The sequence below is a fragment of the Gordionus sp. m RMFG-2023 genome, chromosome 3 (assembly GCF_954871325.1).
Source record: "Gordionus sp. m RMFG-2023 chromosome 3, tfGorSpeb1-WG-v2, whole genome shotgun sequence".
NCBI lineage: Eukaryota > Metazoa > Nematomorpha > Gordioida > Chordodea > Parachordodidae > Gordionus > Gordionus sp. m RMFG-2023.
In genome coordinates, this window is record NC_088777.1 from 1,518,416 (window position 1) to 1,662,594 (window position 144,179).

A 144,179-nucleotide genomic window follows, 5' to 3' on the forward strand; every position below is an offset into this window, starting at 1 on the left:
GTACAGGAGTATACTCGCAGGGCAAATTTTTTTAACAATTTCGCCGTTACAATTTCGCACCCTCAGAAAATTCTCTTAGCGTATTCTAATTTTTATGTGGATTTTTTACATTTCTGGTTAAATCAGATTTCATGAATTTTCTCTCGGTAAAGGATCTTATTATCAATAGATTTCATATCTCAATCAATGACATAAAATAATACCTAGACTGACGATGCATTCATTAAAACTGTACATCATTGAAAAACAGCTGGGGACGCCATTTTAATTACGGCAAACTTTATGAAAGAATCGCCTGATCATCGAGATAATGAGGCAAGAAAGTTATCAATTTAATGGTAGTTTTTAATATGGAATAATTACTATATGGGTAACCAAAATGGGCGGGACCAGCTGATTTGCATTCAACAAAGCGCTTTCAAATGCATTATTATAAATGTCAGTTCTAGGTATTATTATATATCACAGATCTCAATATGGGCATATATTACATTAATCATTTTTTGGGTTTCGTCATATGCTTGGATTGAGTTAATGGTCAGAAACTGATCTGAGCATGCGCGATTTACCTTCACTGATCAAAATAAAGAAGTCTCATCATATTGTCACCAAAATTTATTTGTTTTCATTTTTAAAGAAAAAAAAATTATGTATAATAATCGATTGATTTTCGAATTTTTTTTTTATATTTTTATATAGATAATTAATATTAAAAAAAAAAAATTTTTCACCAAATTCCTCCACAAGTGAAATATAAAAAATATAATTCAGGTTATATTTAATATCAAGGTCATTTTCATCATTTTGAATAATATTTTATCTGATATTTATTATGGAGTTTATAGATTTTGGTTTCCATCCTTTTATCATTTTTAAGTTTCTTTAAAAAAAAATTTCTTCTCTTCTCTTCTCTTCTCTTCTCTTCTCTTCTCTTCTCTTCTCTTCTCTTCTCTTCTCTTCTCTTCTCTTCTCTTCTCTTCTCTTCTCTTTTACTTTATATAGTTGCAAAATATTAGAATAAAAAAAAGTTTAATTTTTTAAGATTAAGGTTAAATTTTGACAATTAATAATATTACCACAAAAAATAAAAATAAGTTATATATAATAAATGTTTATTTATATTTATAAAATTAAATTTAAAATATATTTAGATTTTTAAAAAAATGTTCAGTAAATAAAAAAAAATTTAAAAAAATTGATATTCGAAAAATTTTAGCAAAAGAAAATCTAAAAAATTTTAAATTTCGGTTAAAAATATTATTTTAATTTATTTAAAATATTTTTTTAAATTAAATGAAAATTATTGGATTTCTTATCAATCATAAATTCGTCATATTAACTATAATAATTCACTTTTACAACGATCTAACGCACGATAAAATATGGAGTGTCCGAGCGGATATCGACTTTTTGTACAGGAAAGGATGCATCATAGAGACGGGGGGGGATACCCCAATTCTATTAACGTTCAGTACACTCGAAGGCAGCTCGCGGTTAAACAAAGAAACGGTAATCTGAGTAGCGTAAAATCGCCCTCGCTTTCCGTACAGTCACCGATAAATATCAGAACGAGCGAAACCATCAAAGCCAACTTCAAGGATTATTCTCTGCATTTCCGCAATACGAATTGGAGAGTCCGGTTACCAGTACGTGGAGAATAGAAAAAACGCGTTACGGGTTTCTGCTAAAGGCTGCTCGGGGATGGGAAGGCGGTAGCCTACGAGTTCGTGCAGGCCCATTTCCACTGGGGCGTAGTCGGGGGGAGCACGGTGAGATCCGAACATTCTAGAGACGGCCAATTTTACCAGTTAAAAAGCCATTTGTTGCATGGAGTCTAATCGGAATTATATATTCAACGATTTGGCCCTAAAATTATAGTTATTGGTATAAAACTTTTGTGTAAATAGTTATAAATACTTCGAATCATAAGACGATCATATTAATAAAGGGGTCATAATCTTGAATAGTTTTTGTTCTAATCTAAAATTGCGATAAATAATGATTATATGTAAAACAATACATCTTAATGCGAAATTCGATCATTTTTTTGTAAAAAAATTAATATATTATTTAACTTGTGCCGAGTGATCAAAAAAAATCGTATTTCTATTGGCTCATTTATTCCTTATTTCTATTGGTATACCCTTATTTGGATGATAACCAAATATTTATATCAATTTGTCTCCTTAATTTATAAAGAGGGGCTAATAAATGTTTTCGGTAATGAGCGTTACGCCCGATATTTTATATATAACACCCCGTAGAACCAATTAGTTGGCTGTCCTTCCTGGATCCCAATTCAGATCATTAATACGGTTTATAATAATTCATTCACCGACTAAGTCACAGACGTTACTCAAAAGAAAAATCAATTTTTTTATATATAAGTTCATTTATTTTGTGCAAAATATCAATATTTTTGTAATAAAAATTAATTTATTTGTATGAAGAATCAATTTTTTGTATAAAAATCAATAACATTCAACGATATACAATAATTAACCCAAAGTTTTTTCTTGTTATATTTTTATACCAAAAAAAAATTTGTTTTATTCATTTCATAATATGTTTTATTCATTATTTCATCATTTGTTTTATTCATTTCATAATTTGTTTTGTATGTACCATTCGTTTTTCGTATTTACATATTATTTTCTATTCCAAAAAATTAAATTAATTTTCTAAAAAAAAAACTATAAAAAAAACTTTATAAAAATTGATTTTTGATATTTAAACATAAAACAAGATTTTATGATAAACCCTACAAGCAACTTTGATTATTACATTCTTTTTCTTTGTGAGAAAATTTTGGCGCCAATCCATTCCATATTTGTGGAAGCAGGAATTAATTTAATTCCAGATCTAAATCAATAATTGGATCGGATTGGCTTGATATTTTTATTTTTAGGGCACTTCCGGTCCAGGGACCCTGAGTGAACCGTAACGAACCGTTAAACCATTATAAACCGTTATGAATATTTGAACCATAACCGTAACCGAACCGATATAATTATTTTTTGAAGGAGTAAAAAATAACCTTTATAAAAAACGATTAAACTGGTTCAAACCGGTTCAGTTTTTGAAATAATTTGAATATCCAGATTTATATTTACTTGCTCTTATAGTACTGGCGGTTCCCGTAACACAAGTTACGGTAGAAAGGGCTTTTTCGGGGCCAAAATTTGTGTTATCGTCACATCTAACAAAAAGGAATCCATTTATATTAAGAAAATATATTACTTATACGTTCAAATACTATATTTAAAAAATGAGTTATTTTGAATCTTATATATATATATATATTTTATATATGATTCATAGATGCTTATAATAAAAATAAATTAGAAGTTGGTGTCGCTTCAATAAAAAAAAAAATTCTAACCGTTATGAACCTTTATAAACCTTTATAATTAGCTGAATAGGAAGCCAACCTTTATAAATTTCTTCTTAAGAACCGTAACTAAAACGTAACCATTATAATTTTTTACGTGAACCGTAAATAAACTGAACCGTTATAAATAACGGTTCGAATTTTTAGTGTATTTTTTTAAAAATTAGTATAAATATTATTAACTGTTATATATATATACAATATATCATATAAAATTAAAAAATAGTATATATTATTTAGTCGGGGTTGAAAATCAATTGCTGTATTCGAGAAAATATTTTAAACGTTTTATTCATTCATAACCATATAATAATACTAAATTATCAAATTAAAAAGTAAAAAAATTTTAAGAGATAAAATAAAATAAATACAAAGAAAAATTAAAAGTATAAAAGATTAAAAATTATGTGCGAAAAATAATAAGTTCCGTAAATAGTATAGTGTACCACCTAACTTTAGTCAGCTATGAAGCTATAACGCAGCGTAGCCATGGGTTTTTAACCAATCATATTCGTCGAATCGATCTTCAAGATGAGACTCAACTTAGAGGTTTATAAAAGCTTGACTAAACTTAGGTAATTTAGCAAGACTAGTAAACAGTAAAAAATATCCTGAAATTATATATCTTTTTCTTATAATATTCATTTACATAAGTCTGAAATTAAAAAAATATAAAAATTTTCATAAGACAATCTTGGTTTTTTTCTTGATTTTGTTTAAAAGTAGATTTGAATACTACAACATAATATATATAATTCAAAATATTAGTATTTATTAAGTTTAATATTTCGCTAAAACAATTTTTTTTTAGAAATTAATCAGAATGATAATGTTTAAAATTCTTTTAAAATATTACAAAATGGAGGAAATATACAGATAACAGAAATGAAGGGGGAAGGGGGGTGAAAAAATACAAAAAAAGAAAAAAAAATTAATTTAATAATTTTTTAAAAAATAGGTAATAAAATATAAATATCTCCGATAGAGGTCTCTAATTATGTTAATATAAAAGGAAGGCTTATTCTTAGATAGGTTTCTGGCTAAAATATAAAAGTTATCTTTATTAAAATTCGCTCAACGAACCATTTAATAGTATTACTATAATCTTGTAAGTCGCACTATGCTGTAATGTAGTAATATAATATCGATTTTGATGTTAAAATGTGTCAAAAATATTCCGGTAATTATGTTAATGTGGGTTAATTTGTCTTTAACAATCGTGTATCATTCGTCGTTTTTTCCTAGAGGATACACACACATAAAGTATTAAATAATTTATATAAAATAACTTAAATCCGATTGGGTGACAAAAATAATCGCGCGAAGAGTGTAATATCGCATAAATGGCGAAAACTAGTGCGAATATCGACAATTTCGGCATTTATAAGAGATAAAAAATATATAATCATCCTAGAATTATTTAAACTATTATATTATATTTTTTTTTTCTCTTCTAAACCCCAATTATCATTGCTAAATTATATTATTCTTTTCTTGGTGATATTGAATTAACAAAGATTTCTAGTTTCTCCGCATTGACATGTTTAGTAAAATTGCATATCCATCATTATAGGGAGTTCTGGTTAACGATTAAATGAAACTAGACAAGTACAGCCTAAAAATCATAATTTCCCACGAGAAAGTTTCTCTAAATGAAATAATATTCCATCTATGGAATGATTAATCTAAATAGTGATTTAAATCAATTTTTTTTGGATTAGTCTAAAAAAAATAAAGATGTTTTTTGCGGTTTTGAATAAATTGAAAGGTATACTATCAATCAATTTCATGATTGGCAGATCGGGCTGCCAGTTGGATCCAGATATTTATATCAATAGAACGCTATCTAAATGTTTAACCCCAAAAATATTTACCCATGTCTTTGGATCTTACATCTTGAGGCATGGTTCGTCAAAATTCATATATTTGGAACATTTTTCCCCTTCCAAAATATAACTATTAAATATCTCATATTTTAAAGCTATTTCTTCAGCTTCTGTATTATCGCTCATTCTCTCGTGATTGGCAGATCGCGCTGCCAGATTCCCATATGTTTTACCGCGATTTTATAGATGTAGACTAAAATATTTATTAAACTTTGCTATATTTCAAATAATTCACACTGAAAGATCAAAGTTTTCCCATCTCACGTTTTTATCTTCTCTTTTTTTCAGTTTTGATTAATGATAATTAGATGTTGAATTAAAATTCAATTTACCATGTTACTTGTTTAATAAATAATCTAAGGAATGACATGTGTCGTTCCTTCCAAATTTCGATTAATTACGCACATATGATTGTACATTTCTTTTTAAAAAAAATGAATATCTTTTATATCAATGAACAAATTTGTCTTTTTAGTGTTTCTAAGATGACGCAAAGATGGTCGTTATAGGAAATAAATATTACTTTATGTCATTTCTTGTAAACCTCTTTAATTTTTATGAGGCAAAATTATTCTCGAAAAAATAAGGATATCTTAGTTTTTTTTCTATAAAAATATTCTTTTTTCTTTCTTTCTTTCTTTCTTTCTTTCTTTCTTTCTTTCTTTCTTTCTTTCTTTCTTTCTTTCTTTCTTTCTTTCTTTCTTTCTTTCTTTCTTTCTTTCTTTCTTTCTTTCTTTCTTTCTTTCTTTCTTTCTTTCTTTCTTTCCTTTTAATATAATTTTTATAGACATCCATTTATAAACATTGTATACATTATAAGTTGTTAAATATTATATTATATTTTATTCTTTTTAATAAAAAAAAATATGGCTCATTTTTCGACTATTTTCCAATATATTTTTTCTGCATAACCATTGATGCACAAAATAATTTTAAACCAATATTCAGATTTTTTTTTATATAATCTTCTAGATATTTCATCTGATTTTTCATTGAATAAATTTATAAGTTTATTAAATATTATATATATTTATTCTTAAAGTAAATTGCTCTTTTCAAATGATAATTTGTTTCGAAAGAATGGTAAAAAAAAATAGTGGTAAAAATGACATATTTTTTTTAAAAAAAATAGGAAAGGAAAGGAAAGGAAAGGAAAGGAAAGGAAAGGAAAGGAAAGGAAAGGAAAGGAAAGGAAAGGAAAGGAAAGGAAAGGAAAGGAAAGGAAAGGAAAGGAAAGGAAAGGAAAGGAAAGGAAAGGAAAGGAAAGGAAAGGAAAGGAAAGGAAAGGTCTGTTCGAAAAACAAAGGTTAAACCTTCTACCATTATTTTTTGAAAATTTATTTATTCCTCGCTTTTCTCTTAAATCTCTTAGATGATTTTTTTTAAAATTATAATCCCAAATACATAGGAATATATTCTCATTATTTTTCCATAATTTTTTTTTAAAATTTAAAATATTTTGCAGGAAAAAAAAAATATCAAGACGTTAATTTCAAGTTAATTTTTTTTAAAACTTCTATATAGAATGTAACGCCTGTAGCCTTAACAAAATTTTAAAAAAAGTAATTTAAATGTTCTTAAATCGAAAAAAAAAATTTTTTTTGTTTGAAACTACAGCTATAATATATATCATTCATCTAATATTGAACTAAATTAATTTTTATTTTTTTTAATATTATGTTCATTATCTTTAGGATTATATCTTTAATATAACCTAGAATATGAGATTAATTATGGTTCCTGGGCAGAATCTCAATTATTATAGAAGTTATTCATATAAAACCAACAAAAAAAAACAATTGATTCGTTTTCTGATACATATACATATAATTCCCCAAATCAAAAATTTTATTCGAAGAAAAACAATTTTGGAACTAGTGTTGCAGAAGTTCTGGCTGCTTTAACTCTCACATTTTTGCCTTTTTGATTTGAAAAATAAATTTTAAGTTTTCTAGAATATTCCAATAGAAACTACAAAAGGTAAAAAAAAATATAAATATATATTATAATACTCTTTACAAAATCTATTATTGAAAAATAGAACAAATAACAAATAATAATGAATATAAAAAAATATATAATATTAGTATATCACAATGCCATGCGTGATGAACTGAGATGGAAAAGGTTAGTGTTTCTAAGAAACACTTGTATTTCCCTTTTAGTAATTCAATTTTACATACTATTTATTAGTATACAAAAAAATTAAATATTTTAGGTTTGGTTATAATATGAATATAGATATAAATATCGGGAGAGCCAAAAAAAATTTTAAATCTAAATGCACACCTTTCTAGGTTTGATGGTATTATATATGGCGCATATATGTTTCCAAATCAATTGATTAGTTGATAGGCCTAATCCACCATCATTATAAGTTAGGAAATGTGTTTATTTTTTGATATGTTTGCATATATTAGACGGGAGCGGCATTAGCTAGGTGATATGAGTGTGCTAAAACACTTACCCTTTACAAAATAATCACTAATTTTACCTTTTCTTTTTTTTTAAATACTAACTTTTTTAAATAATTAGAATCCAAATTTATATTTTATTTAATATATCTTTCATACGAAATCTTAGGGTTAATTGTAATGAACAAATATATTTATTTTCTTTTGGGCCATTAAATTATTTTATTTATAATTTATATTCGCCTCAAAAAAAGCGAAAGTGTTGTTATGCGACTCATTTTGAGCCGGTTTTCAAAAACCGCTAACTCAAAATTTTAGCCGGAAATATATTTTGCCTAAGCCTCAAGATTTCGATAATGTATGACCAGACCTTTGTTTCTTCTATGAGCAAAATCTTCAGGCTTGGGCAATGTTTTTCGGGATGAAGCGGTGAGTTAGCTGTTTTTAAAAATCGGCAACAAAGCGAGCCGTTTAACATCACTACATTTCATGATTTAAATTATTATACCACGATACACGTCAAAATAAAAATAAAATCTAAACACAAATACGTTAAGGTTGTTCAAATTCGATATACATTCCATTTTTATGTTGATTTGTGAGTTAACAAAAAGTTGAGCTTTTTCTTCAATTAATTCAATATTCATTATTGAAAATCAGTTCTATTTATCACGAAAAATTCTAAATTTTAGGGCGAAATTGGTAAAAATATTTTTTTTTCTAAATTTTTGATAGGAAAATCTAAAATATGAAAGCTTTTTAAACTCAAGTCGGATTTTAATATTAAAGAATTTATGTTAAATTTTACAATTGTAATAGATATACATTTTTTTTAACGGTTACCTACATATTAATTTATTATAATAGTAGTTAGAGTTGCTAAAAGGCTCGATTTAAAATTATATTTAAAAATAGCTAACTCAATTATTTTATCCTGTAAAACATTACGCAAGACCGAAGATTTTTCTGGGTGTCACAAAGGGCTGGGCATCTATAAACAAAATATTGAGACTCGCAATATTTTTCCGATGACACAGTAAAAATATAATTTATATCTAGTAATCTAATCTAATATCGTAACAAATCTTTCAATGTGATGTCAAACTTGCAGCGCATGACCTCGAGATTAAATGCCTCGTAGAAGATATACTCAACCTTAAATTAGGTGACCTATTTTGGTTACTGGCTTTCTTATTATCAACCATATCCTGTGAAATATGGAGTTTGCCGCCTTTTTAAAATGATCTCAAATCGTTTAACAACACTAAGAGTAGTAAGTGAAATTCTATGACATAACCCCGACCGAAGCCCGGATGACGACCTAAATTATATACTAGAGTTTAATAAATTTTGGAAAATTTTTTAAAAAAATTATAAAATTCCACCTTTTAGCAACCTTTTCTATAAAAGTCCTAGGACTCCCAGATATAAGATATGTAAATATCAATCACAATAATAGTAATATAATTTATTTTTTATGAATCTTTCATTACAAAGTTAAGATTATTGTCATTTGTTATCATGTGTTTTCCTTTCATTTGTATTTTTCGAGATTTACTTTGAAAGACGATTATAGACTTGGAGCGTTTTTCCCAATATTCTCTGTTTTACGTTTCATCGCTTCTTGGTAATATATTTCTGAAAAAAATATATAATATTTTTGAATATCAAGCTATAATTTTCCAAGTAGTGTTATTAAACGGCTCGATTTTAAGAATTTCGTTAATAGATGTTCAAATCTTTGTGCTACCTATGAGCAAAATCTTAAGTCGTGCATAATATATTTCCAAATAAAATATTGAGTTGGTCCTCCCCTTTTCTAATAAATAAACAAATTGCCCTTATCCTCTAAATATAAACCTCCCAATTCCTCCTTTAGAATATACCCATTTATTACTTCGAGCAAATAAAAAAAAATTAGCGAAAAAGAATCCAAATCAAAATTTTAAAAATAACTTTGATCAAAACTACCTCCCTACCTCTTACCCTTTCAAATTACATTCAAATAGTATACGGCATCTTAATAAATATTACCCTCCTCCCACAAAAAAAAAAAATTTTTTTAATGAATGGATTGTATTATATGCCCTTCTATATAGTAGAAGCCTAAGAACTTTGATAATTGCTAAAGTTTAGGGTAATAGAAAGCTATCAAAATATTGTGTGTTTAACAATTAAAAGTTCGGTTTGGCACAATTTTTTAATTTGCCTATGCTTTTGAAATTTTATAAATCAGTAGATCATGAAATCGAAAAACATTATATTAATAAATTTAAAAATGTTATTCCTGATTACATACAAAATATTTATTTAGAAGAGTGTTATTATGTTCAATGTGTAAATGGGCTTAACAATTACGATGAAGAAAAGTTTTATCCTTTAATATTTTATAAAATTATATATTTTTTAGATTACTTTATATACTTGACTGTGATAAATCTGAAGATTCTTATATATCTAAATTTAAAGAGGATGATTGTGAAATAATTGAGATTGGACCTAGGCATATTATTCTGATGGTTTATCTAATATATTTTTTACAGGATCAATTATTCTACACCCTTTTCTACTAATTGTGTGTCAATATGCAAATCCTTGGGCATGGATAAAATTGAAAGATTGGAAAGAAGCATGAGATATTATATGTTTTATGGTACAATTAGTTGCATTCATTTTCTGTTATAACATTTTTAGATAAAAAGAATTCTAAAATTGATAATTGGATATCCTTAGAAAAATTTAGATTTATAAATTCTATCTGTGATAAAATGACCCAAACTATATACCCATTTCCATTAGTTTCCTTTAAATCTGAATTTGATGGTTTTAATATAACACTATATCTATTTATCAATTTTGATTATTAGAAAACTATTCCAATGAAAACAAAATATGCTATGACATTGATGTAATGAAATATGGTAGGAGTGCCTTGGAAACATTGAACACTGAACTAGGTATCTTGTAATTTTTTTCTCAGATTCTTAAAATTCACTTTGTACATCATATGTTAAATTTTTGAAATTTTCTATATTATATTTTTATGCATATTTTTATATTTAAAAAGCTTATTTATTTTTCTATTGTTAATTGAATTTTTTTGGTATTTTGAGCACAACCCTTAAAAAAGGGAAGTTTTTATTATTAGTTCAGTTTTTATTATTCCTCCATTTTTGAATAACTTTACACTTTCCAATAATATTTAAATCACTAAAGCTATATACTCCCATTTTGGGTATTGGTGAGAGATCATGTCATCTAACGTGTTTATTATATATTATCTTTTCATGTTTATGCACCATATTTAAAAAGGTAATTTGGTGATTAAATTATTAAAATAACTCAATTCTAAGATTATACAAATAGTATAAAAGTAAACATCATTTATATATTTTAAGCAATGTGCTCCTGTTTAGGGAGGTAAATACAAAATATTAGGCTATGTGCCCCTTTATGTTAAAACTATCCTTATTTTTAGCAAGTCAAACCTTGTTTTTTTTTTTTAAAAATATCGTTTTTTGTGTATAAACCTGTTTTTTTGTAAATTAGACATTGTTTTTTTAAAACTATATTTTTGCTAAAAAAAAAAATTTATTTTCAAAATGTTTCTTCTAAAAGAGTATTTTCAAAATTTTTAGAAACAATAATTATTATCTAGTGTTCAGAATATATTAAAAAATAACATTATTGTGATATTTGAATTTTTATAATAAAATTATTTCTGATATCTGAATAAGGGCTAATGCAAAAAATAGTTATTTTATTAAATCTTATTTATATTGGTGGCTTAAATCAAATTTTATAATATAATAAATGACTGAATAAGCTTTATTAATATATATTTTATAAATATGAGCAAAATATTTAATTTATATAAACAATAAATGACAATTTATTCAAAACCGTAGATTTTTCCCTGGTTTTTTTCAGGGACCTTAGTTACGGTTCACTATGTAAAAAATTATAATGGTTACGTTTTGGTTATGGTTCTTAAAAAGAAATTTATAAAGGTTCGGTTCAGCTAATTATAAAGGTTTATAAAAGTTCATTACGGTTAGAAAATTTTTTTCATCGAAGCAACACCATCTTCTAATTTATTTTTATTATAAGCATCTATGAATTATATATAAGATTAAAAATAACTCATTTTTAAATATATAATTTGAACGTATAAGTAATATATTTTCTAATATAAATGGATTCCTTTTTGTTCGTTGTGACTATAACACAAATTTTTGCCCCTAAAAAGCCCTTTCTACAGAAACTTGTGTTGCTGGAACCGCCAGTACTATAAGAGCAAGTTTATATAATTCTAAATATTCAAATTATTTCCATTTCTAAAATATAAAAATTGAACCGGTTTAAACAGTTTTTATAAAGGTTCTTTTTACTCATTCAAAAAATAATTATATCGGTTACAGTTATGGTTCAGATATTTATAACGATTTATAATGGATTAACGGTTCACTCTTGGTCCCTGGTTTTTTTTATATTATTTTGGCAATGGAAATAGTACTAATTTAAGAGATTATAGATAAATCATTTTTCAAAATTATGTCACATTATTTGACAAAACAATGGCTATAATACGATTTTATAAATCATTTAGTTTTATCCATGCTTCCATTGTAATGTATGATACGATGAGACTAATATCGTCATTATCATTTTTAAGATATTGCATGTCCCCGTCGAAATAGTTGTAAAAATATCGTTATCGATAATTATAAGCTGTTTTTCCATTTTATCTTTATCATTAATTTTTTGATAATCTTGCTATAATCCAAACTGCTTTTCATCTATTTATAAGTTCTGAATAGGCCATGGGTTTATTTTCTGATAAAAAAAAATTATATTCTCTATATCTTCTCTGGATTCTTGCAAAATTCCATTTGCTATAAATTTAAAATAAAGGTAAATGAAAAAATCTATATAAATGCCTGAATTTATATTGCTAGTTATTATAAATTGATAAATTCTGCCCAAGGTTATTCTAATATTAAATGTCAAAAGTTATATGAAGGATAGTACTTTCTCCTATCTTAATATTTTCTACAGATATTTTTTCTGGACAAATAACTGTTAGATCGGATTCTTTACGCCTGCCATGCCCTGTTCATTCTAGCAAGGTTATATTAGATTACGTATTTTGCTCTCCAAATACTTTTTATTCTAAAAAAAGAGTAAAAACAATGTTTTTTGATCATATTTTTTCAATTGCAAACTAATAATTGAAATATATTTTTAAATGAAACTACAAATAATGACAAACTTTCATCATATTTTTGTTGTTTGTCTCTTTCCAAAATCATGTCAATATCTTATATGAAGTTATATATATATTTTTATTTAAATCTAGATACAATATTACTTTGTATAATTGCTGATACCTTCACCTGTATGTCTGGGATATCTTGAGGTAATGGATATGAGGTTGTGGCAATATCTATAGTTTAAAAATATTTATAATTTTTGTATAAAATAAAAATACCATTCTCTAGTGGGGATTATATAAAACAATTTGTCATCCTGACCTGATTACACATCTCCATAATATCAAGTTGTTTGAGAACAAAATCAAATTTGTCTTGTGATAAATGCGAGAAAAAATCAGCCTGGGATGTTGATTCCTGTATTTTTTTATTATATTTTTCTCTCTGTGATAATTTTTTTTTGTAATGCGATGATGTGTTTGATTAATGAATGTTAATATTTGGGTGGCCCACTTCATGTGTATCAGGATTACAAGATATGGAATATGCTTTTGCTGCAAAATTCTGGGCAATATTTGTCCAAATTATGTGAAGCCCTTAACATAATATGTCTACAAGGGCAGGAGCATTGTATAAGATACCCACAGGAACATTGTTTAAATGTTACATTTATCTTATACCCCATATCGAAAATATTATTAAACAACTCGGATTTTTATTAAGCTACTCTCAGCTATTTCATAAAAAGATTTTTTTCAAGTAAAAAGTTGTTAACACTTCTTTTTACTTGAATTCTGGAGAAAGAGTGCCATAAGGGAATAATGGACCTTTTCTACTAAACAGAACAGGGGGAAGAGGTGAAAACAGTTTTTCTTACAAAAGATAGTGTATGCATGAAATGGAGGAAGAATACAGTAAAATATATTTAAACCTAATAAATTTAAAGCATCCATTAGTAACATAAATATTACCAAGCAAATTGGCATCGTATTAAAAAATGAATGGGTTATTTGATTGGACAGATCATCAGTAGTTCATTTTTTAAAAATTTCACAAATAATATAACTGAATCACATGAAACAAAAATTTAATAAACAAGTTATTACTAAATTTTCGACATCAAAAAAGTTTTTTCCCAAAGATATTTCAACAATAGTAAATGGGTGATTCCACTTCAAATCGACCAAAAAAACGAGATTTTCGGCAGACCATCAATGAATGAAACTTTGCATGTTAGTTATTTATGTAGTAAATGTTAAACAAATCAAAATTTTAGAATGCTAGCTCACCAGATTAAAAGATATACGCCTTCAAAGTCGAAAATGGCGAAGTACGTGATTTCTTTAAATCGTGTTTTTTTAAAAAAATACTTAAGATAGAGTTACAAATTATGTATCATTTTATAGCCCTTAAAATTTTACGTTGGAAAATTTAAAAAAATATTTAAAAAATTTCAAGTGTTTTCTTATTTCCGGTAAAAATAAAAAATTAACATTGTTAGGAAGGGATTTTTTTGGGGTGTTAATATTAACTAAAAATGTTTATTACATTTATACTTAACGATTTAATAAAAATATGAAAAGTATTGTGATTAAAATTAAAAAATCAATTGATTATAATCTAGAATGATGTCCTGGGGCGATATGTAAGCAGGCAGCCCATACAGATATTATTTTATTTGGACGCTATATTGTAAAATAAACATATTTTAAAATTTTATATTCAAACTATTATAATTTTTGATATCATGGAGAAATATAATCAGGGTTAGATCTTGATTTTAATAAAAATATATATTAATTTCATATAAGGTAATGACATGATTTTGGAAAGGGGCAAACAACAAAAATATGATGAAGGTATGTCATTATTTGTGGTTTCATTTTTTGAATTATTTCTTTTACAAGTTTCCAATTTAAAATACGATCAAAATTATCTTTCAACTCTCCTATAAGGGAGCTAGAAATAACCTGTATGGAGTACATGTTATAGGTTCTTAGTTCTGTCCCAAAAAGCCCCCAAAAAATGTTTAAAAACAAAAATGTAATATATTTATTTTAATCAGCCAGCTCTAACCCAAGGCCCATTGGACTTAATTCGTCATAACAAAATGGCTGAATTTTCTTTTCTTTTTGTTTATAAATTATTTATTTATTTATTTTTGAATTTTTTTAAAAAAAAATTTGTCGAGAAAAAATGGGGTCTAACTTCACTCTAGTACCTAAACCTATTTTAAATTAAATTTAAAAAAAAAGACTTTGGATTGGATGCGGACGATATTGATTCTTATGTCCATCTTTTCAAAGATCAACTCAAGAGAAATCCCACTAATATAGAATGTTTTGATCTCGCTCAATCTAACAGGTTTTTTTATCCATATTTTTTTCACTTATATATCATATCATAGGCGTTTAGCTAAGAAGGGGCATGAAGACATCTCTTCTCCCACACAAATTTGGAAACTTTTGTAAATACACACACTTGTCTAGCTTTTTAAACAGTATATAATTAAAAACGATATTTTTTTATTGAAGATAAGGAAATTATAAACGAATATATTTATTTAAATAATAACTCGACTATCTGTCAAAATTGAATAACGTTTAATGTTATGCATCATTACTAACAGTGAACATAGTCGGCATTGGTTTTTCAAGGGTAGACACGTGATCGATGGAAAGGCCAAACCGCTCACATTAATGCAATTAGTCATGGATACCCAAAAGCATACCAACCAAAATAACGTCATAAAATTTAGCGATAATAGCAGGTTTCAAATAAGAATAATTGTTTTAAATTTATAATTAAAAAAAAAGAGGCATATTTTGGGAATTTCTAGCTCTGCACTTTCCGTCTGAATCTAATTTCAATGAAATGGATTCCCTCTCGAAAGTGAATGCTAAGAACCTGTTGACCTCTGGAGTTAGAACCCAGCGATAATTCAAAGAGTCTTTTCACACTATGAATGAGATGTAGTGATCGGAATCGCTCTTCACTATGAATTTAGGGTTAAACTATTGATTTGTTTTTTTTTAAATAAAGTGGTATACAGGGATTCGACGTAATAGATAACATTCCGAGTGATCACGTGAAAACGAGCCCGTATAAGGTCACGACTCAAAAATTGCACGTTATATTGACCGCGGAAACGCATAATTTCCCCACAGGTATAATGTCACATGCTAAAAAAATTTAAACCAAACGATATTATTGTCACATGTTAAATTTTTATTTTTTATAAAAATAAATTAAACCAAACGATATTATTGTCACATGTTAAATTTTTATTTTTTATAAAAAATAAATTAAACCAAACGATATTATTGTCACATGTTAATTTTTTTTGCAAAAATTTTTTTAAACCAAACTATATTATTGTTTTGTTATAAAAAAATTTATTTCTTCTAATAAGGAATTTCCCCTTTCCCTGGTGCTGCCACTGGCATAGGTGGTAGGATGAGAGACGTTCAAGCAACGGGTCGAGGAGCTCATGTCATTGCAGGAACTGCTGGATATTGTGTTGGAAATTTGCTTATTGAAGGTATTTCTAGTATATTATTTATTAACATGTAATATAGAGCAGTGAAGAGGAAAGTAAAATGAAAAAATTACATGTTTTACGAGTTTAATTTTTTTGAGATTTCAAATACTTTAAAATGTATATTGTTCATGAAAATTATACAATAAAGTAATCAATAATATGTATACCTCTTATTAATTAATTACTAAATATACTGCTAAAATTTTTTTTAATATTGGAGATAACTCGGAATTTTTTTTTCTTTTTTAAGGTGTAAACCAAAAAAATAAAAATATTTAAATAAATGTTGCAATCTGGTAAAAGGCCTTCAAAAATCTCTACCAAAACCCTCCAGTATAATATTTGAGGGGAGGTTACTACCTACAAATCGAAATTCCTTCTATACGCTTTAAGATTTTTTTAATATCAAATAATTTTTTATAACATGATTCTGCCATACTGTATCTAGAAAGAATAGATTGGTATATTGCTGAGAATACTTCTATAAAGCTATCACATAGATTGCTACCATCTTTAAATAGCAATATACAAAAAAATGGAAACTTGTTGCTTAAGAGCAGTTGTTAATTTGAAAGATTCAAACTGGTTCACATAGATCCTATTTAGAGGTTTTATTCAGGTTTGAATGACAATGTTTTAGATGGATCAAGTTTGAATCATCATTTGTGAACCCCTCGAAACCCGGTATCTTGCAGACTTCCCGGGACATCAACTGAAAGATGCTACTTTTCATAAATTAAAAAAAAACTCAGTAATTCAACTGGTAGCATGGTTTTTTTTAAAAATTCCTCATGCTTGATAAATTTTGTTTTTAATGAATGTTATCCAATTTTTTTGCTTTATTGTTTGAACGAAACACTTAAATTCTTATAGGACAATGAGTAGGTGATAATTTTTTTCCCCATACTTTTAGTCCACCAATCCTTGTACAACCTAGAGAGATATGACAGTTTTTGCTCAGAAATAAACGATTATAATTTTAATTATCCCTTTAAAAAAAATAAATAACTAAGGTTTTCCTCTCCCCTGGGAAAATCGCCATTACGCCTATCCTCCTAACATGGCCACGCCTATCAAAATTTTGATCGAAGCGAGCGACGGGGCCTCCGACTATGGCAACAAATTCGGGGAGCCAATTATTTCCGGTTTTACTAGGAGTTTTGGGGCCGAGTTTTACCGATCTTCAGGACTAAAACATGAGGTTCGGTATTTTTTTTAAAAAAAGGAAAATATGAGTTTATCAAAAGAAATCTATTTCCGGAAAAAAAATGTCGCTCGAAATTAGCAGAGAAAAATGATAAGACATTTGCTGTCGCCATTTTTTTTACAATAGGATTTAAGCGGAAGGATACACAATGTTTCCTCTAAATTTTTCTCGTAATTCATTACATTTGCATTGTGTTGTTGATTTACAAAATTATTGTTTTTTTTTATCTCTCTTTAAGGGGGGAACGCATTTAACCTAAGTATCTAATAGCTTACTATCATTTACCTCCTGTAGAAAAAAATATTGACTATTTAAAGTTAACGGAATATAATGATTGATTATTTTGACATTATCGGCGTAACCAAGTGGCGAGGGAAATGGGAGTTAGTGATCTGCATCGGGCCTAATTTTTTCAAAAAAGTTTTGCCGGCTTGGACCGAGCCCTAAATTTTTTTTAAAAAAATTAACCGGCCCAGCCCATCCTGAATTTATTTAAATATAAAAATTAATTTTTTTAATTACTCAAAATAAGAGACATGTGTTATATGTCGTTTAGTTTCAATAAATAAAATCAATTTTTTTTTATTTTACATAAAAAATTCAACATAAAATGGCGAAATTTAGATATATTTTTAAAAAAAATTCTAAGGTCCGACCCGACCCAGCCCGAATTTTTTTAAAAAATATTTTGTTAGTCGTTTTTAAAAAACGAGCCGTTTAACAAACAATAGTTTAAGGACTATTTGGTTTTAATAATTTCTTTATCTATTTCACAAATGTAACTATCCAATCCAAAATGTAATGAATTTGTTTAAAATAAATGGTATTTAATTTCCATCCTGTTATTATTGATGCTACTACCATTTACATAATTATGCAATTTTTGTGTCAAATACAATACTTATATTAAATGCACCATTAGTATATTTATATAATGTTCTAACTTATTTACTTATATTATGATTATATGGGTCCTAATCTAATGATTATTATATTCATATACATATAAAATAAATGAAAGCATTAAATTTAAAAAAAAAGAAATTAATTATAATCTTTTAATAATTTTTAAAAACCAATTTAAATAATAATTTTATCCTTTTTTTGAATACTTTTTATCTTGCACATTTTTACAATTAAATAAAAATTTATCAATAAAAATAAAATATATTAATTTTTTTTTATGATAATGATGACTCGACAAAATACATTATAAATTTTGATGACGATGACTTAACAAAATGACAAAAAAAATACCTGTATATTAAGATATTATATTTTTTAAAAAAATAAAATGAAACGTTTTATTATATAAATCAAATTTATCCAAAATTAAAATTATCTTAATAAAATTAAAATAATGGGAGAAAAAGTTCATCCATAAATTTATAATATGTATGAAACAGATATATTGTATAAAAAATATAACACCCATAATCAAATTTTAAAAGCATAAATAAATTTTCGTTAGATGGCGCAAGAGATTTACAAAAATAATACTAATTAAAACGAGCATAATTCCTTTGCCCTGGGATTAATTTATTTGGTACAAACTTATATAATCCTATTTGAAGTTTCCATCATTATTTTTGGGAGTTATGATGTCCATTCTCAGTTTACTTATTTTTTTTTTAGATTTTTGGGTTTTAAAAAACATAAATTATTTTTTCGACTCATTTTGTATAAACTAATTTATATAAAACATAAAACGTAAGAAATTTGAAGTTTTCATCATTATGATGACAAAAAATAATATATATAAAATCTTTAAATCAATTAGAAATAGCAATATTACACGAATCCTTATTAAATATAAATTTTCATAAAAAGATTAGTTAAGGCCTCTTTCTTGCACATAATTAATCTTGAAAATATAGATTAAAATGCCAGGAGGATCGATAATTATTAAAAACTTTAGGAAAATTTATTTAGTTTGTTCATTCTCAGATTACAAACCTATCACGATTTAATAATTTTTACCTTGCAATCATGCTAATGAACGACCAAGTTCTTCATCAATTAATTCGAACCCTCTAAACTAGCGGGAAAAATAAATAAAGCAATAAATATTCAAAATTCAATAATTTTATATTTCTGCCATTTCTTCCCAGTCTAAACACTTTAATTGTACCGCGGAAAATTTTTTAATATAACAAACAAAGACCGCTAACTCATATTTCTTAAACAAAAACTTCAACTAGAAATATTTAAACATAACTATGTTTTTTAGGAACATATTCAATATTAAATTGAGCTCTTTTTAGAGCCTTCAATACACATATATATATTTTTATTTAGTAATTTTATATATTTTTATTAATAGTTAATTAATATTTTAATTTTTCAAATTTTGATTTACAATTATAAATATTATATTTATAAAATACCAAAAAAAAATCTCAAATATTATATATATATCTTGTACTTAGTATACATTGTTATAGTGGTGTGTTATTTATTTTCTCAGCTCAATAAAAGATTTTATCTTTAACTTAGTTGAACCAGGACATGTCATACTTAAAATTAAGAATCTAGCATATTTAAACATGACCCTATTATAGATTTTAATGGTGTAAATCTGCACATTAAATTATTTTAGATATAACTAATTTTATACGAGACAAAAGGATTTAATATTAATTTTGTAATTAATATTTTATTTTTAACTAATTTATGATTATACTTGTGTAAAGTTATCAAAACATTTTAATTAATATAGGGGCTAGTTGAATCATAGGGCATGTCATACTTAAAATTAAAAATCCAGCATATTTATTACAACCTTATCCTATAATCGATTTTATATGTAGACTTTATAAAATTATCAAAATAATGTTTTAATTTATATATTTATTTTATCTATTTTATTGTATATTTATAATTTAAAACATTTAAAATCACTATAAATATCAAGCTATTTTGTCCATTATAAGATGATAAATATGGCTTTCTTAAATGACTTAATAAAATAAAATTATACAATTTAAATTTAATAAAATATTTATATTTAGAATTCTTCACAATTTTTATTAGTTATATCGATGTCCGATTTGTCTATTATATGTATTCTAAATGTTGGAATGACTGAAGCGGGTATTTTTTGCGATTTTTGTCGGAGATGGAATCACTCTAAATGCATCCCTAGATTATCTTCGAAAGTTATGAAAGATAAGGCAAGTTGTAAGGAAAATTTTATATGCTTTTTATGTTATACATAGATGATGCTTTACCATGATTAATTAAGAATAGCAATATCCATTGCGCATTAAATGAGGTTAAGATTATTGGAAATTCAATATAAAGTTTCTGAAAAATATTTTAAAAAGAAAAATTAATAGGTAAGGAAGACATCATTTCTATTTAAAATAATAAAAGCGTTTCAACCACATATTTTATGTCAATGCTTCCCAGGATTAGCTATCGGTGATGGTAACCGTTTCTATCGCTCTATGTCTTTAGCTATTTATGGACACAACGATGAGCATTTATATATTCGTATTCTAACAGGCGTTGAAATAATAATAAATAAATGAATTTATGATATAAATTCAAAATTTTATTATAATAATAAAACCATAATTGAAGAGCAAATTGTATCGGCCAATTATACAAAAATTTTATGTGATGTTTTAAATATAAATGGATTTTCTTAGCTCTTCCACCTTTATTCAACGAACGTAGCTTTAAGACTACCATTCATGTCGAATTGCCTCCCACCAGGTGTTGTAGGATATAGTACATACACCAAAGTTATAAAAGGACATGCTGCTAAAGTATCTTCGAAGACTGATATTAATATCATGTGGACTTACATGATATACCCAAATATATTAGCAGCCTTTTTCCAAATAATTTTTTCTAATTTGCAAAGACATCATCATCTAAATTTGTATATATAGATTTGGAAAGTCCAGTAAAATCTCAAACTATAAAATTATCTCCTTCTAGAACACATTCAGATTATGTTTATAAAAACAAAATCTCCATCTAGAGTATTTTCACTTTCTAGAACACCTTCTCGCTCTAGAGTGCATAAAGATTCAAGAGCTGGGAAAATCCATTTATGTTTAAAACAACACGTAAAATTTTTGTATAATTGGCAGATACAATTTGCTCTTCAATTATAGTTTTATTATAAATTTTGAATTTATATCATAATTATTTTGAATTTATTATTATTTCAATGCTTGTTAGAAGACGAATATATAAATGCTCATCTTCGTGTCCATAAAGAGCTAAAGACATCGAGCGATAGAAACGGCTACCATCGCCGATAGCTAATCTCGGAGAATAATTGACATAAAATTTGGGGTTGAAACGCTTCTATTGTTTTAAATGGAATAATATCTTCATCACCTATTAATTTATTTTTTAAATATTTTTCAGAAACTTTATAATAAATTTCCACTAATTTTAACTCATTTAAAGCAAAATTGATATTGCTATTTTTAATTAGTCTAGGTAAAGCATCATCTATGTTATAACATAATGAGCATATAAAACTTTCTTTACAACTTGCCCAATCTTTCATCATTTTCGAAGATAATTTAGGGATGCATTTAGCTTGAATCCATCTCCGACAAAAATCACAAAAAATTCCAGCTTCAGTCATTCCAACATTTACACTACATATATTACACAAATCAGACATCGATATAACCTAATAAAAATTGTGCAGAATTCTAGATATAAATATTTTTATTAAGGCATTTAAGATAGCTATATTTATCAGATTTATCATCTTATAATGATCAAAGATGTTAGCTCGATATTTATAAGAATGATTTAAATATTTTAAATAAATATACTATAAAATAGATTTTTTAAAGTCTACATATAAAATTTATTATTAGGATAAGGTTGTAATATGCCAGATTCTTAAATTTAAGTATGATATGTCCGATGAAAATAAACTGAGAATTGAGACAGGTAAATTGAGAATAGACGGGTTATTTATAAAGATTCATAAATTATAATGGAGCGATTTACTAAGAGACAAATTAATTTAATTCAAAGTTAAAGATATATGTAATGAAAAAATATATATAATAATATTAAGGCTATTATTTAATTAATATTTCTATATTTGATTTTTTTTTTAAATACTATACCTTGAATTTAAACCCTGTTTGTAACTCTCATTATTTGATTAGGTGGAGAGACGTGAATGGATTAAGCCTATCATGTTCACTGCTGGTATTGGAAGCATACCCGATCCTCAAATCCATAAATTGCCGCCGGAAATAGGTTTTTTATTTTTTAAAAATAAATAAACATTTTTTTGTAGCTTCCCACTCCCCCTAGCATCATTTTTGAGCCCAATAAATTTAAAATTAGGTATTTTTTTTTCAAAAAAAAATTACGCTAAACATAGGTATGAGAGTGGTCAAATTAGGAGGTCCGGTTTACAAGATAGGCCTTGGCGGTGGCTCGGCGTCCTCTAAGACCTCTAATCACGAAAACCAGCCGAAATTGTCCAACCATTCCTCCGATCAGGATCGATCCGAATCGGCCAATCATTCTGATTACCCCACCAATAACCCATCAATCAATACATTCTCTGGCGGCGATTTGAACGATTCCGATTTCAACGCCGTTCAAAGGGGAGATCCAGAAATGCAACAAAAGATGAATCGAGTTATAAGGGCCTGTTCTCAATCTAGCGATCCCATCAATGGAGCTAATTACAATCCTCTCTTGAGCCTGCATGATCAGGGAGCAGGTGGCAATGGTTTAGCTTTTACATTTTTTTTTTAAAGTAAATAATAAATAGTTCTTATATATACCCTGAGATAATGATTCCTATCTATTATTCTTCAGGAAACGTGCTGAAGGAATTGGTGGAACCTCTGGGTGCCCTGATTAAGTCTTCCGCCTTCACCTTGGGCGATGATTCATCGGGTCCTCTGGAGATCTGGGCTGCCGAATATCAAGAGAGCAATGCAGCGCTTATCGCCGCACCTAGTCAAGGTAGATATTATTTATTGCATTGTCTCCAACCCTGCAAACCAAGGTAAACAAGGAGGAAAGTGCTTCAAAATGATATAGAGGGTATATCTTATGTGGGTGTATCGCTTCTCACTTTAGTAATTTGAGGTGTATACTATGTCACACCTCTTAATAACCCATTTCCATCGTTTTATACTGAGTTAATGGAAAGAAGGAAAATAATGTATTTTACTTTTTAACACTCGTTTATGGTATTATATAACGCTATTCCCCCTCCCCTATTTCCGCAATTAAAAAATCCAATAAATTTTCTAAATTAATTATTTTAAAAAAAAGACGATCAAAGCTTAGTTTACCTGAGTCAAATTTGTGCCAGAGAAAAATGCGGCTTAGATGTTGTAGGTCACGTGACTGGAACGGGTAGCATGGTCTTCACGGACGATATACGCCGGGATGCGAGAGGTTCTGACAGTACGAAATGCATAGATCTCCCCCTCGATCTCATATCCTCATCCTCTAGGCAAAAGGTTAATTTTATAACCTACTAAATAAAAATACTTATTATACACCGTAACCAAATTCCAAAATGATATATCCTTATAATGCTTATACAACAGATGGCAAATAATTTTTTATGGCCAGTTATCTTATAAAAAGAATGTTATTTCTTTTTATATTTTAATTTTATGACTTTCCTCGTGGACACTTTTTTAAAGGGTCAGATTGTATGGGGTTTGACTGGGTTACCAGCCTTCCCCTACCCTTTTAGTCAGCACTTATAGATCTTCCTCCCGCAATTGGGAATCTCCCGCCTTGAAAATTTCGCGACATTTTTGACGTTTTTAAACGATGAGTTGATAATTTTAGGAGATATTCTGAAAATTAAAGATCGTTCGTTTTTTGTATAAAAATTCATATACATTTTTACAAATAAAAGATACACGTCATTTCATAAAATTTTATCTCTTTTATCAGATCAAATTATTTTCTTTTCTTTTTAAATAATGTTTTAAAAAATTCGAAAAGTTTCAAAATTTTGATAAAATCATACGTTAATTTTGGGCATGTTTTTATTTTTATATTTAAAATAGCCTACTTATTTATTTATTTTCATTAAAGTTTGGAAAGTTCGAGAATTTAATTTTTTTTATATATTGGACATAACTTAAATATAAATAAAATAATAACTCCACTACAAAGGAAATAGAAATTTAACCTTAAAAACTGGGAATAAGGAAATAATTATCTATTTGAAAAGTAAAAAAAATATTATAAAACGGTTTACTCGACTCTGTTAAAGTTTGATAAAGTAAAAAGTTCTGAGAATAAATGAGATAATTAAGGAATTTTTATATTTCGTCAAAAAAAAAAATATTTAAAAGATTTTCCATTCATCTTTCCCCACTGCCCTATTCACGCTAGTGAAAACCGGATCACTTTCGACGTTGATTTCGGATTCGAAGTCGCAGTGTCAAAATGGTGACGAGCGGTGCTCTAACGATGATAGTCAGCTTTGTATAGACCTAGCCTTGGATAGGGTCCTTAGGTTAGTCAGTGTCGGCTCTAAACAGTTTCTGACGAATAAGGTAATAACTAAACTATAATAATGATTCCTTAAATTTTTAACGTTTTAATCTGTTCTTTAAGGTTGATAGATCTGTAAGCGGTCTCGTAGCCCGTCAACAATGTGTTGGCCCTTCTCAGCTTCCCTTAGCTGACGCCGCCATAATTTCCCTCTCGCATTTCCCTTATCCGCATACTAGTCTAATCGGTTCGATGCTACCTACTCCTGATGTTGGCCACTCTACCCTGGACCTTAATTTGTAAGTGTTATTTTTTGTTTGCGTAATACATTTTTTTTCGACTTGAATTATTTTGGATACGAGAAATTAGTTTTAAGTTCTTAATTTTTTAAAAAAAATATTTGATCGCAGTGTTTGGCGCGGTGCCGTAACGGCGATTGGCGAGCAGCCTTTTAAAAACGCTCGTATGGCCCTCGGGGAAGCCATGACAAACATGGCCTCTTGCATTAAGATACCCGATAGAAGGGACATTAAAGCCAGCGCTAATTGGATGTGGCCAGCCAAGAATGGGAGCTCTGTTGGAGGAGGAATAGAATACACAAAAACAGAAACTGACACCGGAACCGCCAAAAAATTGAAGGGCCTCGCAAACGGGATCGATTCCAAAGACGGAAGCGACCGACGAGGAAATGATGGAGAGGGTGCGGCCCTCTACTTGGCTTGCGAATCGCTTTGTTCAGCTGCGGCCAATGTTGGCATTGGGTTTGACGGGGGCAAGGACAGCCTAACTATGGCAGCCCGAGGTGATTATTTCGATATCTAAAAAACCGCGAACCCTATAACTTAATCCTAATTTAAAATTACAAAAAGATACAAAAAAAATAAGGCATATTAATATTATTAGATAAATTAAAAATAGGATTACAAACTCTTCTGATAGAAAAATTATAATCAATTGGAGATTGCGATAGTTTTATTCATTTTTTCTTCACGAAAATAAAATGATCGAATATAGTACACGATAAAGGGTTAGAGACCGTTGTCAAAGCTCCAGGATCCGTCGTAATTTCAGCTTACACTACATGCCCAGACATAACCAGACAATTCACGGCTGATCTTAAGTGCTGTCCCTTAGATGAAGGAAGTTTAAATTCATTATTTTATTTTTTGCAAAATATTTCAATGAAAATTGTTAATAAATCACCAAGAAACTCTTCGAATTTTCTACACACTAAGAATACGTAAGACTGTCCAAAAAGTTTTGAAAAACAAACCCTTTAAAATTTATAAATTTTCTCAAATTAATAAAAATTATGAAACGTGTCCTAAATCTTCTATTATTTTTTTTTAAAGTTTTGTGAAAATTAAAATAAACAAAAAAATGTAACAATACCACAGAAAGGAAAATGATTGAGAACACTATTTTAGCTTTACATTTAAAAAAATTAGCTTGTGTTATTTATTATTTTTTTTCAAAAATTTATATATTTATTAGATTTTGGACAGAGCTAAATAAACATAAAAAAAACATGGTTAAAATTAAAATGCAATATTGTTCATCTAAGACGCTGAAGACATACTGTACCAAAACGAAGGTAAGATTGAACACAATATTAACAGAATAAGAGGATATTTAATCAGAAGTATTGACGAGAGATAAGAAAAATAATATTTAATTCACAAAAAAAAAAGAATATTTTTTTTATATAATATATATATAATCCCTTAAAACGTTTATTTTTTTTTAGTGAATAAAATATGTTTAAATAAAATCTCTTTTAAAGACCTCGCACACCCTAGCACCCTGATTTGGATTCCATTTTCTCAGCCCAACTATGAGGCTCGTTGCAGGATTGGGGGTTCCGCTTTTTTACAATGTTTTAACGCTTTGAACCCCATTTTTGGGTATGATGGCGGACCAAACCAATGCGCGGGAGACCTAGATTTTTCTGGAACGTTTTCTACCTGTTATAAAGATTCCTGTCCGCTTTTCCAGTGCCCGGACATGGATGATCCTCAGCAATTTCGGGACATTTTCGATAAATATCAAAGCCTCCTCGATGTAGATACAAAATGTAAATTCACTTGTTCAAAATATTTATTAGAGATCTGGCTCAAGCTAGCCCTTATATATTAAAGAAAACCTTAGCTGTCCATTATGGGCCAGGCTGAAATTTTACAATATCTAAGTCATTAATTATGCGGTGGGGGTAGGAGTATTAATACAAATTAAACCCTTTAGTCAACTTCCAAGAATGGTTTATATTATAGTTATAAGAATATACATTTTTATGTCATACTATATTCATTGAGGTTTTATGTAGGAGTATTAATACAAATTAAACCCTTTAGTCAACTTCCAAGAATGGTTTGTATTATAGTTATAAGAATATACATTTTTATGTCATACTATATTCATTGAGGTTTTATGTAGGAGTATTAATACAAATTAAACCCTTTAGTCAACTTCCAAGAATGGTTTGTATTATAGTTATAAGAAAATACATTTTTATGTCATACTATATTCATTGAGGTTTTATTCATTTATTTTAGACGGTAGACCCGTGGTTAAATCTAGTCACGATGTAAGCGATGGGGGATTATTAATAACTATTTTGGAGATGGCTTGGGCTGCCCAGCACCCCACCGATATCAAGATTGACGTGGTAGAAGAGCATTTCAAATCTTTGAGCCCTCTTCAAATTAGCAAAATAGGTGAAATAAATATCGATTCCGTCAATTATTTTTTTTTGACATTTTTTAATATTTGTATTTTGAGCAGACCTCGGAAACCTGACTGAACTAATTTGAACCGATTTCCTATTCCAAACTGATCTTAACATCCAACATTTTCTGATGCGAATCTTAAAAAATCCTCTAAATAAAGAATGATAATTTTTGATTGGTTCATCATTCCCGCCATAACCAAACCGATATCATGATTTTTTTTACGATATTGAACTACAACCGTTATTTTTATCCGATCCGGTATTCGTTACGGGTTCGAGTTTCTGGGTTTTTCTTTTTTTTTTATACCCTTCATTAAAAGGATTTTAAAAAAAATTTTCATAATTTTATAAAAATATATATTTGTCGGCCTAGAATTGGAATGCTCCACTTGATCAAATATTAAAATGATAATATCAACATTAAAGTTTTAAATCGAATATAGGATTACCCTATTGCTCCATTTTGATATAGCTATTGCTAAATAATTAATATTTTTTTAAATCTAGTTTTTATTTCATTGTTATCGGTAATAAATAAGCTATTATCCACTTTCTAACTCAAAAATTTCGAAAATGTCGAGTGGATCATTCCAATTCTAGACCGGCGAATATTGACAAAAACAAAAACTTAAAGTAAACTTTAATCGGTATATATTTATTTATTTTAAAAGATTGTGTTTTGGCGTTTCTTTTCGCGGAAGAATTGGGAATCGTTGTTCAAGTTTGATAAAAAAAAATCATAATGATGATATTCCTTTTTCATGCTTTGTCTTAGTTTTATTGATAGCGCATTGTTAACGGCTAACTCAATATTTTAGCCAAAAAAATATTGTCTAAGCCTCGAGATTTGTCTAGACCTTTGTTCCTTCTGTGAGCGAAATCTTCGGGCTTGCGTAGTATTTCTTTGGATAAAATATCGAGTTGATCGTTTTTTAAAAATCGGCTCAAAACGAGCCGTTTAACGACACTACTTCGGAGTAGTGTTGTTTAAAAAATCAATTCGGGTCGATTTAAAAAAAAATGGTCCGTATTAAGATTTTAGCGAAAATAACATTATTTTAAGCCTCGAAGATTTTTGCTCATAGCAGGCAGAAATGCTTGGGCACATATATTTGTCCAAATTTTGATTCTTTACTCAATATCATTTTAGCTAAAATCTTAATCTGAAATCTGGCTTTTTTGACAACACTACTTCGGACATCATAGCGAAATTCACTCCCATTTTTGTTGGAAAAATAAATTAGGTATCCGAGAACGACGTCACAACAGTGATAGAAAAAATGGCGCCGTTCAAATGTCACGTGATTGGGCATTGCTACGAACGTGTTGCCCCTAAAAATGGGTCGCCTTTTGATCCCATTAAATCCGAACAAATTCTCCGGAAGGTCGTGAATTGTAAATACCACGAAAGGAGTAAAGAGGAACAACTCGTCCGAGACTTGGGAGGACCCCAGGCAATATATTTACGATAACAAATGCCAGTTTAAAAATATAAAATTATCACGTGGTGAGATGGCCGCTCTTATTTATTATAGACCCTGTGACACCTTTAATGGAGTTTTTTACGACTCCAAACTTGAGAGTCATAAATATGGCTCAAACTTGAGCAAGGATTCGCGAGCTAGAATCTTGAGCCTACTCGCGACTCAGACTCTTAAGTTAACTAGAGATTTGGAATTATTATTTTTTTTTAGAATTAATAGTTATAAAAATTTATTTTTAATTAATGTAAGCTGACCCATTCAGGGTGAACATGTTAGTGACTTTTATTTTAGACAAATTTTTAACCTGAATATATTCTTTTTTTTTGATGAACGCCCTGCTGGCCCAGCGTATGAAAATCCGGACCGGGCCATGCAAATGGTATCTCTGCAGGTTTCTGCATTTACTTATCATCGTTTCCTATTAATAACGCTTCTATAAAAAAATAGGTGTCCATTTACTCGGGTCAAACTAAAGTTTACGCCGAAACCCTTTTGCTCTTGAAACGGAGGTGGGAATCGCTAAGCCACGCTTTAGAAAAAATGCAAATACCGAATGGTTCGACGTACGCGGACAACGAAAGCGTAATGGAGAGTTTACACTTTTTGAGCCGATTTCACGCCAAGGCTAACGACGTTGAAAATGGGAACGGCAATATTGGAGGAAACATTGGCTTCTACCTGACATCGTTCGACATGAATGAAGTGGATAGGAGGTATTCGAAAACTTTGGAAAGCCTCGAAAATGTAGCACTTAAAGGTGAAGTGACCGATTTACCGATGTACCACGATATCAGGGGTTTGAAAATTTATGCCTTCCTTTATTTTATCGATGGATTTACTTTAAAATAACGGGGGATAAAAAGCAAAATTTTATTTATAATGCTCTACAGAAATTATTTTATTCCACATTTATTTCATATCTTGTGTAAAATAAACAAACATTAGTTTTTAGAGTAGCTATCCTGAGGGAGGAAGGCACCAATGGCGATAAAGAGTTGAGCTCACTCATTATCAGCGCCGGCTTCGAGGCTTGGGACTTGACCATTACCGATTTCCTTTTCGCCAACGAAAAAAAGGACGCGAAAAATTCGAAAGACCACGCCCTATTAAACCCGGCCCTTTTTAGGGGCGTCGTTTTTCCGGGCGGCTTTAGTTACGGGGACGTGTTGGGATCCGCCAAAGGTTTTTTTTTAATAATGACCTAAAACAAATCATATTTCCTCCCTTTCTTTCTTTCCTTTCTTTCTTTCTATTGGCATATATGAAAGATTGCACCAATCCTATCATTAGGATTTTATTTGGTCCTTTTTTGAATTTTCACTGATCCACGGATCTTTCGCTTTTCTATTAATATTTGGTTGGTTGTGTTTAAAAATATATCTGATAAATTAATTTATTTTTTTTACCGTTTAGCTTAAAATTAAATGTTAATTGATTATCTTTAAAATATATATATATGTATGTTAACTGCAATGTGTTTTTTTTTCCCAACTTAATGAGCGCGTTTTTTTTAAATATAAAAAATCGGATTTCCGGAAACTTATTTCATCATGTTTGGTAATACCTACCCTATGAATTTCAGATATATCGTTAACTTTTAAATATAAATATAATTTATACTAATTTTTCCATATATTTTTCATATAAATTATAAAAGTGACTCAAAACTTTACTATAAAATTATCTACAATTTGTAAGATGGGTATTCTAAAACATGCTGGAATTTATTTCCGGTAAAACGCGCTCAAAAATTTGACTTATAGCCTTACCATTAAAATTTTACGAAATTAATAAAGTTTATCTCAAACCTTTCAGTATTTACCTTGTTAGAATAAAAAGAAAGAAATTTTTTGGTCGTATAATTTTAAAAGGGGATTTTACGCTCTCCTATTAATCAGGATTAAATATATCCTCAAGGAAAAAAAATGTTCATTTTTATAAACTGATAATTTAGGTTGGGCTGCTACTATTCTTCTAAACCCAACGATCCGTTCTCAATTTCAAGCCTTTTATCGGCACCCGAATACTTTTTCGTTCGGTGTTTGCAACGGTTGTCAACTCATGGCCGCACTTTCCTGGGTAGCACCCGTTCAAAAATCTGTCCACGAGAAAAGTAATTTATTTTTGTTTTTTTGAATTAATAATTCAATTAAAAACTATACTGTTATAATTATATTTAAAGCTTTAAAATATCGTTTTTCAAAAAAAAAAAATTAGTTTCAATTTTTAGTTTTATAATAACTTTATTTTATTTTTTGAAGTTTTATTTGTTTCACACTCTGTATTCTTATCAATCATTTGATGATAGAAACCTAATTTTTTAAGCGAATAATATACAAAATAATATTGTGATTTAAAGTTTTAAAATAAAATTAAAAAATTTTGAACAAAGATTTAGCCATTTTAAGGGACCAATATACTATGCCGGGCCTTAAACTCAAGCCAAACGACTCTGGTCGGTTTGAAAGCCGATTTTGTCGGCTCGAAATCCATGAATCCCCTTGCATTTTTACTCGAGGTATGGAAGGATCCGTGCTAGGATGTTGGATAGCTCACGGAGAAGGTTCTTGATTCTGCTTATTAAAATTCGTCTCAATTTTGTAATGAATTTGCCTAATTAGTGGTGAAATCTCTAAGACTCGCCATTAAACTCTGTCTTTTTTTATATTCCACTTCATTTACCATTCATTAATTGGAACCTCGTTTATTCCTTCTAGAAGGACTGGCATCTACTTTCAGCGGATCACCTTATCTGTCAACTTCTTGTTCTTCCCCTCCCATTTCTTTTTATTATTATAATCATTTATATTTGTTTAACATCTATTAATATATAAATTTTTTTAAATTTAAATTATAGGCAAAATGGTCTTTAAAAACGATACTCTATATCAGGGAATCAAAGATCAAAAGCTGATTCCACTCTCCTATATAGACCCTATTTTTTCGAAACCCACTATGGAATATCCATACAATCCAAATGGTAATTGTAAACTAAACTAATTATTAAACAAATTTTATAAAAGATTGGGATTGTACCTTAATAAATGGGAAAAAAAAGTTGGAATAAATTTCAATGATGGGGGGGGGGGAGGTTGTCACTTCGGAGTTGAATACCCAAATTTTTATCTCAATATCACACAAAGACTCGCGGTCACTATCCGACCTGACCCGCGAGATCAATTTTTTAAACTCTTTCTCGCTCTTAAATTTAATTTTTTGAAACTCTGTCCGGTTCTCTTAATTTATTTTTTGAAAACCGAACCGTTCGAAAATTAAATTTTTTTTACAAAAAAAATTAAAATATATAATATGTAAGGTTCGATAGAGGGAACAGCTGGAATATGTTCGCAAGATGGTCGGCATTTTGCCCTTATGCCGCATCCTGAAAGATGTTTCCTCTCCTGGCAATGGCCTTACATACCTTCCCCTATATCTCGGGCTATTGGGAATGTCAAGAATGATCGTGACAAATGTCAGAATGATATCGGTGATAAAACTCCTTCCCTTCGCGCATTTGATTCACTCTATGCTGGTTCGGCGTCTCCTTGGCTCAAAATGTTTCACAACGTTTATGATTGGTGTCTAATATAAATAATCAGAGCTATTATAATATCTAAAAGAATATATATCATGGTATTTATTGATTAATTTTATGTGATTATTTAATATAATAAAGTTGAAGTTTATTCACTTGTTTAATCATTTATTCAATATTTTATTTTATTAATTTCAAAAAAGGTATCAAATTAGTTCGAAATTTAATTTTTATAATTATTGCGAAATTTTTAAAATTATAAATTATATTTGAACATAGTCCAAAGTTTGAAAATCTTTAATAAATCTTCAAAGCTTAATTAAGCCCCTAATACCTCAATGGTCTTCCATATTTGTAAGTCAGCTATATCTAGTGTTATTAAACTAACTAACTTTAGTCAACTATAAAACAACGCGTATCCATATATTTATCCAAAAATAGTCGAATCAATCTTCAAGTTAACAACTTAGAAGCTTGATTCAATTTTTTAGGCTAAAAAAGCTCGATTAGGCCACAATAGAGATGGTCAAAATTAGCTAATTTAATAACACTAGCTTTATCAATCATATATGACCCGTTCCTTTCATTTATAAAGATTTGAAAATCACGAACGTCTAAAAAATCATAACTGCAAGAGATATTTTCCTAGTTGTTAAAAGCCTGGTTTGAAGTGAGCGAAGACCGAGATTATAATGGTTTAGATCCGGTTTTCTGTTCAGATGTGAAAGATTTCTCTTACTGGGGGGGGGGGGGGGTGTCAGTGGCCCTGAGCAGCAGAAGGTAACAATTTAGAGGCCGCCGATAAATTGTTTCTCATACTTTAAAAGGCGAGTAAATTTTAATAAAAGTATAAATATAAACATAATTTATTCGAATATTACTTAATTCAGTCATTTATATATAAATTATTTATTTTCCTCTATATATATTCCGTAAATATCATTCACTTCATATTCTAAGCTGCTTATTATCTATTCCAAATGTTTAAATTGACGAACCTAGTTCTTTATTTTATTTTTTTTAAGGTTAGATGTAATAAGGTTTTTTTTAAAGATCCAGGGAATTTATTTTTCATATCCATGATCGTTAGAATCTTCTTTATCTATATGTGAGTAGTAGATACTAATGTTTGAACCATTTTAATTATTTTTTGCAATGAAAATACTGATAATGATTGCTAACTCGAATTAAAGCTGATCTAACTCTTATTTTTTGTTTTCTGATAAAGGAAAAACATTTATTGTAATTTGAATGAATAAATATAAAACTTATAGTCGAAAATACCTATTTTACGTTCGGAACATCACGACAGGTTTATTTATAGATACACTGGACCATAGTACATGCTAAAAACTTGTAGAAGATAGCAAAATTTTTCCCAGAGATGATATTTAGTATCACTTGATGAAATTTTTCCAAATTATTCGGGTTAGTAGATAATCCTAAAATACTTTATCATATGTATCAAATATTTTGATAGTTTTCTGGATTCTTATTTTATTTAAATAAAAAATATTGGATAAACATTTAAAATCAGTGAATTGACCAAACCATATGTTTTCCCTAATCGTAATCTATAAAAATTAAAAATACTTTTTCAGTCATTTTTGACTAATCAGAAAACTTTGCTTGTAAGATGAAATCAGGGTTTTCTATTTTTTTTTTATCTAACTTCAAAAATGGAGGAATTTTTCCGCTACATTTAAAATGTTTTTTTATTTTCTATTCCCTATGAACCTTTCCTCTACTTAAAAGATATATAGATCAATGGCTATTCACTGGCTTTTATGAAGATAAATAAAAAAATTAATTAATAATCCAATTATTTAATTTATCTGACAGACTTGGTAGTCATAAATGATTACACACTCTAATATTAATATTGGTATCCTCTTAGTTTTTTTGTGACATTTTACAGCTACATCCATGTATCAAATTTATAGTCAAGGGCGACAGTAGCGCCACAAAGCAATAAGTCATGTAATAAAGTAAGGTTTAACAGCCGCCCACCTTCCAAAACATTTTATGTCCACAAATTTATCTCAAATAGATGGCTTAAGTCCTGATGGTATGACAACCATGTATTGGACCCTTGGAAAATCAGTAATATGGGACTACACATGTGTCACTTCATTTCCTTCTGACATAAATATCAATCTACTAATAACATGAAACAAAGAAATATCAACAAATAAGAAAATTTTAAGAACTTCCAATTTATTACAAATGACTTTTACAAACAGCAATTTTTTTGCCATTTTTTAACAAATCTATATAATACGTCAAAAAATTTAGATAGAAAATTTTAGATATAATTATGACATCTTTTTGGAAACGCAAGCAATTATGATATTGTATTTTTAATTATATAGTATTTTAATATTATAATTATGATAGGAATTTTAATAAACAAAGCAAATTAAAAATATATTATAATATATCGCATACTTACTATTTTTACTCTTGAATCGCTAAATATATTATCCAAATTGTTTAGATTTATATGAGAGATCATTTATCAATCACATTTTTGTAGTTATATAAATAAAGTTGTATGATTTTTATTATTGCTATTTCCTAACTAGGCATCTAGGTAATTTCTTATATTTATGATTTTTCGAGATTCACTTTCGATATATTCGGTTATACAAATTATTACATATGATTCACATAAGGTAATTCAAATTTTTTTTAAAACATTAAACAAATTTATTATTTAATGATGACATAATTAATAGAGTTAATTATGTATTTTACATTTTATTTATAAAATTTCCTTAAGGTTTATAGTTACTAATCAAAAAATTTTGTAAAATTATTTGAAATAGTATTTATAATTAGCTCTTATTAGTCTCATTTATATAGTTGTTAAGAAAAAACTTAAATATTTATTCAATTAATAAAATTATATATAAATATGTAATATTATTAAAATCAAAATAGAAAACCAGAATCATTACCTAACTTATTAATCATCCCTTTAATTGATTTTGGTTTATATTATAATTCTACCTATATTGTACCCAGTGGCATCACCGGAAATTTCATGGGCTCAATAAATGCTCAAAGGGGGGGATGAATTGAGCTCGTAAAACACCCTCCTACTCCTCGGGAAAGTTATTGCAATGCATATAACATTTAAAAAATATATATATATGACAAAAATAATTCACCATCCCCCCCCACCCCCATCCACTCAAAAAAAAGGGGGAAATTTAAAAACAATAAATTTTATCTTTTTAATTTATGCATTTTTTTATATTGTTTGTTCTTGTAAATATATTGAAAAATATTTTATTCTTTCTTAAGGGGACTTGTTTCAAAACATAAAAAAATCGTGGGATTTTTTTTTTGGTTTTTTTTCTTTTAAAAAATAATAAATTTAAATTATAGAAAATGAAGAAGAAAGAAAGAAAGAAAACGTCAAAGTGTTTTTATCTGTCAATCTTCATCTTTACATCATTCCATTTTTTTTTTAAATTTTATTCGCACAAGTAGGCATGACCTAAAGGTAAGCCATGAATAAAATAATTTAGAAAAATTACAAATCTATATTTGAACTTTATTATATCTTCCAATTTTAAAAAAATAATCAGAAGTTAGCACATTTTTTCATATTTTTTTACCCCCTAGATTTCTAAAATAAATTTTTAGGATCAGACGACACTTATCAAAATATAAAAAAAATTCTCGCATCTGATTGGTCGGGCAAAAAAAATTTAAAATTCGGGCCGCGCCATATTTTAATTTTTTTTAAATATCCGAGCAGCTATATTTTAAAATCCGGGCCTGGGCTGAAAATTATTTTTTTTAATATCCGGGTCGGGCTTAAAATATAAAAACCGGGGAAAATGGTACCCCCGCCGGTTTCTGAGAAATATGGAAGTCGTAGAGGAAAGTTGTGGGAGGGATTATTTTAGAGAGGAATATTTTAAAAAATAACCACTTATAGGATTGCTCTATTTTCACGTCACAGTTGTCATATTTTTTATAAATTATGCGTATATATATATATACATTTTTTAAATTATCTCATAATTAAAAGGTGTCCTCATTTATTAAATCCATAAATCCAATTATAAGATTAAGAAATCCTTTAAAAATATTCAAATAAAATTGCGACAATTTTTTTTGCGATTTGGCGACAAAGTCCCTTATCCTATAGTTACGAGGAGATTGACATAAATCAGGTAACATAAAATCGTAAGACGACACCTTTCTGATATTTTTTTTATTACCTTTAAATCATTGAATATTTTTATTTTTAATTTTTTTTATTTTTTTTTATTATGTAACAAAAAAAAATAATATTTTTAAATTAACATATCAAAAAATAAAATAAATTATTTTTATTTTAAATTTTTGTCGGTTTGAGTTTTATTTATCTTTTAAAAAAAAAATTTTTTTTAATTGTTTTTTTTTTATTTCTAGGTTCCCCATATGTTTTTCGGTTTGATGATTAAGTTAGATTTATTTGTTTATTTCTTTCTCATTTCTTTCTTTCATTCGTATCTTTTCTTTACATTTATATATAGGAAAGAAGTAACGTTTGTTTTAAGTAACAAAGTTAAAAAGTTACATTTTTGCGGAGAGAAAGTAACTGTAAAACTCTTTTATATTTGGGGGGAGGATTATAACCACAAAAGTAACTAATTATTTTCCAAGTTACCCGGCCCTAAACCCGGCTCGGCACCTAAATTTTTAAATATCCGGGCCGGGCCTCTAGTTTTTCTAAAATCGGGTCCGGGCCATGTAAACGGTATCTGCGGGTTTCTGATATAAGTATCATTCATTTATATTTATTTGAGGATTTTCCCGAATATTCTATGACAGTTTTTTTTATATTGAATATAAAGTTCTCACTTACATATAAAGCGCATCTGTAGAACTGTGTTTTAGAGAAGTACATTTTCGGTAGAAAATAAAACTAACACACCTCTAAGGCATAAATTTTGGAAATAATTTATTTTGTTTAAAAGTCAAAAAATAATTATTGTATTATTTTATTTATATATATTATTTGTTTTCATTACAAATAATTTATGCGGCCTATTTTTTTCAATATTTCTACTATAATTAAAATAGAATTTCCATTTTAAATTCCTTTTGATTATAAAATTTTTTTTTATGTAATAATAAAAAGTATCTGATAAGTAACTTACAATGTAACTATTAACTTTTCAAAAGTAACTGTTGTCTACACTTAGATTAATTAAATAGAATTTCCATTTTAAATTCCTTTTCATTATAAATTTTTTTTATGTCATAATAAAAAGTATCTGATAAGTAACTTGCAATATAACTATTAACTTTTCAAAAGTAACTGTTGTCTACACTTAGATGAAGGAAGGGAGTGGGGGTAAGCTTTGCCTCTAGGGGTAAAGAAAGTATATCCGGGTTTTTGCTCAAACCATTACTCATTTTGAAATAAAAAATATAGGGAATGCTTCTTGAAGCTAGTCAACTTGTGGGAACTAATGTTCAGAGCACGAGGACTTCGGGGTAACGCCATTTAAATATATGACAATTTCCGCTGATATCACCTGATTCTTGGGCCACGTGATATTTATAAATGATTTTTGGGGAAATGAAGCGGATGCTTATTTAACCCGGGATGGTCAAGGATGTTTTTTTTTAGTAAATGAGTTATTGAGCCGATAATTTTTTCTTCTGAGAATCAACCTCATTGGGAGAAGTTAAAATTAGGGTGATATAAATGAAAAAAATGGTTGCTCATTAGTAGCATTGTTAAAGGGCTCGATTTTTCTCGATTTTGAATTAAGATATTAGCCAAAATGGATTTTCTTTAATAGATGTCCAAACTAGTGATCTCGAAATTTTTATTATAAAGTTTTCCGAATTTATTTAAATATAGAAATTAATTCTTATAATTACGCAAAATAAACGATATATGTTATAATGGCGTCTACTTTCTATAAATAAAATCGCATATTTTATATTTACATAAAAAATTCAAGATAAAAGCGATAAATTTAGGTATATTTAAAAAAAAAATTTTAAACCCGGCCCGGCCCGACCCGAATTTTCTTAAAAATATATTATCGGGCCAGGTACGGGCCGACCTACTTTTGCGGATCTCTAACCTTTTGGCCATCTGTGAGCAAAATCTTCAGTATTTCCAATGACATATAATAATAGCTAGACTGACGACGCATTCATAATAATGCTTTTGAAAGCGTTCGTTGAATGCAAATCAGCTGTGAGCCTTCCATTTTGGTAAACCCGTATAGTAATTATTTTCATGTTACAAACTACTAATTAAATTGGTAACTCGCTTCCTTAATTACCTCGATGATCAGGGCAATTCTTTAATAAAGTTTGCGTCAGAACATCGGAATAGATAGGCCTCTCGTTTAAAATTTTTTTTAAAATAATGATATGGTTAACAAAATGGCGTCCCCAGCTGTTTTTCGTTGACGTACACTTTTAATGAATGCATTTTTAGTCCAGGTATTATATGTCATTAAGAACTGCCCTATTATGTAATACTTATTTTTTTTGGCTACAATAATTGATTTAGCCGTTTTTGTGTGTGTTTTGGATTCAATTCGACTAGAATATTTGTAAGAAAGTTGAAGTATTGTTCTCAGCCATTCATTTTATTATTTTTACAATATAACATCTTATTTTCTCAAATTCATTTGTTATATATATTGATAGATAAAATGTATAAGATATATTATTAACATTTTCCTTTATAATTTTTATTACTTTTTACTCCTCTTATCCTACACAATGTCGTGATCATCAGGTTAAAAGTTTATTTATCATCCACTCACTATAAAATAAAAAAATTTAATGATACTCATTTTTAAAAAGTTTAAAAAAAAATTTCAATCTTTTTAAATTTCTCGTTCGATATAATTTTTTTAAATTAAAATAATTATATATTTAATAGTGCCTCACAAATTGAACCTTTTAAACGCTTCCTTTTAACTGGAACTAATAAATGCATTCCAAAATGGTGTCGCGCAAATTGGTAAAATTATCGTTTGGCGTTTTAGCAACCATTTTGAAAAAAAAACGTCAAGACTTGTTCGCGTTTTTTATTCTTCATTTTGTAATATTATATAAAATGTTATTTTTGAAAAAGAAAGGAACCACTTACTTAGATCTTTTAAAAATGGAATATTTAGAAATTTGAATGTATATATTTTTTAAGAAAAAGGCAGACGATAAGATAACTTTTTTAAAAGATAAATACTTTTTAGATCTTTTAAAAATGGAAGATTTAGAAATTTGAATATATATTTTTTTTAAAAAAATAGCAGACGATAAATATAATTTTTAAAGGACAAATACTTTTTTAGATCTTTTAAAAATGGAATATTTAGAAATTTGAATATATATATATTTTTTTTAATAGCAGACGATAAATATAATTTTTAAAAGACAAATACTTTTTTAGATCTTTTAAAAATGGAATATTTAGAAATTTGAATATATATATTATTTTTTTTAAAAAATAGCAGACGATAAATATAATTTTTAAAAGATAAATACTTTTTTAGATCTTTTAAAAATGGAATATTTAGAAATTTGAATATATATATATATATTTTTTAAAAAAAGGCAGACGACAAATATAATTTTTAAAAGACAAATAATTTGTATTAAGTTGTGTCCAAAAATATCAAAAAGATTATAAAATTAACAAATTTTCTAAACTTTTAATAAAAAATAAATAAATAAGCTATTTTAAATATAAAAATAAAATCGTGTCCAAAACATAATTCTTTTTCATAATATGAAATTGCGAAAGTTTTGAAACTTTTCGAATTCTTATGAAATGGGTTTGAACACAGCCTTAGAAAAACTTATTTAAAATTTTGAATCGACGATATTAATGTAAAAAAATGGCAACCTCAAACAATTTAGACAATGCGTTTTTTTCTTTATTATATTTTGGGGGTTTTTTTTCTCTTTAGATTGCAACAGTGTTCGAGACTAATTCTCTTTCCGGTCTAGCCTTAGAGGTCAGCTTTTCACTGTATATCAAACATCATCCATTAGCTTTACAATTTCTTCATTAACCTTCACCACCATACATCCCAGCTGTTTTCTGATATGCGGCATGGCTGGTTTGTGATCCCTGATAGTTTGTCCAAGGCAGGGCTCCAAGTTTGTTAACTGTTCATATAGTTCTCGAGTTCTTTAGCATATTCCACGTCATAATCATCTACTGCCTTAAACAGATCTACCTTATAATGTGGTGACTTCGTTAAACTGCTAGTCTTTATGATTATTTCTCTGTAGGTCCCGGTCTACCATTGAAATTCGTTTCATCATTATCATTAAAAGGTTTTTTGTCTTTTCACAGAGGTAATTTGCTCCAACATAATTACATGCTGGATGCTGCATAATAATGTTGACCGTATTCTTTAAAGTGCTGACGATCTGTTCTCTTTAAATACCGGTCTTTGGTGCTCCAATCTTAACCGTAGGACCAATACACTAGAAACGAAGTGATATTATTCTGCCACTCAAAATGTTATGAACTATTAGTTGTTATCGTAGTGTTGAACCCCTCAATTTCAATCTAGAGCTCTCGCCACGTGGGTAGTACTAGTAATATTATCAAAACAGTAAGATGCTTAGAGCCTTTTATCTTTCCCTTCTCCTCTATTCTATTCTAAATGGGTTGGATAATATTTAAAATAAAAATTAATAGATAAAATTGTTTTTTAAAAAATAAATAGAAGAGAAAAAAAACACTTGTAAATAATTTTTTAATAAAAAAAAATGATTTAATAAAGATAATAATAAAAAACGTCAAATTACAAAAAATTCGCCAGGCGAATAGCTTATCTCAAATGTCCCTTAATAGATAATAGATTGTATAAAAATATCATTAAATAATAATATTATTTTTAAACACAATTTGGCCTCTAGATAAAAGATACAAGTTTTTTCTACTTAATTTTTTTTATCAAAAATGAAGATGTTTTAAAATACTTTTGCTTTTAACGATGATCGAAATTTATATAAGAAAAAGTTTTGTTTTTTTTGTGTTTTTTATGTGTTTTTTTGTCTTTTTTTTTGTGTGAAAGATTACGAAAAAAAAGATATTCGCTAAGAGCGACGATTATGGTATCTGGTATCTATAATGTACCTGTTTTGTGTCCGTGAACGTGAATATGAGTAAAGATAAAATCTGCATTTTTTAAGATACCTCACATTTAATCGAAAACTAATACTTTAAATAAATATTTTAAAAAAATGGCTTTTCAAGTATTTATTATTAGCTAGCGCGAGAGCCGCTAAGTGGTACAGACAGGCCCATCCGGCGGAATTCGGTTTGTCAAATTGGTTGAACATCGTATCCAAACTCTATCGTATCGGATACTATTTTTTTAAATTTCTACCGGATAGGACTTCGGGCGCTATTCTTTATTTGCTTCTGGGGATTACGATCCTCCCGCTTTCATAGGAACTAATTTTTTTCTTTAGCGATGCGAAAATATTTTTCTTTAGGTCCCCGGCCCGGTTCTTTTTACCCGGATTTAGGCCTTATTCGAACCGATTTTACCAGTCTAATCACGCTCAGAATTTATTCTGAGTTTGTTAGGACCTATTTTATGAAAATGATATTTCAGACCGGATTGTCTTAAATTGCGTATCATGTGACCAAGACATGTCTAACACATTACAAACCACCATATGATACATTGCATCATCAAATCCCTAAATATAGGAGTACAATGGCGTCACCAGCTGATTTGTATTCAACAACGCCTAGTCAGCATCCATTTTTTAATATTTTCTAGGGTGTTTGACATCATGGGTTTGGAAGAGTTTCAGGGTTTGGACCAATCAGAATGTAACATGTCGAATTTTGCCCAGCGTGTTTTTTTAATAGCTTGAATTTAATTGGCTAAATATGGTCATTGGATTATGCGGCAACCATATTGGAGCTAAATAACTTAAAACTTTAAAAAAAAAAATTTTTTTTAACAATACAGCTTTTTCAATTTTTCTTAGTTAATTCATTTTAATTACCTTACTCTATAAAGTTTATTATTTATTAAACTTATTTTTTTTTTATTAATTTTTTAAATCGGAAAAACTTTTCTCTGAAAATCGATAATCAATCAATCAATATCACGTTTTAAGGAAGGAATTTTGAAAAGTTTTAAAAAAAATGATTTTCCCGAAACAAATACTACACAAAAACCGTATATATAACACACAATAATATTTTTAAAAAAAATTAATATAATTTTAATATTTACATCTGGTTAAATAATAAAATTATTAAAATACATATTTTGTTGTTATATTTTCCTTCCCTTCCCTTCTCCTCTCATCATCATCTAATTTGCGAATTATTTTCGCTTATTAGGCAGATTCCAAGAAAACAGATCATATCCAATTGTGCAAAATTTATAAAAAAGAAAATTAATATAATATTACATTAAAAATTAATTAATTTCTTTTAATAATAATTGAGTAAATTTTAATTATTTGTGCAAATTTTTATTAGGTTGAATCAATAAATTACATGTTTTTTATAGTTTAGTTAGACAAATCAAAATCAAAAAATTCTTAACTTAACAAATATCTATATATATAATTGTATATGTGTTGCGTCAAATGTGAATTCTTCCTGCAGTGTGTTATTTTTTCCAACTTTAACATTTTGATTTTACCCGGAAATGGATTCATCATCATGTTTTGGAATAACCTACCCTATAAATATCGGACAATTTAGCCACGAACCTATTATAAATATGAATCAAAGATTAACGGCAAAATTATCTACGATTCATGAGATGGGTAATCTAAGCATGCTGGAATACGTTTCCCAACGATTTTTAAAAAAAAATGCGCCCAAATAAAATGATTTAAAAGTTTGGAAAAAAATAACACATTGGGCGCTAACATAATATAAAAATGGGTTAGATATCATGATTTACACAGTGATTAGTTAGACTTAGAAATGTTACTTGGGAGAAGAGAGAACATAAATGACTGCGATGTTTTGGGGATGACCGGTTAGCCACAGGGGGGCGGGTGGACCGCGTGATTGGTCCCAACCCTTTAAGGTATCTTCTTTAAACACTAACAATCATGTCTAATTTTATTCGTAAAGATTGTTATGGTTTATAGTTTTTATAAGAGTTTTTTGTCTTACAACAACAAAAAATATGAAATAAGTTAGGCACTCATTCATTCACGCGTAGAGATTAGGGTTAGGTATATTATATTATATTTGACACATGTTGTTCAGCTGATAAATCTTTAGCAACATCGTCATCTGTTCATATTTGTTCTTCCATAGTTTTAAATAATGGGCATACATACAGCTTCCTGCATTTAATAACACAATAATTTACAAAATTAGTATTTTACACATTATCACTGTTTAAGGGTATAAGCATGTAACAGGAATTGGTTGCCAATTCAAATCTTTCTTCCAAAACTAAGAAGATGAAAGCAAATTTTCGTAATAGCTCCAGACGCATATTACACCTTTAAAGTATTTGTGAATACAAAATTTTTTACCCGAAACATATTTTCCTCGGGGTGAAAAGTTCAGGTGGGAGAGGGTTAGGTGGTTAAACCCCCAAACCAGCCCCTTGCGCCACTCAATGAAATGGCGGTAGGTTATATATACAATGTACATATATGTTTGGGGAAAAAAGGTCATCCTCACTCTACCTAAAAATTTGATCAAATAATATAATGGATTTACCAAATGCGCTTTTAGGGAAGTTTGAGCAACTCCGTGAAGTTGGCCGATGGAAGCAAATCATATGTCATTTTTTTAGTGCTTCGTTAGTCCTTGTCAGTGCTTCAACCGAATTCCAAGGCGGGAAAAAAATGTTACAAGCAAAAAATAAAAACTTGTGCCAACTTCACCCTTAGAAGTCGGTTGAAAGTGCTAACGATTGAAAAAACGGCGAACTCCACATTTTAGCCAGAAAAAAACATATTGCCTAAAAGCTTCTAGATTTCGATAATATATGTTCTAGAACCTTTGTTGCTTCTATGAGCAAGAATCTTCAGACTCACGTAATATTTTTCTTGAATAAAAATATTGAGTCAGCAGTTTTTTAAAAATCGGCTCAAAAACGAGCAGTTTAACAACTCTACCATGAAATATATGTCAGAGACCTGCAGGACCGACCCCAAGCCCGGCCTTTTCTTTAATTTATCCGAGCCGGTCCGGGCCTGATATTTTAAAACCGAATATTTGAAATCGTCATTATTAGCAGTAAAAATCAAAAATAAATAAAATATTTTCAAAAAATTTATTAAATTCTAATTATTTTATACTCTCACATTACTTTATTAAGTATAATTTATTGGCAATTCGATATTTTGGAATGGATAACGTGTCACGTGACATGATACGCGTTTTCCGATCTTGCGTTGATTCTTTTGTTAATCCCTCTTTTCTTGGACTCCTCTCTTGGTGTCGAAATATATTATTTTTTAATCATCTGGCGTTTTGGATTTATTATCGTAAGGATTATGATATGATAAATGGATAAAGAGCCAAAAAAAAATGTCTTGTGCTCCTATTATCTTTGTATTAATATGATTTCTTACAATTTGGTGATGATAGTGCCATTCCGACACAATAAGTATTCCTTCCCCTTTCATTACCGTTGAAAATATTTTCTGGAATTTTAAAATAGGACATTCCGATTTTTGGCGGGAGAAAGGAAAAGTTGTGCACACACATAATAACCGACTTATCAAAATTTATATAAAAAAAAATTGATATAGATAGATAAATAGATATATATATTTATTTTTTAAAAAAGTAACTTGAGAAATAACTAGTAACTTTTGCCGTTACATTTAAAAAAAATATATATGACTAGTTAACGGGGGGTCGAAATTTTATTTAAAAAAAAAAACAATATGGACCACGAAGAAATAAATCCGCGGAGCTTTAATCCAGGAAACTTCTACGCCTCCCTAGGGCCAACAACCGACTTGTGTATTTCCGTCGGCTCGTTTTGAGCCGATTTCCGGAAAAAAAATATTACGTATTCCTTATACGATTTGGCTCATGGATGGCACAAAGGCTTGAACGTTCTTCTAACTAACCGAGTCCCTAAGCAATATTTTTCCGGCTTAAAATATCGAGTTATAGCCGTTTTTACGAATCGGCTCAAATCGAGCCGTTCGACAACACTATCCGAAAACCATATAAACCCTCTCAAAAGTTTTACCCCCCCCCCCTCTCCTCTCCTGTCAAATCGAATTGGCGGATGAAATCCAACTCACCCCTCCCATTTTATTCAAATGAATGGCGTCTTTATGACCATCCCCCCCCCATATAATTTTAAGCGCCATCTTGTATCATGACCCCCTCCCCCCACCCCATAGTATATGTCTCTGATTTAGTACATGTAAGAAATCAAATCAGAAAGGAAGGAAAAAAAATCCTAAGAAATCTAGTAATTTTGAATAAAACCCCGCCAAATTTCATGTTAAAAGAGTTTTCATTAATCTTCTTATATGGAGATGAGCGTTTTCAAAACATAATGGCGCTATTTTATTTTTTTTTGAATATACAAATCTATCGTGCCGGAGATTATGATTCCCGTAGTATTTACTTCAGAAGATTATTTATTTGTTTTTTTTTCCTTACGTGCTTATTTCCGGGATTCATGGAAAAATTATAATCTAACAATTTTATCGCAAAATTTTTATCAAAATCCCAAACTCTTTAAAATGTGAATCTAACCAATATTTTTGCTGACAATTTCTCATTTTCGCCATCATTTTATAACTTGAGGATCATTATCAAATATTTTGTTAAAATTGAATGTTTTTTTTTGTTTCTGTTTTCGAAAAAAACAAATTTGTTATTTGTTTTTTTTTTGTTTTATATATTTTGTTTTGTCGTTTTTTTTTAAACATTTTCTTGGTATAGTAATATTGTCAAAAACCTCGATTTAGACAATTTTTTTTTAAAAAAAAGGGGGAGGGGTAGACCGGGGTAAAACGATTGGTATTTTACATTTTTTTTACCTCACAAAAGAGAACAAATTATATATTTATATGTTATCAATCTTTCTACCTTTAATACTTTAGGAGATGTGATTAATTATGCAAACATGTGTCATTTTTGCCATTTTACCCCGGCGCCAGGGCATAGTGACTAAGCGTCAGGGGTAAAATGGTTAGAATAAAATTGAGCATAACTATATCGTTTTATTGAACCTAATATTATCAAAAATAGCGCATTTTGAATGTTCCCCCTTTGCCACCATTCATAAAGTATTTATTCTAAATAACACCCAATATTTTTGCCAAAAGGTTATCTTTTTATGTGGTGCCAGACGTTAATATTTTTAAAAAAATTACCTAATTTTACAGCTTGAATCGGACCTAGCATTGTAACCATTTTACCCCGTAGCAACTTTATACCCCAAGGTTGATATATATTGTGTGAATCGTTATAGCGTGTCTTTCAGTTAAGCTATAAACTTCCGATACATTTTACTTTATAGTTACGGTTTTAAAGGAACAAGTATTCAAGTTTTTAAATTCCTAGCTCTTAAAAGGCTTTTTTTTGCCAAAATTTGTCATACCGTAGGGTAAGAAAATTGTATATATAAAATAGGTCTTCACCACAATCAACTTTAAAGCCCCTCTTACGCTCGGTCAAGAAGGGTTAAGGCTCTATGTAGCGTTATCGTTTTGCCCCGGTCTTCCCTAATTACCTAAGCTTTTTATAGATTTCGCCAGATGAGCCAAAAAACATCTATCCCATATTTTGTTCGAATTCCCAAGACAAAAAAATTTTTAAAAACTAATCCCAAAATAAGATATCTTAACAAAAAAAATGATATTTATGAAAAATAAATTAAATTCATTTATTTTTTGAATTATTTATCAAATCTAATATTAAAAAACATTTTTTTTGGCATACCAATGTATTCACCGTTTTGACCAAAATATGTTATTTTGCTATTTTTGATTTAAAAAAAAAATATTAAAATTAAAAATTACCATAATTTGTATTTTAAAATTTTGGTCTAAAACCTCAAAAAAAAGGGGAAAAATAATACAAAATTGCATTTCGATTTATTACTTGTTAATTAAGCGTAAGTGCCAAGAACACGTGACGTAATGCGAATTCTTGAACATGCCACAATAAATTAGTTCCCAAATATAATTCCTTATTTTAAGGGAGGGGGTACCAACCCCCTCCCCTTATCCAATTAGAGATCAGCTAGGGTCCGGCAGTCTCTTTTTGGGAATTTATTGGAAAATTTTATAAGGCTATTTTGTTCGAAGGGCTCATGTTGCCATCCCCGCCGACCCTCGTGACTCAGGCTAACTCCTCCCTACCCACCCCTCACCCCCAACACTGTTAGAGAACTCTGGAGTTTGGCGCCTTTTTTTTGTTATTTTTGATTTTCTGGAAGAAAATGAAAGAGTGGGGAAAAGCATTCATTCAAAACTACCAAGTCGTTAATCAGATATGCTGTTTTTTTTAAATAAAATATATATATAATTCCTTTAAACATTACTATTTTTAACCACAGCGTTATAGCGTAGCGATCGTTACCCAACAGTAAACGCGACCGAGAAAAAAATTGGAGATTATATAAAGCCCGGTTTATTCGTAGCTTAGGAAATCGGAAAAACTTTATTCTTATACGTCAATCATAATCCATAGGAAATATTTATATTTATGTAGTAATTAGCACACCATACTTTACTCTTCTGGATCTCAAACAATGCAAGCAATCTCTTTTTTTTAATGATTTCTACAGAATCCAAAATTAAAAAGACGGCCTTACCAGAATCTCTCGCTTGATTGGTCAATAATTTCTCATTATTGATTGGTTAATATTTTGTCAGTACGAGAAATTGTGTACACAGACGATACTCGAATTAATATTTTTTTAAAAAAATTCACTAAATTCTGAATAATATCATCTATCCTCTAACATTACGCGACGTCACGTGATGTGAATGATTGGTCCACATATTTTTTATCGTTTGGCTAATCTCGAAAGTAAAATATATATTTATACATTTTTATTTTTATGTTTTTTTTGAAGAAATATGGTTAAAAATTCTTTAAGATCTTAATTAAATATGGCCTTGGGGCGAATTTAATTAAACCATTTTTTTAAAGAAAAAGAAAAAAAGAAAGAAAAAAAGAAAGAAAGAGAGAGAGAGAGAGAGAGAAAGGAAAGAAAGAAAGAGAGAAAGGAAGGAAGGAAAGAAAATAATGATAATAACTCATTTTTCGATTCATCATATCATAAACTTTTTTTTTCTTCAGTTTCCTCCTTCAAATCTCGCGAACCATGACGGCGGAGGAATTATCCCTGATTTCCAGGGATTTTTTTAAAGTTTGCCGATTCTTGGGAGAGGTTATCAACAAAAATGCTTTACCTCTGCTATCGGGCTCAGTATCCATCTTGCTAGATACCGTGTTGGCCTTGAAGGGACAAATCGCGCAGGATCCGCATAGCTTGGGTGACAGTACGCTCGGACCTAGTCCCGCAAAGTTTAAGAACATATTTAATAAATAATTTTTTAGCCTCTTTTCTCTTTTTTTTGTTGGGGCAAAATGGACACATTTTGTTACCGTGAAAAAAGAATCAACCAATTTTTTAAAAAATATTTGAATCACGAAAGATCTACTTTTATTATGGCTTGTCCAAAACTTTTTTAAAGAAATTCGAAAAGTTTCAAAACTTTCGAAGAATCGTAAGTTGTTAAATTTTTGAAATTTCGAAAGTTAGTGAGTTTTAGGAGACAAAGTTTGGAAATTTCTGGCAAGATTCGAATAAAAATATTGCTCGAGCCAACCAAAAAAAAAATCTTCAGAGATCAAAGATTCTGACGAGTTCGTGAAAATTCCCTAAATCCTTTTAACTTTCATTTAAAATAACAACACGAAATATTATGATTTAGAAATCCTATTGGGCTATTCAAGTGCCTCTCCGCCTTCGTTAAGTGGTGCGACAAGATTCAGTTTCATCACGTGATCGGTGGTCTAGAAAGTTGCGAAACCTTCGATAACCTCCTAACCCAACAAACCCAATTTTCAATGGTGGAGATGAACGAGGGTCTGAGACTGTTGCATTGTTTGGAGACCGAATTTAAAGTTTAATATACTTCTTATCTACCCTTTTTTTCCTTCTCCAACAGAAAACTTTTGCCAAAAAAACGAATAGAAAGAAAAAGATAAATAAAAAGAAAGAAAAGAAAAGAAAAGAAGGAAATCCAATTCTCCTATTTAAATTCCATTCTACATTTTTTTTTTCAATTAACTCATCCTCTTCTATTTTTATCCCCGAATTTGATCGCAAATTTTTGTCGCCTTTTTTTAAAAAAAAGAAAAGAAAAAAACCACCTAACACTTTCCTATACGAACCCAACAAATAAAAGTTTAAAATCTTCCCTTCCCTCCCCCCGCCATAAACCTTGGGGTATTCAACCCCCCCCCCCTCTTGTATCTCTCTCCATTTATCCGTTACTTTTATCTTCAGTTCAACTCCAAATTTTACCATCATTAGTTCCCATAGATCCTATATATAATATATATCTATTTTTATTCCCCTTAATTCATGACAGCCTTCCTCCAAAAAGGTAGGTATTGTGATATACGGTAGACTTTACTCTTTAATTGTTGTTCCTTATGATCGCCTCTCTTGAACCCTGGCATGCCATTCTAGCGTTTGCTAAATTAGCTTAGTTGGCCCAACTATCGCTCTTAAGACGAAGCCTGATGAAAATTCGGCTAAGCCATTTTTGGAGTCGGAATAAGATGATTTTACAATATTATTTAATGTTTACAGAAGTTTTCTAAAAATTATACCATATTGTATTATAACAAAGGGTATTTCTAACCTTTTGTCTAAAACTCGCAAATAATCGAATAATTGCTGTACTGCTCAACCCCGCGCGTAGGCGTCAAAGTAAATTCTTCAATCCTAATATTTTTCTTCCCCTTCGAATATTAGTTTTTTTTTTGTTTAAAAAAGAAATCATTTAACATTTAGGTCACCAGTAACAAAAGTTATAAGTGCCTGTTAGGTCTCGACTTTTCATAAACCAAATGACTGCCAATCAATAACAAATTTTATTTAAGTCGAATTAATACAGAGTTACAGAGTCCTAACACACCCCCCTTCCTTCCCCATTTTGATGAGCAACATATGACTATGTATATGTTGATCTCCCCCTCTGAAATTTCGACGATAAATTGAATTGTACCCCCTCCCATATGTTCGAAGATTCTGCATTTTTAGGTGTGTTATCTTTCTATCTTACTTTTTCATTTCTCAAAATATTCTCCCCCATTCATTCCTTCACAGGTGTCAGCCTTCCATGTTCATGTTGCCCCTTCCTATCACTCTCACCCCATATTATCATTTTGCCCCGTTAACCTCACACCCCATTCGCTTCTATTTTATTCCTTCTCCCAAAACAATTAAAAAATAAACTCAAATATGCCTAAAATTTATACAAAAATCTCTTAGTTTTTTTTTTATTCTATCCAACACTCACAATTTGTCATTTTTAATCTATCCTTTCTTATATATTTTTTTTTTAAATTAAAATACCGAAAAGGATTTGATTGAAGGTTATTTCAATGAGATTGAATACACCTTCAAAGATTCAAACCGAGCCTCAACTCTCTCAAATAGTAGCGGTTTCGCCGACAGACTAACCTCGATGGAGAGCGTCTCTAAAATGTAATCTTTTTAAAAATAAAAATGTTTAAAATAATCGATATAATATACTCAAAAACGTAGAAATAGTCTATCCAGCCCCGTGAATAGGAACTCCCTTTCTTCTTACTCGTCCTCGAATGATGATTGGTCAATCGTTTCTCCCGTCAACCATGTCTCGACCAATCGTCGTAATCAACCGATAGACGATATGGCTCTCCCATCGCCCAATCCTAATATCCCTATTTATGCGAAGCAAGGCGAGCAATTAATCAATAACGATTTTGATACTGTTAATAAAAATTCTTTGATCTACAGGAATTCGTTCTCGAATCTTAAAGGCTACTTGAATGGTTTTTCAAGTTATCAGAATGGTGGTTATAAACCAAGGACCAACTTCGAGGGCTTAAATCTTGATTGCCGCTTAATCGACAATGACGCTACTACAACTATCAACAGAGTTACGCCCACCATCGACTATGACAACTGGTCACCTTCTCAAAAGGATATTCGGTACATCAAAAGAGACAGTGTCAATCACGAAGACCCTGATCTAGGTAAAGCGAATTCCTTTAAATTTACCGAAAAATCTTGCGGGCAAAATGATTCGCCTTTTAATTCACCTTTTAATTCACCTCTTCGTCAAAATAACACACTCGGCAAAGCCGATTTTTCCGATAATCGGGTATCGAATGCTGGCAGCACCGGAACGAATAATACCGGGATGATTCCCGAGACCTTACCGACCTGGGTCAGGGATTTGGTGGAAAAGGGGGATACATGGGGCATATTTGCCAAGCAACCCAAAATTTTGAACCACTCTCACAGCTTTAGCATTGTTAGCAATGCTAGACCCGGCCCCCCTACGTTGAATGATATTAAGGTAGTTAAAACTGACAGTTCCAGCCATACGCAAAATCAGTACGGCCAACAAAGTCCCGATAAATTTAAGAGAAGGATGACATCCATCAATAAAACTCCCGAAAGACAGGAAAGCTGCGAAGGGAAGAATAGAAAGTCGGCTACGGAGATATCAATAGCCAATAGCGTGAAAGCAATCAGTGTCAAGAATTGTCAAAATATTGTGAATCAAAATGGCGACACAACAAACACTTTCAGTTTTAATATCCCCAAACCTGATTACCTAGTTGTTTCCGATTCCGGTAGCAATCCCCTTCCCAGAAATATCCCGTTAAACTATCAAACACCCGCCAAATTTAATTTCCGCGCACACGGTGACGCTCAAAATATTAGCGACCTGTCACTTTATAATCCGAGCTCATCATTTTCGAACACGAATATTAATAAGAAGGGTACTATCCAATCTCTCGATCAATTCATCAGTAAAACCGAAGTTTCGTCCAACATCTCAGCTGATACGAGCTTGCCTAAGATATCTCCACGCCATGTGATCGAGAAGGAACGTTTCCAGAGGGCACGGGCGGATAATAATAAAAATGATTTCGAAACGAACGTATTCGTTAAGGAAGAAGGGAGTAGAGGTCATTTAAGGGCCGAGGCGAAATTGGTGAGAAAAACCGTGCTCGAAATTACGGTACCCGACAATTGCGATCCGGAAAAGATCCTAAGCGACATCCGTGCTAGATTACAACAAGCACCTTACGATATCGGGCGCGTGACGGGAAATCGCGATTGTGGGATCACCGTCGATGATGTGGCGAACACTGATGGTATCGGAAGAAGTATTAATGCGAACTCGGACAACTCGAAGCCCCGAATCAACGACAGGACTCTGGAGAGGGATGCCGTCAATAAGCCCGGTACATCGGTCGATGGGAAGTGGGGTACTTATTATCATATTAATTATTTTAATAATAGGGGGTCAAAGAACACGGGGTTATGTAGGGAAGAGTCTAACTCTTATTGCTAAAGCTTTTTTTTTCATAAATCTTTCATTATTTTCACAATCCCAATCTCTCTCAAGACGAAAAGTATTTGGAGCAATTGCTCAAAGAGATGAAATACAAATTGAAAGACGAAAATCGCCAAACTCTCAAGTCCGCGGCTCGTGACAAGACGCCTAAACCTAAGAACAAATTTACCGCCGATAAAGAAGTGATTCAAAAAATCACGCTCAAATCCGTAAGTTCCCCGACGGCTCGAATTTCCGCCAAGCAAAGGAACGATATAAATGAAGTGATATCTAGCTTACCTTACCCTCAGCACATGGTGAAATCTTTAGGGGAGGATTATGATCGCCTCGGTGATGGGGGGACTATACTTTCCTCCCGCGGGTATACCGAAAATCGCGAAGACGACATTTATCGCGCGGAGAAACCCGTAACCGGTAAAGACCAAATTTATCGTCTCCCGATCGCGAAAAATTTTGGTCGCGAGGACGTTAAAACTAACCGCGAGCGAGATTTTGGCCGCGAACAAGATTTTACCCTGAAATCCCGCAAGGATAGTAACAATCACTTTCAATTTCTCCCAAAGGATGTCGATTATCGCCAAAGTAATCGCGGAGATCTTAACGGAAATCGGGCCTTAATTTCTTTCGAAAATCAATCCAAAATCGATGACGGATCCGTGTATCAACGATACTTCCGCCAGAGGAGCGTCGTTTCTAACGACGGGATAAATTTGGACGATAAATTTAAAAATGGTTATTTCAAAAAAAAAACATAAAATTCAATTCAATTTTATTATTCTTTAGGGGGCTGGTATGATCCCTCGAACCGCCCCCCCCTCCCCCTTTATTTCTTGGAAAGTTATTAAACTTATTATGTTGTCTCGCTTCCAATTTTTAAATGCTTTAAATTTTTTTAGTAAATTCTAAATATTTGGGTTTATAATTTATTTATTTTCAAACCAAAAAAAATGAGACAAATTTTAAATTCTTATAATATATTGATAAATATCGCTATTTATCTCAGGATCAAAATAGTAAATAACTTCGTTAAATTCCACCAGGAACCTTTTTTTTTTAGGCTAAGGTGTTTATCAATTCTACCGTTCATCTAATTTTCTACGAGAATAATCATCAAAATATCTTTATAGTTTATTAAATGTATTAACGATATTAGATACATACACATATATATACACACATTTTATGATGGGGTGTATTCATTATTCATTCGAAAATAAATTATTATCTTATTTCTGCTAAGTGCTGCTACATCACCGGCACCCTTAGTATATGCAGTTGTGTTTTCTACCAGTATAATTTTTTTTTTAAGTTTATGAGTAATTTATTTTAAGGTATCTAAGGATGAAGAGCCGTTAGACTCTAATGCAGACAAAAATGTCCTTTATAAAATTACAGCAGACCTGTAAAGCAAAAGAATCTTGGATATTGTGGATGTATCCTATATTTTTAAAATTGTATAGTTGAATTAATATTATATAACACTGTCATATTGGGATATGGAATCCAAAAGATAGAAAGAAGGAAGGAAAGAAAGAAAGAAAGAAAGAAAGAAACCTCTTATTTCAAACAATTTTTCCATGAACTTTAGAACTACTTCCCTGTATTGATATTAAAACTTTTTATGCCTGAAAGTGCCCTAAATTCTTAGGGTAAGATACTCTCTGCACATACTGTAATACACTTCCGGTTAAATTGTATTCTTAGATTTTTAAAATCGCCATCGGGTAAATGGATTTAAAATTCGAGGGGTTTCTATTTCCCCACTCATTCATTCCCTGTCCCCAATACGACACATACGTAATAAACGTAGGGGAGAGAGGGAGGGTTGCCTAGCGATCGCGCTTTTCGTAACGATTGATGATTTGCAAAATCTACCCAACACTTTCAATTTTTTTTTCTTCACATAACAACAATAATAATGATACTATTGATAATTGGTTTTATTGACTCTTTGTTTTTTTTTAATAGTGGCGACCTATTTGCAAACCATGGCTGAATACTCCGTGCCGGATCCTTCCATGCTGTATCGAGAATCGACGGAATACTTCATCAGCGACATACAGGTATAGCGAGCGCCATTTTCTTTTATATCTTTGTTAAGGATATTTCCGTTTTACCCGCATTATTTATAGAACCTCGGCCTCGAGTACTAACCCCGCGCGCCCAAGGGTTATAACGTAAAACTAAACCCGGCCCGCATTTAGATAACTCTTGCCCCCCCCCTCGCTTCAGGTATCTGTCGCGGATGTTTATCAATACATTTATTAATTGTATTTTACTAGAAACCCGACCCAATGTGGGGATGTCCGACTCGGGCCGACACATTCTCGACCGGATATCAGACTAGTTTGAACTCTGACCTTTTAAAGAAAGTAAAATTACCGGAAACAGATCAATTAGATCAAATTAAAAAATCGGAATCAGGTCGGTGTCAGGCCATAAAAATAGGTTCGAATTGAGAGTTATTATTAACCAATAAGAATTAGCGGGTAAAGAAATAATGTGTAATACATGCGATTTATTCGCTTAATTCGTCGTTGCAATCTGTTTCCTCTTTCCCTTTTTACAATCTCCTAATATTTTAACGTAATCGACTTCGACAGAATCACTGGAACAAGATTAGCCCGAACAAATGCCCTCAACACCTTTTCGAGGATATGATCGAAGATTTTGGTTCCGGCAACGATTACCTGTCTCATTACGGGACCAACCTTCGAGACCCGAATTCTCCGCCCCTGTCGACTCATCGTCTTACGATGACGGCAACGACGCCGCCCAAATCCAAGTCCTTCCGGTTGGAAGGGAAGGAGAGAACGATATTCACGGCCAAAACGCCTAAAACAAAACTGAATATCGAACCGTCGAATTACCCCATTTCGTCTAACGATCATAGACAGGATGTATATCATTTTTTATAAAGTTGTTTTGTTTTCTCTTTCTTTCTCCGACTTTCAAAAGACATATCTATTTTGTTATATATATCTATTAATATTATCTTAACGTTTAGGATCATTACGACGTGTCAACGATTTATCATCCTGCCATCAAAAAAATAGGTAAAACTGACATTCTCACGTTATTCTTTCTTGTGACATATGATAATATCTAGACCGACGATGCATTCATCAAAAGTGTACATCAAAGAAAAACAGCTGGAAACGCCATCTTGGTTACCCGTAATCGTTATTTTCAAAAAAAAATTTAAAACGGAGAGGCCATTTTATTCCTACGTTCTGACGCAAACTTTGTTAAAGAATTGTCTGATCAGTCGAGATAATAAAGGAAGCAAGTTATCAATTTTAATAGTATTTTTTATTTTAACCTGCGAATAATTACCATACGGATTACCAAAATGGCGGGTCCAGCTGATTCGCATTCAACGACGCTGAATGCATCGACAGTGTCAGATGATAGATTATTATTGTACTCCGCGCCACCGGTAGTTTTTTTATAATAAAATCTAATATTTACGATTATTGATATATATATCTAGAAGAAAAAGAGTATAACACCTCCGCCCAACCTTCTCTGGCCTCGTCCTCCTCTCCTACGTTCTCCGTATCCCCCAGCCTTTCAAGTTCCGATTCGATCACCACCAACATTCTGGACTTGCAACCCAAAGCCGATTTAGTGTTCAAGAAAGAGGATCTAAAATTTATCCCCGTCGACAGGGAGATCGTTAAGAGCGGCACCCTGCCGGCTTTCCTGGTTTACGCTACTTGCCCTTTCAAAAACGGTAAAAAGTTCCTTCAATAATATTTTTTTTTACCTTCTTTCCGCTTTGATCCGCTCTCTACCCCGATCTCGGTTAACGGTTAAGGTTGGATTGGTTACGATGGCGGAATCCAAAAGGGGGAAGCGGAAAGTTATGCCCACCTAATAAAAATAAAATCAATTCCTATCCCCCCCCCCACACCCCAAAAAAATGAATTACAACTCCAAATAAATTTATGACGAGTTAGGAAATCAAAGTTCCATCTCCTCCCTGCCTATTGGTTGGACTTATATGGTCCGGGTCAATACCTTGGGATTAAAAAAACTAAATAATTTCTGCCGAAACGAACTCTAGTAAAAATCGAACCGATCAATTAGTATTAGGGTTGGAACAGAATATGTTCCAGAAGGTATTACATTGGGGTATGAAAATTTTTTTTTCGCTGAAACACTGTAACAAAATCAAACTGATCAATTAATGATGGGTTATTTAATTTCTTTAATTTTACAATTTAAAGGTTACCCATTGATTGGAATGGCACGGATAACTCATTTCTTATATCCGGAAATAATATTAGGCAAGTCTGACGATTTTGCCCATAGAATGGCACATATTTATTGTCGATATCTGCGAGACTTAGACCGATATTTTTTCCGGCTACAATAATGAGTTAGCCCTTATTTAGAAATCGGCTCGAATAGATTGGAATACGATTTGTTTAATTTTTTTTTAAAATAAATATCAGATTTTCTCTTCCAAGAAGCTTTTTTGGTCATATACCGCACATTCGTGACTCCTCACCATCTCATAACTCTCCTCTTGTCTAGACTCGATCATTTCATGTCCGTCCAAAATGTCGCCCCCGTCAATAAGAGAACCTTCAGATGCACTTTCTCATTTTTGTACAGGATATTGGACGATGTCAGGTTATTTAATTTTTTTTTATTATTATTACTATTATAGGGTACACAATTTCCCATTTGGGATAATGGGAAATCACTTCTCTTATCATTAATTGGGGGGAGGGAAGCCATTTATTAAATTTGAAAGAAAAAGAATATCTGATTTGACCAGAAATGTATTCCGGTATGACGTCACAGCTTATTTTAAACTATTTTTGCTATAAACCTTTGGACTACCAAAAGTTTATTCCTAAAATTGCCGGAGAATTACAAAGTAGGTACTCTCTGCATTTCCGGGTAAATCCGATGTTTTTTTTAAATTTAAGCTTCATCGGGAAAAGTATTTTACAATTGAGAAATTCTGAATCTCCTGGGATTCCATTACTCACATGACATGCACATGGATAATCCTAAGTATCTAGAGATTCAATCTCTAAGTAATTGTTGAATTCGCCATGGCAATGGTAATAGCTAGGGAGTCGGCATATGCATGCTCCGTGAGTTCTGTTTGCTTGCAAGATTAATATATTTTTTTTTTGAATTTGTTCTTCTAAAGTCACTCGGAATTGGTTGAAGCTCCGACTCCCTACCTCTATCCACAAGGGCCCCTATTAACTGCTCGCTTAAATGATAAGATAAGCGAATTGATTGACTTCGGGGAATTGAAATTGGCTAAAATACTCAGGGATAAATTGCGGGAACGGACGTCAAAATTGCCTCCCGACTCTCTCAATCGATCGTTATCCGACAACAACCTCGCGAAGGATAACGCGGGTAAAAAGTGACTTCTTCTTTTTTTTTATAAAACTAAAATGATTGACGTCGATATTATTTTATCTAGTCCCTCCCTTGTCAGAACCCAACCTCAACCATCAAACCCCTCCTATCTCGGTCTCTCAATCCCTTAACAACGTGTTCGTCAACTCCTCGGGCACGATTCTGGATAATCTCCCGGGAGATATCCTGAGCTTTAAATGTAAGGACTTGGCCGAACAGATGACCCTGCTCGATTCCGATTTATTTAACCAGCTACCCATCAAAGAATGTTTGGTGTGGGCCCTCGAGCGTAACGAAGCGTTGACGCCCCATTTAGCAGCGTTTACTAAGCATTTCAATGACGTATCCTACTGGTAATTATACATTTTAGAAAAAATAAAATAAATATTTAGATTGGATGGATGGGTGGATGGATGTGTGATAGATAGATAGATAGATAGATAGATAGATAGATAGATAGATAGATAGATAGATAGATAGATAGATAGATAGATAGATAGATAGATAGATAGATAGATAGATAGATAGATAGATAGATAGATAGATAGATAGATAGATAGATAAGATTTGATTAGATAGTGAGAGAGATAGAAGGAAGAAAAGAACGAAATAAAAATGAAAGGTGAAATAGAAGAATAGTGAGTTTAAATCTAAGCGTTGGCTTCCCCCTTATCTCCAATTTATCATCGGTTTCTGTCTCTCGCTTTGTTTAGAAATGCCTGGAAACAGGGATTTTAGATATATGTTAAACTTTTTTTTTTAATCACAGGTATCGCACGTACATCCTAACCAGGCCGACCGATTTGATCCGCCACAAAACTTTCCGGAAGTGCCTTAAAATCATGAAGCACCTGGAACGGGATTACGGAAATTTTAACTCGATTCTAGCTTTGCTTTCCGCTCTCGATAGTTCACCCGTGACCCGAGTTCTCAAACCCGGTAAATTGCTTTTCGGCGGAAAATATACGCTTATTTTGTATTCTTCATTATTTCTTCCTTTTTTTTGATAGTTATAACTATATTTAAATGCGCCATAAATTTGGGAGGTTAGGATCACAATTGATTAAACATATGTATACTTCTTAAAGACAACTGGTTTAATTAAGGCTCATATTAAATTTTTTCCATCATTATGCCTTGATCCCAATAGGTAATACATCGTTCTCCGATAAATGTGATAGTCAGACAACCAATCATCATGGCCATAATTCGCATCATACGCCTCATCACGGGGAAGACAAGGGTGGAGGCGGTGCTGGTAGCGCCGGATTTAGCGTGAGCGAGACCGAAGAAATTGAAAGATTTCGATCTCTGATAGACAGCGCGGGTTCTTTCAGAAATTATCGCAAAGCCTTAGCCTCAACTCAACCCCCCTGCATTCCTTACATGTTTATATCGAGAAAAAAAAAATGATAAATAAATTTTCTAACAGAGCTAATATCTACAACCCTATAGAGTTTCCACTGGAACAAAATTTAATTTTAAATTATTGTTATACCGATAATATCTTCTTTAGGCCTCGATTCTTAGAGGTTTTTATAACTCTTGTGTAAAGAGTACCCTCTTTATTGAAACATTGCTTTTATGAGACCTTTTAAAGAGAATTTGATTTTTTTAAAGTTAATTCTAGCTAAATAAAAACAAGAGTGATTTCATAGTTTTTCCTGGTGCATTGATAACACTATTATAGCATCTAAGGGTGAGGAGAAGGATTGGATCCCAACATATGTTTTTATTTTTAAACTGTCGTCCTTGATTTTTATATATGTGATTTAAAATATAATTTAATTTAAGCTATTATTTTACAAAAAAAAATGAATGTTTTCAAATAGTGGATTGGTTTTGCAAGATTTGACATTTATAGATGTTGGGAATCAAAATTTTACCCCCGATGGCCACATAAATTTTACCAAGTGTTGGCAATTTTTTACCGTCCTCCAAAGTCTCAAACGATATCGAGAAAAGTTTTTTTTTGTTTTAATTTATTATATATATATCATATGTTACCGTTAAGTGACGTATGTCAGTCAATTAGCGTATTGACCGAAAACCTCAGGGCAATGCGTATATTGGCCTAAAAGAATGAAAGAAGAAGAAAATTTTTATTTAAATTTATTGTGATTTTCTTATAAAAACAATTTCATTCAATTCACGTATGATTTAAGAAAGGAAAAATCATTGGACAAGATAAATGATTCATCAATAAGAAAAAAGCGAAATATATTTTTTACATATTTACCTAGGGGTGTGAGTGGGAATGGGGGGGGCATGATCTTTTAAATTATTTTTTATAGCATTTCTTATTGATTTTTATGATCCATCGTTTTTTGTATCTTTAGATCTTACAAGATACTGCCGAACGCCAAAATATTGGAATTTTTTGGCGGTTTTACGAACCACCTATCCGAGGAAGAACTTTGGAAAATGTCGGAATCCATTAAACCTAGAAATCGTTAGTTCCAAATTATTCCGTTACGCCTCCGCGATTTATCATGATGCCAAGATTTATTTTAGTCCCTTTTTTTTAAATATAATTATTTCTTTTATTTGCTCACCAATCACGAGTATTAAATTTTTTTTTTTAAAATAATCTTCTCTCCAACATTAATTTGTCCTATCACAGACATCCATCCTAAAACTCCAAAAAATGTTTATGATTATCGCAGAACTTATTTTATTTTATCTTAAATTTTCCAATTTGCCCCAGTTCATCATAACCCCGTTTTCTTATCATTTGCAAAATCGAATTGATATTCTTGCAAGGACTTTAATCTTTCCCATTTTATTTATAAAAAAAATAAATAACCGAACATTTGGGAGGTTAAGGGAAATAAGGCTTTATTTTTCGGAAAGGAAATATAGTTCTTTACAAGTATTAAATGATAAATCTCATTAATTTTTCTCGCGATTTTGATTGGACATTGTAAAATTATTATATATATATATAAATGAATATCTTTTATAATTTAATCAAAAAAGCTATTTTTTATACACATTTAATATATTGAAATTTATATAATGTTAATATTTATAAATATTAATAGAAATGGTGCATTTAATTGACACTAGCGGAATTAGCCTTCTTTGACCCCCCCCCCCCCCTGTTTGCGTCATTATAATATTTTATGTTTTGAATATATATATACATAAATATTATAGTAAAAAAATAAGATACTATTATTTAATTATCATGAAGAATTATATATTCTTTTTTAAAAAATAAAACTTAATTTATTTTAGACAATTCAAATCTTTATTCTGACAGATATCCCATTTTTTAAAAAAAACAAGAATAGTGTTGTTAAACGGCTCGTTTTAGCCGCTTCTGAAAAACTGCTAACTCTATAATTTAGGCTAGAATAAAATTGCTTAAGCCTCCAGATTTCACTAATAACCGTCTAGACTTTTGTACCATCTATGAGGAAACTCTTCAGGCTTGCGTAATATTTTTCTGGATAAAATACTGAGTGCCGTTTAACAACACTACAAGAATATATATAATTAATAATGTAATTCAAATGAGTATAACTGATTTCAGATATTTTTTTATACGAGCATTGTATTTTAAATGTTCCTTAATCCAGAAAATTTGCGACTAGTTGATTTGCATTAATGGGCTCTAAAGTATAATTAAATCCTTGGATAAGCTGAGTTACGATCACAGGATCCCGATGTCATGTGATCGCAACAGAAATTTTACATGAAAAATCAGGGCTATTATCCTTAAAAGAACAAATGAATAATTTAATATTACTAATTATACTTTATATTAAACTACTTTGAGAAATATTATTTAAATTATATAAGGAAAAAAGATTGGTACTTTATTTATTAAATACAGTAAATCTTGTCTAATTCAAGTTATTGATGATTCGTATAACTCCATAATTTGACTGTCAATCAGATTCCTGTTTAACTATTGTTAGAGTAAAAATTCTTTATAAGTTGTGTAAATGAGTGCCCTAATTAGACAAGTTTTACCTAATATTTTAATGGGGTTGTAAACGCTACTTCAATAAAAAAAACTCGTTGCGCTTAAGAAATGGAACGCATTATCGTTACTCAGGAAAAGGAGCGCGTTACTCGTTACCCAAAAATAATATTTTATAAAAATAAGATCATTTAGCAATAAAAATATTTTAAATTTTTCTATTTTCAAAATTTTGATAAGAATAAACAAGAGCGATAAGTGCTCAGCTGTGCTAAACCACACGTTCAGCTGTTCCAGGTTAAATAGTCGAGTGTTGATTTAGAGTAAATAGTCTACTAATTTAGTTCGCAACTCGACTTATGAACTGGACGAGACGAGAGTAATTCATAGTGTTGTTAATCGACTGAGTCGAAAACTGAGTCAAGTTTTGGGTCAAAAAAATCGACCCAAACTGACTTGAGTTATAAACTCAGGTCATGAACTCAAGTCGACTCGAGTCATAAACTCTCATGAACTCAAGTCGACTCAAGTCATGAACTCAAGTCGACTCAAGTCATCAACTCAAGTTCATAAAATATTCGACTCTAGTCGACTAGAGGAATATTTTATGTACTTGAGTCGTCGACTAGAGGACGAATATTTTATGAACTTGAGTCGTCGACTAGAGGACGAATATTTCAGATCTATTATTATTTATTATTCATTAAGATAGTTTTTATATTTTACTATTTTCGACTTCCAACTTGAGTCGTGACTCGTGAATATAATTATATAGTTGAGTCGACTAGAAGACGAATATTTCTATTTGAGTCGTCGACTAGAGGACGAATATTTCAAATTTGGTATTATTAATTAAGATATTTTTTGTATTTTACATTTCCTACTTTAGACCTTTATGACTCGTTAAGTTATTATAAACTATATAGTTGTGTCGGCTAGAGGATCAATAGATCTATGAACTTGAGTCGACTAGAGGACGAATATTTGAAATTAGTATTATTATTTAAGATATTTGTTGTTATTTACTTTTTACTTTATAGACCTCCAACTTGAGTTGTGAATACAAAATATATAGTTGTCGACTAGAGGACGAATAGTTCTCTGAACTTGAGTCGTCAATTTAAGTCTACTAGAGGACGAATATTTCAAATTAATCATTATTTATTTAAAATATTTGTTCTGTTTTTTACATTTTTTTACTTTAGACTTCTAATTTGAATTGTGAAAACTGAAAAGAATTATATAAATGAGTCGACTAGAGGATGAATATTTCTATTAACTTAAGCCGTCTACTTGAGTCGACTAGAGGACGAATATTTGAAATTTGGTATTATTAATTAAGATATTTTTTGTATTTTATATTTCCTACTTTAGACCTTCATGACTCGTTAAGTTATTATAAATTTTATAGTTGTGTCGACTAGAGGACCAATAGTTCTATGAACTTGAGTCGACTAGAGGACGAATATTTCAAATTAGTTTTTATTATTTAAGATATTTTTTGTTTTTTACATTTTTTACTTTAGACTTTCATGAGTCGTTAATATAAATTATATAGTTGTGTCGGAGGATCAATAGTTCTATGAACTTGAGTCGACTAGAGGACGAATATTTGAAATTTGGTATTATTAATTAAGATATTTTTTGTTTTACATTTTTTACTTTAGACTTTCATGAGTCGTTAATATAAATTATATAGTTGTGTCGATTAATCAATAGTTCTATGAACTTGAGTCGACTAGAGGACGAATATTTCAAAATAGATATTATTATTTAAGCTATTTGTTCTGTTATTTACATTTTAAGACTTCCAACCTGTGTCGTGAATACAAAATATATAGTTGTTGACTAGAGGACGAATATTTCAAATTAGTTTTTATTATTTAAGATATTTTTTGTTTTTTACATTTTTTACTTTAGACTTTCATGAGTCGTTAATATAAATTATATAGTTGTGTCGACTAGAGGATAGTTCTATGAACTTGAGTCGACTAGAGGACGAATATTTGAAATTTGGTATTATTAATTAAGATATTTTTTGTTTTTTACATTTTTTACTTTAGACTTTCATGAGTCGTTAATATAAATTATATAGTTGTGTCGACTAATCAATAGTTCTATGAACTTGAGTCGACTAGAGGACGAATTCAAAATAGATATTATTATTTAAGCTATTTGTTCTGTTATTTACATCTTAAGACTTCCAACCTGTGTCGTGAATACAAAATATATAGTTGTCGACTAGAGGACGAATAGTTCTTTGAACTTTTGAGTCGTCAATTTGAGTCGACTAGAGGATGAACTTCTAATTAATTATTATTTAAGATATTTGTTCTGTTATTTACATTTTTTTACTTTAGACATCCAACTTGATTTAGGAATACAAATTATATAGTTGAGTCGACTAGAGGACGAATATTTCTATGAACTTGAGTCATCAACTAGAGGACGAATATTTTATGAACTTGAGTCGTCGACTAGAGGACGAATATTTCAGATCTATTATTAATTTTGATAGTTTTTGTATTTTACTACTTTCAACTTCCACTTGAGTCGTGACTCGTGAATATAATTATATAGTTAGTTGAGTCGACTAGAGGACGAATATTTCTATAAACTTGAGTCTTCGATTAGAGGACGAATATTTCAAATTAGATATTATTATTTAAGATATTTGTTGTTATTTACTTTTTAATTTAGACCTCCAACTTGAGTTGTGAATACAAAATATATAGTTGTCGACTAGAGGACTAATTTCTCTGAACTAGAGTCTAGTGTTCTTAATTTGCTTGTAAAATTTACGATCCTTTTATGTGCTCAGGCCGACCCTAGGTCCAGACCCGGGGTCCAGACTCGGGGTTCAGACCCGAGGTCGTGTCGTGTAACGATTTAATGAACAAGTTGATTGTCGTAAACGATACTTATTTTAATAGAAATGTCAATCAATTTTTATAAATATATATATATTAGTTTTTAATTAATGAAAGCCAGAGTCATTTCTGAAAAATAAGTTGTTAATTTTTGTGAAAAAGAAATCATTATTTTTTTTACCTGGTAATTTTTTCATGATATTTTTTGTAATGATAAAAACTATGAAATTTAATAAAAAAGTGTTTCCTTATTTTATAATTTCGAATTTAACTCTTTAATTCAGTAGTGTTTCTTTTTGAGTTTATTTTTATATTAGAATTTAGTCTCTTTTTTTTATATAATTAATATTAAGTATTTTTTTAATCAAAACTTTCGTTTAATAAGATAATTGTTTTTGTCATTCGGGTTTAATAAATTTGTCAACATGGTAAGGATATATATATTTGGTCATATTAAAAATAGGTCAATATAGACGGGTTGTTGGTTATTGTCGATTAAAATCATAGTTCAATGTAGACGGGTTTTATAAAAAGTTTGTCAACATGGTAATGATATGGAGAGTTTTCTTCGGTTTGGTTAGTTAAGGAATGTTCTTTGTCTGTTTTGTTAAATGAAGATTTGTGTTAATGTTATCTTATATTAAATAAAGTTATATTTTCAATGTAATCAAAACATGTTTGTATATTGTCTGTTATTAAATGAATAGCAAGTTTTTTTTTAATGTAATGAAAAGATAATGACAAAAACAAGAGGATAATAGAGAGGTTCAAATGGTAATTATATCAGAAAAATTACTAAACCGAAATTCTAATATAAGAATAAACTCAGAATGAAACCTATCAAATTAATGAACTAAATTAAAACTTATAAATTAAATGCCACTCGAACTAATTTTTTGGTTTATATCTTTATTAAATAAAAATATTCATCATCTTTGTTAAATAAAAATATTCATCATATTACAAGGGTCAAAAATTAAAAGCGCAAAATGTTAACATAATTCAAAAAGATTTTATTCAAATTAAAAAATTATCAAAAAAATCACAAGTTTTCAAAAATTAAAAAGTGATTTTTTTTTTACCAACAAAATATAATATATATTAATTTCTAATATTCAAAAATGACTGACATTTTTCTAACTAAATACAAAGACATAGATAAAAATATGATTGACATTATCTCATAAATGTATTATTTATGACATGCCACCCCTTTATGGGCTGTGGCACGCCTAACAACAAAAAAAAGTATAAATTTAACAGGGGTCGGGGTGCAGCGTATATTTTGTGGAGTCCTCGTGAGAGTAATTGATTCTCCCACAACTCCATATCATCTATACGTGGAGCATCTGCAGAAAAGGCGGAGGTCGTTGGCGTAGGCCCTTGAATACTATCGACCGCTCTTTGAAGAATGTTGTCAATTGGGGGGTTTGAGGTGCTGCTAGAACTACCGCTGGAGGTGCCAATTAGAGCACCCCGGTTGGCCGACGGAGCTTGTCGCATAGGAGCAAATGGAGCTGGCCCTCGCGTTGAGTCCTCCACTCTCCTTCGATACTGCCTGGTCGATCGTCCAATGGTATTGTCATTGATAGGGGCTAGAGGCGATCAACGGGAGATATCAACTATTATCCTGTTGTTTTTGTCATTGGTGACCGAGACTAACAGGATTGTTTCGATTCCAGGGTTATTCGGTATTTCAAGGTAAAAGAAAATATTTTATTTTATATTTTGTATCTCGCCTCAGAACACAACGCAATCACATGGGTTCGGTTTCCGAATATATTTAGTCATATTGAAAATATGTCAATATAGACGGGTTGTTGGTCATTTTCAGTTGAAATCATAGTTCAATTTAGACGGGTTTAATAAAATCGGTTTCTGAATATATTTGGTCATATTAAAAATAGGTCAATATAGACGGGTTTATTTTATGAACTTAAGTTCACGACTTGAGTTTGAGTTAGTCGACATATTCGACTAACGACTCGAGACTCTGAGTCGGATGAACTCGACTTTTTAACAACACTACTAATTTTTAATCAACTTTATTTTCATAAAATAAACTTCGTAAAGTATAAATGGAGAAAATTTAAGTACAATAACATTGCATATATTTCAATTACAAATGTACATCAATAAACGACAGAGCTCATTAAGCAAAATAATATCACAAACAATATAACGTAAATTATTATAATTTATCATTGCAACCCTTAGTACAAGTTGCCTTCTTCTCACAAAGAATAAATATATGAGAAAAAATTAGATAAAATAAAAGATAAGGCGTTATTTAGTTCACATCATTCCCATAGCCTGTGCAGCTCCTGCACCAGACCCCATACCTTGGCCTGCTTTAGGCATTCGCATGGTCTGATCAATCGAGAGAATGAGATTTGTAGCTTCAAGAGCAGCAGATAGTGCGTTCGATTTTACTGAACGGGGTTCCCAGACATATGCCATCATATTGTCCCGAATTGACCCATCCTTATCGGAATTGTCAGTGGGAGACTGATTTACATTAAGACCAAACCATTTTTCACCTTTTATGGATAAAAAGAATATATACAGTTAAAGGATAAGTAAATCTTTGGCTCAATAAAACAAACCTTGAGCATGTTTCTGCCTGAGGGCATTCATGAAATTTGTGGGATCAAGGCCTGCATTATCGCAAAGTTGTCTTGGTATTATCTCCAATGCTTTAGCTAATCCTTCAAAGAGAGCTTGCTCTTTGCCAGTTATGGTACGAGAATAATCGCGGAGGTATTTGCTTAGCTCAAGCTCCACAGCACCACCACCTTATTCATAGATAGGTTCCAAAATTAAGAATTATATTTTAATTAAGTATGGTAGAAAGAAGATAAATATAATAAAATTAAAAATAGCTTAACAATTATTGTAATATTTTTTAATAGCAAGCTAACTTATCTTAAACTAGCTTTGAGGTACAAAAAATATAATGTTTTAGCATCTTGTCTGAACATTTTACCATAAGATAAAATGTAATTACCGATGATGCAACCAATAATTTATTGTTAAAAAAATAGATATTTTAATCTTTGGTCAATCATAACTAATATCTTTCAGGTTAATTCAAATATATTACCTGCTACAATCTGATTGCTTGTTATAGCTCTCCTAACAACCATTATGGCATCATGAATGGATCTTTCCGATTCATCCATAAGCTGTTCTGCGGCACCTCTCAGAATTATGGTACAAGTTCGAGCCTTTGGACAACCAGTTAAAACATTGAATCTGGAGGAAGGTTATTTATTTAATAAGAGCATTTGACATTGAAATAATTTACTCTAAATATTAATAAGTTAAAAGGTGAAATTTCAGATTTTTATTCATGTTGTTTCTCAACAGCATCATTCAGCGTTGGATCTCGTGATTCATCATATATATATATACAATATATTTTCGTTATTGTGACCTAGATGTCTGCAAAACCTAATCAACAGCGGTTCATTATATTATGATTAGTTTTTATTTTGTGGAAAATATTTCAGGTAAAACTGGTTCAGAAATATTTTTGCCATAATTTGAATAAAATCAAAGATATTAAATAAAGCCTGATTTATATATTATTCTAAAAAAGGCTCATGAAATATTATGCGAAATGAAAATTCATAAGTCAACAAAATTTTGCTTCTCCCAAAAGTTCACTTATAACGAAGATATATTAACTATAATTGCCATAAAATTATGATGAAAAATCTTGCAAACCTTTCATTGCCAATCTGTTTTTCCTCAAAAAGTTGGCAGGTGCCCAAATTTTCTGGGGTTATATTGGTGACGGAAGTTAAAATACTACCACCACAAGCTTTGATAGTGCGTTTCATGTCTTCCTCCACAACACGTCCAGCACAAAACAGATCTCTGTGGGTGCATAAAACTGTATGTTAGGTTACATTTCTAATAAAATTTATTGTAAATGAATATAACCTTATCAAAATCAAGTATATCTTTCTCTTAAAAAAAGAGCCTAGTGTTGTTAATTCTGCACAAATCTTGCATAGGTCTTTTTACAATATGCAAGATAAAATGTTAATAAACCTATCTGCAAAATATTGAGTGGCTACATCCCCTATGGGGAGTTTTGAAAGTACAACTTTTGCACCACTTTTGTGAATATTTTCAAGCTTCTCATAAAGTATCGTCCATTCTGCATCAATAATAGCTTGATATTCCTGGGGAAAAAAATATAGAGAAATTTTTTTTTAGCACAATAGTATAGCATGAAATTTCCTAATTCTTTATGCATTTAATAGAATAAAATGACTTGAATCAGGGTTAAAAAGCTCAAGTTAAACATCATTTTCAAATAAGAGTTGGATTGTTTCGTTCATCATTTTCAAGTCAATTTTGTAATAATAAAATATTTCAATATAAAATAAAATTATGCAAAACTTTTCACTTATTTTAAGTTAATATATTCCTTTACTTGGGCATTGTCAACTCTTATCTCAGCATTCTCCTTTTCTGATTTGAGCTCAAGTTCTATGTTTAGGGCCGCAATTTTAACATCTTTTGTATACTTTTTGGGTTGCATTTCAAAGCCAGCATAAGAAAAAGTTTTCTTGAATGCAACTCCAGCAATTAACATTGATTCCTTGTTATTGTTTAAAAAAATTAAGAGTTTTAAAAATGAAATATATTTATTAGGAGTAAAATTTAGGAAAGAATAAAATTTTTTCATCAAACTTCCAAACTTCCTCCTTGAACTTTCTTTATGCCTATCATATCTAGTGGCATGAGAGGTTCCTGTAACATCTGCACAGCTTGTACTACCATTTCAGCAAAATATCGTTTGCTTTGAGCTAATATTTTAGAGCTAAGAGCTGTGCATGCTAAATTAGTCAATATTTCTGTAAATTCCCTTGATGTTTCATAAATATAAAAAACTTGTATCGTTAATCTTTTTACTTTGGGTTATCTTTCTTAATTGTAACAGACAATTCATTGAGCTTTTCAAGTGCCTTTATATAGAATTAGAAAAAATTGATTTTTTATAATAGGCTCCATTTTAAATGATTTACATGAATTTTCATATATATTAAATTAAGTAAACCTTTAATATAAAACTTTAAACATTTCATATTATAGGTTACAAGAAGCAAACTAGTTATGGTTATAAAAAATTACCATTAGTGTAGCTTTTTTATAGCTTTTCATTATAATTTGGGGGTGTACGCCATCTTCAACAAAGCTTTTAGCTTGATTCAAATATTCACATGTTAGCAATACCACAGATGTTGTTCCATCTCCAACCTTATAAACATGTTTTTTATTGTATGTATTATTTTAAATACTTCAATATAGAGATATACCTTATAAAAGGTAGATATATGAAATATTTTATAAATTAATATATCACAAACGTAACCCCATTAAAATACAAATTTTAGCAGGTGACATTTTGTGAAATAAATTTTTTTTAAATGAAATTAACCTCTGCATCTTGACTTTTAGCTATATCTACAAGTATTTTGGCTGCCGGGTGTATCACGTTCAATAATTTCAAGATAGTTGCACCATCATTTGATATAGTAGCTTTGCCTATAAGTGCGAGCAATAGTTAATAAATGAGTCCATAAATATTACCTGATGCATCTATAATCAATTTATCCATTCCCCTGGGACCCAATGTAGTCGCAATCGTGGACCCAATCGCCTTAATACATTTAGATCAAATTAAGATATAAATTTATAAACTTGACAGGCATTAATATTAGATACAAGTTGAGTTTTGCCTTCTGTAGAATCAGATCCTTCTTTTAATAATATAATGGGTCCTTGCTAAATTTAATATTAGACAAAAAATTTTATTAAAATAAAAATGGGGAAACGGGAATTTTACCATGCTTCCTTTCGCAAATTTACTAGTTTTTAAATAATGTAAAAACAAATTTAATTTTCGAAATTAAATTATATTGCTTCAAATAAATTCGATTAGAATATATAATACAAATAGTGTATTTATATCAGCATTAAATATATATAAAAGCTAGAGGATTTAGCGCTGATATCGTGTGGAATTCAAATATTATAATAATATAAAGTTGTTAACTTATAAATATGATATAATATTATAAAATGTATAATGTTGAATTTATTATATTTATATCGTCATATAAGTGACTAATTGATAAGCCAAATTTTTAGTACTGCGATATTATATCCATTATTTTTATATAGACGGCTTAAGTAATAGTTTTGCATTTATTATGTATGCTAGATAATAAAATATCGATATATTTCCGATTTTCACTTGATTAAATTAACAGAGGACCCTTTTTCATTATTATATATTGATTTAATTATACTCATTAAGCTGAGAACAAACTTAACATTTTTTTTCAACCAATTAATTCATAAGTTACAAATTGTGTTTAAAAGCCCAATTCGGATCGAATTTAAAAACGGTCCTATTAAGATTATAACCAAAATATTATTATATAAACCTGGCAATTTTTCTAATAGGTGGCAGAATGATTGGGGTTTCTACTTGCCAAATCTTAAGGTATAAACATTAATTTTGGTTAAAATCCTTAAAAATCGACCCAAATCGGGCTTTTTAAAAAATACTAGTTACAACTTACTTTACTACATTTTTCCTATTAAATTTTTAATAGATTGTGTAATATATAAGTTAGAATAAATGATATACAATTGAGTTTAGCCATAAAATAAATAGACTAAATTAATTTTAATAATCCACATTTTGTTAAGAATTTGCAAGCTTTTTTCCGGAACAATACCATATATCAAAAATTTCTAAGTTCGATTTTTTTTTAAAGTGGTCTAAATTTTTATTAAGATAATTTTAAAAAAATTTATTAGAATAATTTTTTTGAATTGCAGATTTTAATTTTCTGATAATTTTTTTGATTTAATTAAGAAAAATAATCTACTTTTCAAATAAATATTTGGGAAAGGATATGCAATTTGGATATTAAGTTTTAGACAGAGTTGGGCATTACCACAAATACTTGTAACTAAGATAAAAGATATAAGATCCTTTAGTATCTTCTCAGTATTTTTTTAACATTTTTAATAAGATACTAGTATCTGTATCTAAGATCCTTTATTCTGAAAAGAATCTTGTAATAATTTCCTTATTTTCTTCAACCATATTTTAAATGTAATGACAATCAAAATTAGCTGGAAAATTTACAACTAATATTAAGGTAATAACAACACCAAAACGAAATAAGTAAAGATTATTTTTTACTAGTAGAAAGCCCGTCAAAAATAATGAGGAATGAGATTTTTATTCATTTTTTACGATAGATGTAATGCCAGGTTCAAGCTCACAATATTAGGAAACATCCAAGATCTTATAATTTTAAAAAAGTTTATCAAGCCCAGCTTAACCCTTAATAATTTGTAAAAGATATTCCCAAGTCAGGTGCAAGCTAATATTAATTTTGAGGTTCCAAGCCCAGCCCTACCCATTATAATTTTGAAAATTTTTTCCCGCCTCGGAGATAGTTAAATTTTTAAATGGGAAATATCTGATTTACCAATTCTTATATTGAAAATATATGGAAAAAAAACATGTAAATTTAGTCAAAAATATAATTAAACTATTGTTGAAATTAAACAAACATAAAAATAATGTAAACCAGTAGATGGGTCAATATTAGATGCATATTTCTAGTAGATGGAGGGCTATCATCAAAAAAGATTTTTGGGGGACTTATCAAACCTATTATGATATTCTAAAAGTTAAAAAATAGCATGATAAATGTAATGTTATTAAAATTAAGGTTAATTAATTGTAAGGTATTAAAAAAATATGATTAAAAAAGGGGAGAAAAAGAAGGTATAAATTATTATATTATAAAAATAATAAAAAGGAATTGATAAGGTTTTGAGAAATAGTGGTTAATAGATAATAGAGATAGAAAGAAAAGAATGAGATAAAAAAATTTAGTGATAAATAAATTCATTAAGGGAGGGGAAAAAAATAAAAAAAGAGTTATTTATAAGGATTGGAGATTATAAATAGGTTAGGATAAGAATATTTAAATATTTGAATATACTTGGATATCTTCTTAATTATTGGTTTTGAAAGAAAAAGATGAGTATAAAAAATTGTAATATAAGTACTGACAAAAATTGTGAGTATGTTCAAAATAAATATACAAGTTGAGTATCTTGTAGAGATTTCATTAATGTGTAATTGATAATATGAGATGAAAATTGATAAGTTAATCTAAAAAATAAAAAAAGGATAAAGTGAAATAAAAAGTTTCATTCATATTTACAAAGTTGAGGGAATATTGTTTATATCGATTCAAAGACGATTTTTCAAATCTCTCAATCCATGTTAGGTATGTGTACACCATCAATTCTCGGAATTCCATTCATCTGTTTGTATAAAATAAATAAATAAAATCAATAAATAAAAATAAATACATACCGATGACATGACGTAGCGATGACATGACGTCACAATGACGTAGTGAGGACATCGGAAAATTATAATATAGATACATAAATGTAGCATGATTAAAACTTATGGTAATGAAATTTAAATTATGGAAATAAGTTCCCGTGAATCAAATCCAGATCTTAAAATTTTATATGGAAATTTTTTAAAAATAAAAGTTAAAAAAGACAATGTACAGGATAGATGTAAAAACAAAAAAAGGATAAAGTGTTAAACACAAATTTTGTTAAACATATTAAAGTTTATTATTTATGCGTGGTTAAAAAGGGGCATAGGAGATGGTATGGACAATAGATTTTAAAATATTTTCCTATTTAAATATGGCTTTTTTGACATCAATATCACATCCATATTTTAAGAACTTATGAATTGAGTCAGATGATAATAAAAAAAAAAATTTTTTCAAAATATATTAATAAAAGAAGCCTAAATGTAGTACCAGAGTATATAATCAAGTTCTAACTATAACACTAATAGATTTAACATCTAATAAAGAAAATGATGATTTGTTTTTGGTGAAACAAATGTTGCTGAGTCCAATATTACAAATAACACTGAACAGGAGGTTTTAAATTATATTAAAGAAAGTAGAAATGCATTAAAAAATGCTTAAATATTATCCTTTCATTAAGGAAATTTTTTTATAAAATAATAATACTGCAATACCTTCATCAGCTCCAATTGAAAGGTAATTTAGTTTTGGCACAATGTTAAGTAGTCCAAAACGACAAAAGTCTAATGATAAATTATTTGAAAAATTAGAATATCTTATAAAAATAATGAATCTATTTTAAATATTCTTTGGTCTATTATTAATATTAAAAAGCCCGATTATTATAATTAACTCACCATTAAATATTTTATTAATTATTATTAAATATTTATTCTTATTACATGCGTATGTCATGTTATTCACAAATAAATAATAAAAACTGTGTTTTATAAACCATTCTAGCAAAAGATACAATTATATTTTATCTTATATCTTTTTGATATTTTGTAAAAGATACTAGTATCTGTATCTAAAATCCATTTTAATCACAAAGAATCTGTATCTGTATCATAAAAGTGGCTTGTATTTAAGATACTCTAGTTAGGCAAAAGATATACAATTATATTTTATCTTCGATCTTTCTTGATATTTTGAAAAATACTAGTATCAGTATCTGAAGTTCATTTTATCACAAAGAATCTGTATCTGTATCATCTGATTTAAATATTTTCTTATTTTTTAACTTAAAAATATTAATCTCCAATTTAAATATAACCTATGGTTTTTATATTAAATTATCAAGCCTCCCGATAAATTATCTTGAGCAATTATTATTATTTTTTTTTTATCTTAAAATAATTAAATATTTTTTTGAGTGTTCATTATTTATAATTCTGGGCGTTGTAGTATTTCCTGATTTCGGTGAGAAATTAAATAGGCACCCTTAATCAATGTTTTATATTGCAACTTTTCATTTTGATCATAATAATTTAAAAGAAAGAAAGAAAGAAAGAAAGAAAGAAAGAAAGAAAGAAAGAAAGAAAGAAAGAAAGAAAGAAAGAAAGAAAGAAAGAAAGAAAGAAAGAAAGATAAAATTTTTTTAAAAAACTCAAAAACAAATTTTTACCCCAACCAAATTTTATTTCTTTTCATATCTCATAAATTTTTTTTTCTCTCTTTTTAGCTTTCACCTTTTCTGGTGGTAAGCTACTCCAACATCTCTCTCCACTTTATGTTATTCATACTATCTCTTTTATCTAATTTATATTTCTTTATATTGGCTCTAATTTTATGGCCCCATTGAAGTTAGTTTGCCCATCACTCCTAAACTCTTAACCTTATTTCCTATGTAGTTCTTAGGCCTTCTCATTGTGTGCCCATACCACCTAAGTCTGTTTACCATTAACTTAGTCTTAATGGGCACTACCTTTAAACTACTTAGTATTCTTGTACTGCGCACTTTATCCTTTCTCGTTACCCCAGCAATCATCCTCAGCATTCACATCTACATAGTTTGTAGACTTCTCTCGTCTGATTCCTTGGTTGGCCATGTTTCCGAACTATATAGAATAGTTGGTTGTACTATGGAATGTAAATTATTCCCTTTAATTTGTGTGGGATTCTTTTGTCAAATAGCACTCCAGATAAAGATCTCCACTTTAACCCTTGATTAATTTTACTTTATCTCTTTCTCTATTTTGCCATTTTTTTGTATAGTTGGAGCCCAAATATTTGCAGCTTTCAATTGCCGATATCTGCCATTTATCTTATCTCATTAATAACCCTATTTAAGAGGACATTGCAAATGGAAGAAGATCAGGATCCAGATCATGCGCCGGACTGGACTACGATCCTCAAATAAAAGACCGCACCGTCCAGAGTGTTGTCATAAATAAAAAAAGACCGATTCAGGGCTGGTCTTTTAATTTTTTAAAAAAAAATTAATATTTGCTTTCTTTATTAAATTTTGTTATTTTTGAAAATGAATAATTTTTTAAAAAGTTGGAAGTAGATAGTTGCCAAATTTTAGGAATTTAATCGGGATAAATTTTGATCAAATTAGGGAGTTTCAAGAATTTATTAAGAGCCCATATTTTATACAGGTTTTTAACTGTGTATGCAAAATAATAAAGAAAGAAAGAAAGAAAGAAAGAAAAGAAAGAAAGAAAGAAAGAAAGAAAGAAAGAAAGAAAGAAAGAAAGAAAGAAAGAAAGAAAGAAAGAAAGAAAGAAAGAAAGTTTATTATTGAATTAATATCAATAACATGAATTGGATAGAATATAAAGGCATATCTGTAACCATCAACATATCTAGTCAACAAAAAGGTGTTTTCATTTGTACATTAAATTCATAAGAAGTCTTAAAATATAAACGAAAATTTCATATACAATAATAAAAATGAAAAAACAAAATATTATTATAAACATTTTTGGTGATATCATATTAACAAAAATATAATAACTCGAGTAGTGTTGTTAAACGGCTCGTTTTGAGCCGATTTTTAAAAACGGCTAACTCAATATATCATCCAGAATAATATTACGCAAGCCTGAAGATTTTCTTTGTAGAAGGAACAAAGGTTTGTACATCTATTAGCGAAATCTCGAGGTGTAGTCAATATTTTTCTGGCTAAAATATTGAGTTAGCCTTTTTTAAAAATCGGCTCAAAACGAGCCGTTTAACAACACTAAACTCGAGTAATTAACCCTAATAGAACATATACTAAGATAAGATAAGATAAGATAGTGTATTTAATGATATATGATAAAATTATGAACTACAATTATATATATAAGTAGTGTTGGCCGATTTTTAAAAACGACTAACTCAAAATTTTAGCTAGAAAGATATTGCCTAAGCCTCGAAACTTCTCTAATAAATATTCAAAACCTTTGTTTCCCTCTACAGACAAAAATCTTCAGGCCTTGCGTATTATTATTCTGGATGAAATATGGAATTAGTACATTAAATATAAGATAGAGAATCACAGTAATATTGTATTTATAATTAACTCCGCCCCTACCTTACCCCATTCCAAATCCTTACATGTCTTCGTGTAAAATCCGAATCAAAATAAGAATCAAAGAATATAATTCATATACAATTTTTTTTAAAAAACGCACCGTTATCAATTTATTATAATCATTGCCTTATCTTATTTACAATATTGTCCCCATCGATACTAATCTCGAAGTGTGAGTGAACCGATTGAAAGAAATCTAAGGCTTGCCGAAAGGGTAAAAACAAAAAAAAATATAAGAGTCCAAAGATTTTTTTTAATGGCTTTCCTGTGCACGCTTTGGCACACTCCACAACGAGAATTAATGTTATTTAAAAGTTTGACCAAACAGTGGAACAGCGGTCTCGCCTCCTCCCTATCTGACCCGACACTTGAAGACATCAAAGTAAGTTCTATAAAGGCATCGTACCTGCAGCAAACCTCGCTTCACCTCAATTGTTCTTCTCCCACTCGTTATTTTTCTACTACTCCAACTTGGCTAAGTTTTTCCACAGAATTAATGTTATTTAAAAGTTTGACCAAACAGTGGAACAGCGTGTCTCGCCTCCTCCCTACCCGACCCGACACTTGAAGACATCAAAGTAAGTTCTATAAAGGCATCGTACCTGCAGCAAACCTCGCTTCACCTCAATTGTTCTTCTCCCACTCGTTATTTTTCTACTTCTCCAACTTGGCTAAGTTTTTCCACTTTACACTCGATATTTTAAATTTTCGCGCTCGCGCTTACTATAACCTGAATAGATCGCGTTGAGGCGAGGCGTATACTGCAAAACGTTAGGCGTCGTGAAGTTCATCTAGAATCAGGCGCATGCTGGTGTTTCGTATTCTCCTATCACGAGGGATCCAAAAGTATCTAGTTCTTTAGGTAAGTCGATTAAAAAAAAGTAGGATTCTTCTTTCTCTTTCTTTCTTTCTTTCTTTCTTTCTTTCTTTCTTTCTTTCTTTCTTTCTTTCTTTCTTTCTTTCTTTCTTTCTTTCTTTCTTTCTTTCTTTCTCTCTCTCTCTCTCTCTCTCTCTCTCTCTTCTCTCTCTCTCTCTTTCTTTCTTTCGTTCTACATTAAAAAATATTACCCTTGAAAAGAGGGTTTTTCTCTTTATTGTTTAATTTTCAAAAATAAGGGGATCATATGGCCCTGTGATTCTTAAAATTTAATTCATTAATTATGTTATGATATATATTCAAAATTTTAAAAGATTAGGAACACGAAAATATGTTACAAAGTCTCATGTCTCCTCCTCAAATTATTAAGTAACTTTGACATAACTCATTTTTTTAATATAATAATTAATAATAAAAAAAATTAATCAATAATTCTCATTATAAAGATTAAATATATATTTTTTTAAATAAAAATATTATTTTTAAATCATAAACACATGCCATTAAACAAAAACCCCACTTTATATAAAAAAATTTAAAAAACTATTTATATATTTTTTAATTTAAAAAAATGATTTTTGGTTTTCGATAATACTCCGGGTTATCTGCTAATATTTAAAAAAATCTATTTTTTCAAAAAAATCGAGAGATGTGATGATTATGCTCCAACTCAAAGATTATTTTTAATTATTTATGATTCTGTCCTTTCTTTTTCTTTCTTTCCTTCTTTTTCTTTCTTTTCTTTCTTTCTTTATCGATACAAAATGATTAAATTTAAATCATTTTTTAATATTACTAACCCCAAATCTCTCAAACCTTTGATTCCCAACCCATATCTCTCTCATCTTTAATCCCAACATAATATACCTGTTTTAACTTTTAAAATATATTTCGTACAAATTAAAAAAATAAATTTCTTAGAGTTTCAGATTCAGTTAAGGTTATTATCAGGAAGTGATTACTACAGGTAGAGTTTCTAAGAAATATAGTAAGAAATTTTATTTCGCAGTTTATTTTGGATATATTTTTTTTATAAATAATAACCCCAATAATATTTATAATTTAATATTTGTATCAATAATATTCAGTCGGGTTATTATCAGAAGTGATTACTACAGGTAGAGTTTCTAAGAAATATAGTAAATTTTATTTCGCAGTTTATTTTGGATATATTTTTTTTATAAATAATAACCCCAATAATATTTATAATTTAATATTTTTAACAATAATATTCAGTCGGGTTATTATCAGAATTGATTACTACAGGGAGAGTTTTTAAGAAATATAGTAAATTTTATTTCGCAGTTTATTTTTTTTTATAAATAATAACCCCGGTAATATTTATAATTAATATTTGTAACAAATAACATATTATTATTTATAATTTATTTAATATTTTATTTAAAAATATATAAATTTTATTGTATATAAAAAATCGTTTATCTATCTTCGATAAAGCGAAGGAAACATAATTGTTTGTCTTTGTCTTTGCTTTTGCTAATAAAAATGGCGGAATGCAAAAAGTATCAATTTTTCAAAAGATTTATTGTCCTTCTAAGAGCGGAAATGATAATTAGGTTTTTGTTCTTTTAATTCTCTAAGTTCCTAGAAAAAAAAGATTTAGAAAAATAAAATGGTTATATAATTTTACAGTTGTGCGTATATGATATTGGGTGGTTGCTATAAATGGCGCGAAATATGTTGGGGAATTGGAATGCATATCTGGCAAAAAAGGACCGGGAACGAACCGGAAATGAACATTTATAAATTCCTGAATCCTAATCGGGAATTAACCGATATATACCCAAATTGTGAAAAAAAAAATGGCGAACAAATTTTTAATTTTTGATTAGGTTTCTAACAGGTAATATTTGATTTAAAAAAACAAATAACATCTGGAACTTTAAAAATAAATTTATTTTTTTTTGTGGAGTTAAATTTTACTGAAAATAACCATTTTCCTTAATTTAAATTTCAAATTAGCTTTCCGGGCTTAAAATTATTTCTATTTTAAATATGAATCTAACCGGAAATTCAAAAACCCTGCACCCGATCCTACTTGGAGCCCACTTTTGATCAAGTTTCCAGGGGCTTTTAGACCTTACCCGATCGACAATAGTTCTAAATTTTATGGACCCTTAGAAAACCACGAGTGTCTCTATGTAATATTTTACTAGAAATATAACAGAGATTTTACTGTATTATACCCTTTTTGCCTTATAATCCTTGCATCTAAAAACAGTAATATTAAGCTTCTTTCCATAACATTCACCCGCCAAAAAATTTTTTCACGTTAATATGAAAACGTAGTATTGTGCAGTTATAATTACTATAAAATCCAGATTGTGGTATTCCAAGTCCCTAGATATGCCATAGAGCTGGGTCTTCACCCACACCATAGATTTTTCTTTACTGTCTGCCCTTCCCCCTGGAGGATATATTATAAATAGCACAACCCGTTCAGTGAACACGGAAGAAAACCTAGGGGAGTTATTATAACTCCACAAACTAAAAAACTTATTTGATGTAATAAAACCTTTTTTAGGTGTTCGATCTCTTTTTCCAAGCTTTTAATCTTGATTTCGCTCGTTTCCAATTCTTTCGACAGGAAATGGTTGCTCTCTTTTTCCTCTTGGAGTAATTGATGCAACTATAATTTAAATAAACGCGATTATTAAACCGCTGATTTATACTCTTCCGTAAGCAATTAAATATTAAGACACGCACAATTGTCCCATACAACTTAGACCTGCGTGCCATAAAATCGGCCGCTTTCAATTCTTGACCACGCCGACGCCAAATAATGGTATCAGGTCGCCGCCGATGTAAAAATTTGGTGGCGTTGACGGTGTGATACAATATTTTAATAATATATTAAATATTATATATTATTAATTTATAGAAAGATTTAAAAAAAAAAATTTTTTTAAATAAATATTTACTTGCTATATAAAAATAAAAACGTTTGATTTGTTTTTAAAACAAGAAAACATAATTAAAAGTTTAGTTATTAGAATAAGTGACTTCTTAAAGAGGGAGAAAGGAAGAGATGGGAGGGAGGAAGTCAGGTTACCTCTGTTATTAGATCAACAATTTATAAAAAAAACATAGGTTTGTTATTTATTTTTTGAAAAAAAACATTGTTTTTTTTCATTCCTAGTCTATATTTACAACAACAATATTGCTTACAAAAAGTAAATCAGCTGTGTGGGTAAAAGGTAGTTTTGTTAAAAGGCTCCTTTAAAGTCATTTTTTTAAAAATGGCTAACTCAATATTTCATCCATAGGCAACCCTGAAGATTTTCTTCTTAGAAGGAACAAAGGTCTAGAATATCTGTTATCGAAATCCCGAGGCGCAGACAATATTGTCAGCCGTTTTCTAAAAATCGGCTCAAAAACGAGTCGTTTAACAACACTAGGTATATATAAGAAAATGGAAGATTTGAAAATGATGTAATCAGATTTAAAAAATTGATGTTTAACTCTTTCAATTTCGTTTAAGTCATTCCTAAACGCTTCGTCCTCTGGTCTTGACGATATATTGGATACCATTTTGTGGTCAAACGGTGATTGGTCGCGGAAGATGTCGAGTTCGTTTTCGTCCATAAAAATTTGCTTGCTCACGAAATCCCTGATCACTTTAGGTATGGTGTGACTCCTGGGAAAGAATTTCGGCGCAGATCTTTTGTCGCCGGAAGGACTAATTCCACTACTTCCGCTATTTTTACGGGATTCCGGGTCTCCGATTTCTGACACCTGATCGTGGTCGTCGGTTTCTGATTCAGGTTCTTCTGATATACTAGTTCTAAAAATTTATTATTCGTTCAAATTTTAGGGAAAGAAAAAGGAAAAGATATTAAGAAGCTCACATCTAGAAGTCTAGAACTTATAAATCTTTCAAAAAAAAAGAGTAACTATATTTCTTAGATGAGAGAAACTTTAAAACAATGTCTTAGTCAAGGGTCTAACAGACAACCCCCTAAGCCGCTGCAAGCCGTATTTCTAGCTTGTGGTCTTAGGAGACCTAACGTTCGGAGAAGGGGTTTCCATAATAAATTCTAATTTTTTACCGAAAGCCACATCTTAGAATTGTTGTTTTTATAAGATTTATTTAATTTTTTCAAAAGAAAAGCGGAAAAACTATTAAAACGCTCCTCGAGAAAAAATAAGAATTTTTTTTTCTCCCTTAGAAATATTGAAAATGGGATTTATAAAATTTAAAAAATTTTCCCCCGATAAGTCCCAACCCTCCGAAAGTGAAAAAATAAATCATTTTTAAAAAAAAATAAATCTATTTTATGACAAAGATAGAGTTTGAATTCAGAGCCCCGGCAAGTCGGCCCGAAGTCCAAACCGGTAAAATTCTAAAAAAAATAAATATTCGGGTGAGAAGTCGGGTTTAAAAAAAGGGGATGTTAAAATAAATCGCCAATAAAAAAATTTGACCTGGGGAATTGAGAATAGAAGCAATCAGGAATTTCGCATTTTATTTTAACTTAATAATTTTGCAGGGATCATTTCAAGAAATTTCTAACCTAAATCATTAGTCCTTTTCTTTCTTTCTTTCTTTCTTTCTTTCTTTCTTTCTTTCTTTCTTTCTTTCTTTCTTTCTTTCTTTCTTTCTTTCTTTATGTCTAGTCTAGAGTGTTGGTTAATTAGCCGCCCATTTAGAGGATTTCATTTTAAGCTCAAAGTAAGGGGGTAAATTTTTATAACTTAATCTTCCCAAATGAGTTCTGGCGAGTTTTGTTCAGAATCGATTAATTTATAACACTTCAACTAATAATCTATTAATTATATACTAATTTGGTTTAAGTTATTCGTGTTATAGAATTATTATTTTTTGATCTAATAATATTAGAATATAAAGGTGACCAATCAAAATTATCGGGTGAGAAATAGCGGGAGATCCGCAATTTGGCGGGAATTTTAAATCACCCAATCCACTGCCAGTAATACATATTTTGGCGGGAGCGCTAAAAAATATATATAAACAGCAGGGTCTACTTTATGGCGGGATAGACGAGGAAAGTTTATTTATTTTATTTTTCAAAATATCGACTAATTTTATTTATAAATAATAATTCATAATTTAAAAAACATAAATAAATAAAATAAACAACCAAATTAACCAATCAAAATTATTTTTAATAAAAAAACAACAAGCGCGCGATAGGGTAAATCCTTATTTAAGCCAATGAGGAATGATCAAGATTGTTATTTATTTTTTTCTTTTAAAAAAAGGGCGGGCCAACTTAAAAGCTATAACGGCCCATTGTACCCCTTTAGTTCACGGAAATTTTTTTTTGTAATACCTAGTGGATTCTTCCTTTACCCGGGGTTGAGGATGAGGAGTGATTAGAATTGGTATCGGGATTTTCTAATTTATTTATTTATTTTTTTTTCAAAAAAAAAACAAAAATAAACAAAGATGTCGTTATAATGGATGATAAATAAGCCAACTCAAGGGAATCTACAATTCGAGGAAATTTTTTTAATTGGACCAAATATTGTTTAAAGTTGATCCAATAGGATTAAATGATATGGGTTTTTTTTTAAATGACGTCAAATCTGACAGGTCACGTGATTAAAATTTTTCCTAGAATCGGGAACCATTAATCATCTATAACAAAAATATTACGAGTTGTATATCCGAATCATCGATCACTTCTATTTCCGCTTCAGGATTTGCGTCCTAAATAAAAAAAAAATTAAATTTCTTAGTTTAATAATTTGAATGCCATTACCTAGAGTTACGATGCATTCCATTAAAAGTGTAAGTGTATACCAATGAAAACAGCTGGGGACGCCATTTTGATTACCCGTATCATTCTTTAAAAAAATTTAAAACGAGAGGGCCATTTTATCTTGTCGCAAACTTTATTAAAGAATTGCCTGATATCATCGAGATGATAGAGTTATCGATTTAATGGTACGAGAATAATTGGTATATGGGTTACCAAAATGGCGGGTCCAGCTGATTGGCATTTTCAGCGAGGATTTCAGTTGCATTATTATGAATGTATTGTCAGTCTAGGTATGATTGTATGTCATTCAGGTTATACTCTTACTAGGTCAACACACACACACACACACTGAAATAATTCCGGCAAAATCTTGTCCTTTAAAATTGAAAGAAGACTGGGAAAAGGAGGTCCTAAAAATGATTCCTGGGTTAATGAATAACATATCTTGCCAACCTTTCAACCCCTCCCCACCTCCCTCACCTTTTACGAGTTAGGTCAATGTATATAATAACATAATAGTAGACATCTTGAATCGGTATAACACGGGATACATTCTTAATTATAGATTCTGTTACTTTCTCGTTACATTCTTTCTTTTTTTTTACTCCGTTTCTTTTCTTATAAAAATAGTTATCAAATATTTACCTTTCTTTTATAAACATTTCTAATTTTTTTTTAGTAATATTCTTTCCCAATAAATTTGATAACAAATGTACTTTATATAACTCAACCTTAATAATTTCTCTTTTTTTTTTACGATAAATATATACTATAATCTCTTAAATTATAATTCTATTCTAACGAAGATTTCTATCCTGTCTGGAATATATTACAATCATATTTACTATATTTAAATATTTATATTTTAAACCGCCATTTCTTCGATCTCTTTGTCCCCTTCGGCATCCATATCCGCAGAATTCTCGGAATAAAGACCGGTGCATTTCCGTTTTTCCCTCATATTCCTTCGTCTAGCGGCACCCAATCTACTAGAACTCATTTTTGAATGAATCGGAATTTACGATCTCGGGATTATAATCTTCTTTTTACAACAAGAATGAATGTATTTTCTTTGAAAAAACAAATATATCCTCTTTTTTTTACATTACAGATTTAACCATAATTATAAATTAATTATTAAAATAATTTTCTTTTTGATTAAAAGTTAAATTTATGACTTAATTAATTTTAAAAAACTTTTTTTAAAAAAACAATTCTTATTCAGATTGACATTAAAATATTATTATAATATCCTTATCATAAATTATAACTATATAAAATTTTAATTTTAAGTGTAGGGACTTTTTTTTGCTTGAGAAAATGATTTATTATTGCTAATTATTCTATATATATTTCGGTAATCCTTTTGTGAAAATTTAGAGTCCAATGTTTGAGAATGAGGAATTTTATATATTTTTTTAAAATTATAAACGAAAAAAAAAATTTATTTATGTCAAAAAAAATATTTATTTAATTTCATTTAAAAAAATATTAATTATTTAATAAATAATAAAGAAAACAGCTGTATTTAAAAAAAAAATTAAAAAATTGGAGTTTTTTATTAATCATTTTTTTCGGGGAAGATGACATAAAATCTCTTGAGGAAGCATATGAATGAATGTTTTAAAAAAATGGTTAATCTTCCTCTTCTCTTCTCTTCTCTTCTCTTCTCTTCTCTTCTCTTCTCTTCTCTTCTCTTCTCTTCTCTTCTCTTCTCTTCTCTTCTCTTTCAGGAGTGGCAAGAATTAAGTATCGTTATACTACCTAACACTTTTAGTCTACTAATAAAACATGCTTAGTCTATATTTTTATAATCCAGAAAATATTCTAATCAATCTTCAAGTTGAAACTCAACTTTAGAAGCCTTGATTCAATTTTTTTTACAGTCTAAAAGCCCTGACTAAGAGCCACCACAATAGAGAGATGGGTCAAAGTCAGGATAATTTTATCAACAACACCACTTAACAAAAATTAGCTCGAATTTTAATGTTTGTTTTGCTTAATTACGTAAAGAAATTGATATTATATTATTAAAGATATGCAAAAGTAGGTCCGACCCGTGCCCGGCCCTGAATGAGCTTCGGGCCGGATTTTTTAGGGTTCGGGCTAGGATGGGCCAAGGCCGGATGCATATCACTAGTTATTATAACTCGATTATTAGATTTATAGATGATTTAGTGCTTAAAAAAAAATGATGATAAAACTCTCTAAGATATTACTTTTTTTTAAAAAAAAATTAAAATAATTAGAAATATAAATGGATAGCAGCACAAATGTTGGATTCATTTTCTACCTAAGAAGATCGATAGAAATTATAATGATTGATTTATAAAATGAAAAGAAAAAGGAAAATTAAAAAAAGTGAGAAATTTAAAAAGCGTTTATATGTGTTTTTTCCGGCAATGTGTTATTTTTTACTAGAGATCAGCAAAAGTAGGCCCGGCCAGTACCATGCCCGAACCCGGTTCGAACGGGTTTTGGGCCGGGTCTACTCTTTTTTAAGAGAATTCGGGCCGGGTCGGGTCGGGCCTTGAAATTTTTTTTAAATATATCTAAATTTATCAATTTTATGTTGAATTTTTTACGTAAAATTATCTTTCTTTCTTTCTTTCTTTCTTTCTTTCTTTCTTTCTTTCTTTCTTTCTTTCTTTCTTTCTTTCTTTCTTTCTTTCTTTCTTTCTTTCTTTCTTTTTCTTTCTATTTTCTTATGTATCGTTTATTTTGAGTAATTGTAAAAAATTAATTTCTATATTTAAATAAATTCAGGCTGGGCCGGGCAAAACTTTATAAAAAAAATTTAGGGTCGGGTCGGGTTTGAGAAATTAGGCCCGAGTGCAGGTCACTAATTTGTACCGCTTTAAATCGTTTTTTGAGCGCGTTTTTAGAAAATTTTAAAAATCTGATTTTGCCGCAGGTGCATGCCGCCATGTTTGGAATATCTACCTTACGAGATTCAGATAATTTTTCCCATGAACTTTTAAACATATCAATCCATCATTTTTTTTAAAAAGAAAAAAAATTCGGTAATATTCATCGACTTTTTTTTTTACTATTTATTAGAGTCGTTAAAAGATACTTTTTAAATGGATTTAGATGTAGATAAATTGTCTAAAATAATATCTAGATACAGATACTTTAATCAAAAATTTATCTAGATACAGATACAGACAACTTAGAACGTAGAAAATCCAATGGTGATTTTCAAAATATTTACAAATTTTTAATAATGTCTAATTTTAACCCCGGTAAAATGTATATTCCATACCCTAAAATTTTCTGATTATTTATTTTTTCCTAGTGTTGTTAAAGGGCCCTAACTCATTGTTTTAGCCAAAATAAATATTGGCTATGGGCCCTAGACATTTTTTTGCTGGGTGATAGATTGCGAAACCTTAGAGCCATCTATGATAGTAAAATCTTCAGAGATTTTGCCTAATATAATTTATATGGATAAAATATTGAGTTCACCGTTATACAGCCATTTAACTACACTAAATTCCCCCCCAACTTTTAATATTCGGTCTAGAATTGGAGGGCGCCACTTGCGCAAATGTTTAAAATGAGAAGAAAAAAAATCAACATTAAAAGGTTATATAAATTAAAATATCGGTTAAAAATGTTATATTTGAATCAATTTTTGACAATTAAAACTTTTTGGCAAAGAATTAATATTTTTTTTTTAAATCTAGTTTTTTATATTTATATATACATATATGTCGTAAAGGGTTTTTGGGTATCTCTCAATTTTAAATCATTTACTAAGGGTGATTAACTTGGATTTTAAAAATCTGAATTTACAGGAATTGAAATTCCAGTGTAGAGTTATTTATCCTATGAATTTCAGCCAATTTCAGCGGTAGACATTTTATAGTATTTTTTAATTTATAATGAAAAATCCATATAAAAATTAATATAAATTAGAAGTACTTCTGAAGTTCGTGGTAGAATTGTTTGAAATTTACAGTTGAGGGTACTCTATCCATGCTAGAATACAATTCCGGTTAAATCAGATTCCGAATTCCCAAGGAATCCAAATCCCAATACGACATATATATTGGTAGTGTTGTTAAACTACCTAACTCTTAATCGACTCTAAGACAGCGTAGCCATGATTTTAACCAAAATATTCCAATCAATCTTCATGTTAAGAGGCCTCAACTTAGAGGCTTAATTCAATTTTTTAGGCTAAAAGCTTGAACTTAAGCCACAATAGAGATGGTCAAAGTGAGGTAATTTAACAACACTATATATTTGGGAATGAATAAGTTTATTATCCACTTCTAACTCAAAAATTTTGAAGAAAAAAAAGGTTTTGGATATCTGGCTTAGAGGCAATATTATTCCTGCTAAAATATTGAGTTAAGATTATATATTTTTTATAAGAAAATTTTTAATCTTTTTTTTTGTTGTTGAATATTTTCAAAGTTTCCATTAAATAATTTGCTGTTTTTTTAGTTATATTTTATAAATTTTGGTTGTTTTTTTCCTGTTTTTTTTTGTATCCTACCATCTCTCATCTTTACGAGAAGCTAATGTTCTTAAAAGGTTCGATTTAAGCCAATTTTTAACAACGGCTAACTTAATATTTTAACCTAACCAAAAAAAAAAATTCTTTCTTTCTTTTCTTTCTTTCTTTCTTTCTTTCTTTCTTTCTTTCTTTCTTTCTTTCTTTCTTTCTTTCTTTCTTTCTTTCTTTCTTTCTTTCTTTCTTTCTTTCTTTCTATTTGTACCACCTATGAGGAATTAAGGCTTACATAATATTTTTCCTAATAAAATATTGAGTTAGCCGTTTTAAAAAAAATCGTCTCAAATTTAGCTGCGTTTTTGATGCAATTAAAAAAAATACAATGGTTGCATGCCATATATGAAATAACGTATCAAATGAATCATTATTTTTGATATAATTTGTAACCCCCTAAAAATAGCTTTAACTTTTAAGTAAAACAAAGAAATGGTGTAAAATACTGCAATATTTTAAGCAATTCTGAACTGCAAGCAATGCAGAAAGCTTAGACTTTTCAATTAAAATAATAACGATGGACGGAATTATGTATATTAGTGATCTGCATCGGTCCTAATTCTTCAACCCCGGCCCGAGCCCCAAAAAAGTTTGCCCGCCAGGCCCGGTTAGAACCCAAATTTATTTAAATATGGAAATTAATTTTTATGATTACTAAAAATAAAAGATTCCAAGGCCCGACCCCCGACCCAGCTCGAATTCTCTGAAAAAATATTCGACCCGACCCGGCCCTAATTCTCTGAAAAAATATTCGACCCGACCCGGCCCGAATTCTCTGAAAAAATATCCGACCCGACCCGGCCCGAACTCGATCATTATACAAAAAACTTAAAATTCGTACTATGAAATTTTAAGTTTACCTGCTTAAGGAACTAGAATTAAATATATTAGCTAGATATAAATATCTCACGCCAGCAGTTAGACAATTATTTAGAAAATATATATAGTTGTATCTTTTTTTATTAATAATTTAATGCCTGCTTTAAAAAAAAAAAGGATAATACGCAACCTGGCTCATATCTACCCTGGGGTCTTCGCAAGAAAATTGTTTTATCGTTTAAAAGAAAATTTGTCTGAAAGAATTTATTAGTTGAGGTTACCATAACATATATAAGAAGCATTTTTAAGCATCTTATTAAATATATACACTTTAAAAGAATTATATGGAGTAGTTGATATAAAATGGCTTCACTTGTACAGATTTTTTTTAAAAAAACGGCTAACTTCAGTTATTTTGTCCAGAAAACATATTATTACGCGAGTTTTAAAGATTTTGCTCAGCACGAAGGTTTGAGAACATCTTAGTAGCAGAAATCTAGAGTTCTAGGTTCGACCAAATATATTTCTGGCTAAATATACTAATCGGCTCAACTTGAACGAGCGGTTTTAGCGTCGACCAATCAAGACACGCCACGTAAAAAAACTTAAAAAACTTAATTTTGTAATTTTAATACGCGCAAGAGTGAGCGTTTTAGCGTCGACCAATCAAGACACGCCACAAAAAAAACATAATTTTGTAATTTTAATATGCGCAAGTTAATAACGTATTTTATACAATTAATTTTTTTTTTTGATACAAAACATAGAAACAATTATTCGATGACAAAAATTTATAATGATATCATTATTTACATTCATTTATTTATTTTCCAAAAAAAACAAAATATATATAGTTTTTTTTTTAGTTTTTTATTTTTCAAAATTTACCTAAAATCGTTTGATATCAAAAAATAAAAAACAATCGTTGTTTTTTTTTAATTTTTCTTTTTATATATGATGGGCTTTACCGATGTAGACCCTACGCCGGTTAAAAACATGGTCACCGAATCGCGCCCCGGCTTGACGAGCGAAGATTCCGCCAATAATAGCGATACCATCGGTCATAACCGGGTGATGGGAGTGATACCCAGCACACTCCCCGATAATTCTTTTCAATCTCGATTGCAAGAAATATTCAAGGATCTTTGGAACGGGAGCAATATAAAGGCGGGGGATCTGGAGGTTTTACTGACCACGCCGAATACCGCGGAGGACGAGGAGGAAAACGACGAGCGCCAGGCGGAGCCTACTCCGATGCGGAATTTTGGTAGTAGCAGTAATAAAGTCAACACGGTGCGATTCAAGGTTCACTCTTTGCTCCTTTTCAGCAAGTCCAAGTATTTCCGGGAAAACGTATTCGAAAAGAATGAGCACAGCATAGCTCTGGACAGGACGACGAATTATGATAGGCGCGGCGCAGCAGAGCCGGAAGTAGACTCTACCGACGTTTCGAAGATTGAAAATATGCTCACGAAATACGAACCAATCATGTTGCCCCTCGAAGTGACCCACGAAGCTTTTAAAGTAAATTTATAACGCTAGAAATGTAAAACTTGTTCAATAGATTTTTCATATTTTCCTGCCTTTTCATTGCTTCCTTATAAACCTTTATTTTTAAATTTTTTTTTTATTAAAACATAAAAAAATACCTAGACTGACCGATGCATTCATTAAAGGTGTTCATCAATGAAAACAGCTGATGACGCCATTTTGATTACCCTTTAAAACGAGATGCCAATTTATTTCTATGTCTTGACGCAAACTTTATTAAAGAATTGCCTGATCATCGAGATAAGGAAACAAAAGAGAATATTTACTACATGTGTTACCAAAATGGCGGGTTCAGCTGATTTCCAATTCAACTACACTTTCAAGTGTATTATTATGAAATGCATCGTCAGTCTAGGTATCATTATATGTCATTGGGGGGGGGGGGGTAAATATTTACCCTTCATTTTTTGTTGCAGAGTTTGAAACGCTTCTCAGGATCTTCTAACAAGACTTTTTTGAGAATCGCTCCTAAAATCCTAAATCTTATTTTTTTTTGTGTGTGTGTGTGTGTAAATAACTTTTGCGATTTTAACGCACAAATTACTTTTTTAAAAAAAAACCTTTAAAAAAAATTTATTTTTATTCCTTATATTTTTCTGATATAAATACAGAATTATATAGATATATCGGCCCGAAATTTATTTAAAAAATATTAGGCCCAACCCGGCTCGACCCGGCTCGACCCGGCCCAACCCGGCTCGACCCGGCTCGAACCCGATTTTTTTGAAATCTTTCAAATTTTAATCAAAGTTATTGCCGACTGAAAATGATTCAAATTTGATGCCCCCTAAAACATAAGAAAATTGAGAACAAAAGTTAGATATTTTAGAAGAAGTTTTGAAAATTTCTTTCCTACAAGCTTCTTCTCCTCTTAAAATGTTTGGGCCGTGAAGATTGGGCTCCAGATCTAAGAAGAAGAAGAAAAAAATTAGGACTGAGCTATGGGGAAGCTCGGGCCTCATAAAAATTGATTTTGCAGGTCTCTAGTCGCGGGGTATTAAGTAATTTAGCGGAAACCGATATTGCGCTAGGGTACGAAGAAATGCTTTAAAGACCTGATATTTCTGGTTTATACTCCATCACGTGTTACAGTAACCCAGGAACCTAACCCCGTAAAGCGAAAATAAGTTCTCCACACATTTATAATTTATATAATTAATTACTTTTTGCAGATATTGCAAAATAGGGTATGAAGAAATTCTTAAAGACCTAATATTTCTGGATTATACTCCATCACGTGTTACAGTAACCTAGGAACCTAACCCCGTGAAGCGAAATTCAGTTCCATACATTATATTTTATAATTAATATTGCACTAGGGTATGAAGAAATGCTCAAATACCTAATATTTCTGGATTATACTCCATCACGTGTTACAGTAACCTAGGAACCTATCTCCGTGAAGCAAAATTCAGCTCCATACATTTTATTTTATAATTAATATTGCACTATGGTATGAAGAAATGCTTAAATACCTAATATTTCTGGATTATACTCCATCACGTGTTACAGTAACCTAGGAACCTAACTCCGTGAAGCAAAATTCAGCTCCATACATTTTATTTTATAATTAATATTGCACTAGGGTATGAAGAAATGCTCAAATACCTAATATTTCTGGATTATACTCCATCACGTGTTACAGTAACCTAGGAACCTAACTCCGTGAAGCAAAATTCAGCTCCATACATTTTATTTTATAATTAATATTGCACTATGGTATGAAGAAATGCTTAAATACCTAATATTTCTGGATTATACTCCATCACGTGTTACAGTAACCTAGGAACCTAACTCCCGTGAAGCAAAATTCAGCTCCATACATTTTATTTTATAATTAATATTGCACTAGGGTATGAAGAAATGCTCAAATACCTAATATTTCTGGATTATACTCCTTCACGTGTTACAGTAACCTAGGAACCTAACCCCGTGAAGCGAAATTCAGTTCCATACATTATATTTTATAATTAATATTGCACTAGGGTATGAAGAAATGCTCAAATACCTAATATTTCTGGATTATACTCCATCACGTGTTACAGTAACCTAGGAACCTATCTCCGTGAAGCAAAATTCAGCTCCATACATTTTATTTTATAATTAATATTGCACTATGGTATGAAGAAATGCTTAAATACCTAATATTTCTGGATTATACTCCATCACGTGTTACAGTAACCTAGGAACCTAACCCCGTGAAGCGAAATTCAGTTCCATACATTTTTATTTATTATTAATTACTTTTTGCAGATATTGCGGGTATGAAGAAATGCTTAAAATACCTAACATTTCTGGATTTTACTACATCACGTGTTACAGTAACCTAGGAACCTAACTCCCTGAAGCGAAATACATTTTTATTTTTTGATTAACTCTTTTTGCAAGATCACTGTTAAGTAAGTATATATAACTGCTGTTTGTAAATGATTTTGTCACCATTTAAATTTAAACATTAAACTTTTTGTAAATTTATTTTAATGATTGTTTTTTATTAACTTTGGCTTCCAAAATAAAAAACAATCTGTTTTTTAATCTGTTTTTTAATCTTAAATCGATTTACTTTCCCATTTAGAATTTGTTGTTTTTTCTTTTTCTTTTTTCTTTCTTTCTTTCTTTCTTTCTTTCTTTCTTTCTTTCTTTCTTTCTTTCTTTCTTTCTTTCTTTCTTTCTTTCTTTCTTTCTTTCTTTCTTTCTTTCTTTCTTTCTTTCTTTCTTTCTTTCTTTCTTTCTTTCTTTCTTTCTTTCTTTCTTTCTTTCTTTCTTTCTTTCTTTCTTTCTTTCTTTCTTTCTTTCTTTCTTTCTTTCCTTCCTTAGCATTTCTATCAGTAGTATCGTTATGTTCGCGTGTCTTTATCCCAAATTCCAATAAAGCTTAGCCATTAATCTCAGCCGAGTTTAACTTAAACTTACTTTGTCAGAGTCATTTTTTGGGGGGAATTGGTCAAAATTAGGCGATTTAAACGACACCTAAAAAGGTAATTGTTCTTCTGAAGATATTTTTGAGAATGCTAAAGACAGATCAGGAAAAAAAAATAAATTTTGGAAAAAACGGAAGAGGAAAAATAATGCCCGAATGATTCTTCGAAAATAAATTTAACCGGAAATTGATTTAATCGAAATTTTTTTAAAATTATTTTTTATTCGACGATGTTTCACGATTTTAGCCGATTTTTTAAAAAACGGCAAACTCAAGATTTTTAGTCACGGAAAAAATATTGCCCAAGGCCTCGAGATTGCGCTGATAGATGTCCAAATCGGATGGGAAGAGGAGAGGAGAGGAGAGGAGAGGAGAGGAGAGGAGAGGAGAGGAGAGGAGAGGAGAGGAGAGGAGAGGAGAGGAGAGGAGAGGAGAGGAGAGGAGAGGAGAGGAGAGGAGAGGAGAGGAGAGGAGAGGAGAGGAGAGGAGAGGAGAGGAGAGGAGAGGAGAGGAGAGGAGAGGAGAGGAGAGGAGAGGAGAGGAGAGGAGAGGAGAGGAGAGAAGAGAAGAGAAGAGAAGAGAAGAGAAGAGAAGAAGAGAAGAGAAGAGAAGAGAAGAGAAGAGAAGAGAAGAGAAGAGAAGAGAAGAGAGAGAAGAGAAGAGAAGAGAAGAGAGAGAAGAAGAGAAGAGAAGAGAGAGAAGAGAAGAGAAGAGAAGAGAGAGAGAAGAGAGAAGAAAGATGCCATTCTACGAGCAAAATCTTTAGGTTTGAGTTCTTTTCTTTTTGGATAAAATATTTAGTCAGCGGGGCTTTTTTTTAAAAAATCGATTCAAATTGAGCAGTTTATAACAAACACTAGGATTTTCATTTTCTCCATTTTATAATCTTTTATAATTTTTAAAGATCTTTTTTTCCTCGGGGAATTATTTTCCTAGATTAATAAAAAAAATCTTCTTATTCCGAGTTGATTTTTTTTTGTTCAAAGTGTTGACCAATAAAAAAAAATAGACTTAAATCTTACAAACATATTATACGAATGAATAATATGTTTTACCCCCAACCTTAAAAGGTGGGTGATATATCCTCGAGCGGGGCGTGAGCGGAACCGAACACGCTAGCGTCTCCTCCCTTTAGGGAGTCTATCGTGGCAGAATTTTTGCTCAATAAATCATCCATTTTGGTAAAGGGTGGGAAGATATATCCTAATACTAGTGTTTGTTTTGACCAAAAAAAAAATAGACCAATAGAAATGAGAAGTAAAAAAATAAGTGTTTTTATTGGTCACTTTCCGATTGATAATCGAATCGATATCTGAGAGTAGTTTTAAAAAAAAAATTTTGATTGACATGTTTAACAAAATATACGAAATTATATCAAAAGTCTGCAACCCCTGCCACACCCTTAGCGGGTTTAAGGACATGCGCAGAAGCCAATTTATATTTATAAATGCAAAAAATTAATATATATGCCTGACACTTAGCACTTTTCTTCTTCTTCTGTCCCCCAATAACCAAACTTCAGAGTCCTCAATCAGAATTTTAAGGTATTTAAACTCCCTATACATTTTTGTTTTGTTTCCGGAAATAAAAATAAATAATATTTTCTTCTTTTTTTCTTCTTCTAAGGTTATCCTAGAGTATCTATATACCGGGGTCTGCAATATCAATCCAGAAAATTCTATCGAAGTTAAAGTAGCCTGTGAGGTTCTGGATCTTAACAACGACACATGGCTTATGGATAAATGTGATAAAATGATAACGGAACACTCATAATAAAAAAAAAGAGCCAATATTTTCGTGTTAATACAAAGTTTATATAGACAATTGAACTAACGGAATTCTCTAATGATTTAATTTCCCCTTATATTTATAATAATCATTAATCCTTTTTTTTTTAAGTTTATGTTACAAAATAAAATTTATAAAAAAAAAAAAGGTAGTATAAATATGATCGTTCTGATTGGTCAATTATTTAAAGGTGCGTAACACCGGATCCAACAGCTGAGATTTGTATCAGCTGGTACCGCATTCATTATTTCGATCTATGTCGGGTATCATATTATCGATTAGAGATTGGCACAACCCAGCCAGTCCGAGATTAGTGGATTTTTGGGGTGGGCCTGTCAAATTGTATCATTTTATTTTATTGTCCATAATAATTATGGGTGCTGAGCCCGAGAACCACTATAGAAGATCCTTAGAATTTTTAGAAATCAATTACAATACCGAAATGCAAAAAAATTTTGATCCCATTTTAGGCTACATAGTACCTATTCATCCCTTTTTGAGACTATTCTCTAACATTTTACCCAAAATAACACACAAAATATCTTTTTATATATGATGCAGAGGTTGATCTTTATACAGCATAAATCAGACGGAATTTACCCGTTTTACCCCGTAACAACTTTACCCCCTCCAAGGCGATAGTTATTGCGTAAATCGTTATAACGTGACTTCCAATTATGCTATGAACTTCCGATACATTTAATTTTGTATCTATGGCTTTAGGAAACACGCATACAAATTTTTTTAAAATTTCCCGAGCCTTTATATATTTCGCTAAAAGCAACAAGAAAAAAAAAACTAGAAAGTGATTTTTATAATTTTTTGGGCAAATAAAAACGGGAAAGTTTTTAGAAAGACGAAGATAGGGTAAGAAATTGGATATAAAAATACGATTTCACACCAAATTTAAGGTTTTTATGGTCATGGTTTAAAAAGTTATTCGCGTTAACATAGTCACCCCGTCAATCGCTTCACCCCCGGTTTCCCCTACCATTACCCGTCAATCGCTTTACTCACCGGTTTCCCTTCCCCTACCCCCATAGGTATATCGTTTCGAAATCGCTGATCATCTTGAATCAGAGCTCCTCCGCATACCATTAATCCCATACGTAAATTATTTATTATTTCCACAACGAATCCGGGGCTTAATGGAACATTCATGAAATATATTCCATTTTTATTTATAACGGATCCATATTATTAAAAATACGTTATGAAAATTCAATTTAAAAAAATAATAAAAAGTAATATTAATAACAGAATCACTGGACAGAAAGGAAGGGGGGGGGGTGTTGTGAATACTAATGATGTCTGGCACGGATGATAACTGATATGGTTTCTCTTTAAAATTTAAATGCTTTCATAACCTCGTAAAACAAGTGGTAATGATGAAAATTTCTTTTAAATTTAAATGTCTCAACTCCACAAGGTCATCATTTCAAAATTACCTGATCAAATCATTATATGGTTAATTCAAAAAACGAACCAACATTAACGCACCCTTCAAAAATAGACCAACACAACATTAATTGCACATTAAATAATAAACTTTATATAAAATTATAATACCCAAAACTTATTTGAGCAATTCCTCTTCCATCCCGAGATTCATGAGGCCTTTGTTTCCTATAACGGATGAATGCCTGTTTACCATTCTATGTATTACATTATTTTCAAAGAGAAAATAGTTATATAATATAGCAGTAGTTAGACTTTTAAACATGTATGGTCAATACATGTGATAAAAACGAGATAAATAAAAAAGATTCATCATCGAATACAAAATAGATGGATTAGGGTTAAAAATAAGATTATTTGAAAAATTAATTTCTATCAAAGAATGAGATAAATAATTGATAAATTGATTTTGGATGTTGAAAGACAATGCTTAATTTTTAAAAATTAATAATGAATATTTTTAAAGATATTCACGACTTGAGTTCGACTTCAGAAGGTCGACTAATTCGACTAACGACTCAGACTCTGAGTCAGAGTCGGGTGAACTCGACTTTTTAACAACACTAAAAGAATGAGATAAATTATGATAAATTGATTTTGGATGTTAAAAGACAATGCTTAATTTTTAAAAATTAATAATTAATATTTTTAAAGATATTAATTTGCTTTAAGGATAACGTAATGATTGAACGCAACTTAACAAGTGAAGTGTAAAGTTTAATATAGGAAATCGTTTGAGTATTTTTTTTAAAAATAATAATTAAGCATTACAAGTTAACTGTCTTTCGATTATCAAAATGTGATTATTATTTTTAGCGTAATACCATTTATTTATGTTGTTAAAAACTATGGTTTATGGTTTAAACCTAGTGTTGTTAAACGGCTCGTTTCGCGCCGATTTCTAAAAACGGCAAACTCAGTATTTCATTCAGAAAAATATTGCGCAAGCCTGAAGATTTTGCTCATAGAAGGAACCAAGGCTTAGAGACATATATTCTGGAAACCTTGAGGCCTGGGCAATATTTTCCTGGCTAAAATATTTAGTTAGTCATTTTGAAAAATCTTAACAACACTAGGGTTAACTGTTAAAGTAAATTTTAATAACATTAATCTATTTGTTATATATATATATATATATATACTTTTATAATTTATAAATTGCGCATTACCGCAGATTAAGTTAATATTTTTGAAAATTGATTAAGGAAAAAAAATATGTATAGGCTATAACCTAACCCTTAATGGCGCAGACCTGATTCACGAAACTGCTAAAAGAATGTGAGGTTCTCGATAAAATTATATTGGTTTTTAATATTCACGTTAAAAATTAGCGTAATTAAGTCATGATTTTAGTTTGTGAGAGAGCGACCATCAGCCGCTTCCTGTAAAATTAAGCGAGAACCAGGAAAAAGTATCGAAACAAAAATGGAAGGGGTAATAAATATATCTCTTAAAAATATTTTTATCAATTTCACAAATTGTCTTAGAGATACTTTTGTCGAATATAGGAACCCCGTGATAATTTTTGGGGAATGAATTTAGGATTGACATTAAAATCAATCCCAAACTTTAGTGCCCGAATGTCGGAAATTTATTTTGAACCTTGATATTTTTAAAGTTTATTAGGGGAGAGGATCAAATTCTGAACCTAGGGTAAAAAAAATTCCAAATTATTTTGTTTTCCTTAACGTTTTTCTTCTTCTACGAATATCATTTTCAAGAATAACCAAAAAAAAGGTGATCAATCATCCTTCAAGTGCTTAGAAAATATTTTTTTCCGATTTCGTTGAAGTAATCGTACGTACCTTTTCCAGCAACCGCAATAAATAATGAAATTCGGATTCGGGTTTATTTTCTAAAATATAATTTTGGATTTGGAGTAGGTATCATTTCTAGAATTTAGTGTTGATAAAATAAGGTCCGATAGAGGGTTCCAATGCGAGCGGGAATAAAAATCCAGGCAAAATATAATCTTTTCTTTTAACGCCCACCGCACTATTAAAATGATTCAAATTTTAAAGTTCTCCCCCCATACCCTTTAGTTTGACCTCATCTTGAGCCCGATTAATTAAAAAACGGCTAACTCAATATTTTATTAGGAATTATGTTATGTGAGTCTTAAGAGGTGGGGCAAAGGGTTGAACATCTGTTTAACGGAAATCTCGAGGCTTGGAATAATATCTTTCCGGCTAAAAGATCGAGTTAGCCGTTTTTAAAAATTCGGCTCAAATCGACAACACTACATACTTTTAGTTGCAATACCACATTTATAAATAAATTTCTTAATACCCTGAGATTATGAAGACACATACTAACTATATATTTCTTGTAAGTTTATGTTGTAACGAGCGCGACTATATATATATATAAAATATTGACTTTATAACTTTGCTTGTATGTTAAAGAGCATAGGGTAGAGAGGAGAAGAGAAGAGAAGAGAAGAGAAGAGAATTTATTTAAAAAAATATATAATATCTTTAAAAATAAGTTAGCAATTAAAGACATAAACTAAAATAAAATAATTTATTTACTATAAGACTCGTACAAAAAGGTGAAACGATTTTAATTATATAATATGATATGATATAATAAATTCTATGAAAAAAATATGGTAATTTATGTTATAATATTTATAATATATTAAATTACAAAAAATTTTATATAATAATAATTATAGTATTTGAAAATATATTTAAAAAAAAAAAAATTGAATTGGAAATTTTATATTTTTTAATTTGTAAAAATATCTATGATTTCCTTTATATCGTTAGGCAAAGGATAATGGTACTAAATTGGGGAAGGATATTAGACGATGCACCTTATCGAAAATAAAAAAACCCTTAAAAGACGTCTTTTAAAGTTTATGAGTGTTTTAAAAAAATTAAAACAAGCAAATGTTTTGAGTTTATAAGCTAAGATATCAAAAATAAATACTATATAAAAAAAATAATAATAATAAATTTTAAAAACAAGTTTATTCTATAATATTCTAATATTCGAAAATGGATTTGTAGGAACTATCATCTTTGAGTTGCTTAGCATCGGGTCTGTCGTCTGGATTTTGCGATAACAACCATTTGACTATTTGAAACTTGTAAGACAAAAAATAATAATTTGATTAGAGATATTAAGAATATCTTGATTGGCTAATCTAATAATATGAAAGATAGATTTTAATTAACTAATAATATGAAAGATTATAAAAAATTCGATTTATTTGGAGAATAATTTTTTCGTTCACAACCAAATCAGGTAAGTCTAAATTGATTCATATGAATATCATTCAAAAAAAATAAATAAGTAATAGAATCTAACAAAAAATATATTAATTTTTATGATTGATATCTTTCAGAAATATCTTCCGACAAACATCAATTACAGTACCAAAGGTTAACTAAAGACCTTACCCCGTTATTGGCGTTAGTGAAAATAAGTTCTTTCAACATCCAAAACACTAAAAAAAAAATTGATAATTTAACAAAAATGCCCATTTATAATAATATAAATTTGACCTTATCAAATATAACCCTACCACTAAGTTGCCTGTCAGGTCGTCTAATCCCGCATCTAATTTCGGTTAAACTTAGCAAAACTATAAAATTGATATTGTTCTAGCTGCAGCCTAGCCCATTATATCACTCATTCATCTGGATATATCAATTTTGTAGGGTTTATTTAGAGGCTATTTCTTGAGGGGCTGGTGGGAAACGGGGTTGCTAATTTTTGTGCAAATTTTTTACCCCTTGGAGGTATATATTATTCCTGAGGCTTTTCCTCCGATCACTAGTTTTGTGTAAAAGTTTAATCGCGCTTGCGCATAAAGATTTTTCGAGATTTTACAAATAATAACCATTTAGATAAGGCATAGAAAATGATTGCCAATAACTCAAATAAATTTTAAGACCTCCCTTACCCCCAATGCTTATATGTTGGTATTCTTTCTTTGCAAGACTTCGTAATCTAGATAAGAAATTGGCATCTTCCCTTTTTTAAAATTAGTTTTTAATCGCGTTTAATATATATATATAAATAAACCTCTTTAGGATATTCCGTTTGAAAATCTTTGGGAAAATTGCCTTGTCGGCATTGCATCAAGGTCTATTTATAATAAAATATATTTATAGTTAATTTTGAATTAAAAGATTATATTATATAATCGGTTATAGCTCTGTTAGTTTTTATTGCCCAAAGTCAATTATAAATATTAGTTCAATGTTTCCGTAATAGGCGAAAGATTGCGTTTTCAGCCTTATCGTGGCGGGAGAGTCGCAACGTCTTTTGGCGGCTAATGGAGGTCTAAAAAGTTCCCCGTGGTCTGGGTCTAGGATAGGATAACCGTCTCCTCTACTGGCGTGTAAAAAACAACCTAAAGGGGGGTTGACGTCAGAAAGGGCATCCGATTGTAAAAAAAACCTTGCTACAAAATTTTCTAAAGATTGAATCAGAGGGAAAACTGGCCAACCTGGGAAAAACCTGGAAATCGCCATTAAAATGAGAAGAAGTTAATGTTTCCGTAACCGAATATTAGAGGTCAAATTCACCCCCCCCCCTCATTTTACAATTTTTTTTTTACAACTGAAGGATCCCCAAAGAGACGCTAAATAACACGTAAGATTCTACGTGTCCCGCCATGAACATGGAATTTTGAATCATTAGAATCTGGAGGATCCTCCAAAAGAAAGAAAGGTTTAAAGATTTACCCACAAATATTGGCTTCATAAATGATTTAAATCTATAAAAAGGGAGATTCATTACCTTTATCCTTTCCATTTGTGTCGAAAAAGGGTAGAGCAACTCGAAAAGTATCAAACCCAGCGAATAGATATCGACTTTATTTGTGTAGACCTTGTTTTCAACCTTGCGTTTTTTATTTGTGTTTTTTATTTTTGTGTATTGTTTTTAAAAACAAGATTTTCATATTAGGAAAAGATCACGTGATAAATAAATTTCGATTGAGCGATCTCGAAAAGAAAAAAAAATCTTCAGATCTTTTTCAAAGAATATTATTTATATTTTTTTGGCGATCTTTAGAAAAAATTTTTTGCTCAAAATAATTTCTCAAATCCATAATCTTTACTTGTTCGGGGCTCATGTAAAGCCTGGTTCCTACTCTCAGTGTATACTGCTTCCCGTTCCTGTCCACGTGATCGATTTTGCGACCCTTGGAATCGTTACCGGATACGTTGTCCAGATTGGCGTCGAGATTTCTTCGGGCATCATCGTTCGAGGAGACTAAACTGATCATCGTTTGACTATTTAGGGATAGCGTGTGATGTCGAGAAGCGGAAGCGGGAGTCAGATTGGGAACGGCTAGGCCAAAATCCCCGATCTTGACAACCCCTTCCACGGAGAAAAATATGTTGGAAGGCTGAAAATAATAATAAATAAGCGTCGTTTACAAGTTAAATTTCACCCTTAAAAAAAAGGGGTATATAGAGTTACATCTTTTCAAAAGTAACTTTACTATAGAGGATTTATTTACTTTTTGGGCAAAAATATACTTGTAATCAGTTACTTCAACAACACGAATAGAAATAGAGGAGTGAAATTTGTGAAAATAAGACCTAAAAAAAGGGTAAAACTATGGGCGAGAACCGAGTTATTCTAGATAAACTTCTTCCCAACTATTATTCCCATAAGTACGTTATCTGCTGTATTAAATAAGGTACATCAATATTTTTACAAAAAAAAAATGATTCGTTCCTAATATAACACATACTACAAAAATTAAAAAATTTATATAAATTGGGTTTAGTTATTAAAAGGAATTCACATTTAAAAGCTCTGATATGCGATAGTGGGACATGGGAGAGGGAGTCCTGATGTTTTAAACGGCTAACTCAATGTTTTATCCAGAAACATATGAAGCAAGCTAAAAAAAATTTGCTCATAGTTGGCACATAGGATTGAACATCTTTCGGCGAAATCTCGAAGTTAAGGCGATATTTTTCTGGCTAAAATATCGAGTTAGCCGTTTTTAAAAATCGGCTCAAATCGACCCCGTTTAGCAAACACTAGTTGGTTACGGTTGTCCTTCAAAATTAAAATGCTCCATCTCCACCTTTTATAAACAAAGAAAAATTGTCTAACGAAGAATATTTTAATTATCTTCTTTTGCTTGATATTTTTTTATTTATTTATCAGACACGTGTTAATATTTATAAATGGAGACATTTAATGATCCAGTTGCCAATAGCATACGAGCCAAAAAAATGGCATAAAAATGGCTCCATCTAGATCACATTATATTATTCCTGCAAATTAACTTTCAAATCCCTATGGATCAACCCCCGTTCGTGGAAATACTGGACGGCTTGAACGATTTGGTCAAAAATGTATAGGGCTTTCCTTTTAGTGTTGGCGGAGAAATCGTCGCGTATATGGGAGCCGTTATTGTCGCCCGACCAAGGAAAGTGAACGTAAGGGAAGGAAGGGCCGTGGCTCGAAGTGCTGTTAGAAGTAGTCGAGGATTCCATGTGCAGCAACCAGTCCTTGAGCGTTCTCCGCTGGCATAATTGCATCTTCGTAATTTTGTTCCAATAAATTTTAAGGCGAAATTTTAATTTTGTACTTATTGATAAGAATTCTACAATGTAATCTAATATAAAATATCGGAAACCTGCTGAGGTCAAAATGTTAGGCATGCCCCAAATTTTAAGTCCGGCGCAACGTTCTATTTGAACTCCGTTCTAAATATACTCACCTAAACTTAGTTGCCTAAATATTACGTAATAATTTGTTAATAATTATATTTATCAGAATTTTTTTTAAATCCCCCGACTATTGTAAAAAGGACCCAGCCAAGACAGCGTCATTTTGCCGCTTTTCCTATCAGCTGGACGGCTGTTCCAAATTAGCGCCTCGTCGTTTATTTGAACATTGATTACATTATAATTAAAGAATTTGATTTGAATGAACTCCTTAATACTTATTGGCTGGTACTGTTTACAACGGGAGTGTGTTCAAAGTTATAACGGCCCAGATTGTTTAAATCGTACCATTTTTTTGGCCCGTTCCAGACCGGATTCGCCGGCTGAACCAGCAGGTTTCTGATATAATATTTACAGTTTAAACCGCGTATTGCAAGGGATATAATTATAAATATTCGTTACACTCACTTGAATGTATAGAAACAATTTGGACTTGGGCTCGTGGCTTATCCTGGAACTAACTTTGTCGGTCCTCTTGAAATGGTCACCTTTGTCCCGATTGACCCCCGGGGATGATTCGCTGGAGTCGGGCAAGTTGCTCACGGGCTCAATGCGGTAAGAATAGTTGTAAGGATCGGAATAGGAAGAAAGATTCGTGGTTGAAAAGGAGGTAAATACCTCATCGGCATCGCTAGGTATGAGTGAAAAATAATTTTTTTTGGAGCGATTATCGTTATCGCGTAAGGACCTGCTTGAACCACCATTCTTAAAATGACCGCCCAACCTTGGTCTTATTGTTTTGGGATAATACCCCGTAGAATTATATGCCATTGAATTTTATCCTTCATTCTTGCTTACTATTCCTACCTAGCATTTCTCTTCCTACTATCTAACAGTTCCTAGAGTTTCAAAAATTATAGTATTTTGTAATTATAACCCCCCAGAGTATGAAAGTGATTTTACGTTCCTACGCATTCATCCTAGAGCCTTGTAAAGAGCAAGGATACGCGAATTTTCACTGAAGATTCTCTGCCAAAAATGGGAAGGAATGCTATTCAATTTTAGTGAAGGTCAACTAACTGGGTTCGAAACTCTCAACAAACCAAGAAAAAAACTTTAAAAAAATTCGGATCGAGTTTAGGAACCAAATTGAAAATCTAGTTATTTTCTTCACGGGATGAGTCCGGACAATTGACCTCGATTATCTAATTTTCTAAATACGTAAATAAGTATTTATCCAAAATTCAACCTTTTGTCGTTGGAATCATTGAGATGTTTTTTGCTATCGGTGGTAACGTTGTACTTTGCCAGATCCTTTTTATAGCTTTTGGGTAGGGGTATATTGCTGGAAGGTTCTATCCAGGCCTGAAAATATCTCACTATATTGATGTGATCCAGTTTGGCCAGAGCTTTAACTTCCCTCAAAACCTTTTCCCTCGAGCTTTCGCTAAATGAGTTTATATATATAATGGTTGTGGTATGGTAAGTATAAATCGTCTCACAGGAATAAATATTTTAATATATATATATATATATATATATATATATATAAACGGTGCTATTATGATAACAATTAAAAGAGGCGCGGAACTTGTCCGCCAGGAGGGAAAGAAAATTTTAGCGCGGATAATATTTAAAGTTATCTCGAAGCGATTTTTCTTCGAAAAGTTTTTTTTTTTAAAAAAAAAATTCGGGTCGATATAACCAAAATAACATTATGGTTATACTCAACGATTCGGCTCATGTCTGGCAGAAATACTTTTTGAACATCTGTTTGCTACTCGATGCTAACTAAAATCTTAAATCGGACCATTTTAAAAAATCGACCCCAAATCTGTGGAGGAGGGGTTGTAACGACACTACTAAAATTGAGATTTCTTAACACAAAATTTGGTAAAAAAAGATAAACTAGTAAATTATAAACCTAAGAACAAAGTTTCCTAAAGAATTCTATATAAAAATCAGAACAAAACAAAAAAATCTCATTCCCACCCGCCACCCACCCATTTCCGTTTCTTCTTTCTTTACTCACTTATTGGGCAAGGTTATCCGCTTGATCGCGTACGATTGGTCGTCCATCTTATTTTTCACGCGTAAGACTAGGCCGAATCCGCCCTTTCCCAGACTATTAATGATTTGAAAATCTGTATGAAATCTTTTGAATATTTATTTTTTGAAAAGATTTTATTTCCGTAATTATTATAAAAAAATCAAATTTCTACGAAAATATCTTTTTTTTAAAAAAAACCTGGAAGCTATATGAAGACCGCTATCGACAGAATCGAATCGGCCACTTTTCGGGTTGGGTTCAACCGCCCCGTTATTAGAGATGTCGGTAGTATTTATCCCTACGTCATTGTTGTTGAGCATCTCCAACCTCCCTTTATTTTTGTCACGTTTTTCTTTGTATCCCGGGGATAAAGATGGTTCGTTTTTGGAGTCGGCCATCAATTCGAGAAGACCACCCCCACTTTTAATGGAGTTGGGCAGGGAGTTATTATTGGTGTAATAGCCGGAAGAATGCCTGTTACCGCTACCGCTGCCGTCCGAACTTCGGTGATTATCGCCGTAATAACCACCGCTTCGTTTAACGTGGCGGGAAATCAGAAAATTCAGGTAGGTCAAAAGGAAATGCGGAAGACATTTTTGGGCTAATTCCAGCCCGGAAAAGAGGAACAAGTGAAGTAAACAGGTGATGAAAAGGCTGGTCAGTATGATTTCTTTCCTTTTTATTTTTTTTTGATTTTTAAATTTAAAATCGTAAATAAGAAAAATAATGTTATGTTTAGTAAGCCGGCGAATCCTGATTTAGGATAGATCTAGATACATAACCGGGAATAGAAAATTTAGTAATTGAAAGGTATTTTCGGTAATTTTTCAATCTTAGATTCTCACGGGGGCAAGTTAAAGGGGAGTGCAGAGGACTCAATCCCAACCCCCATCTAAAATGGATTCTCAACCACCCTCACTTAATTCGTTCTCCAACCCTCCATTTTCAACTGAATTGATCCTTCAAACATAGCCGTTTTATCCTCTAGCTAGAAAACTGTTAAATTTATAAGCGAATCGCGATCTAACCAATATGCCCATATAGGGTATCGACCGTCTCCTAGCGTGTAGAGGGAATAAATCCTGGCATCACCCTTTCCCCTTTTCCTGTCAAGCTGACTTTTTCCCCCGAATAAATATCGGTACCGATTTCGAGAAAAACAATATTTGCTTTGATTTTCGGATACCGGGTCACCTTTTCTACCTTTATTGGTCGGGGAGAATCGCCGCTTTTGGGGGACAGAAAAACAGTAATTGTCGGGTCTAGTCCTATTTTCCCCGTCATCTTCGTCGAGGTCCCCTGGCGACCGCGCGTCTTGATCGAAATTCGCGGAATTTTTGTATCTCTTTTTATTAGGCGCCGGGTGTTTAGGCGAAGGATCGTATTGATTTTCTGGCCATAGGTAATAACCGGTATCTAAATGATGGAAATGATAGAGCCATAATAAAGCCTATAGATATAAAGCACATATAAACATCTTGATTTTAGATTATTATTTCACAATGTCTGGGAATTATTAAATTAATCTAATTTTCCTTGTGGAAGATGATAACAAATTAATAAAAAAAAAATTACCAAAAGGGTAATCCATATAAGATTTGAAAGAGGTTAGGGCGGAAGTGGAAGCCGAATCAATAATATCGTCGGAATTGGCATCGGCGACTGATTTATATTCGACTTTATCGATATCGTCCGACTCCCGATCAATATCGCTGAGGTTGTTGACGTCATTTTCATCGATTTTGTCGCTATTATAATGGTAATCGAGTGAGGAATAGCGGGTATTTATGATTGGCGTCCGCGATAAACCTAGATGGTTTAGGAAGGAATAAAATACAACTTTATTTTTTTTATATCAACGAGAATGGCCCGCTTGACCGTTAAGTCGGATGAGACCAGACTGTGGGGGAGTTGGTCCGGTTCATGACCCATCTTATATAAACTAAACGCGATGCAATAACTCTTAAAAAAACATTTCTTTTTTTTTTCTCTTCTCTTCTTTTATTTGTTGATGCTGATGATGCATATTAAGTTAAACCATAATAGAGCGAAGATCGGGAAGGAGCTAACACTAAGCTTGCTAACAAAACAAGCTCGTTCACATACACAACAAACATTAATAATGCCATGATTATATTAATGATAAAAATACCAAATGAATCAAATCTCTATTCCCCCTTATCCTGTATATAAAAGTGCAGGATGATAACAAGAAATCTAATAATATAATGATAAAATGAAATTATGCAAAGGAAATCAATAACTAGTAATTATAAGAGTAGTAGAATATAACGGCAAGAGTAATAATATCATCATCAGCTCTCAATTTCCATTCCTAAAGATTCAATTACTTATATGTTATATGTCTATTTAAAGGTATTCGCCTACCTTAAGCTTAGCAATTTTTTTGAAATAAACAATGAAACGGAAAGGAAAGGAACGAGTAAACGATGAGATATTATAAAGTGTTAGGCATTAAACTGATCATGATTTACGTGTACGTCTATTAGAAAGTAAATCATAGTAAACTTTTGGTCTTTGGTTAAACCGAACCGTGATGTCGGACCTGTTAGTCAGCTGAGACCAGACTGGACCGTCGATCGATCCGGCCGGACCACTGACGAACATTACGTAGTATAAACTTTAGAGAAAAAAAATCGCAATATTGCAGGCAACTGGAGTTCTGAATTCAAATCAAGATCCAAGAATAGGAAAGATCGAACGTTCATCGCATATCGTGTATTCAGAGGCGGTACGCGTCCACGTACAAGATAACTTGGACTAGACGCGTCACGCAAAAACTTTACGTACTGAACGTTTAATCTTCTCTTAACTATATATAACAACATAACAATAAATAAATAAAATCAAAAAGCGAAACTAGTGGCCAAATAGGGTTTCCAATAAACGGTAGGAAATCCGACGGGATAATTATTATGAGCGTCGCCATCTTCCTCATTTCGTCGCCGATCAAAAATATTGCGGGCATTTCGGGAATTGTAGTCGTATCGGAATCCAGAGTTGCGGCCGCCACCTCTTAGGTCAACTAGCGAGGTATCAAAATTATGGATGGATGATTGGACGTACAATTGTCCTTGGTAGGTGCCTATAAATTAAGATTTTAATATTAAAAAAATATTTTACCAAAAATTTTGACATTTCTCTTGAATTTTTATTCCAAATAATACAATTCCTTTTTTTTCTTTCATTATTCATTCTTTTTATCTTTCTTTCTATTTATATTATTTATTTATTTTTATATTAAAAAAGAAAATTTATTTACCAATATATATTGGAGTCCCACGAGGTAAGTAAGATTGAGAAACTTTTAAAGCACCGACATATTGATTGCCATGCAGGTCCAAAGATTGCAACTTACCATCTATGAGTGACCACACTTTGGCTATTGGGCAAGTAAACTTTAAAAATGATAATAAAATCATAGGTGAATCCATTTATTTTAAAATTATATAAATATGGGAGAAATAATAAATAAATATTTACGCTTCTATGCCATTCTCGTTCCCTATCAAGATGGCCGCCATCACTCGTATCCCATTTGACGGGACGTTCGGTCACATTATTTTTAGGCTGCCACATAACGGCGTATCCTTTCTCGGATCCGGCCTTTCCGTAACCAGTTATAACGCCTTCAGACACGTGTACCGTTAGGCCGTATTTACTCACTCCTGGTTCGCCATCTTGAATATTATCGCCGTCTTCATTTTTATCGGGAGTCTCGTATTCGTCCGATTTTGAAGTATCGTCTGCTTTTGTTTCATCTTCATCTTCTTTATATTCGGTAACGGAAGCATCCGATTCGTTAATATCGTCTGATTTGTCGCCATTTTCGGTGGTACCGGTTGACGACCACGATTCGTTCGTAATATCGTCTAATTTTTCTTCAAATTCGTCTTCCGAGATGAAACCGCCATTTTTTATATCAGATCGGAAGTTGATGGCAGGTTTGGTTAAGGTAACAGGGGGTTTCGGTGTAGTAAAGGGAATCTTAGCCCTCAAGAGTTTGAGCTCCAGATCTCCCACGCTAAAATTCCACCTGCAGTTGGTGATAATCGGAGAAAAAAAAATATATAATCAGTAGTTGAAATGATCAAATCCTATAATTACCTTTCTTCTCCAAGCCTACTGTCAATGCTTCGGACTATCCGATCGACCCTCTTGATCAGGAGAGAATCAGTCGCAAGTGGGCATCTGTAGTTGGGTTTATTGGCATCCGCTGGCTCGTTAAAATATTGGCAACCCTCTAAACCGCAGACATAATGGGGCTATTTTGGAGAAGATATTTTTTTAAATAAATTGAGTTTAGCTTTCAAAAAAAAATGAGTATAGACCTTATATTTGGGCAAACCAAAATTAGGTATAAAAGCATTCGGTTTTGACCAATGATGTGATGTTGTACACTACTAAATTGGCAATTTGTCGATCAAAAGTGAACATACATAAAGAGTCAGCTTGTCGCGCCATTTTGTGGTTTGCACGTCGACACAACTGTCTTACCCGATCATAATATCAACTATTAACTGGCATATTAACATCATTTAATAGACGCGCAGTCCATAAAATGGCACTACAGCTGACTCGTATGGCGCGCTTTTAAACGCGTTTAATGCGTGAACCGCCACTCTAGAATCGTACACACATCGTTGGTTCTTACACAGCCGATCCAATTTTTAATTTGCATATTTTACAGAAATTCATTTGCCTTTTTGGGGGTAATTCTATTTTTTTTACTTTTCCGGTTTTTAGGTCAATATTGAAAGTCGTAACGTATTCGCCACCCAGGAGCACTATATCCTCGCTGAATCTTAGCGAGTTTTTGAGAAGATTCGAAGTAGAAAAGGGCAAAGCCCTGATCACTTCTTCGTTAAGATCGTTGCGATCCACGTGATCATCTCCCGCGTTATTATCGTCTCTCTTTTCCCGTTCCTCGTATTGATACAACTTCCCGTCCAAAGATGGAATCACCCTGATTTTAACGCCATTCCTTATAGCCTTTAATAAACGAAATAATTTTTTTTTTCTATTTTGTCGCAAAAGCTTAATTGTAATGATTTATATATATATTTTCCTTGAGTGAGTAAAGAAGAAACGAAGAGATTAAAGGAAAAATCGTTGCACATTTCCAAGTGGGTTTTAGGTGTGAGCCGAATTGACCCCTATGGAATGGACCGCACCGCCTTCCCTTCCCTAAGAAATTATTCGGTTGGGTGCAGACTAGAAGCCCGCCTGATTCTAAAAATCTCACCCGTCGCGTCATATTTTGATTCGCTCACCCGTTTATTTGTTTAAAAAATGTGTTTAACCCGCCCGCCTAATGTCTTCGAATGATTTGATTGATTGGTTTCGTGTTTATAAATGATTTGATTGATCGGTTTTGTGTCTGAATATAATTTTTAATTCTGCTCATATCGCTCGAAAAAAAAAATAGTTTAAATTTCAACGGCACGTCGGCCCCATCCATATGTTTTAAAAAATATTTTTAACTCACCTCACCCCCCCCCCCTCAATGCCTCTTAACTTGTAACTAGGGCAGACTTGAACACGTGCCCATTTTCCTCACTATTAAACGATGATATTATTGGTTGATGGATTCTACGTGACCAACGATTAGATCGACATTATTTTAAAAAAATTGGTGCGATCCTTTAATCCAAGAATCTTTAAAACTCTAGCTCAAATGGATTTGGGAGTTATGGGCTTTCAATGTCTAATAAGGGTGTGATATTGGTTTTTTTTTTAAAATCACTTTTTTCAATTTCCGGTAAAACGAAAATGAGTCATATCTTGATCTTAGTTCCACGATTCGAGACAAATGCGATTCGCCGGAAGTGTTTGTTGCCAATTTATTCAAATTATTTGAATAATAATTAGAATTGGAATGGGGGAAAATAAGAATTTAAAAAAATATTATGTTTTTTTCATAATTTTGGGAGATTAAAAAAAAAATTTAATGTTAAAAGAAAGAAAGAAAGAAAGAAAGAAAGAAAGAAAGAAAGAAAGAAAGAAAGAAAGAAAGAAAGAAAGAAAGAAAGAAAGAAAGAAAGAAAGAAAAAGAAAGAAAGAAAGAAAGAAAGAAAGAAAGAAAAAGGATAAAATTACGAAGCTTAAATAAAAAATAAAACTCGTTCAACGCTATACATTCACTTCCCCATGAAAAAAATAATTAAGTATTCTATAATACATTATAAATAATAATTTCTAGTGCGCACAAATTGTACGTTTAAACGCGGCGTTTCAAAACGCAAATTGTAAAAAAAACGCAAACGCAAGCGATGTTTTAAAATTGAACCGTTAATTACCTCTCTATTTTTTGAAACGGCTTCAATTTTATTTAAAAAAAATACTGTCCAATTTAAACGACTGCGTTTAAAAATGTATTATTTGCGTTTTTGAAGCGATAAATTTATGCGCACTGATTATATTATACATGTTATTAAAACATCAATCAATAATATATATATTATAATGAATATGTTAAGTAATCCTTTAACGTAAACACCTATTACAATTTCCTGAGGCTTTCCTATTATGTCATGTGGTAGATATTATTGCTAACAGCTACGATTTTCTAACAATTGGATGTTATTGTTAAAAAAATAATATAATAATTAAGATTTATGATAAAAAAAATAGGCGCCAAAATATGGCGTTTAAGCTCCTTCCGGTCAAAAACATTTTTTTATTTTAAAAATAATTGGGCCTAAAGGGAATTGAAAATAAAGAATTTATCCAATTATCCAAGCCGAACCGGGCTTAATATAATATTACCTCTCGTATGCGTCTCAACTATATTCGACCGTATATAAAATATTGTATAATGTAAGAAAATATGACGAATACAGTATCCGGTACCGATCGATCCCGGATATTCTCTCGACCGGTTTTTGCAAATTATTTTCTTTAAAATATGTGAAATTGATTTTTTTTTCTTAAAAAAAAACAAAGTAGGTAGGTAAAACACAAAAAAAAAATAATATGATTAATTACACTATCGAAAATATGCTAATTTATCTATATTATTATATGTATATATATTTTTTATTGAATTACATTTTACATTCATTCTTGTAAAGAGAGTAAATTAAATATTAATTTTTTTTAAAAAATATAAGATTCAAGGTCCGATCGATAAAGAAATTGAAGCTGATAGATAGATCATCTGGTATAATGATATGGCGCCCTCTACATTTGGTTCTTCTTATAAAAAAAATTAAACCAAAATTACGTGATATTAAGCGCATCACGTCATATACAACAGAGCAGAGCTTGATGCTTTCATGAAAAGCTATCGCAAAACTGGGATAGGAGATGGGAATTAATTAAGAGGACCATGCCGCAGTTACCTGTGCGCGGAAGAGGCAAAGCCACTTGCTTATACGCTCACGGAAAATAGGGGGAGAGGGTAAAAAGCCCATGCCCGATAGAAGGTTTATATTGGCTGTGTTAATTTTTACTTTTAAATTAGCATCGTGAAAACCTAGGAATAAACATATGATTAAATAAAATAAAAATACCACTAACAAACACAGTACACAATCTCACTTATCGATAATACTAGTTCTTAATATTCTAACTTTGAAGAAAATCCTCCATCATACCGGAAAAAACCGAACCCAAAATAAAATCAGAATATTCATCAAATTCTTATCAACTTTCATTTCGATTCTCACTTTAAATATTTAAAATATGTTTGATAATAAACATATCTGGGTGAGTTTAGTCGTTCCCAAAATGGAACTCGTTCAAAATTTTTTTGGTGTTTTACCCATAATTTTTATATTTCCAAAATGAAGAGAATTATAAGGTCTACAAAAATGATACATAATTTTTTTTTAAACATTGTAGGACTCTAAATATTTACCCGAGTGAGTTCACTTGAGATTATTTAAAAAAAATCTAGAAAGATCGCACCCTGTATTGAAAACTTTGAGCCCATAAACTCTGGATCAATTTGAGCTAGAACTAACTTGTATATAAACCATCATGCAAATTTCCTTGGTCTTCAGTAGTATTTCAAAAAAGATGTGTAATTCATTTTCTTTACATTAGCAATATATTAGTAACTTTGTTAAACAAAGTAAGCCACTTAGAAAAAATGACTTATGGAATCCTCCTATGTGCATATATTGGAGATGTGCAAAAATTCATCAATCGACACGTGTCAATAAAAATTTTATTTCGGGTTGGAGCATGTTTGGGCTATTATTTTTTGTTTACATTACTAAATTGTAAACAAAAATATACGTATCCGATTGGTCGTGGAATATGGAATTCATTTTATGTTTGGGTTGATCGAGTTTGCTTTACCTTTTAGGGTCAGGTTCGGGTAACGAATTAAAAGTTTAAAAAAATTTATTGCGCCTAAGATCGGCATAGAAATTTGTAAAAAAAAAAATCAAACGCCCGCTTTCCATATTTTTAGAGGCCGTTATAGGACGAGTGCGTAGCGTTAAGAGTTTTTTTTAAATTTAAATATTAGATTGTGTCGCAATTTTATCCTTATATACAAAGAAAAAAATTTGACGATTTTGAGAAGCGTATAAGCCCTAGTCGGTTCGGATCCGATGGTCCTAGGTTCGAATCCAGCAAGGGTCATTTTTTAAAGCCAACTTGGTGATTCCGTTTTTAGAGGATGTGTGGAGAGGGGGGGGGAAGGGGTGATATAAGGTAGATGGGATTCGATCACGTGATTCCGTCAACATATAATATATAGTCGTTTTTTCTTAACAAGTGGTTTTAAAGTCAAAAAAAAAATCGTAACCCTTATAGGACGAAGGTATCCGTTCCAATCGCGTAACTTTCTCCCCCCCCCCCATCGCTCATAAACATAAATCATGTGAAACGTAAATTATTTTCAAGTTGTTTTCCTCGAGGAGGTATTTGTAGGTTTATATAAAATATATATATAATATCGTTTTACATACATAAAAAAATAGTAACATTTTTAACATGGTAAAACAAGAAAATCGAATAAGAAAACATATCACACGGTAAACAAACTATGAAACGTAGTTATTAGACCTTCCAAAAAAAAATATAAATAAATAATATTGGAAAACGCGTTTTTAAAAAAAAGCAGAAGAAAAAAAAAGAATAATTCAAAATGGATGCCTTCATTTTTTTAGTAATTTAAACCGGGCATATTTTAGGGGTGGGATGATGATTATATAAAAATAGGCACATAGAATTTAATTATGTCAGTATGATAACGGTTTCGCAAACTCGGGATTGTGCTATGTCGACCCGGATTAAAACTCGATTTTACCGGTTTATCATTTCGGTAATGGTGGAGAATGCCATATAATATATGCATTCATTAAAAGTGTACATCAACGAAAAACAGCTGGGGACGCCATTTTGATTACCCATATCATTATTTATTAATATTTTAAAACATCAAATTTCCTGTAAAAAAAATATAAAAAATTTACATTCTCCCTAAATTTTCGTATTATGAAATTCGGGGAAATTTTTTAATATTATTTATTTTTTTATTTATTTATTTTTATTTTATTTTTAAAAAAATAAATAAATATGCGATCGTCTGTATATTTGGTGGAAATTTTTCCTTCCTATTAATAACGCGCGTCGCTATGATAGCGTGAAAAATGGAGGAAAATGCGCATCGACCCGTACTCGACGTATTGAGGCGTTTATGGAGGGATCTTAACTCTTAAGGTGAGCATCATCAGAATTGGAAGAAAATATTCCTCTCATTTATATATTATATGTATGTGTGAATATTCTTTATTTTTCGTATAATATTAAAAGGATATCAAATTTAAATTTAATTAAATTATTAAATAATATAATATTCAAAATAAATTGGTTATAGTCCTAACTTAGTAGCATCCAAAATAGCAACGCCGCCATTTTAAAATTTTTAAAATAATATACTCCATTTTTAATGTAAAAATTAAAGAATTGTGAAAATTTTTTCCACCAATATCCAAGCAATCGCATATTTATTAATAATGAAATACTCTGTCTTTTATAAATTGCGATACGATTCGGGCAAAATCACGTGATTTTAAATTTAAAAAGTTGCTAAAAAACCCAGATTTTCTACGTATTGGTAATTCGTGTTACCCAATCTGGCAAGCGGGAAATTTAGGGGAAAAGTGTTTTTTGACTCGGTACGAAAGAAAAAGACATTTATATGTGCGCGTGCGCCTAGTTCAAAATTTTAAAAAAAAATTCGCGAAATTCCGGCCCATTCGGGAAAATGTCCCGCGAAATTATCCGGCTAACATCATCGGCATAAATCTAAATGCCATCATCGTTACAAAGGTAGTTTCGTCTATGTTTCGCAAATATCTTATCACATGATTTAATTTGAATTGTGTTTGATTTTATTTGATTATATTTAATTTAAAAAGGTCGAGACAGATTTATTTAATGAGTTTCTAATAGGAATCTAGGAAGCCCTTCCTGTGATTGTGCTGAAATGGTGATCGTGGGAAAATGTTGTGCCCACTGTAAATATAATATGGTCTCTATACATCCTCTAGGTAAAAATGGTTTCCTATTTCAAATGAGTTTTTTTTTTTAAATAATTACTCGTTTAATGCGATTTTATTAAAAAAAAATTTTTTGGATTAGAAGCTTATTTGCGGTTTCAATGATCTCTCAATCGTTATAAGTTGGTAGAGATTTCGTGAACTATGAATCATCCAAAATGCGACTTCTTATAGGATGTTCAAGATGCCAGGAGAAACGAATCACTTGTAGGATTTCTATAAGTAATGAGATTGAAATTAAAATAAAAGACCAAACCTAAGACCGGTATTAACCGGAGACCTTAAAAAAACAGGGTCTATTAAATATTTTGTCCTGGCATTCGTTTTTTTTATTTTCTTCGTGTTTTTTTTTTAAATTTAATTTTTAAAAATGAAAGAATTAACTCTAATTTTAATTTTAAATAAAAATGGGTACAAAAAATGCAGGATTTCAAATCTACCCTTAAAAAGTTATTATTTACCGAGCCTAAACCGAACCCGAAGCGTTAAAAAAAATTTCACCCGAACCTGAACCGAACCTATAAAAATACGCGTGAAGCGGTTTGAATCTTTTGATATTTTCGCTCTAGATGATTAATAATCAGTTTTGACAGATAAATATCGGTAAACAATTTTAGATATATTTTCCATAATTTGTGACGATGTCGCTAACTAAGCTGGCGGACATGTGTGTTCTCAACTCCCATATTTGTATTCCTCCTCCTTATAAGATATAATTTGATAAGAGAGAATATCTAAAATATTTTGACTGACGGTTCAATATTATACTTCAACCGATATTCGTTATGGGTTGGATTCCTGGAAAAATTTTTAACTTTAATTTTAATTTTTTTTTGTTTTACTTTCATTTCATCTTATTTTAATTTTTTTTTAAAGTGCACCTTTGTTTTATTTTTTGCGTTTACCCCCCCCCCCTCAAGTCCTACCCTACCACTAATAAGTGGTCATGTCGTGAAGTTATAGCTAAAATTTTTGTCAATATATATATACAGGTAATCTATATAGTAGATGAAAGGACCTGCTGTTAAAAAACGGTCCAACTAAGATTATGACCAATAAAACATTATGCAAGCCAGAAGATTTCACTCATAGCTGGCAGAAATTCTTGAGACTTTGTTTGCCAAATCTTGACGCTAACATAATATTATTTTAGCTTAAAATCTTAATCGGGCCATTTTGAAAAATCGACCCAAATCGAGCTTTTTAACAACACTAACTTAAAGGATCACGAATCTAGATAATAAAGTATTATTTGAATTTAATAAGAAATATTAATGATTGCAAAAAAGTATCTGATCATTTATGAGATAATTTTTTTTTTAAAGTTAAAATTTTCCTTTATTTTAAAAAATATCTTCCATAATAACATATATTTATTTTATTATTTTTTTTAATTTTATTTTGATAATATTGATATTGGTATAATTTTAAAAAAAAATGATAAAAACAACTAAAATATTAAAACAAACTTATAGAAAAATATGTAAAAATATATAAAATTACTAAATAAAAATATATATTAATAGTATTGAAGGCTCTAAAAAGAGCTTAATTTAATAAAAAATGTACCTAAAAAGCAAGTATAATTGTGTTTATATTAAAATATAAAAACTTGTTATGACAAATATAAAAAATAACATGTTAAATTTCGAAAAAAATATTTAAGGCAGGAGGTATACACACACAATATATACATATATATATATATAATTTATGAATTGTTGAAAAATTGAAGATGGCTTTTTCTATAAGAAAATTTAATTTAAATGATTTTTATATACATATTTTTTTGTCATTTTTTCAACATTTCTTATATTAATACTTTGGTTCCATTATAATCTAAAAATTTTAATGGTTTTCTTCCATTATGATTTTATATTCATATCAGCTTTTTTTTATATTCATTCTGGTTTCTATAAATTTAGGTTTTTTTAAATAATTCATATCACAAAGTATGTTTTTTAATTTACCAATATTGATATAATAAAATAGTATACATATCTATCTTATAATAAACCAGAAATTAAGAAATAATTGTCCAACTAATGATTCATACTAATATACCTTTCTTGTTAAAAATAAAATATCATAATTATTTTTAGGCTGTGTCAAAAATATAAAAATATTAAATTAGCAAATTTAACATTTTTGAAAAATAGCTTTTTTTAAAAAAAATTAATATAAAAATGAAAACATGACCAAAATATAATTTTATTCTAGAAAATTTTAACAAATTTCTGAAGTTTTCAAAACTTTTGTGAATTTTAAGAATAAATTTTTGATGCAATCTAATAAAAATTAATAACATTATTTAACCTCTGCTTTTCCTAGACTTGACGATATCAAAGGTTTATTTCCAGCATTATAATTCCATAATAGCTTCCCTTCATTATTGAGATCAATAGCATGTATATAACCATCCAATGTGTTCACTAATAACAATGATCTATTATTAAATTATATAAAGATTATTTTTAAATTTATAAAAGTATACGTGCTAGAATTTTCAGCAATTGATCGATCAAAAGAATTCGTTTGGGAGTGTAAGTTTTGAAAGCACATTGATATCAGTATGAAACAAAAAAGGTAATAAGTAATTTTAATGTATATACAACATAATTTTTTGAAATAAATAGAACATAAATTCATATCACAGTAAAATGTGAGAATAGTTGTTTGTTAAACCAGTTAAAACTAACAACTAAAATCATTTTATATATTGATATAAAAATCAAAGCATTTAAAAAAAATTATTTTAACGTTATATGAATGTATGATAATATCAGGTGATGATCACATACCTATTATCTAATACAGGTAATTAGGAAAATTATGACACATTCATCTCGACATATCTCGATTCTAAAAAAATATTTTGACTACTTAACTCAAGAAATGAGTACTGCTAGATAATTTAATTTCAAAAGAGCTCATTTAAATATAATCAAATTATTCAAGAAGAAAAAGAAACAGCAACTTGGGAAATTAATTTTTTTTCATTTTAGTGTATAAGAATCAATTATTTGCTATCATTTTCATAGGATCTTATATCTTAGAGATTAAGTTTTTATTTTTAATTATATTTCAATCACAACTTTTAATATAATAAAAATCCTTTTTCTATAGAAATGATAAAAAAAAACAATTTAAAATTTTTATTTTATTAGATAAAATTTCTTTGGTTCTGATATAAGGGACTTTATTTTGCCACATTCCGGTTGACCCAAGGGAAGCACAAAGTTTGAGAAAACTCGTTTAAAAAATAATTTTATATATCAAACTCAAATATAAAGAATATAAAATTACATAATATACAAAATATATATATATATAATTAAGATTCTAATAATAATCAGCTTTGATTATTAATAATGACCTAAATAAATGTTAAAATGGATATCAATCGGATTTTAATTAAAATTTCAAAAATAGAGTAACGCATGTGAAATCGCAAAATAAGGATAAACTTAGAGATAGAAGTACCGAAGAAAACCCATCTGGCCTTATTAGTGTTTTAATATCTTTGGTTTAATAGTTATCAAAATAAACTTTTTTTTGATTTTTATTTTAATAATTTCAAATTAATTTAATTAATTTTTATATTTTGAAGTAATGTCCCAGCCATAGTGTATATATCTAATTTCACTTTTATAAATTACTGTAAATTATTAAAATTATGTATTAGTATATTTTAAAAAAAATAAAATATAGTAAAGTAGATATTAAAAAAATAGAAATGATAGAACATTTTAAACTTATAATCTAAATTAATAACTATAATAAAAATCAAAAATTCTGATATTAAACATTAATAAAACATATGTAATTTATATTTCTAATAAATTAAATTTTTTATTAGTTCGATTCCGAGTGTTTATTTTCTTCAAACATACATCATCGAAATATGTCGGTAAGTATAAAAAACCTTATCATTTATTTATAATTACATTTCTATTAATATATATATATGGGATAAAGGATGCAAAGATACAAAAAAGGAAACAATATAGAAGCTCTGCAAAGAAAGGAGGCAAGAAGAAGAAAGTGTCATTGAAATTTACGATCGATTGTAATAATCCAGTTGAAGATGGGATTATGGACGCAGCTGATTTAGTATAAAAATTTTGTTAAAACATATTTTAATGCTATCTTTTAGGAAAAATATCTTAAGGAGAGAATAAAAGTTAATGGCAAAACTGGATATAAAGGTAAAGACCTTAATTTAGAAAGAAATAAGGCTAAAGTAACAGTTATATCTGAAATTCCATTCTCAAAAAGGTAGATTAAATAGTCCTCAAGTTTATATTATTTCCTTATATAGATATTTAAAGTACCTTACAAAAAAATATCTTAAAAAACATAACCTGCGAGATTGGTTGAGAGTTGTGTCAAATGGCAAAGATAGTTATGAACTCAGATATTTCCAAATCAACAATGAAGAGAATGAGGATGAAGAAGGAGATGAATAAATTTATACTTGATATAAATATATTTAATAAAAGGATATAAATAAAAGTTTGAATTTTGTTTTCCAAATAAAAATGTTAAAAGCCTTAATATAAGATATTTATTATTATTCCTTTATCCTTTCATTTACATAATCATTTATTTATTATTCATATCAAAACTATTCTATTTAACAGTTATTTATATAGAATTTTAGTGAATCAAGAAGACATTACTAACTGGAAGAGTCTCCACAGACTCAATGTATTCAATCATTAAGTGGATTAAAAATTATTTCCATAAACAATAATAAAATAGAGTGCTTTCATTCTTCAAAATATAGCCATATATGTAAATAATTATAGTGTCATTACATATCAAATGAGCAATGAGATTTCAATCTAATTGCTATCCAGAGTTGTTAAACCCTACTTTTAAAAGTAGCGAGCTATTGAAATTTGTCAAAAAAAGTATTGCACTATTTCTATTGCTACCCATCACATAAAAATAGCTTTGGCTACATCAATTGGTTTTATTTTGATAATAAATCATTTCTATACTATCATCCCCAAGTCTAGAGCAACAATCAGAAAGTATAAGTTTGGCCTTACTAAATAATCTCTTAATGCTAGCACTTGAGGGCAAGGCAGTATTTAATTTTATATACATACATTTAAAATAATCAAAACAACTAATTTGAGTATCTTTAGATTTTAAAAAATGTGCTTAGGGAATTTTCTATTAGTATCCTTTATTTAAGGAAAATTATCAGTGGAAGTTGTTTCTATGGTTCTAACTAGCATCTTTGCTATCTCAATCATTAATATCTAGCAACAAAAAATTGTACCAGGGGATAGAGTTTTAATCATCATTAAATGATGGATTATCAACCATGGACATTGGCTGTGCTGTATCAATATTAAAATTGACAATGACTATCAACCAATATCTGAGAAATATTGGCATGAGCTATATTATTAATCAATTATGCTTGAATTGAATTGGTCTTTTTGGATGTAGTCTTCCCTATACCAAAATTATTAAGATGTTTTTCTATCTCTTTTACAGTTAAACGAATAAATTTGTAGCCACCTTTTGTTTTTACATTAATTTGAAAATATTTTTCAAATTTTGGAAATGGAAAATTTGTATTATTGTTATCAAGAACATTTTCTATCAGGGTACATTCCATTTCATTAATATCATAATTGTCTGATTGACATCAGTTTGGATATCCATTTATGATAACATTTTAAATAATTCACATCAGAGGATTTAGGTATATTAATTAAATTAATTAATTATGATATATTTAAATTTTCATGTTATTTATAGTTACATTTCATTAAGTTAAGTGCTATTCTTTAAGTTAAAACCTTGATTCATTAAAGCTTAAGATGATCGTTTTTTATATTTATTTTCACCAGATATTTCAATGGGTTCGAGAATTCCGCCATTCCGTAATGGGGCATTAAATAAAGTAAGTATCTAAAAACCTGTCATCAGTGTCAATTGTTATTTTATTTCTTTCCTAGTGTCAATTGTTATTTTATTTCTTTCCTCAAAGACCAGTATACCGCTCTTATTAGAAAGAAAGATTTCTTTCAATTTAAAATATGATTCAACCTCTGCTCCGAAGTCTCAATCGGTGGTGACCGGCCTTCATCGCCTCACTCGCATAAATTAGCGGTGCTGGTGATGTCTACATATTTTTAAAATGAATTTAAATTTATAATCCTATGTATTACATTTTTTTTAATATATATATATCGGCTAACTCAATTAGCCAGAAAAATTTGCCTAAGCCTTGAGACTTCGCTAATAGATAAATAAACATATGTGCTATCTATGACCAAAATCTTCAGTTTTGCATCAACTTTTTCTGGCTTGCCGTTTTTAAAAATCGGCTCAAATCGAGCCGTTTAGCAACACTACCTCTTAGTTCCATCATTGTTAACATGGTTTGGTTCTGAAATAATTTCCTGTCACCCCCCTATATTATAGATTTATGTATTTCTAATTCTCCAAAGAATCTAAGCAATTGTCTTTTTTGTAAATTAAGATCAATGTTTTATCCATTTTTATTTAAAACAAATCTATTTTACAATTTGGGAACACAAACAAAATATTAAAGTGAGAATTAGAAAAAATCACATTTAGTTAATTTGTCAACTGACATGATTACTAAAGTATACTGTATTGGAAAAAATCGAATACAATTTAAATTGAAATATTGAGAAAAAGGGAGAGATGAGGGAAATAAGGTGTTTTTACAAGACTCGGAATTTTCATTTTAATCATCATTTCAATTCTCTATGGTAGTGACATATGGAAGATTACTAAGACTGATACCAGATTATTGCAAATGTTCGTAAATAAATGTCTAAGAATAATAAACGACATCTTCTACCCAAATGTTATGTCGAATGAAAACCTTTGGAAGATGTCTAACCATACCCAAGTTCACGTGTCTTTAAAAAAAAGCGCCTTACTTTCTTTGCCCATATCTTGAGAAACCATAGTAACAATAGCCTCGTTATTGATGCCAACAATTGGTTATACTCCTTTAATGGGAAAACATATTGTAAAAGATATTATGGTTCTACAAAGCTTTGAGGGACATATGGATTTAAACTTAAATTGGAACAGTTCCTGAGGCTAAATAAGAACAAAAAGTTTACAAAGAAATTACTAAAATTAAATCGAACTACCTAAATCTCTCAAAAAAAATTCCTCCTGGTTTCAGGTTATTTAATCTTTTTATATCTCACTTTACCTCCTAACTTTGTCTTTCACCTATTCTGTGAATTACTTTCTTCACGACATTAGCTTTTATTTTTCATCCCAAACTTATTATTGTTTCAATGTGCCTTAAATTTAGGTCCGTCCCATGCTTTTAATAAATACAATGTCTTAGGTGTAGTTTTGCTTCCTATACTGCTTCCAGTTAAGCTATGTTCATGGCGTTGAGTTATAGTTTGTGATTTGTGTTTCTTATATTGACTAGAATTTTCGGCTCTTTTTAAGGCTATGCTTACTTTTGGGTATGGTTTGTCTTTTCCATATTTGAGTTCGCAATGTTACTGGGGTAGAAGATATCTTCTGTTGTTTATGAGGCATTTATTCTTTGAAGTCACCAATTTCAATTTATTTATTAATCCCCCCCCCCTTTTGGTTCTTCTAATATGTCCCTTTCTTCCATAGACTAATATTGGAATTGTTGTTGTGTCCACAGTCTGGAAAATACCGAATTCTCTCTTGTCTTCCATACTTTTATATACGTTTACAAAGTTATCCCATCGCCTTTTGTATTCTAATTCGTCCTTTTCTTTACAACTACTTTTATTATCAAGTGTGACCTCTAAGTACCTTTGGCGACTACATGTTCCTCTTTATCTCCAACTATAAGTTTTAGTAATGGTGGCGTTATTCCTAGTGTTATCGAAGTCTTCTGTAGAGAAATACTTGTCCAAAGGAAATTTTTGTTAATAAAATATCATTCAAAATTTTAGTATCTAAATCTAAAGATAAAAATGATAATAATATATATATACCCATACATGATGAAATCTTAAAAAGAATATTTATATATTTTTATAAAACCCAAAATTCAAAAAAAAAGATGACTAAACTAAGAATTGAAAAATTGACATCATAACTTCAAAAAATAATGGTGGAAATTTCAAATTTTTTTTATTTTATGATTATATAAGTTTTTACCAAATAAATTAATCTAAAGCGAAAAATTATTCTCCTATAATTCATATTATTTTTAATTAAAAAATAAAATTTAAAAATATTACGCCATCTAACGGAAATTTATTTGTGGTTTAAAATTTTGTTATTATCTTTCCTTCACATATAAATTTATGGATTACTTTTTATGCCATATTCTTTTCTATTTTATTAAATAATTTTAATTTTTGGATAAATTTGATTTTAATAAATGAATACTTATGAAATAATGTTTATTTAAAAATTATGTCTTGATGATAGGCTCTTACTTTTTTTTTATATATAAGCAAACTTTTGACAAGTTACTTATATAGTGTGATTTATTTAACACTTAAGATATTTATCTGTTATTGCTTGATTTAAATATAAATTTTTTTTAGCATAAATCAATTTACCAATAATTAAAATTCAACAAATATCATCATATTTAATTGATATATTCACATTCATATTGTTTATGTGTTAGCTCTTTAACTTTTAATTCATCTTAAAATCATAATTATAATAATAATTCTTTACATTTATATTAAAGAAACATGAATACTCCGAATCGATAATAATATTCTTAAACGAAAAATATAATAAAATCATAATATATTATTGGAAAATAGTATATATATATTGTATTCCATATCAAATCAACTGAAGATTCAACCAAGACCCCCTTCGATTTTTAAAATATAAATTATAAATAATAATAATATTTGTGGTAGATGCATAGTAAGGTATGTAGATATTTTTATTTTTCTAATGTTAACATTTAGTGGTATGTTAATGTTTTTTTTATTATCAATTTTTTTTTACATAATAGTATTATTTTAGAAAAAATATATTATTATTTTTGTTATGATAATTTCGGTAACAAAAAGAAGAATAAAATTAGTTTTTAGATTTTCAATCTAGAGAAATAAAATAATTTCTTATTTCGAAGTAAAAGTAGAAGTAGAGGTAGAAGTACGAACGATAAAAGTGGGGTGGCCACGAGTCGGACTTCGAATTTAATAAGTGTTAGTTAGAGATATTAGGTTACCCGTGTGTCGGACGTTTAGAAGTCTGTGCTGTCAAATTGTATTACAAAGGTCTATTCCACGGAAGTGCTACCCAAATTTTTATCAAAAAGCTAGTTACAGGGAAGTGCTGCCCAAATTTTTGCATATTAAAGCCTATTAGAATATCGCTCAAATTTATTAAATAAGCCAGTTACATGGAAGCGCTGCCCAAATTTAAAAGCCTATTAGAAATTCGCTCAAGATTTTATTAAATAAGCCAGTTACACGGAATTGCTGCCCAAATTTTTGGTAAATATAAATCTGTTAGAAGAAATTTACACGGATTGTGTCATTTATTAATCTGTTAAGTGTGCATGTATTGTGCATCATTGGTTTGTTTACGCTACTTATAATATCTTACTTGTTGACATTACAAATAACCAAGATTTTTATTAATCATAAATTTTTTATAACACCAGAATGAAAAGTTTAAAATTTGTTAAATACTCTGGGAGATACAGTATATCTTTGGAACGTTGGTTATACTATTAATATGGAAATGTAACTTAGTTTGGGGCAGGAGAATGAGGAAGAGTCGCAACATAAGAATAAAAGGACAAAGTTTGACCATTGAGAGACATAATGGAGAGGAAGATATGATGGGTAAAGTAACCTGGTTACCGGCTCAAGAGTTAATTAAGGGGTGGACGTATAGTGATATAAGCAGAAATTTGTATGGTTCTGATAAACAAAATTACGAGAATAATCAAGTGTTGAGACCGTATAGAGAGCCCAGAGAGAATTCGCGAGGGTGGGGTGTAATGAGTTGTTACAATTGTGGTAAACCAGGTCATATGCTCAAAGATTGCCGCGAAGCCAAATGTTTTGGTTGTGGGAAGTTTTGACATATAGCCCCCTATTGTCCTGGTAGGCAAGAGAGAAAGATGTGCGAGTTGTGGTCGGTTTGGGCATAATAAAGAGTAGTGCAATACTAGCAATTACAACAATAAAAGCAGTTTTCCACAGAGATAAATGTGTCCGTATGCTTCAAATGTGAGAAAGTTTGAGGAGGAGAAAATGGAAGGATTTCGGGAAATAAATGTCAAGAAAAGGGAGGAGAAAAGTATAGAATGTTTTCGATGCCCTAAGAGAGGGGCATGTGGCGATGGACTGTGAGAATTTGTGACTATACGATGGCGAAAAATCTGCAAGACGGGTCGGGGCGCGGTGGCTGAAAAGGACAAAGGAGGAGTTTTATCAGAGAAAAACAGATAAAGAGAAAGATGCGTAAATATGCTACGAGAGGGAGTAGTACATGATCCTTGTCCGAGAGTGATGAAAAATTTAGGTGAGAGAATGGTTCCCATGTTGTTTGATACGGGAGCAGCTATTTCGTATTTGGCCCGGTGAAATGATAGACAATAAGGGGCTTAAGAATAAGACAGTTGCTATATAGCTAACAGGCGCATATATGCACCAGTCAATTTTTATTGTGATTGCCTATCAAAATTTATTTAAATATTCACAAAAATGATTGATAAATTATTGATATATATCTATAACAATAAAATAAAAATATAAGCAAACTAGTTTGCATCGAAAAATAATTTCGTGCTATGTTCTTGAGAAAAATCAATTAGAAGACTCTTGCATTTTCTGTCTCATAAATTCAGGCAAACTCTAAGAAATTGTGTCTACATTAAATATTATAAATTTGTATGCGCTTAAATTCTTTGATAGGCAAAAAAAAAGTGTAAAAATTAGGTTTGTTCAATAGGTTTCTATTTAAAAAAAAAAAATTTTTTTTATTGCATTGCTCAATCAAAAAATATATGTAGGAGACAGTATGATTTTACCTATTTCGGAGAAATTCAAGAGAGAATAAAAAAAATATACTATGTTAAAGGAAGGATCACTTATCGCCTGTCCTCCCTTATATAATAATTTTTACAAAAATTACATAGGATGGGAGGGGAAGTTAATGTTTATCTTCAAGGCTCAAATCTCATCTTTAGAATAAATTAAGAGAGAAATATGGTGATAAGGCATCTATTTATACCAGAGACCTGTAGGCCCGGTTTAAAATATACCGGACCGGGCCTGAAATTTTTTTTCAAAAATAAATATCCGGGTGAATTATTATATTCGTCAATTAGATATGGTTATAATGATTATATATCGTTAGGATTAATATAATGTTGGGTGAAAGTTAATACTAGCTAACAATCATAGTATCTATTACATAATATAATTATAGTTTTCCTGCCATGGAATAAATACGCAGGATTAAATACATTATTATATGATATATGTTATAATTTTTATTAATTAAAAATATCCGTTTTATTTTTTTTTATAAATACAATTATTATAGTATATTTCTCAAAATATTTACACAAATTTTTTATAGTATCAATTTGTATTATACGAAATCTAGGCTTAGAATAAAAAAAAATAAAATTAGTGCTTAAAACGGCTCGTTTTGAGCCATTTTTAAAAACGGCTAACTCAGTATTAGCTATCCAGAAAAATATCACTGAAAATTTTGTTTATAGAAGGAGCAAAGGTCTATACATATATTTTCGAAATTTCGAGGTTAAGTCAATATTTTTCTGGCAAAAATATTGAGTTAGCCGTCTAATAACATTAGCTAATATGCTTGCTTATTAAATGATATTACTCTCGTCGTAAAATATGATAAAATACCGAATAGGTAAATTTTTTGTATATACCAGGTAGAATATAATTTTAAAAAATTCCAAACTGGGCCTAAAAAAATTTAAAAATTTTTTTAAAAAAAATCCGGGCTGGCCTTGACCGTGCATATAGTGCCTTTGTAGGTCTCTGGTTTATACGTCCCAACTTATAAAATAATGGATACTCGTATAACTTGTTTGAAACTTACGTATAACTTATTTTTAAAATTGTAATTTTTTAGGTTTATAAAAAAAAATATTTATTTTTTTTTTAATCGTTATATTGTGTATATAGTTTTTATTCGCGCAAATATTAAGGGTAAATTTAAAGAACTCTCAACCTTGACCCTTTCGAAAATTTATTTAGTAAAAAGATCTATAAGGGAGAGTAAAATGGTGTAGCTCTTAATATAACTAAGCCTATCGTAATAGAATAAATTTTATGATAAAATGAAAGAACTCTTAAACTCTTGACACTGTTTTTTTTTCAAAATATTGTTTTTATTATATAACTAAATAATATAATTTGTAGCAGGAAATACACATATTTTTAAAATAAATTTGCTATGATGTTTAAAGATATATATACTCGTGTAAATATTGTGATAAAATTAAAGAACTCCATGACCCTTTTAGTAATTTATTTATTTAGGAGAACTATATGGAAGAGTAAATTATATAATTGTTTTGTTGTTTTTTAAATAAAAATAAAACAGTTTTTCACCAATTGAACCAAGGATCTGGATACGAGTTTCTGGGAAACCATACCCTCCAACAACCTCGATTAGTTGCTCACTACTGACGAGCTAAGATATGCTATTGGACATTGTTCTTTCGTACCAATGCATACATTGCGAAACAAGCGTCGACAGCAAGGGTAGGCACTGTCTCCATTGTCGCTTTTGTCGTGGCCGCTTTTCACGGCACACCAAATGCAATGACATCATTTTACGAGTAAGTAGCGTAAACAAACCAATGATGCACATCAGCACTTCCTTTGTAACTGGCTTATTTAATAAAAATTTGAGCTAATTTCTAATAGGTTTTTATATGCAAAAATTTGGGCAGCACTTCCGTGTAACTGGCTTTTTGATAAAAATTTGGGTAGCACTTCCGTGGAATAGACTTTTGTAATACAATTTGACAGCACAGACTTCTAAACTTAAACGTCCGACACACGGATAACCTAATATCTCTAACTACCACTTAAACTTCTGAGATGAGGGTAACCTAATATCTCAACAACCATTTAAACTTTCGACACACGGGTGATCTAATATCTCTAACAACCACTTATTAAATTCGAAGTCCGACTAGTCTTGGCCACCACACTTTTATCGTCCGTACTTCTACTTCTACTTCGAAATAAGAAATAAGAAATCATTTTATTTCTCTAGAATTTAAAAACTAAAAACTAATTTTTATTCTTCTTTTTTGTTACCGAAATTATCATAACAAAGATAATAATATATTTTTTTCTAAAATAATACTATTATGTAAAAAAAATTGATAATAAAAAAAAACATTAACATACCACTAAATGTTAACATTCGAAAAATAAAAATATCTAACTGTATAAAACCAAGACCCGGGGTTTTGGTCTAAAAATCGACTAAACCAGCTCTGAGCACGAACCCTGAGAACAGACCTCTGGTCTAGACCCGTAGTAGGACCATTGGTTCAGACCCGTGGTTCAGACCCTTGGTTAAGATCCGGGGTTGTTTTTATGGTTAGATAATATAACCCTGCAAGCTGTTGTAATATTTATATTATAAAACTGTCAATCATTGTATTTTTATATATTATGTTATATATTCTAAACTGTCAATCATGATAATATATATATTATGAGTTAAAGTCTGTTTTTTATATATTCGATCAACTTATTAATATTCAATACTCATACATATTCAATAAAATTGGGATTTACAAGTGTTACAATTACAGACATCATAGTAATTAGAGCGTTTAAGTTAAAACGGTACATTCAGTTTCGGGATAAAAAAATTTATATCTGATCGAGTCATGGTTTAATTTAAAAAATCGAAAATTATAGTTTACTGAGAATAAACGAAAGAGGATAAATACTATAAAATTTAATATAAAAATTAAAATGCTTTTTATTTAAATAAATTTAAATATTTTCAAGGAGGAAGGTGGTAGTAGTGCCTAAAAATCAATTGGTATATATCAATAACTGAGATAGGGTTTTAGAATAAGTTACAATGGGCTCAGGCTAAATAAAAATTTAATTTGCATGGCCTCTACTTGGGTAGAGTAAACACGTTTTTTCAATCACAGTTAGTGTGATTTTGTCGCGAAATATACAAAAATGAAATTTTTATAAGGAAAACTAAGAAAAATTATAAACCTTATTTATTAATTTTATTCTAATTATAAATGAAAAAGCTTTATTTTTTTATTCTACATTAATCACAATAGTGTTGTTAAAAAGCCTGATTTGGGTCGATATTTTAAAACGGCCCGATTAATATTTTAGCTAAAATAATTTTATGTAAGTATTCATATTTGGCAAATTGAGAGCTTTGAGCAAAAGCCTTTATATAATTACTAGTTTACGGTTACTTAAGCATCTTCAACTAAATATTTATAGGATTTATAGGATACCTATTTTAACTTTACAAAATTCTTGAGTGAGCCGTTATAGCTAAAAATTCAAGCATTAATAACATTGGTGTGAATGGGAATAGCAAAACAATACATGTAGGTTGGTGCTTCAACATATACTATTTTTTTCCCAATACTCATAAATTAAAACAACTCAAACCAATTTTTACTGAATTCCCAAAAGTTCATTTTAGGTAAAAATTTTAATTTTCAATAATTGAATCACTCAGATTTCAACTATTTTTATATTATTAAGTGTATAAGGAAGATTTTTACAGTATTAAAATTAATCATGAAAGGGAATGAAAATATTTTGTGAATGCTATTATCCATCAAGGTTCTTTGGTCTAACTAATTGCTAGGAAGATTGGGTGGGGAGGGTTGTAAAAACCTGCTCTATTGCTAAAGAGTATTAAATTAAAGCTGATTAAATTTTTTTTATTTAATTCATAAAGTCACTTAAGAACGAGTATAAATATATTTATTTTTAAAATTTGATGAATTAAATAAATATATATATTAATATTACAATAGAATACAAATACAATATTAAAAATTAATATTTCCATTTTTTCTAATATCATAAACAGGATCAGGATGCAGGAATATATCCTGATTGTAGTTGTGGATATAGATTTTATCATAGAATACCATCCCTAAAAAATATTTAAATATATGTAACATTTAGAAGAATTTAGAAGGATTGGGAGATTAGAACCGTTGTCAAATAAAGAAAAGTTAGAACTAAAATGATACTAAATCTTTATTAAATAATAAGATAAAAACATAATCAAAATAAATTAATATAAATTAAAATTAAAAGATTAAAGATTAAAAAAATTAAGTTCGTAAAATCATAATTTATTCCTTTATTCAAAATTATAACATTATCAAATTAACAAAATTATAAAAGTAAAAATAATAAAAAAAAGATTAATAAAAATAAAATACAAAAAAGTTAATAATTATAAAAAAGATCTTCATGTATGGTAAAAATTGGCCTTTTTATACTATTTTCAATCTTCTTTATCGCTAATATTCATAACTATTCAAATATAATATTTTTATCACGCGTTATAATAATAAATCCAAAAGAATTCTTTATGCAAATTAAATATAAAGTACAAATTTAACTAATCTAAAAATTACAACAATATAAAAATTATTTTAAAATATATTTAGAAAAATGAATTATTTATTAATTCCTATATATAGTAGCAGAGAGAAGCTTATGGAGAGGGGTGGGGGGAGTATTTTTCGTAATAAAAAAATTATTTTAATGGAAATATAAAACTTGCGTTTTTTAAAGAAATTGTGCATTATTTAACTTATTTATAAAGTTTTCCAGTTTTATACACAAAAATAAATTTCAAAGAAAAAAGGATTATTTTAATTTTTTTTTACAAGTTAAAACTTTTTATAAATTTGCAAATGCATTCTTTATCTATATTATAATTTTCCGATGTCCTCAGTACGTCATCGTGACGTCATGTCATCGGTACGTATTTATTTTTATTTGTTTATTTTATTTAATTAAGACAGATGATTGGATTTGATGGTGTACACATACCTAACATGGATGAAAAACAATATTCCCTCAAATTTGTAAATATGAATGTTTTTATTTCACTTAATCGTTTTTTTATTTTTTAGATTACCTTATCAATTTTTATCTATATTATCAATTACACATTAATGAAATCTTTTTGTACTCATATTTTTCTTTCATAACCAATAATTAAGAAGATAACCAAGTATATTCAAATATTTAAATATTCTTATCCTAACCTATTTATACTTAATAACAATACATTCATCATATTATTTTTTAACTTTTAGAATATCATAATAGACTTGATAAGTCCCACAAAAAATTTTAACTAATGATAGCCAAACCTTTTTAATTCCTTTAATTTAATTTTTATTATATTTATAATATAATAATTTATACCTTATTTTTTCCCACCTTTAATCTTATTTTTTAATTACCTTACAATTAATTAACCTTAATCTTAATAACATTACATTTATCATATTATTTTTTAACTTTTAGAATATCATAATAGGCTTGATAAGTCCCCCAAAAATTTTATTTGATGATAGCCCTCCAACTACTAGAAATATGCATCTAATATTGACCCATCTACCGGTTTTACATTATTTTAATGTTTGTTTATCAACAATAGTTTATTTATATTTTTGCCTGATTTCTTTATTTGTCTAGACTAACCTTAATTCCTCACATTGCTACAAAACATGATGAATCTATTATTAAAGATAAGCAAAGAAAAAAATGGCGATTCAACAAACGCCTTACCCGTTCTAGAGTTACTGGTGGCCAAGATAATAAGGAACTGTGAACTCCTCTGGAGGTTTATTTTGTTTTTTATCTAATGTTTTATATCTATATGTTTATTTTATACACCCAGTTGCCTTCAAATGATATTTCTATCACCACTACCACAATCCCTATGCCACCTCTGCCTAATTTTTAACAAATATAAGCATTTAATTCCACTATCATTCACCTCACTAGGAGTTACAAAGAATTTTGGTATTGGGTACAAGCTCATTTAAATATATTTTGACTCAATTAATAGTTTCCACTCTTAGTCCTAATGGGTTGGACTCAATGATATTGCTTGGACCTGACCTAATTGGGGAGGGGGGTTTAAAAATAATATAAATTGGATATGATTTTTGAATAAAAGGTAACATCTTTCTTTAAATAAACGAATAAAATTCTCATTCTCCGTCATTTTTGACGGGCTATCTACTAGTTTTTATTATTTTTGCAAACAAAATAAAAATATTTTTATATGGATGGGTTTTTTTTTATCGACAATGTGTTTCATTAAATTATCACAATTCACAACAGTAATTAATTATAAATAAATTCTGTGGCCACTATGGCAAGGGTGAGGAGGGGTATTTTATTTTTTACAGAATAAAACTTTTTTTAAAGTTAAAGAATAAAAAAATTATTTGTGTTGTTGTGAAAAACATAAAATTATTTTCTTTGTAAAACATAAATATTGTTATTATTTATAATTTATAAAAAACTCATAAAATGTTCTTATTATTAAAAAATCAAATTTATCCAAAAAATTAAAATTATCTAAAATTAGTAGAATTGAATATGGAATAAAAAAGTAATTGCTATGATTTTATAATATGCAAAGAACAAATATTTTGTATAGAAAATAAAATAACCCATAATAAAATTTTAAAATCACAAATAAAATTCCGTTAGATGGCGTAATATTTTTAAATTTTATTTTTTAATTAAAAATAATATGAATTATAGGAGGATGATTCTTTGCTCTGGATTAATTTATTTGGTACAAATTTATATAATCATAAAATAAAACGTTATGATCTTAATTTTCCCATTCTTAGTTTAGTCATTTTTTTAAAAATATTTTTGTGTTTTTAAAAAATATATTTTTTTTAACTTCTTTTGTGTAAACCAACTTATTTAAACATAAAATAAAAAAAAAAATTTAAATTTCCATCATTATTTTTGGAGTTAAAATGTACATTCTCATGTTAGTCAGTTTCTTAGACTTCAAAAAATATATTACATTTTTGACTCATTTAAAATAAATGCAATAATTTTTAATTGTTATTGAACCGGAAAACCAGTTTACTTCAATTAAAATTTAAGGGCCCTTGGCAATCCATTGGAATTAAAAGAGACCGTTTGGTAATCGTGTTTTAAAAAAGACGTTCTTCATAAATATTAAATAAAGATATCAGGCGCGTAACCAATGGGGGGGGAAAGGGGGAAATTTCACCCCCCATAGCAAATTTGACTGTTTTTCTAAATATTATTTTAAGATAATAAAAAATTTTACCCCGACCCCCTCCCCCCTGCCCCATCAAAATTTTTCAATATCAAGCAGAGTTTATCCTTACTGCTAGTTGCATTAATAAATTATTTTCCTATAGCTCAATACTATGTAGAAATTTACAAAAACCAAATTTCAATTTGGTTCAAGATATTGATTTGGAGGAAAATGTGGACAGGAAGAATGAATGTAGTTAAATATTTCATAATATTTATATAGACGTTGAATTAAATCTTATTCCAATTTCATTCCATTCTTAGATACTTTTTTATCGCAAATTAAAGTACGGTTTTTAGATAAAAAACAAGTCTTTGGTAATCTTCAAATTTTATTACCAAAAGACCCTTCTTCGTTTTCTGATGCCATTATTGGTATAATTAAATATTTAACAAAATTTTATTCCTATGATGTTGATACTGAAATCAATTTAATCAGTGAATTCGAATTGTGGTATAAATATTTAGTACGTTTATTATTTTACCTGAGCATGCTATTGATGCGCTCAATCGGTATAAGGAGGCTTAATTTATTTTGAAGGTATTCTTGCATGTTTGCCTATTACAACATATACGAATGAAAGGACCTTTTCCAAATTGAGAAGGTTGATAACTTATTTACAAAATACTACTTCTCGGCTAAATGGGTTAGCTATGTTAAATATCCACAGAGATTTATTTCCAACGACAAAGAAAATTCTTGATGAATTGGAAAAATTCCCACGCAAATTAAAAATCGCATTATAATTATAGTATTTAATAAATTTTTTATATAATATTGTATTTAATAAGTTATAAAAACTTGTTCTTTAAAAAATTTTCTAGTCAATATTTTATACTCACTACAAGTAGAATTTTCAATAAAAAAAATTTTATATTTATATTATATGAGAATTTAAGCTGAGGCTAGTTTTAAAGCAAATTTTATAAAAAAAAAAATTGACACTAAACTTTATTTCAATTTTATATTTTTTTAAAAAATTTTATCTATAATATACCTAACTTAAAATAAAAATTGGGTTATAACTTTTATTTCTTCTTATATTCATAAGCGCGAATTAGTAATCAGGAGACCCAAAAGAAAGCGACTACTAACGTCAACGCATAGGAATTCAGATTATAAAATCTAATTTTACACGCCATAGGTTCATTCCCCGAGGAGCCGATTAATCTAGATTTTCTTCTTCTTCCCTAAATTATTTAAACCCCCCCCCTTCTTCTTCATATAATCATTTGCATTTATTATATTTCTATTATATCTATTATTATACTTTGTATTATGAAGTCCTTGTTTGTTAAATTTCTTGAATTTTCTAGAATTATGTTTTGGACATGATTTTATTTTTATACTATCATTTTGTCAGATTTAATTTGTCTTTATTAATAAATGTTAAATTTAAAAATTAAAAAAAAAATTTCTTAAATAGTTAATTTATAAAAGGAACCAAAATTCAAATAAAAATTAAAAATATTAATATAATTATTATTGAATTATGAATAATTTAAAAGAATAGATCAAAGATATGACCCGGCCGAAGGTGAGGAAAAAGCTGGCCAAAGGGGGTTTGGAGGCAAAGCCCCCCAAAAAAATTTCCCCCCCCTATAGGAAAATCCTGGATACGCCACTGAAAGATATGATAATAAATAATAATAATAAAATGTTTAAACCAATTAGAAATAGCAATATTTCGCATATCTTTATTAATTATAATTTTATAAAAAACTAATTAAGATTAATAGAAACTCATTATAAAGTTTCCGTAACAAGATAAAAAGATTTCTTTCTTGCACATAATTAATCTTAAAAATGTGGATTATTTGTAAAAACTAGCAGGATCGATAATTTTTAAAAATATAAAAATTATATTTTATATATATTAAGAAAACTATTTATTTAATTATTGGGTGCATTGATTGTTGGGAATTATCTATATTAAAAACAAATAAATTTACGGTCTTATTATCTACGTTCTTTCCGCTTTGGATCTTTTGGCTTGATTAGGTTTTTTTGATCCTAAAGGTTTCACCATAGATAATTGACTAAATGTTGAGATAATTAGTTTTCCATTAATATTTCCACATGGATGATATATATAAATCCTTTGTTAGATAATAAGAGACCAACCCACAAATGGTTCTTTCGAAGTCTTTTTCCTGTATTAAAATAATATCATTTATTTTTTTTATTTTTTTTTAAATTTTAACTCCTTTATTTTCAATTTTCAATTTTCAAATAATAAATAATATAAAGTATTAAAAAAAACGAAAATATAATATTTTATGTTTTAATATATTAAAAATGTTTGAAAAATATATAATAATACTATAAAAAAAAAGAACGGAGATGGTGTGATGCAAGGAAACAAAAATGAAAAAGGGACGTAAGTGTTGTCTAGGATTTGTCATTTTATATGAGGGAGTTTTTTTTTTTCAAATCAAATTTTGTTTTTAATACATGATTTATTTATACTTTCACAATTATTATTGGTGTAGGGTGATAAAATTATTTTAATTTTTAAAGGTATATATGTTGTATTCCATATTAAATCAACCAAAAAAGTCGATTCTCTAGTATATACACTAATTAATAAAAAATATAAAATTTTAATTTTCAAATCACCTTACTTGATGAGATATGGCCTTCTTTGGAAAGGCGTAAATTCCAAAATACACTATATTTAATTTTAAATATCTCAATGTAATTAAGCTAAAGTCATAATTTAAATTTTATTAAATAGCTCTAGAATAGCTCTTTAATATGACATAAAATTTATTTTATTGAAAAAAAAGTCTATTACCAGAAACCGGAAATAGAAAACCGGAAATGGCTATAAAATAAAAATTGCTCTTTTTTTTTTCTTTTAAATTTTATTTACAGATAGACATTATACTTCTTAATATTTGTACAAAATTCTAGATTGGGGAAGAGTACTGGGCCAAAAGTTATTACACTTTAAATATAAGTAGTATGGCTTAAATCCTATATTATACCAAATGTATAGTCATTTACGAAACAAATAAAAAGAAAATTCATTTGGAATCGGGCCGGCTATATTTTTTTATAAATCTTTCTGGCCGTGTTAGAAAAATTAGGTCCTATGCAGGTCACTAGTAGACATTAATCATTATAATGGTTGTAGAGGTTTACAAAGTTTTTTTTTGTTTTTATAATCTTTCTTTCAAGAATAGAATTAATTTTATTTGAAATAAATTAAAGGAACAAGTATTGTGTTTGAGACAATCTGATATAATCACGTAACTTAAATGATCGATGATATCGCCTTCGCGGTCATAAATCATAAATGGACGAAATGTTGCCTGATTATTAGTCCAATTAAAACCTTGAGCGTGATCTTGAACTATAAAAGCGTATTTCTCTGCAAAATCAGATATTATTAGATATTCCCCATCCTACAAATTCGATTTTAATGACTTAAAAAATGAAGATTGTTTCGAAGAAATAAATGTATGAGGAATTAAAATATTTACTTTTTCAATCAAATACTCCACAAATTCGTTGGCGGACTTTGTTAAAGTTTCGAGTGTAGTACGGTCAGCCGCCAACCATTGTTTAAATGTTATATAATATATGGCATTATTATCAAACAATAAGTGTAGTCTTTCTTTAAGTTCCAAAGTGCCGGGACACATTTGGCATTTCCTTAAGTAACAGCAAGGCTGGGCTGGATTGCATAGACTTTGTGCAATGTAGTGTTTATAATCTTTTAAGAAAGTTATGCTGGTTTGCAGTTAACTAATCTAATTTACCACCAATTATAATTAACTTAAAATTTAAATGAAATGTGCAGATGCACATTGTATGCGTTTCAGACCCGCCTGCTAAAATACAGTTTTTTGGTCTCATGATAGCAAGCTTGCTAAAACCTATCTTTCTATTACTGTTTTATTTCTTTAAAATTGGTAAATAATTCTTTTATATTACATAAAACTAACATCTTTTGCACTTGATTCTTTTTTCCATTAACTTTCATTGATATAAATTTATTCATACCTAGCATAAGTCTGCTGTTTTCATCAGAATTATAAAATTCTATTACTTTATTTGCAACGTCATTCGGAATTATTCTACTTGGTTTTATGCGTTATATTTAAAAATAAAATAATACAATACAATTTGGTAAATGTTGTTTTGAGTTTTTTAACATTTAATAAATGCAAAATAATCAGATTTTTTAGTATTTTAGTTTTAATGCTATTATTCACATATATTGCCCACTTTAAAAAAAAATATACTCTATATTTGGTATAATATAGGATTTAAGCCATACTACTTATATTTAAAGTGTAATAACTTTTGTCCCAGTACTCGTCCCAATCTAGTATTTTGTACAAATATTAAGATGTATAATGTCTATCTGTAAAAAAAATTTGAGCAATTTTTATTTTATAGCCATTTACGGTTTTCTATTTCCGGTTTTTGGTAATAGACTTTTTTTTCAACAAAATAAATTCTATGTCATGCTAAAGAGGTGTTCTAGAGCTATTTAATAAAATTTATATCACGTCTTTAGCTTAATTACTTTTTGAGATATTTAAAATTAAATATAGTATATTTTGGAATTTCCGCGGTTCTAAAGATGGCCATATCTCATGGAGTAAGCTGAGTTGAGAATTAAAATTTTATATTTTTACTAGTTAGTGTATATACTACCAACATACAAATTTTAAAAAAATCAAAGGAGTGTCTGGTTGAATCTTCAGTTAATTTGATATGGAATACAATATATATATATATTTTCCAATAATATATTATGATTTATTTTTTTCGTTTAAGAATATTATTATCGATTCGGAGTATTCTTGTTTCTTTAATATAAAAATAAAAAATTATTATTGTAATTATGATTTTAAGATGAATTAAAAGTTAAAGAGCTAACACATAAACAATGTGAATGTGAATATATCAATTAAATATGATGATATTTGTTGAATTTTAATTATTGGTAGATTGATTTATGCTAAAAGAAAATTTTAAATTTATATCAAGCTGAAGGAAACAAGTTATTTTTGAGTTTTAAATTAATTTTATTTCTACTTTTAAAAAATCAAATAATAATAATAATCATATGTATAACAATCAACTGGTATATATAATAAAACATGGAAAAACTATAATCTAAGAAAACAAATACAATATCATGATCAGAGCCAAAGTAATAGCAACAATTGCAATATGAACATTGAAGAGATTGTGGAAAATAAAGATGACGCTATACAAAATAATAATGATAGTGATTTTAATGTCAACAATTTAACCGAGCATAAACTTAATGACAATGCATTTATGACTTCTTTAAAAGTAAATGATGTTACCGTTACTATGCAAGTCGATACGGAATCTAAATTTACGATTATACCTCATGAAATGGCTAAACAAATAGGTATTAAAGATCTTAAAAAGTCCACTTCTACCACTCTCAGCTTATGATGGAAACTTAATTGAAATTATCGGCGTAACTCAAGTTAAAGTAAGCTACGATGGTATCGCCAAACACTTGCAAGCAGTGATCGTAAAGTCTAATAAAAATGCATTATTGGGACGAATGTGGATCAATGCCTTTAGTAATATTTTGAACAAGTTTATAGCAAACATCGATGTCAATTATGAAGTTGGAATAAATAAATTAATAAAAGATTGTGAATTCAAAGTGACTACCAAACCAATCAACAAAGTTAACGTCAAGATACATTTACGAAATGATGCCAAACCTAAGATAATACCACCAAGGCGTATACCTTATTCAAAAATAGATGCTGTAACTAAAGAATTTATGAGATGGATAGACGAGGGAGTCATTGAGCCGGTGACGAATGTTCGATGGGCAAGTCCTATAACCGCTGTCTACAAAGAAAATGGGAGCGTTAGGGTTTGCGCCGATTTCAAAGACACTGTTAATTCTGCTCTTGAAGATTTCAGATACCCACTTCCAAGAATAAACGATCTTATAGCTAAGCTCAAGGAGGGGAAGAAATTCAGCAAGGTCGATTTCAAAGACGTTCTTACAAATCCCCATCGACATAAACTGCAGAAACATATTAACCATATCTACACACAGGGGATACTACCGGTTTACTAGACTTCCTTTTGGATTAAAGACTTCTTCTGCAGTTTTTCAACAGATTATGGATCAAGTTTTCGGTGACATGAAAGATGTCATCTTTTATATTGATGACCTATTAATAACAGGAAGTAGTGACGAAACTCATTTCAACAACATAAAAAGAGTTTTTGAAAGAATATTATCTTATGGCTTAGTGCCTAATTTTGCAAAAAGCTTATTCTTCAAAAAAGGTCTAAGGTTCTTAGGACACGATATCGACGCCAATGGGATCCACGCCAACCATGACAAGATCGAGGCGATCGCTAGAATGCCGGAACCAAAATCTGCTGCTGAATTGTCAACGTTTTTGGGTATGGCGGTCTACTACAGAAAATTTTTGAACAACTTTGCTGAAATAGCTGATCCTTTATACAAGATTGTCAACGGAAAAATTGATAAAACGAAAATTTACCACAAAATGGGAGTGGAATTTTGAACACTCCAAAAGTTTTGATGATCTTAAGACGTTGATTAGTCTTCCTCCAGCTTTGACGTACTATAATCTTGAATTACCTATCGGAATGGCGACTGATGCATCTAAAAGAGGTTTAGGAGCTGTTTTGTTTCACACCGAAAAAGATGGCAAAGAAAAACTAATAGCTTTTGCATCGAGAACTTTAGCAAAGTCCGAGATAAATTATACCAATATTGAGCGTGAAGCTCTGGCCATTATGTTTGCTATCAAGAGATTTCAAGAATACTTGATAGGGACTAAGTTCACTATTGTAACGGACCACAAGCTGTTAATACATATTTTCACCAAAGGGCTCAGAGATAATAGTACCATGTCCTTAAGATTACAGAAGTGGAATATAATTTTGGGGGGGGTTACGACTTTAACATCAGATATAAGGCTGGTAAATACAATGTTGTTCCTGATTGCCTCTCAAGATTACCACAAGTAATTGATGATGACGTTATTGATGATATCGCATAAATGACTTTGGCGATATACCTCTTAGTTTTGACCGAATACGTGATGAAACGTCCAAAGATTGTGAATTATCTCAAGTTATTAATGATATAAGAAATAATGTGCCTATTAAGAACAAAACTTATAAAAATATTGAATATATGAACTTAGTATTATTAAAAATTATCTGTACAAAAGCAACAAAATAATAATTCCAACAAGTCTGAGAAAGAACATATTAAAGGCATTACATGAAGGTCACGTGGGAGCAGGTAAAATTAAATCCTTAGCCAAAGATCGCATGTGGTGGTCTGGTATGGTCAACGACATTGATTTGGAAGTTAGAAGTTGCAACGATTGTAATATTTTTCACGACAATCCAAAGAAAATACAAAATCCATGGGTATTGGCGACTAAATCATTTTGAAAGGATTCACGTAGACTATGTGGGTCCATTTTTTACAAAAATTTGGTTAATAATCGTCGATGCCTAGAGTAAATTTTCCAATTATAGTTCCTGTAAAAAACATCACGACTGAATTCACGTTGAAAGAAATTTATAAAATTATTTCACTATTTGGCATACCTGAAACCATTGTTACAGATAACGGTACCAACTTTACAAGCAAAGACTCTGAGATATTTTGTAGTAACTATGGAATAAAACATGTACTAACATCCGCCTACCATCAGCTATCTAATGGACAAGCTGAACGTATGATGAGAACATTCAAAGCTCACATGAAAAAGAAACATAAAAATTAACATGACAATAAATTATGTTAATTGAACAAAATTAACACAAGCAATTTCAGATAAAATATCTTAAGTGTTAAATAAATCACACTATCCTAGTAACTTGTCAAAAGTTTGCTTATGTATAAAAAAAAAAGTAAGGGCCTATCATTCAGACATAATTTTTAAATAAACATTATTTCATAAGTATTCATTTATATAAATCAAATTTATCCAAAAATTAAAATTATTTAAATAAAATAGAAAAGAATATGGCATAAAAAGTAATCCATAAATTTATAATATGTGAAGGAGAGATAATAATAAAATTTTAAAATAACAAATAAATTTCCGTTAGATGGCGTAATATTTTTAAATTTTAGTTTTTAATTAAAAATAATATGAATTATAGGAGAATAATTCTTCGTTTTGGATTAATATCTTTGGTACAAATTTATATAATCATAAAATAAAATAAAATAAAATTTGAAGTTTCCACCATTATTTTTTGGAGTTATGATGTCAATTTTCTCATTCTTAGTTTAGTCATTTTTTTGATAGAATTTTGGGTTTTAAAAAAATATATAATTTTTTTTAACTTCTTTTGTGTAAACCAACTTATATAAACATATAATAAAAAAAAATCTGAAATTTCCATCATTATTATTGGAGTTAAAATGTCCATTCTCAGGTTAGTCATTTTTTTTTAGATTTTTAGAATTTTCTAAAAAAAAAATTTTTTGACTCATTCTGTGTAAACTAACTTGTATAAATATAAAACGAAAATTTTTTTGAAGTTTTCATCATTATTTTTGGAATTATGATGTCTATTCTCAGTTTATTCGTTTTTTTAGACTTCAAAATATTTATTATATTTTTGACTCATTTAAAATAAATGTGATAATTTATAATCGTTATTGAATCGTGTTGAAAAGGTGAGGTAGGCATGGAGTTATAAAGAAATATATTTATTTAATGTAAATTATATACATCTATATATAATATATACTTCTTCGAATTCAATTTAGTGATAACAATCAATAAAACTATTAATATTATGTCAAGTCAAAGAAATATAATAAGTCCATGAGGTAAAAATTAAGTCAATATAATCTAAAATATGTTTATGTAAATATTTAATATATTAATATCAAACATGAATGAATGAAACTAATAACAATTCACGCTACACAACACCTAGTATAAACAAAATAATCTCATATGTTCGTCCATATTTAACATTCTCCTCTCTGTTTTCTTTCTTCGACTTTCAAATGTTCCTCGTAATTGTCGTAGTACGTGTTTCCGCATCGTTTGTTGCTTTCTAACGTTTTCTCCTGTCCCTTTTATCTTTGAATTCCGTTATGTCTCAAATCGTTAACATTAATTTTTTAGATAAGCTCGTAATCATTATCATCATGATAAATTATTATCATTTATTATAATTATAATTTAGCAAATAGAATCAGAATAATTTATTGAATATAGAATAGAATAGGAATCTATAAAGAAAGAAAGAAAGAAA

The 144,179-nt window shown here is 29.7% G+C and overlaps 6 protein-coding genes and 1 non-coding gene across 9 annotated transcripts; 3 read left to right on the forward strand and 4 right to left on the reverse strand.

Annotated features, from left to right (window-relative positions):
• The first annotated feature begins 1,382 nt into the window (after positions 1-1,382).
• On the forward strand, positions 1,383-32,967 carry LOC135925941 (phosphoribosylformylglycinamidine synthase-like). The gene is made up of 30 exons (XM_065461539.1): positions 1,383-1,509; positions 1,551-1,769; positions 10,006-10,060; positions 10,102-10,194; positions 10,235-10,344; positions 10,386-10,514; positions 10,559-10,648; positions 15,160-15,268; positions 15,534-15,674; positions 15,947-16,071; positions 16,317-16,445; positions 17,459-17,646; positions 22,806-22,899; positions 23,027-23,383; positions 23,473-23,622; positions 23,938-24,128; positions 24,984-25,187; positions 25,249-25,424; positions 25,536-25,927; positions 26,140-26,268; positions 26,909-27,199; positions 27,678-27,839; positions 28,525-28,574; positions 29,098-29,307; positions 29,785-30,133; positions 30,283-30,519; positions 31,292-31,450; positions 31,730-31,900; positions 32,195-32,317; positions 32,654-32,967. The coding sequence occupies exons 1-30, from the start codon at positions 1,383-1,385 to the stop codon at positions 32,926-32,928; spliced, it is 5,235 nt and encodes a 1,744-aa protein (XP_065317611.1). The 3' UTR covers positions 32,929-32,967.
• A 2,498-nt stretch (positions 32,968-35,465) lies between these two features.
• Positions 35,466-62,007, forward strand: LOC135927349 (uncharacterized). The gene is made up of 18 exons (XM_065463319.1): positions 35,466-35,547; positions 48,409-48,884; positions 49,158-49,385; positions 49,796-49,988; positions 51,458-51,582; positions 51,643-53,363; positions 53,504-54,184; positions 55,421-55,515; positions 56,056-56,352; positions 56,460-56,508; positions 56,946-57,188; positions 57,913-58,093; positions 58,626-58,843; positions 58,911-59,199; positions 59,616-59,785; positions 59,997-60,234; positions 60,679-60,810; positions 61,186-62,007. Exons 3-18 carry the CDS (start codon positions 49,183-49,185, stop codon positions 61,301-61,303), a joined length of 4,953 nt encoding a protein of 1,650 aa, XP_065319391.1. The 5' UTR covers positions 35,466-35,547; positions 48,409-48,884; positions 49,158-49,182; the 3' UTR covers positions 61,304-62,007.
• A 5,739-nt stretch (positions 62,008-67,746) lies between these two features.
• Positions 67,747-71,559, reverse strand: LOC135927416 (T-complex protein 1 subunit eta-like). Its single transcript, XM_065463395.1, has 13 exons — positions 71,511-71,559; positions 71,366-71,449; positions 71,255-71,324; positions 71,103-71,209; positions 70,796-70,921; positions 70,577-70,629; positions 70,355-70,529; positions 70,095-70,262; positions 69,707-69,840; positions 69,377-69,529; positions 68,751-68,902; positions 68,254-68,442; positions 67,747-68,187 (listed from the first exon to the last, which is right to left on the reverse strand). The coding sequence occupies exons 1-13, from the start codon at positions 71,511-71,513 to the stop codon at positions 67,943-67,945; spliced, it is 1,659 nt and encodes a 552-aa protein (XP_065319467.1). The 5' UTR covers positions 71,514-71,559; the 3' UTR covers positions 67,747-67,942.
• Positions 69,932-70,008, reverse strand: LOC135927717 (small nucleolar RNA SNORD36). Its single transcript, XR_010572164.1, has one exon. It is a non-coding gene; the product is annotated as a small nucleolar RNA SNORD36 (small nucleolar RNA).
• Positions 71,560-79,814: 8,255 nt separating the features above from the next.
• On the reverse strand, positions 79,815-85,426 carry LOC135926127 (uncharacterized). Of its 2 annotated transcripts, none has more exons than XM_065461825.1 (6): positions 85,122-85,426; positions 84,142-84,195; positions 83,816-83,880; positions 81,984-82,305; positions 81,037-81,150; positions 79,815-80,105 (listed from the first exon to the last, which is right to left on the reverse strand). In XM_065461825.1, exons 1-6 carry the CDS (start codon positions 85,245-85,247, stop codon positions 80,055-80,057), a joined length of 732 nt encoding a protein of 243 aa, XP_065317897.1. In that variant the 5' UTR covers positions 85,248-85,426; the 3' UTR covers positions 79,815-80,054. The 2 variants fall into 2 exon arrangements, with proteins under 2 accessions (XP_065317897.1, XP_065317896.1); XM_065461824.1 differs by having other exon boundaries at positions 79,817-80,105; positions 85,119-85,418.
• Positions 85,427-99,811: 14,385 nt separating this feature from the next.
• On the reverse strand, positions 99,812-119,209 carry LOC135927269 (eukaryotic translation initiation factor 2-alpha kinase-like). Of its 2 annotated transcripts, XM_065463223.1 has the most exons (18): positions 119,038-119,207; positions 118,860-118,989; positions 110,755-111,015; positions 110,131-110,288; positions 109,507-110,059; positions 109,286-109,421; positions 108,884-109,108; positions 107,578-107,811; positions 107,031-107,418; positions 106,201-106,677; positions 105,985-106,107; positions 105,202-105,399; positions 104,421-104,643; positions 103,569-103,823; positions 102,380-102,670; positions 102,058-102,159; positions 101,338-101,400; positions 99,812-100,393 (listed from the first exon to the last, which is right to left on the reverse strand). In XM_065463223.1, the coding sequence occupies exons 1-18, from the start codon at positions 119,190-119,192 to the stop codon at positions 100,292-100,294; spliced, it is 4,074 nt and encodes a 1,357-aa protein (XP_065319295.1). In that variant the 5' UTR covers positions 119,193-119,207; the 3' UTR covers positions 99,812-100,291. The 2 variants fall into 2 exon arrangements, with proteins under 2 accessions (XP_065319295.1, XP_065319296.1); XM_065463224.1 differs by lacking the exon at positions 105,985-106,107 and having other exon boundaries at positions 119,038-119,209.
• A 1,171-nt stretch (positions 119,210-120,380) lies between these two features.
• Positions 120,381-121,100, forward strand: LOC135926102 (large ribosomal subunit protein eL22-like). The gene is made up of 4 exons (XM_065461791.1): positions 120,381-120,453; positions 120,522-120,656; positions 120,700-120,821; positions 120,865-121,100. The coding sequence occupies exons 1-4, from the start codon at positions 120,448-120,450 to the stop codon at positions 121,010-121,012; spliced, it is 411 nt and encodes a 136-aa protein (XP_065317863.1). The 5' UTR covers positions 120,381-120,447; the 3' UTR covers positions 121,013-121,100.
• The last annotated feature ends 23,079 nt before the right edge of the window (positions 121,101-144,179 follow it).

Coding starts and splice junctions, on each gene's coding strand:
- LOC135925941 (XM_065461539.1), top strand. CDS start 1,383: ATGGAGTGTCCGAGCGGATATCGACTTTTTGTACAGGAAAGGATGCAT. Junction 1,510..1,550: donor CGCGGTTAAACAAAGAAACG/GTAATCTGAGTA, acceptor CTTTCCGTACAG/TCACCGATAAATATCAGAAC. Junction 22,900..23,026: donor TAAATTGCCGCCGGAAATAG/GTTTTTTATTTT, acceptor CGCTAAACATAG/GTATGAGAGTGGTCAAATTA.
- LOC135927349 (XM_065463319.1), top strand. CDS start 49,183: ATGACGGCGGAGGAATTATCCCTGATTTCCAGGGATTTTTTTAAAGTT. Junction 56,509..56,945: donor TCCTGCCATCAAAAAAATAG/GTAAAACTGACA, acceptor ATATATATCTAG/AAGAAAAAGAGTATAACACC. Junction 58,844..58,910: donor CCTCGCGAAGGATAACGCGG/GTAAAAAGTGAC, acceptor TATTTTATCTAG/TCCCTCCCTTGTCAGAACCC.
- LOC135927416 (XM_065463395.1), bottom strand. Junction 68,903..69,376: donor AAACAGATTGGCAATGAAAG/GTTTGCAAGATT, acceptor ACCTTCCTCCAG/ATTCAATGTTTTAACTGGTT. Junction 68,443..68,750: donor AAGCAATCAGATTGTAGCAG/GTAATATATTTG, acceptor TCTATGAATAAG/GTGGTGGTGCTGTGGAGCTT.
- LOC135926127 (XM_065461824.1), bottom strand. CDS start 85,247: ATGAGTTCTAGTAGATTGGGTGCCGCTAGACGAAGGAATATGAGGGAA. Junction 83,881..84,141: donor ATGATTCGGATATACAACTC/GTAATATTTTTG, acceptor TAAATAAATTAG/AAAATCCCGATACCAATTCT. Junction 81,151..81,983: donor ACTTAAACGAAATTGAAAGA/GTTAAACATCAA, acceptor TTTAAATTATAG/TTGCATCAATTACTCCAAGA.
- LOC135927269 (XM_065463223.1), bottom strand. CDS start 119,192: ATGAATTTATGTTCTATTTATTTCAAAAAATTATGTTGTATATACATT. Junction 105,400..105,984: donor CGGATAACCTTGCCCAATAA/GTGAGTAAAGAA, acceptor AAACTCATTTAG/CGAAAGCTCGAGGGAAAAGG. Junction 100,394..101,337: donor AAACGGAATATCCTAAAGAG/GTTTATTTATAT, acceptor TTGTCTTACAAG/TTTCAAATAGTCAAATGGTT.
- LOC135926102 (XM_065461791.1), top strand. Junction 120,657..120,699: donor TTATGGACGCAGCTGATTTA/GTATAAAAATTT, acceptor GCTATCTTTTAG/GAAAAATATCTTAAGGAGAG. Junction 120,822..120,864: donor GAAATTCCATTCTCAAAAAG/GTAGATTAAATA, acceptor TTCCTTATATAG/ATATTTAAAGTACCTTACAA.